This window comes from Staurois parvus, unplaced genomic scaffold (genome assembly GCF_062004578.1).
Source record: "Staurois parvus isolate SC_StPar_1 unplaced genomic scaffold, SC_StPar_1.0 ptg001978l, whole genome shotgun sequence".
Taxonomy (NCBI): domain Eukaryota; kingdom Metazoa; phylum Chordata; class Amphibia; order Anura; family Ranidae; genus Staurois; species Staurois parvus.
Window position 1 is genome coordinate 455 of NW_028319774.1, and position 144,179 is coordinate 144,633.

General features: G+C 47.0%; 8 protein-coding genes across 8 annotated transcripts; 5 read left to right on the forward strand and 3 right to left on the reverse strand.

Annotated features, from left to right (window-relative positions):
- Window positions 1-4,593: 4,593 nt before the first annotated feature.
- On the forward strand, window positions 4,594-6,927 carry LOC149433098 (uncharacterized). The gene has a single exon (XM_089664643.1). It carries the CDS (start codon window positions 4,738-4,740, stop codon window positions 5,887-5,889), a length of 1,152 nt encoding a protein of 383 aa, XP_089520769.1. The 5' UTR covers window positions 4,594-4,737; the 3' UTR covers window positions 5,890-6,927.
- An 11,038-nt stretch (window positions 6,928-17,965) lies between these two features.
- LOC149433099 (uncharacterized) lies at window positions 17,966-20,400 on the reverse strand. The gene is made up of 2 exons (XM_089664647.1): window positions 18,237-20,400; window positions 17,966-18,186 (listed from the first exon to the last, which is right to left on the reverse strand). The coding sequence occupies exon 1, from the start codon at window positions 20,398-20,400 to the stop codon at window positions 19,339-19,341; it is 1,062 nt and encodes a 353-aa protein (XP_089520773.1). The 3' UTR covers window positions 17,966-18,186; window positions 18,237-19,338.
- On the reverse strand, window positions 20,397-82,284 carry LOC149433100 (uncharacterized). The gene is made up of 7 exons (XM_089664648.1): window positions 82,055-82,284; window positions 81,647-81,781; window positions 81,363-81,560; window positions 63,499-63,690; window positions 63,289-63,412; window positions 23,112-23,209; window positions 20,397-20,414 (listed from the first exon to the last, which is right to left on the reverse strand). The coding sequence occupies exons 1-7, from the start codon at window positions 82,148-82,150 to the stop codon at window positions 20,397-20,399; spliced, it is 861 nt and encodes a 286-aa protein (XP_089520774.1). The 5' UTR covers window positions 82,151-82,284.
- On the forward strand, window positions 36,668-38,672 carry LOC149433101 (gastrula zinc finger protein XlCGF66.1-like). The gene is made up of 3 exons (XM_089664642.1): window positions 36,668-36,780; window positions 38,173-38,307; window positions 38,394-38,672. Exons 1-3 carry the CDS (start codon window positions 36,685-36,687, stop codon window positions 38,670-38,672), a joined length of 510 nt encoding a protein of 169 aa, XP_089520768.1. The 5' UTR covers window positions 36,668-36,684.
- LOC149433102 (uncharacterized) lies at window positions 42,337-43,151 on the forward strand. The gene is made up of 2 exons (XM_089664656.1): window positions 42,337-42,515; window positions 42,602-43,151. Exons 1-2 carry the CDS (start codon window positions 42,339-42,341, stop codon window positions 42,791-42,793), a joined length of 369 nt encoding a protein of 122 aa, XP_089520782.1. The 5' UTR covers window positions 42,337-42,338; the 3' UTR covers window positions 42,794-43,151.
- LOC149433103 (uncharacterized) lies at window positions 57,394-63,204 on the reverse strand. Its single transcript, XM_089664646.1, has 3 exons — window positions 63,171-63,204; window positions 61,085-62,030; window positions 57,394-57,595 (listed from the first exon to the last, which is right to left on the reverse strand). The coding sequence occupies exons 1-3, from the start codon at window positions 63,202-63,204 to the stop codon at window positions 57,394-57,396; spliced, it is 1,182 nt and encodes a 393-aa protein (XP_089520772.1).
- Window positions 82,285-105,996: 23,712 nt separating the features above from the next.
- On the forward strand, window positions 105,997-106,443 carry LOC149433104 (oocyte zinc finger protein XlCOF7.2-like). Its single transcript, XM_089664649.1, has 2 exons — window positions 105,997-106,102; window positions 106,189-106,443. Exons 1-2 carry the CDS (start codon window positions 105,998-106,000, stop codon window positions 106,441-106,443), a joined length of 360 nt encoding a protein of 119 aa, XP_089520775.1. The 5' UTR covers window position 105,997.
- A 16,742-nt stretch (window positions 106,444-123,185) lies between these two features.
- LOC149433105 (uncharacterized) lies at window positions 123,186-124,102 on the forward strand. The gene is made up of 2 exons (XM_089664645.1): window positions 123,186-123,656; window positions 123,743-124,102. The coding sequence occupies exons 1-2, from the start codon at window positions 123,480-123,482 to the stop codon at window positions 123,932-123,934; spliced, it is 369 nt and encodes a 122-aa protein (XP_089520771.1). The 5' UTR covers window positions 123,186-123,479; the 3' UTR covers window positions 123,935-124,102.
- Window positions 124,103-144,179: the final 20,077 nt, after the last annotated feature.

A 144,179-nucleotide genomic window follows, 5' to 3' on the forward strand; every position in this document is an offset into this window, starting at 1 on the left:
ACATGGAGATCATATCCCCCCTTATGTATTATACATGGTGATCATATCCCCCTTATGTATTATACATGGAGATCATATCCCCCCTTATGTATTATACATGGAGATCATATCCCCCCCTTATGTATTATACATGGAGATCATATCCCCCCCTTATGTATTATACATGGAGATCATATCCCCCCTTATGTATTATACATGGAGATTATATCCCCCCTTATGTATTATACATGGAGATCATATCCCCCCTTATGTATTGTACATGGAGATCATATCCCCCCTTATGTATTATACATGGAGATCATATCCCCCCTTATGTATTGTACATGGAGATCATATCCCCCCTTATGTATTATACATGGAGATCATATCCCCCCTTATGTATTGTACATGGAGATCATATCCCCCTTATGTATTATACATGGAGCTCATATCCCCCCTTATGTATTATACATGGAGATCATATCCCCCTTATGTATTATACATGGAGATCATATCCCCCCTTATGTATTATACATGGAGATCATATCCCCCTTATGTATTATACATGGAGATCATATCCCCCTTATGTATTATACATGGAGATCATATCCCCCCCTTATGTATTATACATGGAGATCATATCCCCCCCTTATGTATTATACATGGAGATCATATCCCTCTTATGTATTATACATGGAGATCATATCCCCCCTTATGTATTATACATGGAGATCATATCCCCCCTTATGTATTATACATGGAGATCATATCCCCCCTTATGTATTATACATGGAGATCATATCCCCCCTTATGTATTATACATGGAGATCATATCCCCCCTTATGTATTATACATGGAGATCATATCCCCCCTTATGTATTATACATGGAGATCATATCCCCCCTTATGTATTATACATGAAGATCATATCCCCCCTTATGTATTATACATGGAGATCATATCCCCCCTTATGTATTATACATGGAGATCATATCCCCCCCTTATGTATTATACATGGAGATCATATCCCCCCTTATGTATTATACATGGTGATCATATCCCCCCTTATGTATTATACATGGTGATCATATCCCCCCTTATGTATTATACATGGAGATCATATCCCCCCTTATGTATTATACATGGAGATCATATCCCCCTTAATCTCCTCTTCTCAGTAGAGAATACATTCAGTTCCTCTAATCTTTTCTCATAGCTGATCTCCTCCATTCCTCGTATCAGTTTAGTTGCCCTTCTCTGTACTTCCTCCAGTTCCCCAATGTTCTTTTTGTTAATTGGAGCCCAAAACTGAACTGCATATTCCAGATGAGGTCTTACTAATGATTTGTACCCGGGGGGGGGGGGGGGAGGGGGGGGGTGATATCTCTCTCTCTGGAGTCTATACCTCTCCTAATACAAGAGAGGATTTTGCTCGCTTTAGAACCCACAGTTTTGCATTGCATGCCATTTTTAACTTGTGATTTACTAGAACTTCCAGATCCTTCTCCACCATTAACCCCCCAGATCCTTTTTCACTATTGCCCCCCCCAGATCCTTCTCCACCACTGACCCCCTACCCCTCCAGATCCTTCTCAACCACTGACCCCTACCCCTCCAGATCCTAATCCACCACTGACCCCTTCCCCTCCAGATTCTTCTCCACCATTGACCCCCTAGATCCTTCTCCACCATTGACCCCCTAGATCCTTCTCCACCATTGACCCCCTAGATCCTTCTTCACCATTGAACCTCCACCAGTTGTTCCCCCTAGTATGTATGATGCATATTCTTAGCCCCCCCAAGTGCAGGACCTTACATTTATCACCATTAACCCTCATTGGCCCCATAGTCCCCCAATTACACAGAGCATTGAGGTCGGCTTGTAAGTTGGAGACATCCTGTAAGGACGTTATTCCCCGGCACAGCTTGGTGTCATCTGCAAAGACTGGAATGGGATTTATAATCTCACACCCCATATTGTTTATATATATATTAATAAGTAAGGGTCCCGACACTGAACCCTGGGGTACCCCACTAATAACACTGACCCTTGGGGTACCCCACTAATAACACTGACCCTTGGGGTACCCCACTAATAACACTGATCCCTGGGGTACCCCACTAATAACACTGAACCTTGGGGTACCCCACTAATAACACTGAACCCTGGGGTACCCCACTAATAACACTGAACCCTGGTGTACCCCACTAATAACACTGAACCTTGGGGTACCCCACTAATAACACAACCTTGGGGTACCCCACTATTAACACTGAACCCTGGGGTACCCCACTATTAAAACTAAACCTTGGGGTACCCCACTAATAACACTGAATCATGGGGTACCCCACTAATAACACTGAACCCTGGGGTACCCCACTAATAACACTGAACCTTGGGGTACCCCACTAATAACACTGAACCCTGGGGTGCCCCACTAATCACATTGAACCTTGGGGTACCCACTAATAGCACTGAACCTTGGAGTACACCATTAATAACACTGAACACTGGGGTACCCCACTAATAATACTGAACCTTGGCGTCCCCCACAAATAACACTGAACCGTGGGGTACCCCACTAATAACACTGAACCCTGGGGTGCCTCACTAATCACATTGAACCTTGGGGTACCCCATTATTAACACTGAACACTGGGGTACACCACTAATTACACTGAACCTTGGGGTACCCCACTGAAGACACTGAACTTTGGGGTACCCCACTAATCACACTGAACCTTGGTGTACACCACTAATAACACTGAATCTTGGGGTACACCACTAATCACACTGAATCATGGGGTACCCCACAAAAATTCCTGAACCTTAGGTTACCCACTTGTCACACTGAACCTTGGGGTTTCCCAGTAATAACACTGAACCTTGGGGAACCCCACTAATAAAACTTTTGCGTACCACACTAAGAACACAGCCACCCTTCTGTCCAAGTATACCACATCCACCGACACCCCTCTGTCCAAGTATACCACGTCCACAGCCAACCCCCTGTCCGAGTATACAACATCCATCGCCACCCCTCTGTCCAAGTATACCACGTCCATCGCCACCCCTCTGTCCAAGTATACCACGTCCACCTCCACCCCTCTGTCCAAGTATACCACGTCCACCGCCACCCCTCTGTCCAAGTATACCACGTCCACCGTCACCCCTCTGTCCAAGTATACCACGTCCACCGCCACCGCTCTGTCCAAGTATACCACGTCCTCCACCACCCCTCTGTCCAAGTATACCAGATCCAAGGCCATCCCTTTGACCATGTATACCACATCCACCGCCACCGCTCTGTCCAAGTATACCGCGTCCACAGCCACCCATCTGTCCAAGGATTTGCTCACCTCCAATCTAACCTGTTTCATGATGGTTGAATCCCATCTCACCTCTACATGTTGTCTACAGTAAACATTTAGGCTTCCACTGATTACAGAACACTAATACTGTGAGTCCTGACCCTGATACTATATAACTTGTACATTACATACTCCTGACCCCTGCACTATATACTCTATGTTGTACATTACATACTCCTGACCCCTGCACTAAATACTATATGTTGTACATTACATACACCTGACCCCTGCACTATATACTATATGTTGTACATTCCATACTCCTGACCCCTGCACTATATTCTTTATGTTGTACATTACATACTCCTGACCCCTGCACTATATACTCTGTGTTGTACATTACATACTCCTGACCCCTGCACTATATACTCTATGTTGTACATTACATACTCCTGACCCCTGCACTATATACTCTATGTTGTACATTACATACTCCTGACCCCTGCACTATATACTCTATGTTGTACATTACATACTCCTGACCCCTGCACTATATACTGTATGTTGTACATTACATACTCCTGACCCCTGCACTATATACTCTATGATGTACATTACATCCTCCTGACCCCTGTACTAAATATGCTATATTGTACATTACTTCCTCCTGACCCCTGCACTATATACTCTATATTGTACATTACATACTCCTGACCCCTGCACTATATACTCTATGTTGTACATTACATACTCCTGACCCCTGCACTATATACGCTGTTGTACATTACATACTCCTGACCCCTGCACTATGTACTCTATGTTGTACATTACATACTCCTGACCCCTGCACTATAGACTCTATGTTGAACATTCCATAGTCCTGACTTCTGCTCTCCCCCTCCCCCCACTGCTATATTTACACATAATATGGATTCTCTTTTGTTCCTCCCATTTCCTACCAGCTGGACATTTTATATCGGATGATGGGATTGGAGCACAGACTTTTACATGGTGATAATAATGTGATAACATCCTCCAACTTTGGACCCTTAAACAGAAAGTGATAATGAGGGAGGAGTCAATACCCCAATGATGGTGGTCTTCAGGATCAGTCCAGTCTTCATCTTGGTTGTTCTCCCCCCATCCTCACTCTCTGACCTCTGGTGGGGCTCAGCCCCGCTGTTCTTCATGACTAAATCATGGACTAAATAAGGAAGTGCAGTACTTCTTGTGTTGGGAAGATGGTGATGAGTGATAGAGGGGGTGGGGACCCTCGTCCTATAATCCCCTCATCACTGTCCCTCCTATAAAGGACAGTTCTGGTTGTTTCCTCACTCTCTGACTAAGGTCCATGAATAAAGAAATGACCTGGTAGGAGATCAGAGGAGCCATTTCCTAGTTCCCTTGAGGGTGGAATTGTAAGCTCCTCAGAGACCAAGCTGCCTGATGTGGGCGGAGTCCTGGTTTGGGGGAACCAATCAGCTCCTGTCTAGTAATCCTCTTTGTCTTTGTATTTTAGTCCATGGCCGGGAGATGAGTAAAACCTCCGAGGATTGTCTCACTTTGTCTCCAGACTGGAAAGTAGAAGATGAGGACATCACACAGTATAGTCCAGGAGAAAACCCGGCTCCCTCCAATGTCCATCCGGCACCACCCAGTGTAGATGGACCATCGGATTCCTCGTATCCTGAGGAACCTCAGACTGTGTGGGACCGAGCCGGCCTTCCAACAGGGAAGAGCTTCTCCTGTACTGAGTGCGGGAAGTGTTTTTCAGATAAGTCTAATCTTTACAGACATAAGAAATTGCACATTGGGGACAAGCCACATTCTTGTCCTGAGTGTGGGAAATGTTTTTCACAGAAGTCCCATCTTTACAAACATCAGAGATCTCACACGGGGGAGAAGCCATATTCCTGTTCTGAGTGTGGAAAATGTTTTCCATGGAAGTCCGATCTTTCCAGACATCAGAGATCGCACACGGGCAAGAAGCCATATCCCTGTCCAGAGTGTGGGAAATGTTTTTCAGACAAGTCCAGTGTTCACACACATCAGAGATCTCACACGGGGGAGAAGCTGTATTCCTGTCCTGAGTGTGAGAAATGTTTTCCACGGAAGTCCGATCTTTACATACATCAGAGATCGCACACGGGCGAGAAGCCATATCCCTGTCCAGAGTGTGGGAAATGTTTTTCACACAAGTCCAGTCTTCAGACACATCAGAGGTCTCACACAGGGGAGAAGCCGTATTGCTGTTCTGAGTGTGGGAAATGTTTTTCACGTAAGCGTAATCTTTACACACATCAGAGATCTCACACGGGGGAGAAGCCTTATTCCTGTTTTGAGTGCGGGAAATGTTTTTCAGACAAGTCCCATCTATACACACATCAGAGATCTCACATGGGGGAGAAGTTGTATTCCTGTCCTGAGTGTGGGATATTTTTTTCAGTGAAGTCCTGTCTTTCTAGACATCAGAAATCTCATATGGGAGAGAAGCCATATTCCTGTCCTGAGTGCGGGAAATGTTTTTCACAGAAGTCACATCTTTCCACACATCAGAGATCTCACACGGGGAAGAAGGCACTTTCCTGTCCTGAGTGAGGGAAATGTTCCTCACTGAAGTCCTGTCTTCCTGTACATGAGGGGTCCCACACAACCCTGGAGGTGTATTACTGCCTTGAGTGTGGGAAATGTCTTCTAGATGAATGTTGCTGGACATCCCAGCTCTCATGTGGGGAAGAAGCACACCCTGATATACACCTCAGATATACTCCATGGCTGATCTTCATCATGGAAGAAACAGTTGATAAGGAGATGAGAGGCCCCCAAAGACATGGATGAAGTGCAGTAAATGTCGGGGTGCAGAGTGGTCAGTAGATCCTGGAAATGAAGGACACAACTTCAGTCCTTCTTGGGTGTCGGAGTTGCGTTTCCTGATAATGATATAGCGGGTTACAGAGCTAGAAGCCGGGAGAGCCCAGATCTCGTTATCGGGGAACTTTACACAGACAACAAGAACTTCTGAAGTTGATGTCCTTCATTTCAAGGCTCTACAGAACAGTGGTGACCCCGAAGCGTCTCTCTGTCTTCAGTCCATCCTTCTCCCATCCCCCAACAGGAGGGAAGGAGAACTCCACCCCAAACTAGGGGGGAACTTTCCTCTCATTATTTCCCTTGGCTTCTGTGTGGGTTTGGGTGGTTGGAGGAGTGCGGCACGAGAGGGAACACAGCTTGTTGTTCTATGTCTACATATGGGGTCTGGGTAGAGGGGATCCACCAGAAAATATTTCTACTCTTTGATTTTGTGCAAATCGTTTCTGTTTTCACTTTGAAGGGCGATATTATGTGTGGTTTGTAAAAGGGATTGGCCCAATAGATACCACCCCACTTAGAGAATAGATGGACTAATATGACCAGCATTCATTCAGCCATGTCACATGTTGGGATCTTTTCTACAATACTTTGTTATAATAATGGAACACGTTGTGTATTGTATTGTACACCAATAATAATGACTCCGCCCCCTCATTCCAGACAAGGGATCTTCCTGACCAATCGGATTTCTGCCTTTACTTTTTCCTGAATTTTTTTGCAATCTTGTTAAAAGTGAAATTATAATAAAAATTGTATTGAATGAAAACAAAATGGTGTGTGTGCAATGATGACAAAGCTGTGTATCCAGAAACGGCTGTTCGGTGACACTTCCATATACAGCCCAATGAAGTGACAAGGAAGCCCTAGAACCCTTTGGAGGAACCCTGGCTGAGAAAGGCTGGACTAGGCAGTCACATATCTCTGCCCCCTTGCAGGGTTCCCAACCCTCCGTGACTTTTATTACTGACACAACATGAACATTTACTGACGGAGGACATGTTTTTCCTGACATCCTGAAAAATGACAGAACTCCTGTTAGGATGTCAGACGATGGATATTGAATCCATATAACAGGACATGTGATCACTGACAATCCCCAGAACAAGCCATCTGCCTGGTTTACACCTAATAATTCAATCCATGGTGACCACAAATCAGCCCAACGCAGACACATGAAAACCAAGTTCTGCTCGGCATGCCATGGAGAGTAATGGGCACGGTCAGATGGGAGGGGCTTAGAAGAGGATGATGTCACAGACCTGACCCCTGATCACCTACCTCTAAATGAAGAAAGGAGCTGATTGGGTGAGTACACATTGCTGTGACCTCCATGCTTAGCTTCACAGTGCGGCAATTTGACCTTCACATGCCGAGTCTCACAGGTGGCACCGCCTGTAATACCTGTCTATTGAAGTCAATGGGACTGAGCCACAACCAATCACCTGACTTGTCATTGTGACGCAGAACTTCCATGTAAAATCTCCATTCAGCTGGAAAACTCCAGACACCCCAGAGCCACCATGGATCCCTTTATAGATGGAGGAAGAGACTGCAGGACAGGCCTTCATAGTGATGGATCCACTTTATCCACAAAGGACTTGTTCTGACTCCCATGTACTCCAGTGATGGCCAACTGATGAGACACTGGGGGCCTCAACTGCCCCCCAACACACCAAAGGGTTGTGCTTTATATTTACTGCTAGACATACTACAGGAGATGGTCAGAGACTGCAGACATACTACAGGAGATGGTCAGAGACTGCAGACATACTACAGGAGACGATCAGAGACTGCAGACATACTACAGGAGACGGTCAGAGACTGCAGACATACTACAGGAGACGGTCAGGGACTGCAGACATACTACAGGAGACGGTCAGGGACTGCAGACATACTACAGGAGATGGTCAGAGACTGCAGACATACTACAGGAGATGGTCAGAGACTGCAGACATACTACAGGAGACGGTCAGAGACTGCAGACATAGTACAGGAGACTGCAGACATACTACAGGAGATGGTCAGAGACTGCAGACATAGTACAGGAGACGGTCAGAGACTGCAGACATACTACAGGAGACGGTCAGAGACTGCAGACATAGTACAGAAGACGGTCAGAGACTGCAGACATAGTACAGGAGATGGTCAGAGACTGCAGACATACTACAGGAGATGGTCAGAGACTGCAGACATAGTACAGGAGATGGTCAGAGACTGCAGACATACTACAGGAGACGGTCAGAGACTGCAGACATAGTACAGCAGATGGTCAGAGACTGCAGACATACTACAGGAGATGGTCAGAGACTGCAGACATACTACAGAAGACGGTCAGAGACTGCAGACATACTACAGGAGATGGTCAGAGACTGCAGACATACTACAGGAGACGGTCAGAGACTGCAGACATACTACAGGAGACGGTCAGAGACTGCAGACATACTACAGGAGACGGTCAGAGACTGTAGATATAGTACAGGAGATGGTCAGAGATTGCAGACATAGTACAGCAGATGGTCAGAGATTGCAGACATACTACAGGAGACGGTCAGAGACTGCAGACATAGTACAGGAGATGGTCAGAGACTGCAGACATACTACAGGAGACGGTCAGAGACTGCAGACATAGTACAGGAGACGGTAAGAGACTGCAGACATACTACAGGAGATGGTCAGAGACTGCAGACATACTACAGGAGATGGTCAGAGACTGCAGACATAGTACAGGAGATGGTCAGAGACTGCAGACATACTACAGGAGACGGTCAGAGACTGCAGACATAGTACAGGAGACTGCAGACATACTACAGGAGATGGTCAGAGACTGCAGACATAGTACAGGAGACGGTCAGAGACTGCAGACATACTACAGGAGACGGTCAGAGACTGCAGACATAGTACAGGAGACGGTAAGAGACTGCAGACATACTACAGGAGATGGTCAGAGACTGCAGACATACTACAGGAGACGGTCAGAGACTGCAGACATAGTACAGCAGATGGTCAGAGACTGCAGACATACTACAGGAGATGGTCAGAGACTGCAGACATACTACAGAAGACGGTCAGAGACTGCAGACATACTACAGGAGACGGTCAGAGACTGCAGACATACTACAGGAGACGGTCAGAGACTGTAGACATAGTACAGGAGATGGTCAGAGATTGCAGACATAGTACAGCAGATGGTCAGAGATTGCAGACATACTACAGGAGACGGTCAGAGATTGCAGACATACTACAGGAGACGGTCAGAGACTGCAGACATACTACAGGAGATGGTCAGAGACTGCAGGCATACTACAGGAGACGGTCAGAGACTGCAGACATACTACAGGAGATGGTCAGAGACTGCAGACATACTACAGGAGATGGTCAGAGACTGCAGACAGTACAGGAGACGGTCAGAGACTGCAGACATACTACAGGAGACGGTCAGAGACTGCAGACATACTACAGGAGATGGTCAGAGACTGCAGACATACTACAGGAGATGGTCAGAGACTGCAGACATAGTACAGGAGATGGTCAGCCACTACAGACATACTACATGAACATAGCTACAAACATTTCAGAAAAATTTCTGCTGTGCATCCGGCAAGCCATTGAAGGTAAAGAATGTACTTTAATTACATTTGGGGCATTTATTTCAGCTGGGAATTGTTCTGCAAGACATATCAAGCTAAGTGGGAATAAGGGAAAGGAGCCTAGAGAGAATGGGGAGAGGAAGGGGCCTAGAGAGAATGGGGAGAGGAAGGGGCCTAGAGAGGGTGGGGAGGGGAAGGAGCCTAGAGAGGATGGGGAGGGAAAGGAGCCTAGAGAGGATGGAGAGGGGAAGGAGCCTAGAGAGGATGGGAAGGGGAAGAGGCCTAGAGAGGGTGGGGAGGGAAAGGAGCCTAGAGAGGATGGAGAGGGGAAGGAGCCTAGAGAGGACGGGGAGGGGAAGAGGCCTAGAGAGGGTGGGGAGGGGAAGGAGCCTAGAGAGGATTGAGAGGGGAGGGAGCCTAGAGAGGATGGGGGAGGGGAAGGGGCCTAGAGAGGATGGGGAGGGGAAGGGGCCTAGAGAGGACGGGGAGGGGAAGAGGCCTAGAGAGGGTGGGGAGGGAAAGGAGCCTAGAGAGGATTGAGAGGGGAGGGAGCCTAGAGAGGATGGGGAGGGGAAGGGGCCTAGAGAGGACGGCGAGGGGAAGGGGCCTAGAGTGGACGGGGAGGGGAAGAGGCCTAGAGAGGACAGTGAGGGGAAGGGGCCTAGAGAGGACGGGACGGGGAGGGGAAGAGGCCTAGAGAGGATGGGAGGGGAAGGAGCCTAGAGAGGACGGGGAGGGGAAGGAGCCTAGAGAGGACGGGGAGGGGAAGGGGCCTAGAGAGGATGGGGAGGGGAAGGGGCCTAGAGAGGACGGGGAGGGGAAGGGGCCTAGAGAGGATGGGAGGGGAAGGGACCTAGAGAGGACGGGGAGGGGAAGGAGCCTAGAGAGGATGGGGAGGGGAAGAGGCCTAGAGAGGATGGGGAGGGGAAGGAGCCTAGAGAGGATGGGGAGGGAAAGGAGCCTAGAGAGGATGGGGAGGGGAAGGAGCCTAGAGAGGACGGGGAGGGGAAGGAGCCTAGAGAGGACGGGGAGGGGAAGGAGCCTAGAGAGGATGGGAAGGGGAAGGGGCCTAGAGAGGACGGGGAGGGGAAGAGGCCTAGAGAGGGTGGGGAGGGGAAGGAGCCTAGAGAGGATTGAGAGGGGAGGGAGCCTAGAGAGGATGGGGAGGGGAAGGGGCCTAGAGAGGATGGGGAGGGGAAGGGGCCTAGAGAGGACGGGGAGGGGAAGAGGCCTAGAGAGGGTGGGGAGGGAAAGGAGCCTAGAGAGGATTGAGAGGGGAGGGAGCCTAGAGAGGATGGGGAGGGGAAGGGGCCTAGAGAGGACGGCGAGGGGAAGGGGCCTAGAGAGGACGGGGAGGGGAAGAGGCCTAGAGAGGACAGTGAGGGGAAGGGGCCTAGAGAGGACGGGAGGGGAAGGAGCCTAGAGAGGACGGGGAGGGGAAGGGGCCTAGAGAGGATGGGGAGGGGAAGGGGCCTAGAGAGGACGGGGAGGGGAAGGGGCCTAGAGAGGATGGGAGGGGAAGGGACCTAGAGTGGACGGGGAGGGGAAGGGGCCTAGAGAGGATGGGGAGGGGAAGGAGCCTAGAGAGGATGGGGAGGGGAAGAGGCCTAGAGAGGATGGGGAGGGGAAGGAGCCTAGAGACAAAAAAGGGAATAGCCACCTAACATGACACGTAAATATGTGTCCTATAAATATCTTCGTCTCACTAATAATTAGTGTGGATTTATAAACCCGATATACTTAACATAAAACCTAGCAGTATGACGAGTACAATACTGCTCACACTGAGTGGTTATTAGAAAATCCAAGCGAAGTAATATGATTAGTAATTACAAAAGCGTTTTATTCGATCACATGGATCATACGGAGGTTAGACAGAGACATGGTAAACAAGTCATTATAAAATCACTAGATTAAAAACATTCGGCGTCTCCAGATCTAATAGTTATTCGGCAATCAGGAATCCACATAAGGCAATGAAGTTCCTAACTACTTGATCAAAGAATTTTCATATTTTCCATACGATATCTGCATAGGGAGAACATGCTTCAAAAAATTGTTTTGGTAACCACCACAGTGAATAGAATGACCTCCTGAAATGGAAAACCAGAAAAGAAGGGATGATAGTAGAGGGAACAAGAATGGGATATATGCACTACCATATGCAATAACAGAACAACCCCATGACAGGTATATATGTTATTCCATTACCTTCTCATAGACTTGACCATCATGAAAGGATGGATATATGGCCTTCCTGGGTAACCACCCCAAATGGAAATGTATCCACAGTAGTAAATGATTCTAAAAGTGTATATATATGAGACATAAATATCAAGCTACCAGCAAACCTGAATGAGACTAAAATAAGGGTACAAATCTTAGAATATTACCATACAAGAGATCAAGGGGACTCCTCCTCACTTGAAGTAAGATCAGGTCTGGATGAAAGAGTGAATATGGGGGTGGGAAGCCAGGTGGTTAATGTATAGAGTCCAGACTGGTTGATACAGTCTATGTATATTTAGATATATAGACCCAAATCTGGGTTTCCAAAAATTGCTCAATAATGAGAAAGTAGTGCGATTCCTTAAAAATATATATGAGACTGTTTTTTGCGTGCCCCAACACATATAATGCGTAGTGTATACGTATTCCTCCAATAGGAGTTCAAAAAATTCACCAAAAAATTAGGTAAATAGGCACAAGATTTCCAAAATATGAGGGTATGTAACCCGTATATATAGATAGCACTAAAGCCTAATTTAGCCAAACGGCTACAAACTTGCCACCGGTGGAAGTAGGCTGTGACTCAGGGTTGCCAGAATAACTATTAGATCTGGAGACGCCAAATGTTTTTAATCTAGTGATTTTATAATGACTTGTTTACCATGTCTCTGTCTAACCTCCGTATGATCCATGTGATCGAATAGAACTGTTTTGTAATTACTAATCATATCACTTGGCTTGGATTTTCTAATAACCACTCTGTGTGAGCAGTATTGTACTCGTCATACTGCTAGGTTTTATGTTAAGGAGCCTAGAGAGGACGGGGAGGAGAAGGAGCCTAGAGAGGACGGGGAGGGGAAGGAGCCTAGAGAGGATTGGGAAAGGAAAGAAGCCTAGAGAGGATGAGGAGGGGAAGGAGCCTAGAGAGAATGGGGAGGAGAAGGAGCCTAGAGAGGATGGGGAGGGGAAGGAGCCTAGAGAGGATGGGGAGGGGATGGAGCCTAGAGAGGATGGGGAGGGGAAGGAGCCTAGAGAAGATGGGGAGGGGATGGAGCCTAGAGAGGATGGGGAGGGGAAGGAGCCTAGAGAAGATAGGGAGGGGATGGAGCCTAGAGAGGATGGGGAGGGGAAGGAGCCTAGAGAGAATGGGGAGGAGAAGGAGCCTAGAGAGGATGGGGAGGGGAAGGAGCCTAGAGAGGATGGGGAGGGGAAGGAGCCTAGGGAGGACGGGGAGGGGAAGGAGCCTAGAGAGGATGGGGAGGGGAAGGAGCCTAGAGAGGACGGGGAGGGGAAGGAGCCTAGAGAGGACGGGGAGGGGAAGGAGCCTAGAGAGGATGGGGAGGAGAAGGAGCCTAGAGAGGACGGGGAGGGGAAGGAGCCTAGAGAGGACGGGGAGGGGAAGGAGCCTAGAGAGGACGGGGAGGGGAAGGAGCCTAGAGAGGATGGGAGGGGAGGAACCTAGAGAGGATAGAGAGGGTGGAGAGGAAGGAGCCTAGAGAGGATGGGGAGGGGAAAGAGCCTAGAGAGGACGGGGAGGAGAAGGAGCCTAGAGAGGACGGGGAGGGGAAGGAGCCTAGAGAGGACGGGGAGGGGAAGGAGCCTAGAGAGGATGGGAGGGGAAAGAGCCTAGAGAGGATGGGGAGGGGAAGGACCATAGAGAGGATGGGGAGGGGAAGGAGCCTAGAGAGGATTGGGAGGGGAAGGAGCCTAGAGAGGATGGGAGGGGAAGGAGAATAGAGAGGATGGGGAGGGGAAGGAGCCTAGAGAGGATAGGGAGAGGAAGGAGAATAGAGAGGATGGGGAGGAGAAGGAGCCTAGAGATGACAGGGAGGAGAAGGAGCCTAGAGAGTACGGGGGGGGGGAAGGAGCCTTGAGAGGATGGGGAGGAGAAGGAGCCTAGAGAGTATGAGGAGGGGAAGGAGCCTAGAGAGGACGGGGAGGGGAAGGAGCCTAGAGAGGACGGGGAGGGGAAGGAGCCTAGAGAGGACGGGGAGGGGAAGGAGCCTAGAGAGGATGGGGAGGGGAAGGAGCCTAGAGAGGACGGGGAGGAGAAGGAGCCTAGAGAGGACGGGGAGGGGAAGGAGCCTAGAGAGGATGAGGAGGGGAAGGAGCATAGAGAGGATGGGGAGGGGAAGGAGCCTAGAGAGGGGAGGGAATGGAGCCTAGAGAGGATGGGGAGGGGAAGGAGAATAGAGAGGATGGGGAGGGGAAGGAGAATAGAGAGGATGAGGAGGAGAAGGAGCATAGAGAGGATGGGGAGGGGAAGGAGAATAGAGAGGATGGGGAGGGGAAGGAGCCTAGAGAGGATGGGAGGGGAAGGAGCCTAGAGAGGATGGGGAGGGGAAGGAGCCTAGAGAGGATGGGGAGAGGAAGGAGCCTAGAGAGGATGAGGAGGAGAAGGAGCCTAGAGAGGATGGAGAGGTGAAGGAGCCTAGAGAGGATGGAGAGGGGAAAGAGCCTAGAGAGGATGGGAGGGGAAGGAGCCTAGAGAGGATGGGAGGGGAAGGAGAATAGAGAGGACGGGTAGGGAAAGGAGCCTAGATAGGATGGAGAGGTGAAGGAGCCTAGAGAGGACGGGGAGGGGAAGGGGCCTAGAGAGGATGGTAGGGGAAGGTGCCTAGAGAGGATGGGGAGGAGAAGGAGAATAGAGAGGATGGGAAGGGGCCTAGAGAGGTTGGGGAAGGGAAGGAGCCTAGAGAGGATGGGGAGGGGAAGGGAACCTAGAGAGGATGGGGAGGGGAAGGAGCCTAGAGAGGATGGGGAGGGGAAGGAGCCTAGATAGGACAAAGAGGGAAGGAGCCTAGAGAGGATGGGGAGGGGAAGGAGCCTAGAGAAGACGGGGAGGGGAAGGAGCCTAGAGAGTTTGGGGGGTAAGGAGCATAGAAAGGATGGGGTGGGGAAGGACCATGGAGAGGATGGGAGGGGAATACATTTGAGTAGGTTTCTGGTACTACAGACTCCATGCAGTCACCTCTGCCATTCAGCACTTGCCATTATCCTCACTGTGTTCATTTTCTACAAACACCAACCCATAGGTGCCTCCCTCCCAGGAATACAGAACACATTTTCTCAGATGATCCCAGTATTGGACCCATTTAGTATGCTGGACATGAAAGTATTCTGCATCCAACCTGGAAAAGACAAACATATTTCCTCCCCCCATCCCTTCACTGGGTTGTTTTACAGAAGAACTAAAGGCATTGATTTTCTGGAGAGTGGAGAGGGATGAGACCTCCTGTTGGTTTCTATTGCTGCCTCGGCCTCCTTTAGGGAGATTCAGCCTCTCTATTTGTCCTGTTTACAATTATTACCGAAAGTGATATAAAATCCTGAGATTTGGGGTGTCACCAGAACAGGATCAGGAAGAGGACTCCCTATGACACCATTGTATGTAGGGGGCGCTCTGCCACTAGATTTTACACCATCGTATATAGGGGCAGCTTTCCAAATATATTATTACACACTGTACAGTATTCTCTCTCCGCCCTCTACATTGTAACCCCCCCGGGACACCCCCCATGTGTACATCTGGAGGGCATCTTTCCAGAATCATTCCAATGATAAAACACCACCAGATTAATACAACACGTGTACTGGTGGTCCAATCAGAACCCTCCAGGCCCCAGCAGTGCACACCCCCAGATTAATATGACACGTCTACTGGTGGTCCAATCAGAACCCTCCAGGCCCCAGCAGTGCACACCCCCAGATTAATATGACACATGTACTGGTGGTCCAATCAGAACCCTCCAGGCCCCAGCAGTGCCCTCCAGGCCCCAGCAGTGCACACCCCCAGATTAATATGACACATGTACTGGTGGTCCAATCAGAACCCTCCAGGCCCCAGCAGTGCACACCCCCAGATTAATATGACACGTATACTGGTGGTCCAATCAGAACCCTCCAGGCCCCAGCAGTGCCCCCAGCCCTGAATTCTCTCCAATGGAACTCTCCAGTGAAATCTCCTCTCATCAATTACTAGCCGGATTCTCTCTATTACCTCCTGTATGTACAAAACTCCCCCAAATCTCTCCCCTCCTCACCATCCACTAGAAATTGGAGGAATTGTTTCTTCTTCCTGAAATCCAGATCTAGAGAGGAATAGAAAAGAACCAACAAACCCCACAAAGTCTTTTTATAGAGATTTATTCCATCAAATCCAAACTATTCTACACATATTTATTCCATGGAATATGAAGAGATTTTTCTATCAATAATCCCATCAAATCTGCGTGTTTATTGGACTTTTTTCCCAGCAATAATCAATCAGGAATCCATGCCAGCAATCATCAGATCAATAGGAATGTTTCCAATATCCAGTGATCACGGTTTGATCCTCCAACATAACCAGTACACAGAATGATAAATCTATCCCATGAAATGGATCTTATTGATTGGTTGATGTCATTTATTGATCTATTGATTCCCTTCTATGATAGAATAGATTGATTTCTCCATGTATTGATCATCCTCTCCATATATGTCTTCACCTTGTCTAACATCATACAAATCCTGAATGCTATAAATCTCAGTCCTGTCCATGAATTGTATGTGACTCGGGTCTTTATAATACCATATACTGGACTGTTACTTCATTCCCTATTTTATATCGTCTTCTTACACCTGTCCTGATGAAGTGACACTTTGAAGCCATGAAACGCGTTGATGGTGTATTTTACATTCACTTGTCCAGTAAACTCCGACCTTCTGAAGAAAACATTTCAGAGTTTCCTCCTTTACTATGGGCTCCTCTGCTGACCTCACCCTCATTTTTTCTTGGGGTGAAAGTTCTCCACCGGGATCGAAATCCTGCTTAGTATATGATGATCCGTAATTCCCCCAAAATTACCAAAACTTTATTCTCCAGGGCCTCTGCTAATAGATGTTTGGGGGTTTATCTCATCTTCAGGACTAAAATCTGCATTTTCCCATGTGTGCAAAATCATGCAGAAACAGCTCTGGCAGTGAGAGGGTCAATGTGGGCTAGATGGGATCACTCTGCTGGGGTCACACTGTACACATTAGAGCGCCCCCTAGCTGCAGCCTGGTAATAACATTGCTGGGAGGTCTATTCACTGCAACATACTTCCCACCTTTATAGAAACATATAAATGGTTAGCACTTCCTCCTAGAAGAACTAGGGTTGTTGGTTTGAATCCCAAACACTGCCATACCTGGTGGGAAGTTTGCATGTTCTCCCTGTGCCTGCGTGATCTTTCCCCAGACTGGACCGGCTGAGTGACATCAGCTGACAGCGGGCTTCACCTGAAAACGGGTCACAGGAGTTCAGAATGAACTGCACTCCTCTGATCCACAGGAGAAGTACAGACAAAAGAGCTTTGCCTGAACTTCTCCTTCAAAGAATATGTTCCTCCAACATGTCCTATTCCTGATCTGTGCCGGCTGTCCCATGTCCTGGTATGAAGACATCTCCTCTTCTCTCTGTATTGCTTCCTTTGTGTGAGATCCCCGGTGATCCTGCCAGTCCCTCTGATTTCCTATTAAAATTGACCACACTAGGCATGAGAGCTCAGTGTGGTCAGTGCTCTAGCTGTTCTGGGAGCTCAGCCTGCTCTCCTCCAATCATCATACTTGTCCTGCCATCCCCCCTCCCTGCGCAGCCATTCACTGGGAAGACCAATGAACAGAAGACAAGTGATCACATGAGCAGTAGTAAGGAGAATGTCACTTCCTGATATCGTTGCTTACTACTAGTGAAATCTGTGAATGATCACCGAGGTCACATGGTACAGGGCTATTCCCAACAGACTTGTACCATGTGACAAATCCCAGCTCTCACAGTATTTCTCAATGGCTGCAGGAATCCAGCCAGAGAGAAGACATTATTGCTTTTAAAGCCTTTATTGGTATAAAAAATGTAAATAATAATATAAAAAATATTTTCAAAATTTTAATTTTTGGTTATAAACTAATTTGTTTGTTTTTTTACTAAAAAGATATCTGAATACATTTTGGCCGATTTATGAAGAAAGATTATTTATTTGCAAAATTTTATAAGAAAAACACTTTATTTTCAATATTTTTGGACATTTTCATTTATATAGCAAAAAAAAATAAAAATTCCAGCGGTGAATAAATACCACCAAAATAAAGTTTTATCTGTCTCAGAGTGCGGGAGTGTGACCTCAGGGTGCGGGAATATGACCTCAGAGTGCCGGAGTGTGACCTCAGGGTGCGGGAGTGTGACCTCAGAGTGCGGGAGGGAGTATGACCTCAGAGTGCGGGAGGGAGTATGACCTCAGAGTGCGGGGGTGTGACCTCAGAGTGCGGGGGTGTGACCTCAGAGTGCGGGGGTGTGACCTCAGAGTGCGGGAGTGTGACCTCAGGGTGCGGGAGTGTGACCTCAGGGTGCGGGAGTGTGACCTCAGGGTGCGGGAGTGTGACCTCAGGGTGCGGGAGTGTGACCTCAGGGTGCGGGAGTGTGACCTTAGGGTTCGGGAGTGTGACCTCAGAGTGCGGAGTGTGACCTCAGAGTGTGGGAGTGTGACCTAAATGCGGGAGTGTGACCTCAGAGTGCAGGAGTGTGACCTCAGAGTGCGGGAGTGTGACCTCAGAGTGCGGGAGTGTGACCTCAGGGTGCGGGAGTGTGACCTCAGGGTGTGGGAGTATGACCTCAGGGATTAGTATGGGGCGTGTCTGATGAAGGAAACCAAGGGCTCTATTTATAGAACATTCATTGGACCAATGAGACAATCATTCCTCCAGCTGTGACAACATCCGGCCCTATGTTAAGTAACACAGTGATTTCCTATGATCACCGGCTCCATCTAGAGGCCACAATGAGGTGATTTTTCTGAAATATCTCCATCAGTAAAACTAGCCCAATATGTTATTATGGCCACTAGATGGAGCCAATGATCATAAGAAATAAAATACGGCCAAAACTCCTCCCAGCTGGAGAATGGGGGTCACATCCGTTCAACATTGTTCTCCATAGACCTCCAAGTGATTGTGAAATTTCCCACCACAAAATGTACTCAGCCAATCACAGGGCAGGACTCCATTTTTATTCTTCTCCTGCCATCAATGGCCATCCCGGTCCCACACTTCATCCATGTCTTTGGGGACCTCTGATCTCCTCATGAACTGTTTCTTCCATGATGAAGGTCAGCCATGGAGTATATCTGAGGTGTATATCAGGGTGTGCTTCTTCCCCACATGAGAGCTGGGATGTCCAGCAACATTCATCTAGAAGACATTTCCCGCACTCAAGGCATTAATACACCTCCAGGGCTGTGTGGGACCCCTGATGTACAGGAGGACAGGATGTGGCTTTTCCTTATGTGAGACCATTGATGCATGAAATAGATCTGCTTGTTTTACAAGACATTTCCAGCACTCAGAACAGAGAAGTGACTTCTTCCCCTCTGTGCAATCTCTGATGTCTGTAAAGACTGGACTTTTGTGTAAAACTTTTCCCACACTCAGTACAGGAATACAACTTCTCCCCTGTGTGAAATCTCTGATGTCTGTGAAGATTGGACTTATCTGAAAAAAATTTCCCGCACTCAGGACAGGAAAATGGCTTCTCCTTCGTGTGAGATCTCTGATGTTTGTGTAGACTGGACTTCTCTGAAAAACATTTCCCGCACTCGGAACAGGAATTAGGCTTCTCCCCCGTGTGAGTTCTCTGATGTGTGTAAAGATGGGACTTCTCTGAAAAACATTTCCCGCACTCGGAACAGAAATATGGCTTTTCCCCCGTGTGAGATCTCTGATGTGTGTGAAGATTGGACTTCTCTGAAAAACATTTCCCACACTCAGGACAAGAATACGGCTTCTCCCCCGTGTGAGATCTCTGATGTTTATGAAGAGTGGACTTCTCTGAAAAACATTTCCCGCACTCAGGACAAGAATACGGCTTCTCCCCCGTGTGAGATCTCTGATGTCTATGAAGAATGGACTTCTCTGAAAAACATTTCCCGCACTCAGGACAGGAATATGGCTTCTCCCCTGTGTGAGATCTCTGATGTTTATGAAGAGTGGACTTCCTTGAAAAACATTTCCCGCACTCAGGACAGGAATATGGCTTCTCCCCCCTGTGAGATCTCTGATGTCTGTAAAGATTGCACATCCTTGAAAAACATTTCCCGCACTCAGGACAGGAATACGGCCTCTCCCCCATGTGAGATCTTTTATGCACATTAAGCTCTGATTTACGCAAGAAACCCTTCCCGCACTCAGTACAGGAGAACCTCTTCCCTGTTGGAAGGCCGGCCCGGTCCCGCACAGTCTGAGGTTCCTCAGGATATGAGGAATCCGATGGTCCATCTACACTGGGTGGTGCCGGATGGACATTGGAGGGAGCCGGGTTTTCTCCTGGACTATACTGTGTGATGTCCTCATCTTCTACTTTCCAGTCTGGAGACAAAGTGAGACAATCCTCGGAGGTTTTCCTCATCTCCCGGCCATGGACTAAAATACAAAGACAAACAGGATTACTAGACAGGAGCTGATTGGTTCCCCCAAACCAGGACTCCACCCACATCAGGCAGCTTGGTCTCTGAGGAGCTTACAATTCCACCCTCAAGGGAACTAGGAAATGGCTCCTCTGATCTCCTACCAGGTCATTTCTTTATTCATGGACCTTAGTCAGAGAGTGAGGAAACAACCAGAACTGTCTTTTATAGGAGGGACAGTGATGAGGGGATTATAGGACGAGGGTCCCCACCCCCTCTATCACTCATCACCATCTTCCCAACACAAGAAGTACTGCACTTCCTTATTTAGTCCATGATTTAGTCATGAAGAACAGCGGGGCTGAGCCCCACCAGAGGTCAGAGAGTGAGGATGGGGGGAGAACAACCAAGATGAAGACTGGATGATCCTGAAGACCACCATCATTGGGGTATTGACTCCTCCCTCATCACTTTCTGTTTAAGAGTCCAAAGTTGGAGGATGTTATCACATTATTATCACCATGTAAAAGTCTGTGCTCCAATCACATCATCCGATATAAAATGTCCAGCTGGGAGGAAATGGGGGGAACAAAAGAGAATCCATATTATGTGTATATATAGCAGTGGGGGGAGGGAGGAGAGCAGAAATCAGGACTATGTAATGTGCAACATAAAGTATATAGTGCAGGGGTCAGGAGTATGTAATGTACAACATAGAGTATATAGTGCAGGGGTCAGGAGGATGTAATGTACAACATAGAGTATATAGTGCAGGGGTCAGGAGGATGTAATGTACAACATAGAGTATATAGTGCAGGGGTCAGGAGGATGTAATGTACAACATAGAGTATATAGTGCAGGGGTCAGGAGTATGTAATGTACAACAAAGAGTATATAGTGCAGGGGTCAGGAGGATGTAATGTACAACATAGAGTATATAGTGCAGGGGTCAGGAGTATGTAATGTACAACATAGAGTATATAGTGCAGGGGTCAGGAGTATGTAATGTACAACATAGAGTATATAGTGAAGGGGTCAGGAGTATGTAATGTACAACATAGAGTATATAGTGCAGGGGTCAGGAGGATGTAATGTACAACATAGAGTATATAGTGCAGGGGTCAGGAGTATGTAATGTACAACATAGAGTATACAGTGCAGGGGTCAGGAGGATGTAATGTACAACATGGAGTATATAGTGCAGGGGTCAGGAGTATGTAATGTACAACATAGAGTATATAGTGCAGGGGTCAGGAGTATGTAATGTACAACATAGAGTATATAGTGCAGGGGTCAGGAGTATGTAATGTACAATATAAATTATACAGTGTAGGGGTCAGGACTCATAATATTGGTATTCAGTAATGAGTGGAATATTAAATGTTTCCTGTAGACAAGTTGCAGAGATCCCACACCGCTGCCTCCCATCTCCTGAGACTGCACTCAGTGACTTGGGTCTGAGACTATACAGACATATCCCTCCACCCGGCACAGCCAGCAGACCACAGAGCAAGGAACCCTGGGAGAATTGTTCTGTCAGAGATCTTACTAGACCCGGGCATGGCACAGAATACCCAAGACACACACACCCCAGGTGCCTAGGTCTAGTAAAACTTATGGTGAACATCAACATTTTGCTGCCAGCTGAACCCCAGAACCTCCATAAATCCAGTCTAGATACATAAATTGTGTCTGCAGCACAGAGAAGGAAGATTATCCGAGAGAAATCCAGGAATACAGGACGGGGAACACAGCTCAGGAAAGTGACCAGGGGATTACAGGCTGATATCACCCAGTCCCCGCCCTACTCTGGACCAATCAGTGAGCAGTATGGGTGGAGGAATGGATTTAGTGTTCATGACCCACCTGTGCTGATCTCTGTAGGAGTGTCCTCCTCTATAAATGTCCCCGTTATTCCATCCTCCTCCATAGACTGCTGATCATCCCTCACATACGCCTCTTCTTCTTCTGCTTTCACCTCAAATTCTATATCGATTGGATCTCCACTCTAAATCAAGGAAATGAGAGAGAATATCATCTGTAAAATGTAAGGTCACATATTTACACATCATCTTTACAAGTCCATGTTCTAGATGCTCCATCCCACCAACCTTGTAATAGTGAGGGATGGTGTGACCTTCCTGTGTGGAATCCCGGGAATACAGAGGACGGGGACATCTCTCTGGTGGGTTCCTGTATCTGGATGACTCCACCATGGTGTCCTGGTACAGATCTTTGTGTTCTTTTAGAAGCTCTGACTCCTCCATCCCCCCATCCTCATCCTCCTCCTCTTTTATCTCTTCTTTAACCTCAACTTTAGGATCTCTCAGGATTCCACTCTGAATATATAATAAAATGCCATCAATGGTAACAATGCAGATAATGTACAGATCCTAATGATACTATCAGTGATTGTTCCTCATCTACCTGATGATGGTGAGGGATGGTGTGACCTTCCTGTGTGGAATCCCGGGAATACAGAGGACGGGGACATCTCTCTGGTGGGTTCCTGGTATTAGGTGGCTCCACCATCTCCTTGTGTCCTTCTGAAAACTCCTCCATCACTCCATACTCCTCATCCTCCTCTTTATACTCTTCTTTAACATCAATATTATCATCCCCGAGGATTCCACTCTGAAAGATATAATAAAACATTCATTGTAACAAACATGCTGAGTATAAATCACAACTACCAATAATTGTCATCATCTACCTGATGATGGTGAGGGATGGTGTGACCTTCCTGTGTGGAATCCCGGGAATACAGAGGACGGGGACATCTCTCTGGTGGGTTCCCATGACTGGATCCATCTGTAGGAAACACACACACTGACTGAATCCATTGTTTCTATGTGTTTATCAGATGATGGGGGATCTAGGTGGATCCTCCGTACTGCTCTCTCCTTTACAATAAAGTCTCCTCTTACCCGGTGATGTGAGGGGCGGCTGATTGTCCATCATGACGTCCTTGTAGAGATCCTTGTGTCCTTCTAAATATTGATGTGTATCATCATCTGCTGAAGATAAGACGTCACACTGACTATGGAGGAAGAGGACGGACATGATGGAGGTTACTGGGTGTAAATAGAACATAACATCCTATTACCTCCTCTGCTGCTACTTCCACACACAAGGCACAGCCTGTTTCCATATGACTTCCTGTCTGTTCCTGAAATCACTTCCTGTCCGTATTCTATAGAGAAGTCCTGTCTGGGTAGTAGAAATGAGATCACCATCTTGTGGAGTTCAGAGGAACTGCAGCCCCGAGAAATGTCCCCTAATAACCATTCCTGCATTGTATCTACCTTACAGAGATATCAGAGAAGTGCCAAAATAACTAAAAAAAAGTAAGAAACAATAAACCTAACTCTTATGCAACCAACTGTTTAAAAAATTTATTTTACTACAGATAGAAAAGTCTTAAAGACACAGAACACAAGATAATAAAAACAAAGGAATACATAATAAAACAGAGACCTCCAAAATCAGACACACTACCCAGAATGTCCAATCCTCCATATCAGAGAGAGAGACAAACTACCCATAATGTCCCATCCTTCATATCAGAGAGAGACAGACTACCCAGAATGTCCCGTCCTTCATATCAGAGAGAGACAGACTACCCTGAATGTCCCATCCTTCATATCAGAGAGAGACAGACTACCCAGAATGTCCCGTCCTTCATATCAGAGAGAGACAGACTACCCAGAATGTCCCGTCCTTCATATCAGAGAGAGACAGACTACCCAGAATCTCCCATCCGTCATATCAGAGAATGAGACAGACTACCCAGAATATCCCATTGTTTCTATCAGAGAGGGACAGACTACCCAGAATGTCCCATCCTCCATATCAGACAGCCAGCCAGCTCTTGAAAGCTGGTAGGAAAGAACCCTCAGGGTACCTAAGGGTTTGACTAGAAGTGGAAAAAGTGCCAAGACACCTCCTCGGGGTAAGCAGTGAGAAGAAATATGGCGCAACCCATATGGTGCACAAAACACCAGCAGGTCATAAGGATGCACAGGGACCTATGTGCCTAAACACCCACCGCTGCCTCCAAGCAAAACTGCCGATATCTAATCATGGAGCATGGTCCAACAAAGCATCCTCAGCTGAGGAGGGGGGAAGGGGGAAGGGATCCTAGATTGTCTACCTGATTAGGAACAGGAGCAAGGGAAGGAGTCTGGAGGAACTGCACATTGGTCATCAAATGAGAACTTATCCTCCAGTGACCGGGTCCCACAAAGGTCTCCAGGCAGACTCCCTACCTGCTGGGGGAACTCTCAGCAGGACCCCAGCATGATCTTCTTGCTGACAATGTGGAGAGCACAGGAACATCCAGCAATTAAATCTTCCTGCCAGGTGGGAAATCAACAGCTTTCAGGTACTGAATCAGAAGAGAAGCAGACGGCAAATTCTTATCTCCAAGGAGGACAGCATAGTGAAACGTAACACTCTCAGTGTAGTACAGCATAGGGACTAGGCCACTAGACCTGCCACAGGGAAAACTCCCAGACCATTCCATATGGGAAGACTCTCCAACACGTGAGGGATTTCCAGTGGAGCTCAGGTCAGAGTACCAAGTCATGGAGGGGATGCTTGATGAGACAGGAACTGTTTTCAGGAAACAGATTGGAGCCCCAGACAAGGGGACACCCCTGCAAGTGAAGACTTTCATGGTGAAGGGAATAAACTGCCCCTTTCAGACAAAAAGGCAGACAGGTATTATCTGGAAGTACTTGCTCTAGAGAGACCATTTGGATGTTTTGCCCCAAGTTCAGGCTCCCAGGCATGAGGGGTTGATGACAAGGACTGAGTTACAATTGAAAAAGGGATACTAAATTATGAGTGTAATCCATTGGCACCCTACACACTGAAAGATGAGGGAGGGAGATTGATCCTGACATACAAGAGGAGGAATTAAAACCCTAAAGCACAGGTGTCAAACTGGTGACCCTCCAACTGTTACCAAACATCAATTCCCATGAGACATTGCAAGATTGACAGTTACAAGCATGACTCTCAAAGGCAGAGGCATGATGGGACTTGTAGTTTTGTAACAGCTGGAGGGCCACCAGTTTGACACCCCTGGAAATGAGCAACCTTGCCCAACAGTGACCTTTAAAATGCCCAAGGCCTGGAACAAGAGGCTGATTCTCCAGTTCTCGGGTAGTACATCTATAAGGTTTGAAACAACCCGGTATATCTGTGTCCACTTCAGGAGACCTGCACTGACCCCAACCAGAGATAGACTGTTGGAATTCTCAGAGACAGTGACAAGGTCAACATGGCCAGCATGAATAGAGGTTTTAGGCCAATCACAGACATAATCTGCAGGGGACCATTTAGAGCCTTTGAGGGCAGAGTGCACCAATATCTGAGCACAAACAGCCAGAAAGCTCAAAGTGGAGACTGAGGTCCCTGCGGACATGGGGATACCTTGGCCACACACGAGAGAGCTTTGGTAGACTGCAATAAAGATGATCCAGTGACAATAGGGGTCCAAGGTTCTGAATTACAGGTGTCAATTCCTTCTGGGAAGGAAGCACTCTATGACTATAAGCCGTGTTCATCCTTGGCAGTGTGACAGTTCTGGCTGTCTTAGTGAAGACATGTTGTGTTTGTACAGTGGTAATTCAACTAGGCCCAATGTGAGGCAATGTTTTAAGTCTCATAAACCCAGGCAGCTTGGGCTGAGGGTTTCAGGTGGCCGGGGGTGACCAAGTAAGTGTAGGCATGGAGATCCATGTGATGCTTCGAGAGCAACGGCAGAATGATACTTTCTCCAAGTTGAATAGAGAGAAAGAGAAGTCAGAGCTCCACCCAGTGAATGCCATCAGCACTCAATTCCTCGGCCTTAACTCTTACCCTGTTAAAAAGTGGTGGGAAATGTAAAATGGTGGCCATCAATGAGTTAGCTCCCAATGCTTCACCTCAACTGGCTCTGCTCACTAAGTGAGTCTTCAAAGACAGGGTCACACCTGTGACCACAGGACAGCTCTGGACCCAAATGTACTCCTCAGCTAACACAGTACACCCTGGCCTGGAGAGCACCACAATGAAAAGCCCAGTGCCCAAAGGTTACATTCCAGGCTAGTCTTGCATGTACAGTCCAGGAGGGTCCAGCTTCAAAAGCTGAGAAACACTGATCAGGATAGCTGATTGAGATCATCTGAGTTCACCAAAGAACCTTGATAGATTGATATCACCAAGAAACCTTGATAGATTGATGTCACCAAGAAACCTTGATTGATTGAAGTCACCAAGGAACCTTGATTAAGGTCAGCAAGAAAACTTAATTGAGGTCACCAAGAAACCTTGATTGATCGATGTCACCAAGGAACCTTTATTGAGGTCACCAAGAAAACCTTGATTGATGTTACCAAGGAGCCTAGAGTGAGGTCACCAAGGAACCTTGATTGGTGTCACCAAGAAAACGTGATTGATGTCACCAAGGAACCTTGATTGGTGTTACCAAGAAAACCTGATTGATTGATGTCACCAAGGAACTTTGATTAAGGTTAGCAAGAAATCTTAATTGAGGCCACCAAGGAACCTTGATTGATTGATGTCACCAAGAAACCTTGATTGATTGATGTCACCAAGGAAACTTGATTGAGGTCACCATAGAACCTTGATTGGTGTCATCAATAAAACTTAATTGATTGAGGTCACCAAGGAACCTTGATTGATGTCACCAAAGAATCTTGATTGATTGATGGCACCAAGGATCCTTGATTGGTTGAAGTCACCAAGGAACCTTGAGTGACTGATGTCATCAAGGTACCTTGATTGATGTAACCAAGAAACCTTGATTGATTGATTGATGTCACCAAGGAAACTTGATTGAGGTCACCAAGGAACCTTGATTGATGTCACCAAGAAACCTTGATTGAGCTCACCAAGGAACCTCGATTGCTGTCACCAAGAAAGAAAACTCCATTAGTGTAGCATCACTGATGTAACCAAGAAGAAAATTACTCAAAGTTAGAAAGCTAGCAAAAAAATAAGTAGACTTTTTTCTTCAGAGCTGAAGCATCCAACCACTTAAGATAATAGCAAAAAACAGAAGCTTGCTGGGAGCAGAAGGGGTTACACAAGGACTGGCTTATAGGTTTTCTGTTTGCTCGTGTCCAATACTATTGTAACTCAGTTCCCAGGCATTTTGGTGCAAGCCCTGCAGCCCATTGAAGACACTGGGACTTTTGGAGACATCAAGCCATGAACAACATCATGGACTCTTGCCTCATAGAGGTATGCCTGGGCAGCCACACTACTATAGTTATAGCTAGGGGAAAGATGTTGTTCATATTGAACTGTACACTGCAACCCATTCAGTGAAGGATCCTGGTCTGAAGGTATTCCAAGGGGTGAATAATGTTGGTTCTGGTGCATCTAAAGAACACGGGTGTGTATCGCACTGTGGGTTATAAAGTAACATTGTTATAAAAGGGTTAACTCGGCAAGACCAGGAGAAGAGTGTAGTTGCTATGGGCAACCAAGTGAAGGAACAAGGTACAAGCAACCAATTGTTAGGTGTTGTACCTGGTGAGGTGACATGTCCTCTGGTAGTGAGGGGGTCATTGTCTGGCTCCCTCTCTAGCGGTCGGCATCCAACTAAAACAAGATCCAAACCCACATTACAGAGATCTATGACCTGGTCATGAGGTACGAGAAGGAAGGAGCATGCATGAGGTCCATACTAGGTGCATGGTGGGACTCCATTCTGTTACTGGGAGTGAGGTAACAGAGGTACACTGGACTGGTGGAGTGGGCACAGGCTCAGCACGTCCCTCCTATTGCAACATACAAGATACAGCATGTAGTGTCATGAGACAAGTCACTTTTCAGAGGAACTCTGTGCTTTAATTACCGCACTCAGTGAAGGTTCATCTCCAAGTCGGGGAACTGCCTTAGTGTTTGACTTTTCACATGACTGCAATCTCCACCTGGTCTCCGGACATCGATGAGCATGCTCCACCCGAAAGCGAGCAGGGCAAAGATGATCCTGCCCATAGGTGGCAGTATAACCTGCCTCCTGTGTCCCACAATGGACAAGAAAGGAAAATACCTTAGTAGCTTAGAAGAAATCTAGAGCCCCTGTCAGACTTTTATCCCTGTCTGCTCCTTCTTGTAGGGTTCCCCTGACTACCTGATTGGTAAATTGTTGTCAGGAGGACAGGAAGTGTAGGAAAATTTCTCAAAGGAGCCTCAGATAGTAAAAACCTGACAGGAGTTCTAATCCTTCACCACTCCATCCAAAATTAATGTTTTGGGCTCAACTTGTAAATTAAATCTGCTTGGCTCAGCCTACCTCTATGGTTACACCCTGAGTAGTAACCTGGCCACATCCCTGGACACCCCACCCCACCCCCCCACACACACACCCATTCACCAGGATACAAATCATTGTCATGTATTGTGTGCTAGAAGGAACAGACACCTTTGACTGTGGACGGAGGTCTGATCTGACCCCATTTAATAAACACAACACAACTGACTCCATGTAACTCGTCTGTTCGGTCAATATCATTGATATATCTTGTCTTATATAATAAAGATTGTTTATTTTTGCTGGTGACTTTGTGCTGGGATAGCCTTGGTACTGTTGAAAAGCTAAGCGGTTTTATAATGGGGATAGCTGGATCTGTGAGGTGCATTCATAGGCTTGCTGAGCAGATGTTTATACAAGATGGCTGCCGGGCCCCTCATCCAGGAAGATGTCCCTGTGGTGGGTAAATATTTTCTTATCTTCCAGGATTGTCCTCAGACACTCACTCATTACTCTTCTGGCCCCAGATAATATTAACAACAGAAAAATGACCCAAAATTCACCATAGAGAGCTTTCGCCTTTCTTATTGTACAAAAAAAATCAACAGGTTGAGTAGTTTGAGTCCCCCTAGAAGTCCACTTCCCCCTCGTACAGGCTCATCAGAATGGGACAACTTTCCGGTCACAAGGACAATGCAGACGGTGTCACCCGCACTCAGCTGTAGAAAAATATTGAAGACCCCAAGTGAGCTGGTGGTGTTCTTGTTTTCTATGAGGGGCTCCTTCTCCAGGCCTTCTGGTTGGTAGCCCTCAGAGTCCACCCTGGCAATGCCCAAGTTGGATTTGGAGAGCACAGCTTCAATCTTTTCATCTTTGTAGCCAGTCAAGATGGCACTAAAGAAGTACCTGCCTTCTATTGGGACAGTGAAGATACCTGGGAAGAAAACGAACATGGCTAGTTTGAGATGGGAGACCTAAAACATTTGTTAGAGACAGGAGACCTGAGACCTAAAACCTTTGTGAGACAGGAGACCTAAGACCTATAACCTGTGTTGGAGACAGGTGACCTGAGACCTAAAACCTTTGTTAGAGACAGGAGACCTGAGACCTAAAACCTTTGTGAGAGACAGGAGACCTGAGACCTAAAACCTTTGTGAGAGATGGGAGACCTATAACCTATAACCTTTGTTAGAGACATGAGACCTGAGGCCTAAAACCTTTATTAGAGACAGGAGACCTGAGACCTAAAACCTTTGTTAGACAGGAGACCTGAGCACCTGCATTTAGCCCCTACACTTACCCCCCCTTCTCCTCCAGTAAGTGCAGTGTCAGTAGGTCACTATCACTTGATACATTGCACACAAAACCACAGTGTTCGCAGAATCAGGCCTGATCTCTGTTAGCACTTGCTGGTAAATTTTGATGACTCTCATATGCAGCAGAGTGCCAGTACTAGTGCCACGCTAACTTTTGGTGAACTGGCGAGCACTAGTGGCCTAGTACATCCTGGTATTTCACATACCTCTTAGATTGTAAGCTACCAGGATCAGGGCCCTCCTAACCCTCTTGTATTGAACTGTATTTTTGCTGTATTGTCTCCCGTTATATTGTAAATCTCTGAGCAAACTGTCAGCGCTATCTAAATCCTGTATAATAATAATAATAATACCAGCACTGCAGTATGACTTGGTGACATGGCGAGTCCCATAAGTCCAGTACAAGCCGGTGGCGCGCACAAGTATTGTCCCGCTGCCACCAAGAATTCGCACACAGGCCTGTAGAGCCCCTAGTATCCTGGATGTGCTTGCAAATCCTGATTGGCAGTCCACAAATTCTGCAGCACCCGTACTTCCCCCATTCACTGCCCAACCTGGAATTCAGGTGGAAACCCATTTACATTTTTTTGGGGCCTAACCCTCAACATGAGCATTACTAAAAGAAATGAATTGCGGTTGTATTGGTCCGCAGACCCGATTCATCATATGCCGTGTTCTCTGCTGCCATGGCCAGGCATAGATATGAGAGTATAATGTGTTTTATGCATTTCAATGACAATACAATCTGTCATCCTCGGGGTGACCCTGAATTTGACCGGCTCCACAAAATTCAGCCCCTCGCAAATCACCTTAACCAAAAATGTGCAGATGTCTATACTCCCCAGCAAAAAATTTGCGTTGATGAGTCCCTCATTCATTTTTCTGGCCGCCTTGCATTCAAACAATTCTCCCCAGCAAGCGTGCCAGATATGGGGTCAAGATGAAGAAGACCTGTGACAGCAGGCTATACTTATAAGTTTTGTAAATTGGGAAAGCATCTGATCACCGATCTTGGTGAGATTAGATAATGTAAGGGCAGAGGAGATATCCAGAGTCTGATAGACCCCAGATTTCTCAAAAAAGAATCTATGACAATGCCCATTGAAGTTATCGGGGATATTTGCATTCCCTGTGATAGCATTAAAAGTGATAAAAAAAATTAAAGGGACAGTGTAAAAATAATTGAAAAAATCAAAATAACAAAATAATAAATAAAAACCTTGCCCCTCCCTCGCACGTGCACACCTGTGTGTACGAATGTTGACCCTGTGCTAGTATGTAAACAGCGGTTGCACCATGCATGTGAGGTATCACCACGAACGTCAGATGAAGGGCAGTAATTCTAACACTAGACCTCCTCTGTAAATCTAAAATGGTAGCTTGTAAAGTCCATTAAAATGTTGCCTATGGATATTAAAAATGTATGCAGTTTGTTGCCATTGCACGGGGCATGTGCAGTTTTAAATCATGTCATGTTTGGTATCTATTTACTCGGCATACCATCATCTTTTATATTTTACCAAATAATTGGCCAACATATTGTGTTTTTGTGCATTAAAAGTAAAAAAAGTGTATTTTTTTTATTTACATTTGAAAAATCATTGTGCAAATATTATGTGACATAAAAAATTGCAGCACCCACCATTTTATTCACTAGGGTGTTTGCTTTAAACAAATATATAATGTTTGGGGGTTTAAATTAATTTCCTAGAAAAAAATATTGATTTTTTTTCATGTGAACAAAAAGTGTCAGAAAAGGCTTAATCTTCAGGTGGTTAGAAGAGTGAATGATGTGTGGCATAAACTTCTAATGCTGGGCATAAAATGCCCCCACCTCCCAAAATGACCTCTTTTTGGAAAGTAGACACCCCAAACTATTTGCTGAGAGGCATGTTGAATCAATAGATGAAATTATTTTTTTACCACAAGTTTTTGGAAAATTCCAAAATTTTTTTTTTTTTTTTTTTTACACAAAATTGTCACTTAAATGATTTACTGCTCACACATGTCATGGATATATGTGGAATTGCTCCCCAAACTACATTCTGCTATTTCTCCTAAGTATGGGGGTACGACATGTGAGACATTTTGGCAGTCTAGCCAAGTACAGGACCCCAAAATCCAATAAGCACCTTCAGGCTTTTAAAGGGCTTTATTTCCTCATTACACTTCCTGACTCCCTATCACAGTTTTGGAGGCCCTGAAATGCCAGGATAGCACCTAACCCCCCCAAATGACCCCTTTTTGGAAAGTAGACACCCCAAGGAATTTGATAAAAAGCATGGTAAGTATTTTGCAGATCTCATTTGTTGCCACAGGTTTTTGGAAAATGAAGAAAAAAAACAAAAACATATTTTTTTCTATTCTTTTTTATATTTCAAAACCTTGTGAGAAAAAATGAGATCTGCAAAATACTCACCATGCCTCTTTGTAAATTCCTTGGGGTGTCTACTTTCCAGAAAGTGGTCATTTTGGGGGGTTTGGTGCTACCCTGGCATGTCAGGGCCTTCAAAACTGTGATAGGTAGTAAAGAAGTGAAATGAGGAAGTTACGCACCTTCAGGCTTCCAAAGTGGTCATTGGATTTCAGGCTCCTGTATGTGGCTAGGCTCACAAAAAGTCTCACACATGTGGTATCCCCATGCTTGTTAGAAGTAGCAGAATGTATTTTGGGGTGTAATTCCACATATACTCATGGGTTGTGCGAGAAATAAATCATTTAAATGACAACTTTGTGTAAAAAAAAAAAAATGTTTTTGTCATTTTCCAGAAACTTGTGGAAAAAAATAAATCTTCCATGGACTCAATATGCCTCTCAGCAGATAGCTTAGGGTGTCTACTTTCCTAAAAAGGGGTCATTTGAGGATGTTTGTACTATCCTGGTATTTTAGCACATCAAGAAATGTGATGGGCAGTCAGAGAGTAAAAGCTGTGTAAATTCCATCATCTCTCCCATAGTTTGTAGACGCTATAACTTTCACACAAAGCAATCAATATACACTTATTGGGATTTTTTTAACCAAAAACATGTAGCAGAATACATTTTGGCCTAAATTTATGACAAAATTTTAGTTTACTGTATATTTTTTATGACAGAAATGAGAAAAAATTGTTTTTTGGCAAAAATGTTTTTTTTCTCAAAAATATTTTGTTTATAGCGACAAAAATAAAAAGCACACAGGTGATCAAATACCACCAAAAGAAAGCTCTATTTGTGTTAAAAAATGACATAAACTTAATTTATGTACCGTATTACATGACAGCGCAATTGTCAGTTAAACTAGCGCAGAGCTGTATAGCAAAAAAAATGGCGTAAATTGCAGTATCTATACCATAGTTTGTAGACGCTATAACTTTCACACAAAGCAATCAATATACACTTATTGGGATTTTTTTTTACCAAAAACATGGAGCAGAATACATTTTGGTCTAAATTTATAACTAACTTTGAGTTTACTATATATTTTTTATAGTCAAAAGTAAAAAAAATTGTTTTTCTTCAAAATTTTTTGTCTTTTTTTGTTTATAGCTTGAAAAATAAAAAGCGCACAGATGATCAAATACCACCAAAAGAAAGCTCTATTTGTGTGAAAAAAGGACGTAAATGTTGTTTAGGTGCAGAATTGCATGACTGCGCAATTATCAGTTGAATTAGTACAGTGCTGAGTAATAAAAAGAGGCCTAGTGATTAAGGGGGGTAAATCCTCTGGAGGGGGAGGGGTTAATCAGTCCATGAAAAGGATCATCTTATCTATTGTTTGTAGAATGTAATGCTTTCAGGACCCGTGTACGGGCAAATACATAGAAATCTTTAACTGCTTCAAAGCACAAACCTTTCATAACAGAGGAATCCTCAAACCCTCAGAAAGAAGAAGAATCTGAGCAGCAGAGAGGGTCACTTTGGAAAGGTTAATGATGTAAAAGTCACTTTCATGTATTGTTTGTCCATCCTGTGTGTATCTTCTTCTATCCCCTGTCTCTTGGGGCCACCCCACCCACTCTGTGCTGTGTGGTTACCCCCATTTGTGGAAAACCTCCCTCCCCCTCCCTTCCCTTCCTATTCCCCCTCCTTGACTAAGATCCCTTCCTTTACCCTCCTCCCCTCCTCAATACTCCCATTTTTTTCTAGTGATCCTAAAACACCAACTTGGTCCTTATGTGCAAAAAACAAATGATGTGACTGGAATGAAGCTCCTTTAACCATTTGCTGACAAGTGGCATATGTGTACAACACTTGACTTCAAGCGGTTGGATGGAGCCACAAGGGATTCCTTGACTCTTGGAATAGATCTTTGTGAGAACCTCCCAGATGGATTTCAGCTTGGGTTTCTGTGTGAAGGCGGCGTACACCATCCTGGATTGTCTGACACCAGCTCTGGGGTGTCAGGAGGCCGCCGGTGAGTGTGATCACTGAGCGGTGCGGAGCCTCATGTAGACATGTCTGGTCCAGAGGGCCTTGTGCATGCGCCTCCGGATAGATAGATATTTTTATGCTTTAGGATTTATTTTTGTGTTTTCTTCACCAAAAAGGTCAATTTGAGGGGTTATCTATTCTATTATGAACTAAATACCTTTGTTTGTAACTTGTATTCTGTGTCTTTAAGACTTTTCTATATGTAATAAAATATCTTTGTTAAATAGTTGGTTGCATAAGAGCTAGATTTTTTTTTCTCAGTTATTTTTTAGTTATTTTTGATCTTTCATGGAAGCCACAGGAACGGTTATTTTAATGTTTCTCAGGGATGCAGTTGCACTGAACTCCACAAGGTGGTGATCTCAATTCTACTCAGACAAGAAGTTATTATGGAACACAGACAGGAAGTGATGTCAGGTACAGACAGGAAGTGTTGTCAGGTACAGACAGGAAGTGATGTCAGGTACAGACAGGAAGTTACATACCATAGTAAGCTGTGAAGAGACATTGGTGAAAGTGGCAGCAGAGGAGGTAATAAGATGTTATTTCCTATATACACCCACTAACCCCCCATCATGTCCGTCCTCTTCCTCCATAGTCACGTCCGTCCTCTTCCTCCATAGTCACGTCCGTCCTCTTCCTCCATAGTCACGTCCGTCCTCTTCCTCCATAGTCACGTCCGTCCTCTTCCTCCATAGTCACGTCCGTCCTCTTCCTCCATAGTCACGTCCGTCCTCTTCCTCCATAGTCACGTCCGTCCTCCTCCTCCATAGTCACGTCCGTCCTCTTCCTCCATAGTCACGTCCGTCCTCTTCCTCCATAGTCACGTCTGTCCTCTCCCTCCATAGTCACGTCTGTCCTCTCCCTCCATAGTCATGTCTGTCCTCTTCCTCCATAGTTATGTCCGTCCTCTTCCTCCATAGTCACTGTGATGTCTTTTATCTCCAGCAGATGATGATACACACATATATAGTGTGGGAACCCAGATGAACCCCTTCAGGGGCAGAACATTCCCCCACTTCCGGGGCCGGAACATTCTCCTCATTGTGGAGATAAATTCTAGTAATATGGTCCTCTAAACAAACAGCACTGACAATAAATAGAGAAGACAAGGACCATCCTGACCATACATGGCCTACAAAGGGCAATGATGACACTACACAGGCAGCCAATGGGCAATCATTACACTATGCAGCCAACACAATGATGGAGTGCCGGGGTCAGGAGTATGGAGCATAGAGCCCCTTACATTGCTGCTCAGGAGGAAGGAAACATTCCCCAGCCGGCCATGAAGAATATGTTCCATCATTGGTGTCAGAGGGAGGGAAATACTGAGGGGTCTGAGGGAAGTAGAGGAGCTGAGGGGTCTCTCAGGGGGTACTGAGGATGAGAGACTTTGGGGCTCCTGAGGGGGTAGTGGAAATCAGCTTTTAGGGGGTAGAGGAAGTGGGGAGCAGGGCTCTGAAGAAAGAAAAGTTTGTCAGGCTCAGGGGGACACTTAGGTAGGGAGGGGGCTCTTGGTCTCTGATTGTCCTCTTACCTGCACTTACTTTCCAGACCTTCTTACAGAACTCCTACCAGGAAAGGAAAGAAACCTTCACCTTCTTATCATCTCACTGGTCAAATAATATATTCAAAGATACCAAGTGGAATGAAGAATGGCAATCCTTCCCCCCTTGGTGGACACTTCTTCTTGCAGGAGGTCTGTTGGTGAATTATCGACTAAAAGGTATTCAGGGATCAGTGCTATACAACTTCGGGAGACACTCCATTACCTTCCCATGACACCTTCTCTGGCAATGCCCAGTGCTGGAATTCAGAGCCCCAGGAACCCCCCACCACTCTGTACAATGTCCTGGATATCACAGTATACTTGGTAACCATACTCCTCCCCCTGCTCTCCTCCTTCTACCCACACTAGGCTCTCATTGGAGGGAAGAGAACAGACTCCTCCCCACTTCTCTCTACTCCACCAGCATTCTCCTGCTCTCTAATCCAATATCTTCTCTTACTGCAGAGAGTGACAGTGACATCACTCCTGGCAGTCAGCAAGGAGATTTCTGATATGGTGGATCAAGAGGGTCTCGGGTCCTCCTAAATGTAAGAAATATTAAACAGTCCAAACTAAATGTCTTCCCATGTGGGGAGTAGTCCTTACATGTCCAGCAACCCTCCTATTCCCCCCTCACATCCACATCCTATTATTGTGTGACCAATACCATCCAAATCATTCTTACTTTCATTTCCCAAAGTTATCCGTCTACAAGGAGACCTGTATAGATCACATGATGGCACCAATGAGGATGGAGGAGGACCGGAGTCACATGACTGAGAAGATACTAAACCTCACCCTGGAGATCATCTACCTGCTGACCGGAGAGGTGAGGAGGATTCTGGGAGGTCACATGACATCACTCTTATCTCTATGAATAAAACACAGACCTGACCGGAGAGGTGAGGAGGATTCTGGGAGGTCACATGACATCACTTTTATCTCTATTAATAAAACACAGACCTGACTGGAGAGGTGAGGAGGATTCTGGGGTATCACATGACATCACTTATGATGGGAGTGACTTTGGGTGGGGGGCCTATGAAACATAGCCCCCTTTGGAGAAGTGGGGAGACCTCTTTCTCAGCTCCCCATATTCCTATTATGTGTAAGTCACCCTGTGCCTGTTAGGGGTACAGGGTGATCTGTCCTGATATTGTGTAGACATCTATAGGTGGGGTGTGGGGGGTTGTTCATTGTTGACTGCCATGTGGTCCCATTGTTTTATTGTGTGTCCTGCTTGGGAACAAACTATTATGGGATGTATTGGTTCGTGTATTGTCTACTGCCAAGTGGTGCATCCCATTGTTCTATTGTGTGTTTTGCTTGGGAGCAAAGGATTATGGGATATATGTGATTGTACTGGCTTGGTGAGGGGTGTTTCTGGCAGCCCTTCCCCCTGACGGGATGGCCTGCTGATGTGTTTCCTGTTACTGGGTGTATTTCCCCGCCCTGTGTATATATCTTGTATATATGTAAAATAAAGCAGTACACTTCCTGTTTTAAGGCGAGTCTGGTGCTGTTTCATCTTGTATGGCCAGCGGTGGTGTCTGTGGATCTGTGTTCAGACAGGGAAGTGGGAGTCTAACGGAAATAACCTAGTGCAGTCTGGGTCCAGTTCCGTTACATCACTCTTATCTCTATTAATAAAACACAAACCTAACCAGAGAGGTGAGGAGGATTCTGGGAGGTCGCATGGCATCACTCTTATCTCTATTAATAAAACACAGACCTGACCAGAGAGGTGAGGAGGATTCTGGGAGGTCACATGACATCACTCTTATCTCTATTAATAAAACACAGACCTGACTAGAGAGGTGAGGAGGATTCTGGGAGGTCACATGACATCGCTCTTATCTCTATTAATAAAACACAGACCTGACCGGAGAGGTGAGGAGGATTCTGGGAGGTCACATGGCATCACTCTTATTTCTATTAATAAAACACAGACCCGACCAGAGAGGTGAGGAGGATTCTGGGAGTGGGAGGTCACATGACATCACTCTTATCTCTATTAATAAAACACAGACCTGACCGGAGAGGTGAGGTGGATTCTGGGAGGTCGCATGGCATCACTCTTATCTCTATTAATAAAACACAGACTTGACCAGGGAGGTGAGGAGGATTCTGGGAGGTCACATGACATCACAAAGACCTGACCGGAGAGGTGAGGAGGATTCTGTGATTCTAACATGATATTCCTATTGGTTCCTCAATACAGAGGTTTCCTCTTCTGAAGTCAGGTGATCATATGACCATCACAGTGCCTCCATGTGACTCCCTAAACCCTGAGAGACACAACATGCAGAAGATTCTAGAAGTCATCAAGAAGATGATGGAGCTGCTGACAGGAGAGGTGAGCGGTGCCGGGAATTCTGGGACATTCTCCAGTAACAGACAAGGGATGTGTCTGGATGGTGACTGTATCATTGTGTGTGTCAGGTTCCTATAAGGTGTCAGGGTGTCACTGTCTATTTCTCCATGGAGGAGTGGGAGTATTTAGAAGGACACAAGGACCTCTACAAGGACGTCATGATGGACAATCGGCAGACTTTGGGTTTTGTGAAGATTGTAAGGAAGGAATTTCCCCGGAATGAGACGATATTGAAGCTCACCCTGGAGATCCTCAGCCTGCTGACTGGAGAGGTGAGTGTAATGAAGGGGTTAAATCTGACTGGGCTGTACACTGGGGGGTATTCAGAGTCACTTGAAGTCTTCTGATGTTCTGTAATCAATAACGACATCCACACAAGTACTATGAATACATAAAGTGACTCTATGAGATTTGGTTATAGCACAAGATGGCGGCATTGGTTATAGAAGAGAACAATCTCAGCTTTAGTCCAATCAGGGAGACCCATGATTACCAGCATGCCACGCCCACTGACCACTAAATCCATGGGTGACATTTCCTGGTGGGTCAGTGAGCCTTACTAGTAAACCATTAGTGACTCTATTATATGACTTCTAGAAGGAGCTATAAATCTGACCCCATTGTCATCATATCATTGGATGGAGATGTCTGTCCTTTGCTGAGTCGGCACATTGTGGCCAATCCGTGGAGAATAAATCTAGAGCTGACCATAGAAGTGATGGATTATGTGAGAGCAGGGCACAGCCCAGGGGCACCTTGATAATCTTGCATTACATGATACCAATTTTCTGGGATAGTCAGTCAAGCTTTTTACTAAGCTGTCCCAGGATGGCTGTGTCCCGGGCAGTGTCCCAGAATCTGGGCTGCGGGTACTCCAGCAGCCTGTCACTGGGCTCCATCTACACTCAGAATAACATCTTCTCTCTCTTCCGCTTTGCAGGAGTTAAGGAGGCCTGAAACGGAGCATCTTGCTGCTGCTGCTGCTGCTGCTGCTACTTGTGTGGGCGGGACATGTACAGCTCTGATCCCAATGGCCCTCCTCTCCTGTTCATCCCATGTGATCAGAGAAGTACATATCCCGATCACAAAAGCAGCAGCAGTAGTAAGATGCTCCACCTCTTCCTTAACCTCTACAAAGTGCTGGAACTGTGGGAGGAAGGTACAGGTGGGGAAATGTTTTTCTGATTGTTAATTTAAAGCAGAACTCAAATCAAACCGTTCATTCTCTTTGGTTTCCTGTTTTTAAGATCGATGACTGCTCCACCTCCTTTACTCTCAGTCACTGTTCTTGGCACATCCCTTCTGTAGTTCTTTCTGCAGGAAGCAGGGATGTCATTCAGCCCCACTTGCAGTGGTGGGCGGACCGAGACTCTCAGACACATTCAACACATACAGGCCTAGTGTAACCACCCACATTCACCTGTAATTGATTGGAACTGTAGTTTCCTTTTACTACAGAGAGAGAGGAGCGCATATGATGTCATCCCGGCTGTTACACCTCCTCCTTGGCACAGCAGATGATGTTATCTTTTGGGTTACAGAGATGAGGTCATAAAAATTCAATTAGGCTTTTCTCCACAATGGGAAGGATTTTCAACATTTTATGAACTGTTTAGTATTTTGTGTAGGGGGGTGTACTATTGGGGGGTTTATTGCCTATTCCAGAGATCTTTAACCCAGTGACAGGCTGTCAGAACAGGCAAGATCTGTGACAGCAGCTTCCCTGTGTTGCTTTGCTTGAGACCATCTCTTCTATATTATACATTACTGCACCTTGTAATGTACCTTGTAACCCCTCTATACTGTACTCAGCCCTCCATCCCTCCTGTGCCCCATGTACTATGGTTTCCTGCCCCCCTGTACTGTGACCTCCAGCTCCCTGTACTGTGACCTCCTGCTCCCTGTACTGTGACCTCCTGCTCCCTGTACTGTGACCTCCTGCTACCTGTACTGTGACCTCCTGCTCCCTGTACTGTGACCTGCTACCTGTACTGTGACCTCCTGTCCCCCTGTACTGAACCCTCCTGCCCCCTTGTACTGTACTGTGCCCTCCTGCTCCCTGTATTGTGACCTCCTGCTACCTGTACTGTGACCTCCTGCTCCCTGTACTGTAACCTCCTGCTCCCTGTACTGTGACCTCCTGCTACCTGTACTGTGACCTCCTGCTCCCTGTACTGTGACCTCCTGCTACCTGTACTGTGACCTCCTGCTCCCTGTACTGTGACCTCCTGCTCCCTGTACTGTGACCTCCTGCTCCCTGTACTGTGATCTCCTGCTACCTGTACTGTGACCTCCTGCTCCCTGTACTGTGACCTCCTGCTACCTGTACTGTGACCTCCTGCTCCCTGTACTGTGATCTCCTGCTCCCTGTACTGAACCCTCCTGCCCCCCTTGTACTGTACTGTGCCCTCCTGCTCCCTGTACTGTGACCTCCTGCTACCTGTACTGTGACCTCCTGCTACCTGTACTGTGACCTCCTGCTACCTGTACTGTGACCTCCTGCTCCCTGTACTGTGACCTGCTACCTGTACTGTGACCTCCTTCTCCCTGTACTGTGACCTCCTGCTCCCTGTACTGTGACCTCCTTCTCCCTGTACTGTGACCTCCTGCTACCTGTACTGTGACCTCCTGCTCCCTGTACTGTGACCTCCTGCTCCCTGTACTGTGACCTCCTGCTACCTCTACTGTGACCTCCTGCTCCCTGTACTGTGACCTCCTGCTACCTGTACTGTGACCTCCTGCCCCCCTGTACTGTGACCTCCTGCTACCTGTACTGTGACCTCCTGCTCCCTGTACTGTGACCTCCTGCTCCCTGTACTGTGATCTCCTGTCCCCCTGTACTGAACCCTCCTGCTCCCCTTGTACTGTACTGTGCCCTCCTGCTCCCTGTATTGTGACCTCCTGCTACCTGTACTGTGACCTCCTACTCCCTGTACTGTGACCTCCTGCTCCCTGTACTGTGACCTCCTGCTCCCTGTATTGTGACCTCCTGTTACCTGTACTGTGACCTCCTGCTCCCTGTACTGTGACCTCCTGCTCCCTGTATTGTTACCTCCTGTTACCTGTACTGTGACCTCCTGCTCCCTGTATTGTGACCTCCTGCTACCTGTACTGTGACCTCCTGCTCCCTGTACTGTGCACTCCTGCTCCCTGTATTGTGACCTCCTGTTACCTGTACTGTGACCTCCTGTTACCTGTACTGTGACCTCCTGCTCCCTGTACTGTGCCCTCCTGCTCCCTGTATTGTGACCTCCTGCTACCTGTACTGTGACCTCCTGCTACCTGTAGGGATATACTACAGCTCCCTGTACTGTGTACTACTTAAGTAAGGGGGTGCCCTTGTACTGTACTGTGCCCTCCACCCCCCCATACGGTGCACTCCTGCTCCCTCTACTGTGCCCTCCACCCCCCATACTGTGCCCTCCTGCCCCACCTTGTACTGTGCCCTCCATCCCCCCTGTACTGTGCCCTCCATCCCCCTGTACTGTGCCCTCCATCCCCCCTGTACTGTGCCCTCCTGACCCCCTGTACTGTGCCCTCCATCCCCCCTGTACTGTGCCCTCCATCCCCCCTGTACTGTGCCCTCCATCCCCCCTGTACTGTGCCCTCCATCCCCCCTGTACTGTGCCCTCCTGCCCCTCTGTACTGTGCCCTCCACCCCCCTGTACTGTGCCCTGCTGCCCCCCCCCTGTACTGTGCCCTCCTGCTTCCCCTTCCCCTGTACTGTGCCCTCCTGCCCCCCCGCCCCCCCCCCCGTACTGTGCCCTGTGTTTATTTAGTCTTTGGTTTATGCCATGTTTTCTTCTTGTTTAATATTGATTATATTGAAAGTCCTAATAAATATACAGTATGTTTCATTCTATCAATTATTTATACTTTAATTTTTGAGAGTGTGTAAGTTTGGGCAGGTTATTAGGGGCCCCAGTGAATGACTTCCTCCAGGGGCCCATGATGTTACATTTCTGTAGGAGAGTGAGATTTCTCTTTGTATCACACAGAACTGTACAGGAGTCATGAAGAAATCTACCGACAATGACACCAGAAGGAGATCTCATCGTATGACCACAAGATCCTCGAGAATCCAGAATCCCATCACCATCCCCCCACCTCCATCCCTGATCCCTACAAGACAGAAGACACAGAAGATTCTAGAAGTCACCAGAGAGATCACTGAGCTGCTGACAGGAGAGGTGAGCGGTGCCGGGAATTCTGGGACATTCTCCAGTAACAGACAAGGGATGTGTCTGGATGGTGACTGTATCATTGTGTGTGTCAGGTTCCTATAAGGTGTCAGGGTGTCACTGTCTATTTCTCCATGGAGGAGTGGGAGTATTTAGAAGGACACAAGGATCTCTACAAGGACGTCATGATGGACAATCAGCCGCCCCTCACATCACCGGGTAAGAGGAGACTTTATTGTAAAGGAGAGAGCAGTACGGAGGATCCACCTAGATCCCCCATCATCTGATAAACACACAGAAACAATGGATTCAGTCTCAGGAGATGGGAGGCAATTGTGTGGGACTAAAAAGGGGGGATGTACGGGCGCTGGATAGGAACCTGGGAGCAGCTAGCATGAAAGGTGAAACCTCAAAAACCTCCATAATATGTATATAGATGAAAACATGCAGCACTAATAAAAACTATTGGTACAAGAAATCAAAAACATACAAAGCCAAACAACAAGCATGTGAAGATGAGGTCCCCTGCAGGAAAGGATGAACGGTAGTATGACAGTAAGATGGCGGGACCCAAAATCACACTCAATTGTGAGGTAATCAGCGCAAGCGTCCAGACTAAGGGTAATGAAGTGCACTATATTAATTCTCAAGGTGAAATGATGAATATATGGTGACTTCTGTAACTGTGTTCCTGATAACGTGATGAGTAAAGATTGCACTAATTTTCACTAACTGTGAAAGCACAATTTAAAGTGCATATGAATGGTCAATAGCCAAACTCCTGGTCGTCCGCATCCGGGAACTGGATCACAATGGGGGTCATCTGGCCAGCTAGGCAGGTGCTGTAACCTCAGGATCTCCAGGTTCCAGGAGAAGGAGCCATCTCACCATCCGGGGGAGTCAGTCTCACCACTAGTCAGGCTGTCACCAGGACCTCACAGTATGCCTTAAAGGGGGGGGGCTCAGAAGTAACGAGCCAGAACACAAAGATACTATATAGTGTACTACTTTATTTAACACAGCGGGGGTGCAAGATACAAATTAGCACTCACATGTTGCAGCCTGGAAGCTGGCAGGGGAAATCCAAGATGGCCAGCGGCCGACAGCATGGGCCATGCGGAGTGACGTCACAGGGTATAGGGCACCTCCCTAACACGTTTCGTGCCCATGCACGTTGTCAAAGGGAGTGTGCCGCCTGTTCTGACATCTCTTAAATACCGTACCGCACGCATGCGCAGTAGCGCCGCATCACGTCATTGCGGACGGTTCGCGCATGCGCAGTGCACGCGGACGGTGGCCATTTTACTGGAGAACAGTGTGATATACCACAATTCAAGGACATGCAAGCAAGCAGGTAAAGTTAAGCCCTATTAATGGCAGATGACGATATCATTCTAAACTAAATAGATAAAAGTCGAATGTTGAAAAGGAATTAGAAGCCATTGTGCAAAAAATGTATTTATCTGGGGGCAGATAATGTCCCACCTTCTAATGTTTTTGCAGAGAAAACTTTGTGGAACTACAAGGGCCAGATTGTGGGTCAACTTGCATGTGCTTGCAAATATCATAATAAAATCATGCAACATAAACATATAAATAAATAAATGACATCTAAATAAATACATGCATCGTATTATAAATAAAACATGTGATCCTGTGAGTGCAAACATGAAATACGAGTAAAATTATCTGAGTTTGGAATAAAATATATAAAAACATATAGACCATATAAAAAATATATATAAAAATACCTCACATCCAACAACCACCTGTATGGGTGAAAAGATACATAACCCAGGGATGTGGGATGTGGTAATAGAGAAGAATATATAATCTAAATAATGCATTAACATGAATTGGAAAAACAAACGTCACATGTAGACGTACCACCAGATGGGAAGTCTGGTGCCATAAAAATTGGATAAGGTAAAAAACGAATCAAATCGACCAAAAATAATGGGATATGACTCAGTTAGATATGGATATAGTCATCCCTGAATTAGACATCAGGTTAATCATGTGGCCTTGGTAAATGTTAAAGGTCTAAAATCATGGAAATACAGCGGATCAGCAGTAACGGTAGTAAACGAGTGATGTATGAATAGGCCAACAGGAATTAGTAATAGAAATAGACTTACAGTCAGTGTAAAGAACAATTAGCTGGGATCAATAAAGCAATTAATGTCTAGATCAATGTTGAGGCCCTCTGGTTTAAGCGTTCTCAATAAAAGAATCCATTTTGTCTCTAACATGGAGACTGCCCGACGTTTGAACACCCCTCTCCATTGTTAATCATGTCTATACCGACAAATTTTAGGCAATGTGGGTTTCTATTATGTTTTTTCGGAAAATGCATGGATACCGAATGTTCTTTAAACCCTTTCTTGATATTACACAGATGTTCCCTTAATCTCCTAGTTGTTCTTCCTATATATTGTTTGCCGCATGAGCATTCAAGAAGATACACTACATGCGTACTATTACAAGTAATGACCGACTGTATGTCGTAAAATCTTCCTGTCTGGTTAGAGCAAAAAGATGTCACCGTTTTTTTGTGAATGCCATTATTGACGCAAATCATGCATCTATTGCATGGAAAAACCTTTACGACTGAAGAAAAAGGATAACTGCTTGGGGGGTCCACTACATTCGGAGCTAATGAGTTCCTCAGCGGGAGTGCTTTACGATAAATGATTTCGGGAGCATCCGGTAAGGCCTCTCCTAAGATGGGGTCATTTGTAACTATAGCCCAATTGTTTTTTATCATTTTCGCAATTTGTTTAAATTGGACAGAAAAACCAGTAACAAACGGACAAACCCTGTCTTTCTTAATTAGGTTTTTGTCCTTGGTTGTCAGGAGATTACTTCCATCCAGATTACCCACTTCCTTGATTTTATCATCTAAAATCACGGGGTCATACCCTTTCTCCACGAATCTCTTTTTAAGAATATTGGTGTGGGACCTCTGCAGCTTGTCTCATGAGGACATCTAGGCCACCACTGATTGCTGATTACCAATATTATGAGTCCTGACCCTTACACTGTATAATTTATATTGTACATTACATCCTCCTGACCTCTGCACTATATACTCTATGTTGTACATTACATGCTCCTGACCCCTGCACTATATACTCTATGTTATACATTACATACTCCTGACACCTGCACTATATACTCTGTTGTACATTACATACTCCTGACCCCTGGACTATATACTCTATGTTGTACATTACATACTCCTGACCCCTGGACTATATACTCTATGTTGTACATTACATACTCCTGACCCCTGCACTATATACTCTGTTGTACATTACATACTCCTGACCCCTGCACTATATACTCTATGTTGTACATTACATACTCCTGACCCCTGCACTATATACTCTGTTGTACATTACATACTCCTGACCCCTGCACTATATACTCTATGTTGTACATTACATACTCCTGACCCCTGCACTATATACTCTATGTAGTACATTACATACTCCTGATCCCCGCACTATATACTCTATGTTATACATTACATACTCCTGACCCCTGCACTATATACTCTATGTTGTACATTACATACTCCTGACCCCTGCACTATATACTCCATGTTGTACATTACATACTCCTGACCCCTGCACTATATACTCTATGTTGTACATTACATACTCCTGACCCCTGCACTATATACTCTATGTTGTACATTACATACTCCTGACCCCTGCACTATATACTCTGTGTTGTACATTCCATAGTCCTGACTTCTGCTCTCCCCCCTCCCCCCACTGCTATATGTACACATAATATGGATTCTCTTTTGTTTCCCCCAATTCCTCCCAGCTGGACATTTTATATCGGATGATGTGATTGGAGCACAGACTTTTACATGGTGATAATAATGTGATAACATCCTCCAACCTTGGACCCTTAAACAGAAAGTTATAATGAGGGAGGAGTCAATACCCCAATGATGGTGGTCTTCAGGATCAGTCCAGTCTTCATCTTGGTTGTTCTCCCCCATCCTCACTCTCTGACCTCTGGTGGGGCTCAGCCCCGCTGTTCTTCATGACTAAATCATGGACTAAATAAGGAAGTGCAGTACTTCTTGTGTTGGGAAGATGGCGATGAGTGATAGAGGGGGTGGGGACCCTCGTCCTATAATCCCCTCATCACTGTCCCTCCTATAAAAGACAGATCTGGTTGTTTCCTCACTCTCTGACTAAGGTCCATGAAAAAAGAAATGACCTGGTAGGAGATCAGAGGAGCCATTTCCTAGTTCCCTTGAAGGTGAAATGGTAAGCTCCTCAGAGACCAAGCTGCCTGATGTGGGAGGAGTCCTGGTTTGGGGGAACCAATAAGCTCCTTTTTAGTAATCCTCTTTGTCTTTGTATTTTAGTCCATGGCCGGGAGATGAGGAAAACCTCCGAGGATTGTCTCACTTTGTCTCCAGACTGGAAAGTAGAAGATGAGGACATCACACAGTATAGTCCAGGAGAAAACCCGGCTCCCTCCAATGTCCATCTGGCACCACCCAGTGTAGATGGACCATCGGATTCCTCGTATCCTGAGGAACCTCAGACTGTGCGGGATCGGGCCGGCCTTCCAACAGAGAAGAGGTTCTCCTGTCCTGAGTGTGGGAAGGGATTCCGTTATAAATCCCGTCTTAATAGGCATAAAAGAGCTCACACGGGGGAAAAGCCATATTCCTGTCCTGAGTGCGGGAAATGTTTTTCAGAGAAGTCCAGTCTTTACACACATCAGAGATCTCACACGGGGGAGAAGCCATATTCCTGTCCTGAGTGCAAGAAATGTTTTTCAGTGAAGTCCCATCTTTACACACATCAAATATCTCACACGGGGGAGAAGCCGTATTCCTGTCCTGAGTGTGGGAAATGTTTTTCAGTGAAGTCCCATCTTTCCAGTCATCAGAGATCTCACACGGGAGAGACGCCACATTCCTGTCCTGAGTGTGGGAAATGTTTTTCAATGAAGTCCAGTCTTTACACACATCAAAGATCTCACACAGGGGAGAAGCCGTATTCCTGTACTGAGTGCGGAAAATGTTTTTCACAGAAGTCCAATCTTTACATACATCAGCTATCTCACACGGGGGAGAAGCCGTATTCTTGTCCTGAGTGCGGGAAATGTTTTTCAGTGAAGTCCAGTCTTTACACACATAAGAGATCTCACACGGGGGAGAAGCCGTATTCTTGTCTTTGAGTGTGGGAAATGTTTTTCAGTGAAGTCCAGTCTTCACAGACATGAGAGCTCACATATGAGGGAGAAGCCGTATTCCTGTCCTGAGTGTGGAAAATGTTATTCAGATAAGTCCCATCTTCACAGACATGAGAGATCACACACGAGGGAGAAGCCGCATTCCTGTTCTGAGTGTGGAAAATGTTTTTCAGATAAGTCCCATCTTCACAGACATGAGAGATCACACATGAGGGAGAAGCCGTATTCCTGTCCTGAGTGCGGGAAATGTTTTTCACAGAAGTCCAGTCTTCACAGACATGAGAGATCACACACGAGGGAGAAGCCACTTTCCTGTCCTGAGTGAGGGAAATGTTCCTCACTGAAGTCCTGTCTTCCTGTACATCAGGGGTCCCACACAACCCTGGAGGTGTATTAGTGCCTTGATTGTGGGAAATGTCTTCTAGATGAATGTTGCTGGACATCCCAGCTCTCATGTGGGGAAGAAGCACACACTGATATACACCTCAGATATACTCCATGTCTGATCTTCATCATGGAAGAAACAGTCCATAAGGAGATCAGAGGTCCCCAAAGACATGGATGAAGTGTGGGACCGGGTTGGCCATTGATGGCAGGAGAAGAATAAAAATGGAGTCCTGACCTAGAGCACTGGGCTGACTTTTGGGGTGCAGCCTATATACTAGAGGCGGTTTGCACCTAAATGGAAGGGGGTCTGCTGTGCTGGGGGAGGGGTTTATGGGAAGGCTGGAGGAGTATATAAACTAGGATGGAGGGGGGAGGGAGAATTTGATTATAACGGGGTAGACAGATCAGACAGAGGTCAGTACTTATTGGGGGGTGGAATGGGGAAAGATGGGGGGAGGGCTATGGCAGATGATAAGAAGGTTCCCATGTTACATACAACCAGTGGAATTGGTACCATTTGTATGAAAATAAAAAATACACAAAATCCATGTGAACAAGGTGTCAGTGAATGGACGAGGTGTCAGTGAATGAACAAGGTGTCAGTGAATGGACAAGGTGTCAGTAAATGAAGGAGGTGTCAGTGAATGAACAATGTATCAGTGAATGAACAAGGTGTCTGTAAATGGACAAGGCGTCGGTGAATGGACAAGGCGTCGGTGAATGGACAAGGCGTCGGTGAATGAACAAGGTGTCAGTGAATGGACAAGGCGTCGGTGAATGGACAAGGTGTCAGTGAATGGACAAAGTGTCAGTGAATGAACAAAGTGTCAGTGAATGGACAAGGTGTGGGTGAATGGACAAGGTGTGGGTGAATGGACAAGGTGGCGGTGAATGAACAAGGTGTCGGTGAATGAAGGAGGTGTCAGTGAATGGACAAGGCGTCAGTGAATGGACAAGGTGTCAGTGAATGAAGTGTTTGTTCCCCAATGCCAGAAGTGTGCCCAGCACAATAGGTGAGTTGGAAGGTTTGGTGCATGAAGAGAACTAGGATTGAATTGGTATTGCTGAATCTTGGCTTCATTCCTCACATGACTGGGCCATTCATATTCCTGGCTAGGTTCTCTTTCGGAGAGACGGGGAAATAGGAAAGGTGGTGGTGTCTGTCTCTATGTGAGAAGTGATCTCAGAGCGAGTGTGAAAGAGGACCTAGTAGATGGAGAGTGTGATGAGGCTGAAGGATTATGGGTGGAACTGCACATGGGGGGCGGTACTACAAAGGTCATCATTGGAGTTTGTTATAGGCCTCCCAGTGTTAATGAGGAGGTGGAGACTCAGCTCCTCCCACAGATGGAAAGGGCTGGGACAGTGATAATAATGGGGGATGGTAACGTCCCGGAAAGTGACTGGAGTAATGGTACTGCGGGTGTAAACACAAAACAACCCCTCCTGCCCTCTATGGCCCAGAACAAGGGTGGATAGATGGACCCGGAACTTGAAGAAATTCCCCACCAAGGCATCAAAGGTTGTGCGGCTCTAAACAAGGCTGGGGAAGCCCCACCAATACTGGAAAGTGAAACAAAAAGCGCCCCAACCTTGTGCATTACCTCAGTAAAATGTGATTTTATTGGATGTGAAAATATCCTCACAGAGAAGTATAAGAAGCGTGTAAAGTCGTTAGTGAGACTTGACCAATCAGAGACCAGCGCGAGTCTAAACACGAGGGAAGTTTCTCAGAGTCAGGCTGACGCGTTTCGAAGGGAGTCCCTTCTTCATCAGAGCTGACTTGGCAATGACAGCCCTCTTCTATATATACCCTGGGACAGAGGTTGGACCCTCCCACTTGGGTTGGGCAGTCCCGGGAAAGGAGGCGGGACAAAGGTGACATCACAACATGCTCACACAAGCAACAATACATTAAACATCAAGAGGTATAGTAAGAGACATTAGAAACATTCACCGGCATTAAAGCTGTAAGAAACGCAGGGCAGTGTAATATATACATGAGGAGGTCATATAGTCTGTGTATATATATATATCCCCATATAATAAATAATGACATATTGGGAATGCTGCATTGGGGTTCATGGGGGTAATATTGTTGGATCAGCACAATGTATAATGAGAGATGAGTTAGTAAAGGCAGCACACTGTACACACATGACACGTAATTACACACATGGATCCTCTTCATGGTCCTACATGTTAACCCCTTCCCAGCCAGTGTCATTAGTCCAGTGACAGTGTATGGGATTATCACTGATCACTCCACTAGGGGACGGCCCACAGTACATATACTGCCACAAAGCGGCCCCTGTGCGCAGGATCACGTTTATAACCGGCATCCTGTTTACTTGCTAGGGGCCGTGTGCGGCATGCAACCGTCCTACCTGCGGCACCGATCGTGGCCACGGGTGTCAATCAGCGGGTCCTGACCAGTGATTACTCGCCAGAGCCCGGCAAACACTGACAGGCAGGAAGGCTGCATTGTTTTCAATGCAGCTCTCCTCCCTGTCAATTTCCAGCACACTGTTCTGGAGAGTAGCTTTCAGTTTTCTGGATCAGCGTGTTCCTGTGAAACACACCTCTCCCCGCCCACTAGTAAAACACTCCCCTCACACAGTTAACCCTTTGATTGCCTAAAAATGTTAACCCCTTCCTCCTTAGTTCCATTAGTACAGTGTCAGTGCTTTTTTTTTTGCACTGATCACTGTATTGGTGTCACTGAGGATGTCAGTGATCCCAAGTCATTTCCCCCCCCAGTGTCAGAATGTCCACTGCAGTCCTGCCATAAGTCGCTGATCGCAGCTATTAGTATAAAAATAAAAAAAAAATCCAGTATCTATACCACCATTTGTAAATGCTATAACTTTCACGTAAACCAATTAATTTACACGTATTGGGATTTTTTTTTAGCAAAGACACAGAGCAGAATACATTTTGGCCCAAATTTGACAAAATTAGATTTTAAATTTTTTTTACTGGACATGTTTTATAGCAAATAGTCCAAAATATAGTTTTTTTTCCTCAAAATTGTCAGACTTTTTTTTTATAGTGCAAAAAATAAAAACTTTACAGGTGATCAAATACCACCAAAAGAAAGCCCAATTCATGGGGAAAAATGACGTAAATTTTATTTTGGTGCAGCGTTGCATGACCGTGCAATTGTCAGTTAAAGTAATGAAGCGCCGTAACACAAACCGCTTCTGTAACTGCCCTAGCCAGAAATACTGCTACAGGGCAGCACAAGTGCACAAAATCACATATATATATACATGATTCACGCTCCCGTGGTTTTCATGCCCCTCCAAGATGGCATCAGATTGCCCGTCAGTACACCAGTCATCACATTTAACCTCTTGATTGCCAGGAAGACGCTCATGCACAATAAACCTCCATTGCTAGTATAGTGTCTGAATGGATCAATATTTTTGATCAGATCTGCACTATACCAGCGTTCACATTAGTATAGTGTCCCCAAAAATGCAGCGTTAGCGGGATCAGCCCCGGCACCTGCATTTAGCCCCTACACTTACCCCCCTTCTCCCCCAGCAAGTGCAGTGTCAGTAGGTCACTGTCACTTGATGCATTGCACACAAAACCGCAGTGTTGGCAGAATCAGGCCTGATCTCTGCTAGCACTTGCCGGTAAATTTTGAGGACTCTCATGTGCAGCAGAGTGCCAGTACTAGTGCCGCGCTACCTTTTGGTGAACTGGCGAGCACCAGCGGCCTAGTACATCCTGGTCTTTCACATACCAGCACTGCAGTATCACTTGGTGATGGGGCGAGTCCCATAAGTACAGTACAAGCTGGTGCAGTGGCGAGCACAACCAAAGTTGCACACAGGCCTGTAGAACCCATGGTATCCTTCCAGATGTGCTTGCAAATCCCGATTAGCAGCCCACAAATTCTGCAGCACTCGTACTTCCCCCATTCACTGCCCAACTCAGAATTCAGGTGGAAACAGCAAATGTAACTACTCCTATCATGTACCTGGTGATGGAGGCCAATGGAGAGAGGGCTTATCTTGCGGATAAGTTCCGGACTCCCCTGAGAGTGGGACAGCGGGAGTCAGGCCCAAAGTGGCACAGGTCACCTGTAGGAGTGCTGGTTGGTGGTCCACTCAGAAGCACAGCTGGTGCACGGAGATAGGTCTGCAGACAGGAGGTGCCTCTGCGTGGTATGCAAGCCCTTCTGGGATTTGGATGTTTACGGAGTAGTCGGTTCAAGCCAAGGTCAGGTACGAGCTGGGAATCAGAGTGGACGTAGACAGATGGGAAAGCCAAGGTCATTCACAGAGGAGTGAGAGAGAGAGTATCCGTAAGCCAAGCCGAGGTCAGGTCAGGGGTAAATCAGAGTAGACAGGTCAAGGAGCAAACCGAGTCGGTAAGAGGAGATCACAAGTCAGAAACACAGGAACAGGGCACGGGGAGCTAGAGATCATCCAGCAACCAGAGGAAGTGATGAGCCTCCTTATAAAGGCCGTCTGGCACCAGACTGAGGCTGATGTATCCTTCTGCGGCCATGCAGAGTATTGGCTGAAATTCCAGATCTTCCAGAACTCCTGCCGTGGACAGGACCCTGACAACTCCCCTTGATTTTTTTAGCTGTTTTTCTCAGAAGATCTGTATGCATTGATTGTGGATCAAAACAATTTATATGCAGAACTATTTATCGCCACCAACCCAAATTCAAACCTTGCCAGACCATTCGCATGGAAACTCAATACGGTTTCCGGATTAAAACATTTTTTGGGCCTAACCCTCAACATGGGCATTACTAAAGAAAAATGAATTGCGGTTGTATTGGTCCACAGACCTGATTCATCATATGCCGTGTTCTCTGCTGCCATGGCCAGGCATAGATATGAGAGTATAATGTGTTTTATGCATTTCAATGACAATACACTCTGTCATCCTCGGGGTGACCCTGAATTTGACCGGCTCCACAAAATTCAGCCCCTCGCAAATCACCTTAACCAAAAATGTGCAGATGTCTATACTCCCCAGCAAAACATCTGCGTTGATGAGTCCCTCATTAATTTTTCTGGCAGCCTTGCATTCAAACAATTTCTCCCCAGCAACCGTGCCAGATATGGGGTCAAGATGTAGAAGACCAGTGAGAGGACAACAGGCTATACTTATAAGTTTCAGATGTACGAAGGAAAAGATAGTCACGTGGAGCCCCCCGGATGTCCAGACTACATGGGGAGCAGTGGCAAGATAGTTTGGGACTTGGTGTCATCCTTTTTCCATATGGGGTACCACTTATACGTGGAAAATTTTTATTCAAGCGTGCCACTATTTAGACATTTGTACAATCTTGGAATTGAGGCATGTGGCACCATGTGACCTAATGTGTGCCCACCATTAGACGTGGGTGGATGCAGGGCGGTATATTCTAATAGTGGGCATACCACACACTTTTTCTGGCAGAAATTTCTTCTCTTTTTTTCATTCAGCCCACAGGTTGCATACAAAAATAAAAGAACATATCATATATACCCAACAAGGACCAGCGATGTACTGGTATATCACTGGACTTTGGTTATACCAGGATAATGCCTACAGCTGCAGGCCTCATCCTGGTATCAATTTTTTTAGCCAGTGATTGGTTTTCATGTAAAAGCAATCCTAGTGGCTAATTAGCTGCAGGTTTTCTTTAACAAACATCAGGAGATGATGCCCCTCTCCCCTGCTGCCTTCCACGGCCTTCTTTGGCAGTCCCGTGCCATCGGGGGAACCTGAGAATGCAGCCGGTGTTTCTGCCAGCTGACCTCAAAGCTGATTGGAGACCAGAGTGGTGCCAATCATCTCTATAGTCTAAGAAATCGGAAGATACAAGCATTTCATCACTTCAGTTTTGCAGGATATAAACAGCGCCATTTGTAAATTGGGAAAGCATCTGATCACACTGATCTTGGTGAGATTAGATAATGTAAGGGCAGAGGAGATATCCAGAGTCTGATAGACCCCAGATTTCTCAAAAAAGAATATATGACAATGCCCATTGAAGTTATAGGGGATATTTACATTCCCTGTTATAGCATTAAAAGTGATAAAAAAAAAAATGAAAGGGATAGTGTAAAAATAATTAAAAAATCAAAATAAGTTACAAAAAAAGTACTCTCGCCCCCCAGCACACACGCGCACCTGCGTTTGTGAGCATTGACCCTGTGCCAGTATGGAAACAGCAATTGCACCATACATGTGAGGTATCACCACAAACGTCAGATCAAGGGCAGTAATTTTAACATTAGACCTCCTCTGTAAATCTAATTTTGTCACCATTGCACGGGGCATGCACAGTTTTAAAGCATGTCATGTTTGGTATCTACTTGGCATACCATCATATTTTATATTTTACCAAATAATTGGACAATATATTGTGTTTTTGTGCATTAAAAGTAAAAAAAGTGTATTTTTTTTTAAATTGTGTTTGAAAAATTGCTGCGTGAGTACAATGTGACAGAAAATTTCAGTACTATGTGACATAAAAAAATTGCAGCACCTACCATTTTATTCACTAGGGTGTTTGACAAACAAACCTTTTTTTTTTTTTACACAAAATTGTCGCCTAAATGATTTATTGCTCACATAAGCCATGGTTATATGTGGAATTACTCCCCAAAATACATCCTGCTACTTCTCCCGAGTATGGGGGTACCACATGTGAGAGACGTTTTGGCAGTCTAGCCAAGTACAGGACCCCAAAATCTATTAAGCACCTTCAGACTTTTAAAGGGCTTTATTTCCTCATTACACTTCCTGACTACCTATCACAGTTTCGGAGGCCCTGAAATGCCAGGATAGCACCAACCCCCCCCCCCCCCCAAAATGACCCCTTTTTGGAAAGCAGACACCCCAAGGAATTTGATAGGATGCATAGTGAGAATTTTTCAGATCTCGTTTGTTGCCACAAGTTTTTGAAAATTGAAGAAAAAAAAAACAAAAACATATTTTTTCTTTTCTTTTTTTATATTTAAAAACCTTGTGAGAAAAAAATGAGATTTGCAAAATACTCACCATGGCTCTTTTTAAATTCCTTCGGGTGTCTACTTTCCAAAAAGGGGTCATTTGGGGGGGTTGGTGCTGTCCTGGCATGTCAGAGCCTTTGAAACTGTGATAGGTAGTGAGAAAGTGAAATGAGGATGTTATGCACCTTCAGGCTTTCAAAGTGGTCTTTGGCTTTCAGGCTCCTGTATGTGGCTAGGCTCTGTAAAAGTCTCACACATGTGGTACCCCCATACTCAGTAGAAGTAGCAGAATGTATTTTGGGGTGTAATTCCACATATGCCCATGGCTTGTGTGACAAATATATCATTTAAATGACAACTTTGGGTTAAAAAAATGTTTTCGTAGTTTTCTAAAAACTTGTGGAAAAAAATAAATCTTTCATGGACTCAATATTTTCTCAGCAGATAGCTTAGGGTGTCTACTTTCTGAAAAGGGGTCATTTGGGGGTGTTTGTACTATCCTGGTATGTTAGCACCTCAGGAAATATGATGGGCAGTCATGGGCAGTGTAAATTCCATTATCTATACCATAGTTTGTAGACAGTATAACTTTCACACAAAGCAATCAATATACAATTATTGGGATTATTTTTAACCAAAAACATGGAGCAGAATACATTTTGACCTAAATTTATGACATTTTAGTTTTTTGGATATTTTTTATGAAAGAAATGAGAAAATATTGTTTTTTTTTCAAAACTTCCTTTGTGTATAGTGCCAAAAATAAAAAGAGCACAAGTGATAAAATACCACTGAAAGAAAGCTCTATTGGTGTGAAAATAGGACGTAAATTTAATTTATGTACCATATTGCATGACCGCGCAATTGTTAGTCAAACTAGCACAGAGCTGTATATCAAATAAATGGTGTAAATTCCATTATCTATCCCATAGTTTGTAGACGCTATAACTATCACACAAAGCAATCAATAACATGGAGCAGAATACATTCTGGGCTAAATTTATGACTAACTTTGAGTTTACTATATATTTTTTATAGCCAAAAGTAAACAATTTTGTTTTTCTTCAAAATTTTTGGTCTTTTTTTGATTGTAGCGCAAAAAATACAAAGCACAGGGGTGATCAAATACCACCAAAAGAAAGCTCTATTTGTGTGAAAAAAGGACGTACATTTTGTTTGGGTGCAGCATTGCATGACCGCGCAATTATCAGTTGAATTAGTGGAGCGCTGAATATCAAAAAGAGGCGTGGTCAGGAAGGGGGTAAATACTTTGGAGGGCAAGGGGTTAATCATGTCCAGTAAAAAAAAAATTAAAATTTCATCATAAATTTCGGCCAGAATGTATTCTGCTCCGTGTCTTTGCTAAAAATAAAATCCCAATCCGTGTAAATGAATAGGTTTCTGTGAAAGTTACAGCGTCTACAAATGGCGGGATAGATACTGGAATTGTATTTCTTTACTAGTGTGATAGATATTTTGGGCCTACAATAATTTTTACCATCATTGTAAACTTGTTTTTTTTTTTAAAAGAAATATTTATTGGGTTTTATGTCAATAAAAAAAAGAAAACATCAAGTCATTTGGGTGTTACAAACAGGGAGAACAGATGACATTAATGACTGGATAGACATTGCAGATGATGTACATAGAGCATTGCTGGGTTCTGTCCTCCAATGTGTGTTGGAGTGAGGAGACCGGGGATCACATCAACATCTATACATCTCCACAATACATCCTACAAATGTACAAAGGGACATAAAAGAAAGACAAATACAAAGGAATACAGAAGAGGGCTTAAGAAGGGGGAGGGGGGGAGAAGGGAGGGAGGGGTTGGAAGGAAGGGGGTAGGGAGGGAGGGGGGTGGAAAGAAGGGGGGAAGGGCAGAAAGAAAAGGGAGCTAGAAAGGTAGAAAGGGAATAAAAAGGAATCCCCTGATCTCTGATGTGTGGGATTAGAGAGGGATAAATAGACATAGAAGTATAGCCGGAACCTCTAGTGGAGCATCTAAGTATCACGTTGTTCAGCGACCCCTTGAAGGGGAGGGAGGGGTGGATCCTAAGGACATCATGGCCTCATGCTCATATGACAAGTTGGATTTAGATGGGTTGACCTCCGTGGAGCAGAGGGATCTCAGGACCACTAATGCCTTAATAAATACATTATCCATACGTTTTAGTCAGAAGTGGAGACAGTGTACTGGAGGGGGGTGTAGGTGGGGGCAGGATCTGCCATAGCATTTTCCAGAAGGCTTCTTTGTTCAGATAGAATGTTCTTGATACGTATATTTGCCATTTTCATGCGAAAGAGTCCGATTTGTTTGGACAGGATGAGAAAAGATCAAGTTTGTCTGTGTGGAGGAGGCGGATGAGATCCTTTTTGACGTCAGATATGGTTGGTGGTGTACCATCTACCGATTTTTTCAGGATGGCTCGTCTTGCCATCAGGAGGTAAGTAGACATCCAAGACTTGTTTTGTTGAAGAAGTGACTTGAGGCCCCTGTGAAGCATGAAAAGGGTAGAGTCCAAATTGCCGAATAGTAGATGTATTGGAGATTTAGGGAGTTTAACTCCTGTCACAAATTGGATGAAAGATAGCGCTTGATCCCAAAATGTGGAGATAGGATGACAAGTCCAAAATCTGTGTTTGAGGTTTGGTAGGTTACAGAGGCAGAGAGGACATTGAGACGTGTTCGATGCAGACTTGGAGGAAGAGCGAGGCATGTAGGCCCGATGCATAATTTTCAATTGCTGTTCCTGACAGAACTCGTTCGTAATATAGGCACAGGTGGTGTTGAAGCCTGCCAAAATGTGTTCCACAGTAAGCGAGTCCTGGAAGTCCTTGACCCATGAGGTCACAGATGTAGACTCTAAAGGTTTAGTAAAGCAAAGGTTAAGTGGGGAGTAAATATCTGAAGTCTTGAACCTGCCTCTGCTCAACAGAGTGTCAACCAATGTGGTTTGAAAAAGAGAAGGCTTGTCAGGAGCTGGTGATTTAACAAAGTTTATTACTTTCATTGCATATATAAAATGGTGTGAGGGCAAGTCCAGGGTCCCTAATGTCCGCAGGATTGGTGGAGGTTTACCGGAGGAAGAGTCAAAGATTGTGGAACAAGTGTAAGGTCTTGGGTGTGCCATTTAGCGTAGGCCGCGTATTGTTGTGGATGAGGGAAAGATGGATTACCATGAATAGGGAGGTAGAAGGAAACCCATGGGGACACTCCCAATTTGCGTCTGATTTCTCTCCAGGCCACCAAAGTGTCACGTAAAAGAGGATTGTTTTTTAGGGGAGTTGGAAGCTGGTTTATATTGCATGTAAAATAGCAGCTACATTGTGCGGGTTACCATGTCAGATTCTAGCTGGTGGAGTAAATAGACGACTTGGATAGCCAGTCTAGACTGATGTGTAAGAGACATGCAAGGTTACATATGTGAATGTTGGGAAGGCCCGATCTCTCCTCGCTCCTCCGGTATGTGAATGTTGGGAAGGCCCGATCCCCCCTCGCTCCTCCAGTATGTGAATGTTGGGAAGGCCCAATCCCCCCTCGCTCCTCCGGTATGTGAATGTTGGGAAGGCCCGATCCCTCCTCGCTCCTCCGGTATGTGAATGTTGGGAAGGCCCGATCCCCCCTCGCTCCTCCGGTATGTGAATGTTGGGAAGGCCCGATCCCCCCTCGCTCCTCCGGTATGTGAATGTTGGGAAGGCCTGATCCCCCCTCGCTCCTCCGGTATGTGAATGTTGGGAATGCCCGATCCCTCCTCGCTCCTCCGGAGATAGAGGTTTTGCAAAGCTATGCGTGGACGGCGACCCCTCCAGAGAAATTGTGAGAGAGCTGTGTTTAGTTTGGTTACGTCTCCATGCCGGAGTAGTAGAGGAATGGATTGAAGTGGATAAAGTAGTTTAGGGAAAGTCGCCATTTTAAAAATATGAGATCTCCCCAGGAGCATGAGGAGCAGACCTGCACACATGTCTAGCAGAAACCTTTACCCTCCCCCACTTCCCATCTACTTCTCACACGTGGAAACAGCTAGCAGACGCCTCTACCCTCCCCCACTTCCCATCTATTTCTCACACGTGGACACCGCTAGCAGACAACTTTACCCTCCCCCACTTCCCATCTACTTATCACATGTGGACACCACTAGCAGACACCTCTACCCTCCCCCACTTCTGCTCTACTTCTCACACGTGGACACCGCTAGCAGACACCTTTACCCTCCTCCATTTCCGCTCTACTTCTCACACGTGGACACCGCTAGCAGACACCATTACCCTCCCCCACTTCCGCTCTACTTCTCACACGTGGACACCGCTAGCAGACACCATTACCCTCCCCCACTTCCGCTCTGCTTCTCACACGTGGACACCGCTAGCAGACACCTTTACCCTCCCCCACTTCCGCTCTACTTCTCACACGCGGACACCGCTAGCAGACACCATTACCCTCCCCCACTTCTGCTCTACTTCTCACACGTGGACACTGCTAGCAGACACCTCTACCCTCCCCCACTTCCGCTCTACTTCTCATATGTGGACACAGCTAGCAGACACCTTTACCCTCCCCCACTTCCCATCTACTTATCACACGTGGACACTGCTAGCAGACACCTTTACCCTCCCCCACTTCTTCTCTTTCTCACACGTGGACACTGCTAGCAGACAGCTCAACCCCACTTCACCCAAGGGGATCCCATTACCCCATCTTCTCTGCAGATTTGACCCAGTCATTATCATCCCCTATACTCCAACTGTTGAAGGGCCCCATCTATAGCCGGCAGAATATGAACTCTCCTTGATCTCCATATACTGTATATCCATCGGTAACTCAGAGATGCTCCCACTTTCCATTAGCCAATCCCTGCTCCTCATCCCTCCACACCCGCCCCATATACAGTCCAGGCGTGGCAGTCCCGGGAGTGCAGCTGTAGCTGTGTGAAGCCTGAATGTCCCAGTAGGAGGAGTTCTGCCCGCAGTGTGAGCTGCACTCCTGGAGGACCCTGTTCCAGTCTATGCTGCACCACCCCCAGCTTCATGATTGGCCTTCCTCTGCCTCATTGTCTGATATCAATTGTCCGTGTATTGCTACATGTTGGGGATTTCTGCTACAAATCTGAACTAGGAATAGAGAAAGGGAGAAAGGATGGCGCTCTACTTCCTGCTCTCTGTGCTTTCCATCCCCCATCAACCAATCACAATGTGTCCACAATCACCATGGAAATGATCAGATGAATGAAACATTTGTCATAGACAGACCATCATGTGCCGATCATATACACAGACATTTGTATCACGGGAAACATACAAGAAGAAACATGTATGGAGAAAGACACGGGAAAGTCCCAATATGTGCATTCACCAATCACTCCTTCATTCCCGGTATACACACAATTCCATTGCTTCCATGTGTACACCATCAGTCACTCTTCTAGAATTGGGACATTTTATTACCACCCACCTCTTCAGTGATCCCCCACCATGCAAGTATTGTCCTCACCTCCAACTGTGGGCCTAATGAGTGCTTGGAACATTTGTCCACAAAGTATTATAATAGACCTCCAAGTGCTTGTGAAATCTCCCACCACAAAATGTACTCAGCCAATCCCAGGGCAGGACTCTATTTTTATTCTTCTCCTGCTATCAATGGCCAACGCGGTCCCACACTTCATCCATGTCTTTGGGGACCTCAGATCTCCTTATCAACTGTTTCTTCCATGATGAAGATCAGCCATGGAGTATATCTGAGGTGTATATCAGGGTGCTTCTTCCCCACATGAGAGCTGGGATGTCCAGCAACATTCATCTAGAAGACATTTCCCGCACTCAAGGCACTAATACACCTCCAGGGTTGTGTGGGATCCAAGATGTACAGGAAGACAGGACTTCAGTGAGGAACATTTCCCTCACTCAGGACAGGAATATGGCTTCTCCCATGTGTGAGATGTCTGATGTCTGGAAAGATGCGACTTCACTGAAAAACATTTCCCGCACTTAGGACAGGAATACGGCTTCTCCCCCGTGTGAGATCTCTGATGTGTGTAAAGATGGGACTTCTGTGAAAAACATTTCCTGCACTCAGGACAGGAATACGGCTTCTCCCCCGTGTGAGATCTCTGATGTGTGTAAAGATGGGACTTCTGTGAAAAACATTTCCCACACTCAGGACAGGAATGCAACTTCTCCCCCGTGTGAAATCTCTGATGGCTGTAAAGATTGGACTTCTGTGAAAAATATTTCCCGCACTCAGGACAGGAATATGGCTTCTCCCCTGTATGAGACATCTGATGTTTGTAAAGATTGGACTTCACGGAAAAACATTTACTGCACTCAAGACAGGAATATGGCTTCTCCCCCATGTGAGATCTCTGATGTCTGTAAAGACTGGACTTCTCTGAGAAACATTTCTCACACTCAGAACAGGAATACAGCTTTTCCCCCGTGTGATATCTCTGATGCTTGTGAAAATGGGATTTCAATGAAAAAAATTTCCCACACTCAGAACAGGAATATGGTTTCTCCCCTGTGTGAGATCTCTGATGTGTGTAAAGATTGGTCTTCTGTGAAAAACATTTCCCGCACTCAGGACAGGAATACGGCTTCTCTCCTGTATGAGATCTCTGATGTGTGTAAAGAATAGACCTATCTGAAAAATATTTCCCACACTCATGACAGGAATACGGCTTCTCCCCTGTGTGAGATCTTTGATGTGTGTAAAGAGTGGACTTCTGTGAAAAAAATTTCCCGCACTCAGAACAGGAATACGGTTTCTCCCCTGTGTGAGATCTCTGATGTGTGTAAAGACTGGACTTCTGTGAAAAACATTTCCCGCACTCAGGACAGGAATACGGCTTCTCTCCCGTGTGAGTTCTTTTATGCACATTAAGATGGCATTTAAAATTAAATCCCTTCCCGCACTCAGTACAGGAGAAGCTCTTCCCTGTTGGAAGGCCGGCCCGGTCCCGCACTGTCTGAGGTTCCTCAGGATACGAGGAATCCGATGGTCCATCTACACTGGGTGGTGCCGGATGGACATTGGAGGGAGCCGGGTTTTCTCCTGGACTATACTGTGTGATGTCCTCATCTTCTACTTTCCAGTCTGGAGACAAAGTGAGACAATCCTCGGAGGTTTTCCTCATCTCCCGGCCATGGACTAAAATGCAAAGACAAAGAGGATTACTAGACAGGAGCTGATTGGTTCCCCCAAACCAGGACTCCGCCCACATCAGGCAGCTTGGTCTCTGAGGAGCTTACAAGTCCACCCTCAAGGGAACTAGGAAATGGCTCCTCTGATCTCCTACCAGGTCATTTCTTTATTCATGGACCTTAGTCAGAGAGTGAGGAAACAACCAGAACTGTCTTTTATAGGAGGGACAGTGATGAGGGGATTATAGGACGAGGGTCCCCACCCCCTCTATCACTCATCGCCATCTTCCCAACACAAGAAGTACTGCACTTCCTTATTTAGTCGATGATTTAGTCATGAAGAACAGCGGGGCTGAGCCCCACCAGAGGTCAGAGAGTGAGGATGGGGGGAGAACAACCAAGATGAAGACTGGACTGATCCTGAAGACCACCATCATTGGGGTATTGACTCCTCCCTCATTATCACTTTCTCTTTAAGGGTCCAAAGTTGGAGGATGTTATCACATTATTATCACCATGTAAACGTCTGTGCTCCAATCACATCATCCGATATAAAATGTCCAGCTGGGAGGAAATGGGTGTAACAAAAGAGAATCCATATTATGTGTATATATAGCAGTGGGGGGAGGGGGGGAGAGCAGAAGTCAGAACCATGGAATCTACAACAGAGTATATAGTGCAGGGGTCAGGAGGATGTAATGTACAACATGGAGTATATAGTGCAGGGGTCAGGAGGATGTAATGTACAACATAGAGTATATAGTGCAGGGGTCAGGAGGATGTAATGTACAACATGGAGTATATAGTGCAGGGGTCAGGAGGATGTAATGTACAATATAAATTATATAGTGTAAGGGTCAGGACTCATAATATTGGTATTCAGCACTCAGTGGTGGCCTAGATGTTCACATGAGACAAGCTGCAGAGGTCTCACACTGCTGCCTCCTGTCTCCTGAGACTGAATCCATTGTTTCTATGTGTTTATCAGATGATGGGGGATCTAGGTGGATCCTCCGTACTGCTCTCTCCTTTACAATAAAGTCTCCTCTTACCCGGTGATGTGAGGGGCAGCTGATTGTCCATCATGACGTCCTTGTAGAGATCCTTGTGTCCTTCTAAATACTCCCACTCCTCCATGGAGAAATAGACAGTGACACCCTGACACCTTATAGGAACCTGACACACACAATGATACAGTCACCATCCAGACACATCCCTTGTCTGTTACTGGAGAATGTCCCAGAATTCCCGGCACTGCTCACCTCTCCTGTCAGCAGCTCCATCATCTTCTTGGTGACTTCTAGAATCTTCTGTGTCTTCTGTCTTGTAGGGATCAGGGATGGAGGTAGGGGGATGGTGATGGGATTCTGGATTCTCGAGGATCTTGTGGTCATACGATGAGATCTCCTTCTTGTGTCATTGTCGGTAGATTTCTTCATGACTTCTGTACAGTTCTGTGTGATACAAAGAGGTCTTACCTGTCCATAAAGGACAACAAGAGGAAGTACTTGGTATAGCAGAGTCCAATGTTTGGTGAAAGGATTGGTGCAAAGCTGAAGGTTTTGGTTCTGTTAGTCATGATGCCATCAGGTGGTCTGACATTGAGCTGTACAATAGAGATGGTCTGCATCCCTCACACAAGGGCGCTCAGCTCCTTACTTTGAAATTTAGGAGGTTTTTGGACATGCATTTAAACTGAGAAATGGGGGCAGAGATGTCATTGTTGAGGATCATTTCTGTCCCCAGCAGGCTGAAACAAGTGTGAGGTTGGTGTTGTTCAGCACAGAGTTGCTCGAAGTTTAGGCAACAAGATTTGTGAGCTGACAGCTCTTATGTCTAGGGACCACTTGTACCTTCTTGTAATTACAGAGACATGGTTCAAGGATTCAGATGACTGGGAAGTATCTATACCAGGCTATACACTATACAGGAAAGACAGAGTAGGGGGGAGGGGAGGTGGAGTTGTCATATATGTCAGAAATAGCATAAGGAGAACATTAATTCAAACAACAAATGAAATACTGGAAACCTTCTGGGTCTAACTTCAAACCAGAGAGGGATCTTCCCTTAGAATTGGTGTCATATACAGACCCCCAGGACAGACTGAAGATTAGGATGACTTCTTGATTGATGAGATAACTCAAATGGCAATGAAGGGGGAGGTTTTTATTATGGGTGACGTCACCACGCCTGACTATAACTGGAAATCTCAAACTACTATTACAAGCATTACAGGGATGTAATGGAAGCACTGAATGGGGCTTCTCTAAAACAGTAAAAAGTCCAACCCAAGGCGATCATATTCTAGACCTAGTACTGACAAATGGGGATCGACTGTCTAATGTTGAGGTGGGAGAAAATTTGGGTTTTAATGATCACCAATGTCTTTGGTTTGATATTAAAATAAGAACTGAAAAATCATATACAAAAACAAAAGATTTAGATTCCAAAAAGACACATTTTGGTGAATTGGGTGAATTTCTAAAAAATGAGTTGAAAGGTTGCAGTAAAAGGACCGGAGTAAGTAATCCGTGGGCACTGTTAGAGTCTACCATCCTGGAGGCAACTAGATTATATGTCAGGCAAGTTAGTAAGAATAAACAGAAGAGACAACCAATATGGTTCACTAAAGAGAGAAGTAGGATAGTAAAGGAAAAGAAATCATCATATAGGAGATTCAAGGAAACAGGAGGTGGAGGTGACAGAGAAGAGTATAAAAATGTACAAAAGGAGGCCAAACACATTATCAGCGCTGCCAAAGCACAGAAAGAGGAGGAAATTGCTAAATCTATGAAGAAAGGAGATAAAACATTTTATAGCTACATTAGTGATAGAAAAAATACGATGAGATCACTAAAATTAAAACTGGGCACAACACCTACTGTATGTTGAGGGAGACCTGAATGTAGCAAACCACTTAAACAATGACTTTTGTTTAGTCTTCTCAGAAATAAATTATACTAATAATAATAAGATGGGAAATCATATTGGTTCTAGTAATGATGGATCATTTTTAGGTTTTCTGGAGACAGAGGTAGCAGAGGAAGTTGCTCGATTAAAGCTTAACCCCTTGGCGCCGGCGTCTCCCTGCCCTTTAAGGGTTTCAGAAGCCGGGAGGAGGACGGGGTTTTTGTCAGGGAGCGAGGAGCCAGACACACGAGGTGCAATTAAAGGTAGGTTTATTGTACAAAAACAAGACATAGTCTATCGAAGTCCAACAGCAACAGCAGATGACTGGGTAGGACAGTAGCCAGGAAGAATGGTCGCCAGAGCTGGGGTCAGAAGCCAGGAAGGATGATCGCCAGAGCCGGGGTTCAGAAGCCAGGAAGGATGATCACCAGAGCTGGGGTCAGCAGCCAGGAAGGATGATCGCCAGAGCCAGGGTCAGAAGCCAGGAAGGAGTCTTGCCAAAACCGAGTCGGTATCCAGGAGAGCAATGAGAAACTAACAGGAGCTTGTTGCAATGCAACAAACAGAACATGAATGCAATGAGCAGCTGCAGACAGCAGGCTTAAATGTGATAAGCCACCACCTCCTGGAGGAGGAGCCAGAGAGGCCTGAAAGCATTAAGGATCCCACAATGCTTTGCAGACACCTAAGATAGATGCCAGCACATGGAGCAGCACAAGCCCTGAGGAAAGGTAGGACCTTGATAGTACCTCCTCCTCAAGGACCCCTCCCCCTCCGTGGCTCAACATAAGGCTTCTGGGGAAAGCGGGCGTGAAAAGCGTAGAGGAGGGCAGGAGCATGAACATCCGTGGAAGTAACCCAGGAACACACCTCGGGACCATAACCACGCCAATGGACCAGGAACTGCACCCAACCGTGGACCAACCGAGAATCCAGGATGCGGCTCACCTCATACTCCTCATGACCGTCAACCTGGATAGGATGAGGCCGAGGCGGAGAGGCAGTAAAGCGATTACAGACCAGAGGCTTCAACAGGGATACGTGGAAGACATTGGAGATACGCATCCCAGGAGGAAGAGCAAGGGCATAGGCAACCGGGTACACCCTGCGGAGGATGCAGAAAGGACCAACATAACGGGGAGCCAGTTTCGGTGCAGGCACCTGAAGATTGAGGTTACGAGTGGACAACCACACCCAATCTCCGACCTGGTATGAAGGAGCGGGCAACGGTCTACGATCAGCCTGGAGCTTCTGGCGCTGTGCTGAGTCCTTCAAGGACATCTGGATCTGCCCCCATGAGGAACGCAGGGCAGCAAGATGGTTATCCACAAGAATGTGCTGTGGCGAGGACAACTCATGCAATACAGCGGGTTGGAACTCATAGTTGGCCATGTAGGGAGACATCCCAGAGGAGGAGGTGACAGCCGAGTTCCTCGCAAACTCTGCCCATGGCAGGAGATCGACCCAATTGTCTTGATGGTCTGATATATAGCAGCGAAGGAATTGTTCCAGGGCCTGGTTGGAACGCTCCACAGCCCCATTGGACTACGGGTGGTAGGCCGAAGAGAAGGAGAGCTCGATACCCAACTGGGAGCAGAAGGCGCGCCAGAACCTTGACACAAACTGACTCCCATGGTCCGAGACAATCACCTTGGGCAACCCATGCAAGCGAAAGATCTCCCTGGCGAAAACCGTAGCCAGTTCTTGCGCAGTTGGCAATTTTTTGATCGGAACACAATGGCACATCTTGGAAAAACAATCAATGACCATAAGAATGACCGTATGGCCTTGGGACGCAGGGAGGTCCACAATAAAATCCATGCCCAGGTGTGACCAGGGACGCTCCCCATTGGGAATGGGTTGCAGAAGGCCCAAAGGAATATGCCGAGGAGATTTATTCTGGGCACAGACCGAACATGCTGCTACATATGAGGCAATGTCAGAATGGAGAGATGGCCACCAGAATAACCGAGAAATGACCCAGGACAACTGGTTCCTACCTGGATGACCGGCAGTCTTGGAATTATGGTAGGTACGCAGCAAGCGGGTATGCAATCCCTCAGGTATGAAACATCTGCCAGTCGGTCTCTCAGGAGGAGCATCAGTTTTAGCCGCCAAAATCTGCTCCCCAAGGGGAGAAGTCAGGTTGGTAAGAATGGCAGCCAGCATCTGGTCCGGAGGTATGACCAAGGTAGGCTCAGAGTCCTCCCTGGATAGCTCAGAGTATTGCCACGACAAGGCATCAGCCCTGACATTCTTGGAGCAAGGCAAATAGGAGACCACATAGTTAAAGCGCGACAAGAACAGAGCCCATCTGGCCTGGCGGGGCATCAACCTCTTAGCCTCTGAGAGAAACGTCAGGTTCTTGTGGTCAGTGAGAATGAGAACCGGAAACCCAGAACCCTTGAGCAGGTGCCTCCATTCCTTGAGAGCCTGAATAATGGCCAACAACTCCCTGTCTCCAATCTGGTAGTTGCATTCTGCGGAGGAAAGCTTCCTGGAGTAGAACCCACAGGGAAGTAGGGGTCCATTGGGTGACCGATGCTGAGACAAGAGGGCGCCTACTCCCGTCCCAGATGCATCAACCTCGAGGACAAAAGGCAACCCAGGATTGGGGTGAGACAGTATAGGAGCCAAAGCGAAGGCGGATTTCAGAGCTTCGAAAGCAAAAATGGCCTCGGGTGACCACTTGTGAGGATTACTGCCCTTGTTGGTCATATCTGAGAGAGGCTTGGCCAGCGTGGAGAAGTTCCTGATAAACTTCTGATAATAGTTGGCGAATCCCAAAAAGCGCTGAATGGACCAAAGACCACTGGGACGAGGCCACTGCAGAACCGACGAAACCTTCTGAGGGTCCATGGAAAAACCCACAGCGGAAATGATTTAGCCCAAAAAGGCAACCTGCGATCTGTGAAATTCACACTTCTTGAGCTTACAGAAAAGCTCATTCTCACTTAACAGTTGCAGCACCCGCTTAACATCCTGGATGTGAGACTCCATAGACGCAGAGTAAACCAGGATGTCATTCAAGTAAACCACCATGCACTGCTGCAACAAGTCACAAAAGACATCATTAATGAACTCCTGAAAGACTGCGGGCGCGTTACACAACCCGAAGGGCATAACCAGGGATTCATAGTGACCGGTTCTGGTGTTGAACGCGGTCTTCCACTCGTCACCCTCCTTGATCTGTACGAGGTTGTACACAGCCCTAAGTTCGAGTTTAGTAAAGACCGTTGCTCCCTTGAGGTGTTCAAACAACTCGGTAATCAACGGAATTGGGTAAGCATTCTTAATCGTGATTCGATTGAGGCCCCTAAAATGCAAGGCCTCAACTCACCGCCCTTCTTTTTCATGAAGAAAAAGCCAGCTCCTGCTGGAGAAGTAGACTTGCGAATGTGCCCCCGGGAAAGCGCATCCACAATGTACTCCTCCATGGCCTGATTCTCCGCAACTGAAAGAGGATACACCCTGCCATGCGGAGGAGTGGCACCGGGTTGTAAGGTTATGGCACAATCGTATGGACGATGAAGAGGCAGAGCACCGGAGCGCACCTTGTCAAACACGTCCAGGTACTCCCCATATTCAGTGGGCAACACAGAGTCTGAGGAGGCACACAACACCTTAACAGGTCCACGGTGTCAGGGCAGGAGCCGAGGAACGGACAGGCAGGCCTAACAATGTAACGCACTGGCTGATGACAACCACCACCCACAGACCGAAGTCCCTCAGGGCGCGGAGTCTAAGTCCCAGGCTGCCCTTCACCAGGGCCCCTGATGGTGGGGATGGACTTGACACAGCCAGGAACCAGGTCGCGGCCCCCGAGACACCTCAGCTGCAGTAATGGCCGCCGCCAATGGCGTGTAGCTGGTGGAAGAGACAAAAGAGTAGTCAGACAGGCCGGGGTCAACAACAACAGGACAAAACAGTACAGGACAGCAGACGAGAATCACAGGTCACGAGCCAGGTTCAGCAACAGAGGGTCAGATCAAAGGAGAATACAAAGAATAGTCAAGTCACAAGCCGAATCAGATACCAGGAGAGTCACAAGAGTCAGAACAGAGTAATAGCAACACAAAGACACAAGACACAAGTGCAAAGAGCATGTGCGGGCCACAGGCTTATATGTCATCAGCCACGCCCCTCTGGGGGATGGACCTCAGAGACCTGAAGGCATAAAAGGATTCCCACCATGCACAGCAGAATCCAAGATGGACGCCTGCACATGGAGTAACATAACCTCAGGGAAAAGGTAGGACCTTGACACACGGATGCAAACGGCCCCACACTGGCGACCATGAGAGAATCTCGGCCGACCGCCAATCAAAGGTCAGATTGTGCTTCTGAAGCCAGGGATAGCCCAAAACTACGGAGTAGTGCGGGGAAGAAATTACCTAGAAACAGGCCAACTCCCTGTTAACAGCCCCAATAACTACTTCAACCGGCAGGGTCTCGTGGGTAACCTGCGACGGTTGCAGGGACCTGCCATCTATCGCCTCGAGGACCAATGGAGTAACTTGAGCTTGCAGAGGAATGGAGTACTGGGCAGCAAACAAACTGTCCATAAACAACCCCCCAGCCCCAGAGTCTACCAATGCCTGGGCCGTCACCGAGCCTTCCGCCCAAGAGAGGACAACGGTGATTAGCGGTTTATCCTTACGGGAAACCGGGGACAAGGAACTCCACCCAAGATCTTCCCCCGACAGGATCTCAGGTGCGAGCGTTTCCCAGACGGACTGGACAGGACTGCCGAAAATGCCCACCGAGACCACAGTACAGGCAGCGACCCTCCCGACGCCGAGAGGCCCGCTCCCTCTCGGAAAGGCGGGCAAAGCCCAGCTGCATGGGCTCACCGCCAGACAAGCCATCCCCAGGAGGCATGGGAGGAGAGGGAGGAACGGGTGAGACAGAAAACATAGGCGCCAATTGGTTAGGAGGCCTCCGCAGATGCTCCTTACATGAAGGCCTCTCTCTGAGCCTGGTGTCAATCAGGATTAGCAAGGAAGTGCCTCTAGCTCCACAGGCTGTTCTTTGGCTGCAATCTTGTCCTTCAACACATCTGAGAGACCATGAGAGAAAGCAGCCACCAGAGCCTCATTGTTCCAACCCACCTCTGCCACCAGGGTACGAAATTCTATGGTGTACTCGGCAACGGTTCATGAACCCTGATGCATGGACGTGAGCAGCTTAGCAGCAGAGGCAGAGCGAGCAGGCACATCGAATACCGTACGGAAGGAGGCAACAAAACCAGTAGTGAGATTAGGAAGCCCACCTTTGACCTCTCCGTAGGAAAAGCGTGGGGTATCAATTCAAAATATATGCCCACTTGGTTAAGAAAACCCTGACACTGACTCGGCTCACCCCCCAAGCGCTGTGGAAGGGGGGCTGAACCAGTCATGCCTTTGGGCACCGCAGGTGCGGCAGCAGATGTGGAGGTAGGAGCAACAACCAGAGCGACATCGGAAGCAACCACAGGAGTGAAAACCAGCCTAATAGCACCAGGAGCAAGGTGCGCTGTGCGTGCAAGCAGGGTTTGCAACGCCTGAGCGAACTGATCCAACAAGCGATCCTGCTGATCAAGTCTGGCAACCAACATAGGGAGCGAGAGCGTACCTGCACCGTCAGGATTCATGGCATTCGTGTAGTGTCAGGGAGCGAGGAGCCAGACATACGAGGTGCAATTAAAGGTAGGTTTATTGTACAAAAACAAGAGTCTATGCAAGTCCAACAGCAACAGCGGATGACTGGGTAGGACAGTAGCCAGGAAGAATGGTCGCCAGAGCCGGGGTCAGAAGCCAGGAAGGATGATCGCCAGAGCCAGGGTTCAGAAGCCAGAAAGGATGATAACCAGAGCCGGGGTCAGAAGCCAGGAAGAATGATCGCCAGAGCCGGGGTCAGAAGCCAGGAAGCATGATCGCCAGAGCCGGATTCAGAAGCCAGGAAGGATGATCGCCAAAACCGAGTCAGTATCCAGGAGAGCAATGAGAAACTAACAGGAGCTTGTTGCAATGCAACAGACAGGACACGAATGCAATGAGCAGCTGCAGACAGCAGGCTTAAATGTGATAAGCCGCCACCTCCTGGAGGAGGAGCCGCAGAGGCCTGAAAGCATAAAGGATACCACAATGCTTTGCAGACCTAAGATGGATGACAGCACATAGAGCAGCACAAGCCCTGAGGAAAGGTAGGACCTTGACAGTTTTAGGGTCACGTGACCACCGTGATTATCTGTCACGGTGGACACATGATCGGGAAAGATCCTGATCACAAGAGGAGATCCGGACCTTTCCGTGAGTACCAGACATGTGTGCTGGGAGCATGCAGGGCATGCACTCTCATCACATATGGTTTTCTTAATTGCACACAAATGAGCGGCCACTTGGCATCAAGGCCCAGATGCCAGGGGGCCACACATTTGCATGCAGCCGGCGCCAAGAGGTTAATAAAGCAATGGGCCCTGATGGATCATCCCAGAGTTCTCAGAGAACCTTGAGGTCTAGTTGTTGGACCAGTAACTGATCAATCTCTCCTAACAGGAGAAGTTCCCCATGACTGGCGGAGGGCGTATATTGTACTGATCCACAAGAAGGGCAGCAAGGTAGAAGCCGGCAATTACAGGCCAGTAAGTCTAACATCGGTGGTAGTCAAGTTAATGGAATCACTCCTGAAAGAAAGGATCACTGATCATCTAGAAACACACAACTTGCTGGATCCAAAGCAGCATGGCGTTGCTGAGGGCAGATCATGTCAGACTCATCTGATTGGACTTTTTGACTACTATATTACCAATGTTTTGGACCAGGGGGGTGCTGTAGACATAGAATATCTTGATTCCAGCAAGGCATGTGATACAGTCCACATAATGATCTAATACAAGAGTTGGACAAGCTAGGACTTAGCCCTTGGGTGGTTCAGTGGATGTGCAGCTGGCTAAAAGATAGATACCAGAGTGTGGATGTAAATGGGGTTCACTCGGAACAGAGACCAGTCACTAGTGGTGTACCCCAAGGCTCTGTACTGGGTCCTGTTCTATGTAATCTATATGTAAGGGATAGAACTAAAGGGTTGTTGGGTAAGGGGATGTCTCTTTGCTGATGACACAAAGATGTGTAATAGGGAGGATATCCCTGGAGGTGTCTGTAACATGGAATGGGATCTGCCATTGCTGGAAGATTGGTCAAAAAAGTGGAAATTTCAATTCAATGTTTATAAATGTAAAATAATGCACCTAGGGAAAAATAATCCCTTGAGAGAGAACAACATTGGGGTACAGTGTTGGCCAGCACTGCAGAGGAAAAGGATTTGGGGGGTACTTATTTCAGATGATTGAAAAATGAGCAGACAGTGTGGCCAGGCAGTGGGGAAAGCAAAACAATTTCTAGGATGCATCACTAGAGGGGTCCACAGAAGGAAGAAGGAGGTCCCGATTCCTCTATATAGATCTTTATATTCCTAGAGGGGTCACCAGTGGGAAGAAGGAGGTCCCAATTCCTTTATATAGATCTTTATATCACTAGAGGGGTCCACAGAAGGAGGTCCTGATTCCTCTATATAGATTATTATTATTATACAGTATTTATAAAGTGCCAATGGTTTGCTCAGTGCTGTACATTACAAAGGAGGACAGAACATGTGACAGAACAATACCAATACAATGCAAAACATGAGGGGTTTGAGGGCCCTGCTCCTTGGAGCTTACAATCTAGGAGGGAGGGGATAGTGGTACAGGAGGAGATAGCTGTGGGGGATGGAGTGGTAGGAAGAGTGGAGGAGTTTGGCAAGTTAGCAGGGGGTGGGGTAGGCTTCCCTGAAGAGATGGGTTTTCAGGGTGCGCCTAAAGGAGAGGAGAGTAGGTGATAATCTAATGGGTTGGGACAGGGAGTTCCAGAGGATGGGTGACACCCTGGAGAAGTCCTGGAGGCAGGCATGGGAGGAGGAGACCAGGGAACTAGAGAGAAGGAGGTCTTGTGAGGAGCGGATTGTGCGTGCTGGGCGGTACTTGGATATTAGGTCGGTGATGTAGTTCGGGGCAGTGTGGTGGACGGCTTTGTACGTCAGTGTTAGGATTTTGAATTTGATCCGTTGCGCAATCGGAAGCCAGTGGAGGGATTGGCAGAGGGGGGTGGCGGAGATGGAGCGGTTGGAAAGGTGAATGAGTCTGGCAGCCGTATTCAGGATTGACTGAAGCGGGGATAGCCAGCGGCGAGGCAGGCCAGTGAGGAGGGAGTTGCAGTAGTCGAGTTGTGATATGATGAGGGAGTGGATGAGCTGTTTAGTGGTTTCTGGGGTTAGGAACGTGCAGATTTTGGCGATGTTGCGGAGGTGGAGTCTGCATGAATTTGTTAAAGATTGGACTTGGGGCTGGAAGGATAGGTTGGAGTCCAGAATGACACCAAGTACTCTGGCCTGTGGGGCGGGTTTGATGGTGGCGTTGTTGGACATGATGGAGAAGTCAATGGGGGGTGGTGTGCGGGCTGGGGGGAAGACAAGAAACTCGGTTTTGGAGAGGTTCAGTTTAAGGAAGTGGAGCTACATCCAGTCTGATATGTCGCTCAGTAGGTGTGTGATTCGGGCAGAGACCAAGGGGGTGAGGTGGGGGTTAAGAGATAGATTTGTGTGTCGTCGGCATAGAGGTGGTAGTTAAAGCCGTGAGAGTGTATGAGTTGGCCAAGGGAGGAGGTGTAGATGGAGAAGAGAAGGGGCCCGAGGACAGAGCCTTGAGGGACCCCAACAGAGAGGGGGAGGTGGTAGCATTATAGGTAACACTGAAAGAGCGTTGTGACAGGTAGGATGAGAGCTAGGAGAGAGCAGAAACTCTGAGGCCGAGGGAGTGTAGTTTTTTGAGGAGGAGGGGGTGGTCGACTGTGTTGAAGGCCGCAGAGAGGTCAAGGAGTAGGAGCACTGAATAGTGGCCATTAGCTTTGGCGGTTAGCAGGTCATTGGAGAGTTTGAGTAAGGCGGTTTCGGTGGAGTGTAGGGGACGGAAGCCAAACTGTAGGGGATCGAGAAGGTTGTTGTCATTGAGGTGAGAGCTTAGGCGGGTGTAGACTAGGCGCTCGAGGAGCTTAGATGTAAATGGGAGCAGGGAGATGGGTCTGAGGTTGTTTGGGTCATTGGGGTCCAGGGAGGGCTTTCTAAGTATGGGGGTGATGTGTGCATGTTTCAGAGGGGAGGGGAAAGTGCCGGAGGAGAGGGAGAGATTAAAGATGTGGGTGAGGGAGCGTAGGATGGAGGGGGAGGGAGGTCGTAGGAGTTGTGAGGGGATAGGGTCGAGGGGGCAGATGGTGAGGCGGGCATCAGAGAGGATCTTGGAGAATTCCTCGATGGTAGTAAGGTCAAAGGTGCGGATTGTTGGGGGGGCTTCAGTATGAGGAATGTAGGGTGGGGTGGAAATGGGGGTCAGAGCAGAGGTGGGGCCGTGGGAGAGGGGTGATGAGGGGGTAGCTGAGTGAGGGGGAACGGGGTTGGAGGGAGTTTGAGCAGCGATGAAGTCCCTGCAGGTTATGTCAAGGGAGAGGGGGGAAGAGGGGGTAGCTGTGTGAGAGGGGACGGGTTGAGAGGGCGTGTGAGTTGCGGCGATGTCCTTGCGAATTGTGTCAATCTTGTTTTTGAAGTGATTGGCAATCTCAAGGGCAGTGAGTGAGGTGCTGGGTGGAGGTGGGGGTGGCGAGAGTAGAGAGTTGAAGGTGGAGAAGAGTCGGCGAGGATTGGAGGAGAGGGTCTTGATGAGGGTAAGGAAGTAGGCTTGTTTGGCTGCGTGGAGGGAGGAGGTGTAGCTGTGGAAGGCAGATTTGTAGCAGGTGAAGGCTTGTTGGGATTTGGTTTTGCGCCATAGTCGCTCCAGGGCACGACTGTGTCGTTTGAGGGTTTTGGTGTGATCAGTCTGCCAGGGCGGGAGCGGTCGGGGTCTGATGTTGCATGTGGTTAAAGGCGCTATTGAGTCAAGGGCTGTTGACAGCGCGTTGTTGTAGGCAGTCATAGCCAAGTCGGGGCAGGACAGGGGGAGGATGCGGTCATGGAGTTTATCAGCTGCAGAGTGGAGGGGGGCAGGGTTAAGGTTGTGGAGGTTATGGCTGGTAGTAGTATGACATTTGGAGGGGTAGGCATTGGAGGACGAGGAGCTAGAGAAGGTAATCAGGTTGTGGTCAGAGAGAGGGAAGGGGGTGTTAGTGAGGTTGTGGGGAGCGCACTAGAGGGCTCACCGGCAGGAGGTCCAGATTCCCTTTTATAGATCTTTATATCACTAGAGGGGTCACCGGCAGGAGGAAGGACGTTCCAATTCCTCTATATAGATCTTTATATAGCTAGAGGGGTCACCGGTGGGATGAAGGACATCCCGATTCCTCTATATAGATCTTTATATCACTAAAGGTGTCACCTGCGGGAGGAAGGAGGTCCCATTTCCTCTATATAGATCTTTATATCACTAGAAGGGTCACCTGCAGGAGGAAGGAGGTCCCATTTCCTCTATATAGATCTTTATATCACTAGAGGGGTCACCGACATGAGGAAGGAGGTCCTGATTCCCCTATAAAGATCTATATATCACTAGAGGGGTCATCTGCAGGAGGAAGGAGGTCCCGTTTCCCCTATATAGATCTTTATATCATTAGAGGGGTCACCGGCAGGAGGAAGGAGGTCCCTATTCCTCTGTATAGATATTTTTATCACTAGAGGGGTCACCGGTGGGAGGAGGGAGGAAGGAGGTCCCGATTCCCCTATATAGATCTTTATATCACTAGAGGGGTCACCGGCAGGAGGAAGAAGGTCCCGATTCCCCTATATAGATCTTTATATCACTAGAGGGGTCACCAGCAGGAGGAAGGAGGTCCTGATTCCTCTATATAGATCTTTATATCATTAGAGGTGTCACCGACATGAGGAAGAAGGTCCCGATTCCCCTATAAAGATCTAAATATCACAAGGTCGGTCACCGGCATGAGGAAGGAGATTATGATTCCCCTATATAGATCTTTATATCACTAGAGGGGTCACCGGCAGGAGGAAGGAGGTCCTGATTCCTCTATATAGATCTTTATATCACTAGAGGGGTCACCAGCAGGAGGAAGGAGGTCCCGATTCCTCTATATAGATCTATCACTAGAGGGGTCACCGGCAGGAGGAAGGAGGTCCCTATTCCTCTATATAGATCTTTATATCACTAGAGGGGTCACCGGGAGGAGGAAGGAGGTCCCGATTCCTCTATATAGATCTTTATATCACTAGAGGGGTCACCGGCAGGAGGAAGGAGGTCCTGATTCCTCTATATAGATCTTTATATCACTAGAGGGGTCACCGGCAGGAGGAAGGAGGTCCTGATTCCTCTATAAAGATCTTTATATCACTAGAGGGGTCACTGACATGAGGAAGGAGGTCCCGATTCCCATATAAAGATCTATATATCACTAAAGGAGTCACTGACATGAGGAAGGAGGTCCCGATTCCCCTATGAAGATCTGGGGCTCTGAGGGCTCTGAGGAAGTCACATGACATTGTGACGCAACGCGTTGGCTTGACGTGGTGACGTATTTCCGGCGTGGCGGCCATCTTGGTACACCTGTGTATCCAGCTGTACACCCATACATACATACCCTCATCCGAAAGCATGAGGTTTTGGACTGGCTGCTACGTAAGTGGAAAAGCTTAATGTTATCTGTCCCTATGTAACAAATAAAATATACTGCACTATGGGAGGATTCATTTTGTCTCATTTGAGAGATTGATGCTGCAATACTTTCCTGGAGAAGAGCCAGAGTGGGAATATTTATTTCTGAGAGAGCAACCGTTGGAGTGATAGTTATCTTGGAGGATCCGTGAGAGGGATCCACTACTGCTCTTTGATCCGCAAGGGTCGAAGGGATGAGGTGAGAGGCTTATCCAGATGGTGGTCGGATTGTCAGATTTATATGCACTCAGAGATCTGCACGAGTGTTGTTTATGGTCACTAACAGTAGTTATTGGAAACACTGTTTTTTCTTCCGTCACCAGCAATATTTATTGGACTTTGAGAGCACTGTTGTTTGCACCATTATAATGGTCGTTTCACTTCACAAGAGGCACGTGTGATTATAATTATATATATATGTATGCGTGCTATATATACATATATATATGGAAATGTTTTTTCACATGTTTTGAGCTATTTATTATATTTTTTGTGTGGATTCTATGATTTATGGGCACTAATTAATATTAATTGATATCACTGTCACACCTATATATACGTATATATATATTTTTATGCGATTTTGTGATTTTTTCTTTTATTTTATATTTTTATTATTTAAGTGTGCATATATCTTTTGGGTGTAGCGCTACATTCTTTATTGTATTTATTCCTCTATATAGATCCTATCACTAGAGGGGTCACCGGCAGGAGGAAGGAGGTCCTGATTCCTCTATATAGATCTTTATATCACTAGAGGGGTCATCGGCAGGAGGAAGGGGGGTCCTGAATCCTCTATATAGATCTTTATATCAATAGAGGGGTCACCGGCAGGAGGAAGGAGGTCCTGATTCCTTCTATATAGATCTTTATATTACTAGAGGGGTCCTTATTCCCCTATATACAGTAGATCTTTAGTTGGACCTCATTTAGAATACTGTGTCCAGTTCTGGAGACCTTACTTATAAAAAGATATTGATAAGATAGAACAAGTCCAGAGACGGGGAACAAAAATGGTGAAAGGTCTGGGGGGGGATAAAACATTTCAGGAGAGACTTCAGGAACGTAACATGTCCAGTCTGGAGAAGAGAAGGGAAAGGGGAGACATGACTGAAACCTTTACATACAACAAGGGAGTGAATAAGGTTCAGGAGGGCAGGATTTTCAACATGAAACCAAAATGAAGAACACGGGACATGACCTCCAACTAACTGGAGGAAAGTTCACAACCAATCTCAGAAAGTAATATTTTACTGACAGAGTAGTTGATGCTTGGAGTAAACTTCCAGCAGAGGTAGTGAGCCAGTCAACAGCAAATAGTTTCAAAGATGCTTGGGACAAACATAGATCTATACTAAAAAACAACTACCTCCCCAAAACATATAGGGAATATAGGTCAAATACACTTTAATATCAACCTGAAATCCAACCAGCTCTCCTCTGCAAGTACCTTATTGGCTCCTTCTCCCATTCCCCATCAGAAATCCATGTCCCTGAGGAAGTTACGATTCATGATGTACCATGAAGGAAGGAAGTGTGGTGACAACATTTCTGGTCAGACGGTGGCTGCCATCTTGGTACACCTGTCCCTGTGTATGTTATTACCAATGCTTGTATGGGTCTGCTGGCCCAATTTTGAGTATTCTATACTCGGTTTTTATACATTTAATATGGACATATTACACTATGAGATGTCCTTTGATTTTTTTTGAACATGGACTTCTGATGAGGAATTGGAGAAGGAGCCAGTAAAGTACTTACAGAGGAGAGCTGGTTGGATTTCGGGTTGATATTAAAGGACATTTGATGTATATTCCCTATAGGTCAAAATGGGGAGGGGAGCGTGCACGCTAGCTGGCGGAGGATTCTTCCAAGTCACGTGTGGAAAATATTATTATTATACAGGATTTATATAGCAGTTTGCTCAGTTCTTTACAATATAATGAGAGACAATACAGCAACAATACAAGAGGGAAAGGAGGGCCCTGCTCCTTGGAGCTTACAATCTAGGAGGGAGGGGCTAGTGGTTCAAAAGGTAGTAACTGTGGGGGGTGGACTGGTTGGAAGAGTAGAAGATTCTATTATTAGCTGAGGGCAGGATAGGCTTCCCTGAAGAGATAGGTTTTCATAGATCGCCTAAAAGTGAGCAGAGTAGGCAATAGTCTGATAAATTGGGGTAAAGAGTTCCAGAGGATGGGGGAAGCTCTGGAGAAGTCCTGGAGACGAGCATGGGAGGAGGAGACAAGGGAGCTAGAGAGTAGGAGGTCTTGCGAGGAGTGGAGAGTATGGTTTGGGTGATATTTGGAGACAAGATTGGTGATGTAATTTGGGGCAGAGTTATAAATGGCTTTATACTGTACGTTATTGTTAATGTTTTGAATTGTATCCATTGGGCAATGGGAAGCCAGTGGAGGGATTGGCAGATACGGAATGGTTAGTAAGGTGGATGAGCAGCATTCATGATAGGCTGAAGAGGGGATATCCTGCGATGAGGTAGGTCATTGAGGAGGGAGTTACAATAGTCAAGGCGAGATATAACCAGGGAGGGAATAAGTTGCTTAGTGGTTTCCGAGGTTAGGAACGGCCGTATCTTGGAGATGTTGTGGAGGTGAAGTCTACATGATTAGGACAGTGATTGGATTTGGGGCTGAAAGGAAAGATGGGAGTTTATGATTACATCTACCTGGCATGAAGGGAGGGACTGATGGTTGTATTATTGGTCTTGATGGAGAAGTCAGGGGAGGCGGCACGGGCTGGAGGGAATACTAAGAGCTCAGTTTTGGAAAGATTGAATTTGAGGAAGTGGAGAGACATCCATGCCGATATGTCACTTAGTAGGTTAGTAATGCAAGAGGAGACTGAAGGGGTGAGGTGAGGAGGAGACTGAAGGGGTGAGGTGAGGAGGAGACTGAAGGGGTGAGGTGAGGAGTAGAAAGATAGATTTGTGTGTGATCAGCATAGAGATGGTACTTAAACCCATGGGAGTTTATCAAGTGACCAAGGGAGAAGAGAAGAGGTCCAAGGACAGAACCTTGAAGGACCACTACAGAAAGAGGGAATGAAGAGGAGAAGGTAGCGTTATAGGTAACGCTGAAGGAGCACTGCAATAGGTAGGAGGAGAACCAGGAGAGAGCAAAGTCTCTGAGACCAAGAGAGTGGAGTTTTCTGAGAGGAGGGGATGCTCAACCATATCAAAAGCCGCAGAGAAGTCAAGTAGTAAGAGTATGGAGTAGTGGACATTGGTTTTAGCAGTTAGTAAATCATTAGTGAGTTTTAGTAGGGCAGTTTCAGTGGAGTGTAGTGAGCGAAAGCCAGACTGTAAAGGGTGAAGAAGGTTGTTGTCGGTGAGGTGGGAGCTCAGGTGATTGTAGACTAAGAGGAGTTTAGAAGTAAATGGCAGCAGGGAGATGGGTCTTAAGTTGTTCAGGTTGGTGGGGTCCAGGGAGGGCTTTTTAAGTATGGGAGTGATGTGTGCATGCTTTAGAGGGGAGGGGAAGGCACCAGTAGAGAGGGAAAGATTGATGATGTGAGTGAGGGAGCATAGGACGGAGGAGGAGGGTGACCGTAGTTGTTGTGAGGAGACAGGATCCAGGGGGCAGGTAGTGAGACGAGCTTCTGAGAAAACCTTAGTGACCTCTTCGGTAGTAGCGAGGTCAGAAGAGGAAAGTGTTGAGGGAGGTTTAGTATAAGGTATGCTAAGTGGGATGGATGTCTGTGCAGTGGTGATGTCCCTACGAATTGTATCAATCTTGTTTTTTAAATGATTTACAATCTCGTGAGCAGTGAGTAAGGTACTGGGTGGAGGTGGAGGTACTGGGTGGAGGTGAAGAAAGTAGAGAGTTAAAAGTAGGGAAGAGACGACAAGGACTGGATGACAAGATATTAATAAGAATGACAAAGTCGTCTTGTTTGGCAGCATGGAGGGAGGAATTGTATGTTAAGAAAGCAGATTTATATCGGGTGAATGCTTGTTGAGATTTGGTTGTACGCCACAATCGCTCCAGCGCACGACTATGTCGTTTAAGATTTCTGGTGGTGCTGATATGAAGATTTTTCTGCATTACAGATCTTGATTTGTACTGCATTTACAGACATTTATTCACAGACTGTCACTGTGTTGAGGGCTCAGCCGGGTGTGTGTTTAATGGAATTTTATTATCTTTATATTTTTTGTGCATTGTTATATATATTATTATTTATGCCTTGATATATATTACTCAGACTATCTATTTGCACATTTGTTGAAGTTGCACTCACTGATTTGTTCACATTTGGTGTTGCCTAGCAGGACATCCATTCTCTCTGGATCTTTTAATTCCCTTGTGTTTGGTGATTCTCTAGGTATGCACTTCTATCACCTTAGTTAGGGGCTCTGTCAGGTGTTTACTTTATGGTTAGCTTTAGTGAGTAGCGCAGCACTATTTATCTCTCCATTTATTTTGTAGTGTTGTGGGAACGCAGTTTGGAGTTTGCAGACACTCTTAGTTCATCATATTAGGTTTGGCAGCACAAGAGGATTTTTTCTTTTTTTAACCCCTTCATTACACTCACCTCTCCAGTCAGCAGGCTGAGGATCTCCAGGGTGAGCTTCAATATCGTCTCATTCCGGGGAAATTCCTTCCTTACAATCTTCCTGAAAGTCTGCTGATTGTCCATCATGAGGTCCTTGTAGAGATCCTTGTGTCCTTCTAAATACTCCCACTCCTCCATGGAGAAATAGACAGTGACACCCTGACACCTTATAGGAACCTGACACACACAATGATACAGTCACCATCCAGACACATCCCTTGTCTGTTACTGGAGAATGTCCCAGAATTCCCGGCACCGCTCACCTCTCCTGTCAGCAGCTCCATCATCTTCTTGGTGACTTCTAGAATCTTCTGCATGTTGTGTCTCTCAGGGTTTAGGGAGTCACATGGAGGCACTGTGATGGTCATATGATCACCTGACTTCAGAAGAGGAAATCTCTGTATTGAGGAACCAATAGGAATATCATGTTAGACTCCCAGAATCCTCCTCACCTCTCCGGTCAGGTCTGTGTATTATTAATAGAGATAAGAGTGATGTAATGTGACCTCCCAGAATCCTCCTCACCTCTCCGGTCAGGTCTGTGTATTATTAATAGAGATAAGAGTGATGTAATGTGACCTCCCAGAATCCTCCTCACCTCTCCGGTCAGGTCTGCATTTTATTAATAGAGATAATAGTGATGTCATGTGACCTCCCAGAATCCTCCTCACCTCTCCGGTCAGCAGGTAGATGATCTCCAGGGTGAGGTTTAGTATCTTCTCAGTCATGTGACTCCGGTCCTCCTCCATCCTCATTGGTGCCATCATGTGATCTATACAGGTCTCCTTGTAGACGGATAACTTTGGGAAATGAAAGTAAGAATGATTTGGATGGTATTGGTCACACAATAATAGGATGTGGATGTGAGGGGGGAATAGGAGGGTTGCTGGACATTGAAGAACTACTACCCCCAAGGGAAGACATTAGTCAGGACTGTTTAGTATTTGCTACATCTTGGATGTCCCGGAACCCGCTTGACCTACCGTATCAGAAATCCCCTTTTCTCTGTTGGGTTTGTTTGGTCTCTGAACTGGGTTTGATGAGTTTTAGATCTTCAAACAAGAAATTATAAATAACTCCTGAGAGACCCCTCAGCTCCTCTACTTCCCTCAGACCCCTCAGTATTTCCCTCCCTCTGACACCAATGATGGAACATATTCTTCATGGTCGGCTGGGGAATGTTTCCTTCCTCCTGAGCAGCAATGTAAGGGGCTCTATGCTCCATACTCCTGACCCCGGCACTCCATCATTGTGTTGGCTGCATAGTGTAATGATTGCCCATTGGCTGCCTGTGTAGTGTCATCATTGCCCTTTGTAGGCCATGTATGGTCAGGATGGTCCTTGTCTTGTCTATTTATTGTCAGTGCTGTTTGTTTAGAGGACCATATTACTAGAATTTATCTCCACAATGAGGAGAATGTTCCGGCCCCGGAAGTGGGGGAATGTTCTGCCCCTGAAGGGGTTCATCTGGGTTCCCACACTATATATGTGTGTATCATCATCTGCTGGAGATAAAAGACGTCACAGTGACTATGGAGGAAGAGGATGGACATGACTATGGAGGAAGAGGACGGACATGACTATGGAGGAAGAGGAAGGCAATAACGGGTGGGTTACTGGGTGTAAATAGAACATAACATCTTCTGATGACCTCCCATCCTATGCCCTTCTGACCCCTGTACACTGCCCAACTATTCTTTTATGCTCTTCTGTTCACCTCCCATCCTGTGCCCTGCTGACCCCTGTACACTGCCCAACTGATTCCATTACACTCTTCTGCTGACCTCCCATCCTGTGCCCTGCTGACCCCTGTACACTGCCCAACTGATTCCTTTACACTCTTCTGCTGACCTCCCATCCTGTGCCCTGCTGACCCGTGAACACTGCCCAACTGATTCCTTTACACTCTTCTGCTGACCTCCCATGCTGTGCCCTGCTGACCCCTGTACACTGCCCAACTGATTCCTTTACACTCTTCTGCTGACCTCCCATGCTGTGCCCTGCTGACCCCTGTACACTGTCCATCTGATTCCTTTACACTCTTCTGCTGACCTCCCATCTTGTGCCCTGCTGACCCCTGTACACTGCTCAACTATTCATTTACACTCTTCTGCTGACCTCCCATCCTGTGCCCTGCTGACCCCTGTACACTGCCCAACCAATTCCTTTACACTCTTCTACTGACCTCCCATACTGTGCCCTGCTGACCCCTGTACACTATCCAACCGATTCCTTTACACTCTCCTGCCACCTTCTCATCCTGTGCCCTGCTGACCCCTGTACACTGCCCAACTGATTCCATTACAATCTTCTGCTGACCTCCCATTCTGTGCCCTGCTGACCCCTGTACACTGCCCAACTGATTCCATTACACTCTTCTGCTGACCTCCCATCCTGTGCCCTGCTTACCCCTGTACACTGCCCAACCGATTCCTTTACACTCTTCTGCTGACCTCCCATCCTGTGCCCTGCTGACCCCTGTACACTGCCCAACTGACTCCTTTACACTCTTCTGCTGACCTCCCATGCTGTGCCCTGCTTACCCCTGTACACTGCCCTACTGATTCCTTTACACTCTTCTGCTGACCTCCCATCCTGTGCCCTGCTGACCCCTGTACACTGCCCAACTGATTCCTTTACACTCTTCTGCCGACCTCCCATCCTGTGCCCTGCTGACCCCTGTACATTGCCCTACTGATTCCTTTACACTCCTCTGGTTACCTTCCATCCTGTGCCCTGCTGACCCCTGTACACTGTCCAACCGATTCCTTTACACTGTTCTGCTGACCTCCCATACTGTGCCCTGCTGACCCCTGTACACTGCCCAACTGATTCCTTTACACTCTTCTGCTGACCTCCCATGCTGTGCCCTGCTGACCCCTGTACACTGCCCAACTGATTCCTTTACACTCTTCTGCCGACCTCCCATCCTGTGCCCTGCTGACCCATGAACACTGCCCATCTGATTCCTTTACACTCTTCTGCTGACCTCCCATCCTGTGCCCTGCTGACCCCTGTACACTGCCCAACTGATTCCTTTACACTCTTCTGCTGACTTCCCATCCTGTGCCCTGCTGACCCCTGTACACTGCCCAACTATTCCTTTACACTCTTCTGCTGACCTCCCATCCTGTTCCCTGCTGACCCCTGTACACTGCCCAACTGATTCCTTTACACTCTTCTGCCGACCTCCCATCCTGTGCCCTGCTGACCCCTGTACATTGCCCTACTGATTCCTTTACACTCCTCTGGTTACCTTCCATCCTGTTCCCTGCTGACCCCTGTACACTGTCCAACCGATTCCTTTACACTGTTCTGCTGACCTCCCATACTGTGCCCTGCTGACCCCTGTACACTGACCAACTGATTCCTTTACACTCTTCTGCTGACCTCCCATCCTGTGCCCTGCTGACCCCTGTACACTGCCCAACCGATTCCTTTACACTCTTCTACTGACCTCCCATACTGTGCCCTGCTGACCCCTGTACACTATCCAACCGATTCCTTTACACTCTCCTGCCACCTTCTCATCCTGTGCCCTGCTGACCCCTGTACACTGCCCAACTGATTCCATTACAATCTTCTGCTGACCTCCCATTCTGTGCCCTGCTGACCCCTGTACACTGCCCAACTGATTCCATTACACTCTTCTGCTGACCTCCCATCCTGTGCCCTGCTTACCCCTGTACACTGCCCTACTGATTCCTTTACACTCTTCTGCTGACCTCCCATCCTGTGCCCTGCTGACCCCTGTACACTGCCCAACTGATTCCTTTACACTCTTCTGCCGACCTCCCATCCTGTGCCCTGCTGACCCCTGTACACTGCCCAACTGATTCCTTTACACTCTTCTGCCGACCTCCCATCCTGCGCCCTGCTGACCCCTGTACACTGCCCAACTGATTCCTTTACGCTCTTCTGCCGACCTCCCATCCTGTGCCCTGCTGACCCCTGTACATTGCCCTACTGATTCCTTTACACTCCTCTGGTTACCTTCCATCCTGTGCCCTGCTGACCCCTGTACACTGTCCAACCGATTCCTTTACACTGTTCTGCTGACCTCCCATACTGTGCCCTGCTGACCCCTGTACACTGCCCAACTGATTCCTTTACACTCTTCTGCTGACCTCCCATGCTGTGCCCTGCTGACCCCTGTACACTGCCCAACTGATTCCTTTACACTCTTCTGCCGACCTCCCATCCTGTGCCCTGCTGACCCATGAACACTGCCCATCTGATTCCTTTACACTCTTCTGCTGACCTCCCATCCTGTGCCCTGCTGACCCCTGTACACTGCCCAACTGATTCCTTTACACTCTTCTGCTGACTTCCCATCCTGTGCCCTGCTGACCCCTGTACACTGCCCAACTATTCCTTTACACTCTTCTGCTGACCTCCCATCCTGTTCCCTGCTGACCCCTGTACACTGCCCAACTGATTCCTTTACACTCTTCTGCCGACCTCCCATCCTGTGCCCTGCTGACCCCTGTACATTGCCCTACTGATTCCTTTACACTCCTCTGGTTACCTTCCATCCTGTGCCCTGCTGACCCCTGTACACTGTCCAACCGATTCCTTTACACTGTTCTGCTGACCTCCCATACTGTGCCCTGCTGACCCCTGTACACTGCCCAACTGATTCCTTTACACTCTTCTGCTGACCTCCCATCCTGTGCCCTGCTGACCCCTGTACACTGCCCAACTGATTCCTTTACACTCTTCTGCCGACCTCCCATCCTGTGCCCTGCTGACCCATGAACACTGCCCATCTGATTCCTTTACACTCTTCTGCTGACCTCCCATCCTGTGCCCTGCTGACCCCTGTACACTGCCCAACTGACTCCTTTACACTCTTCTGCTGACCTCCCATCCTTTGCCCTGCTGACCCCTGTACACTGCCCAACTATTCCTTTACACTCTTCTGCTGACCTCCCATCCTGTTCCCTGCTGACCCCTGTACACTGCCCAACTGATTCCTTTACACTCTTCTGCCGACCTCCCATCCTGTGCCCTGCTGACCCCTGTACATTGCCCTACTGATTCCTTTACACTCCTCTGGTTACCTTCCATCCTGTGCCCTGCTGACCCCTGTACACTGTCCAATCGATTCCTTTACACTGTTCTGCTGACCTCCCATACTGTGCCCTGCTGACCCCTGTACACTGCCCAACTGATTCCTTTACACTCTTCTGCTGACCTCCCATGCTGTGCCCTGCTGACCCCTGTACACTGCCCATCTGATTCCTTTACACTCTTCTGCTGACCTCCCATCCTGTGCCCTGCTGACCCCTGTACACTGCCCAACTGATTCCTTTACACTATTCTGCTGACCTCCCATCCTGTGCCCTGATGACCCCTGTACACTGCCCAACTGATTCCTTTACACTCTTCTGCTGACTTCCCATCCTGTGCCCTGCTGACCCCTGTACACTGCCCAACTGATTCCTTTACACTCTTCTGCTGACCTCCCATCCTGTGCCCTGCTGACCCCTGTACACTGCTTTGCAAACTGCTGACCCTATCCTCCACCCCCTGACATTTTATAACTGCACCCCCACATCAGACTGGCTTGATCAAACCCTGGTTTGTAAGGCTAAAAATACCTTGTTCCATGCGGTGGAACCCCTGTGTGTGTCTGTGTGTGATTTCTATTCTCCATTCCCAGAGCCCTGGATATTCTGCTTTCCCGAGGAAGACATTGAAACATTTTGTGAAGTTGTTCACCTTCTCAGAGAACTCTTCTAATCTATGGAGGGGACCATACAGATCTACATACAAAGATCCGAACACACAACGATCGAATAACCCCAACAATACCAAATACTCACCAACTCCTAATCCTCTTCTCTTCTACATGACAGCTGGAGGGGGTTATGGGGGCCGAATCAGCCTCTCCCCGGTATAGGGAGGTGAGATGACTACAGGTTTGTGCTAAAGGGACTGAAATCTGCTGACATTTCCCGTTATGGGAATTCCACAATAACAGCCGAGTCCTTATCACTGTCAGCAATGTGTATCTGTAATATCCCTCCCCCTGTTCTACCGGCCAATCACATACCACGAAGGACTATTTCCTCATCATTTCTGTTCTCTACAAACCCCGAGAGAGAAATCTCCAACCCAGACACCTTCCCAGCCAGAAATCTTCATCTACAAATACATTTCTACTGAACCAGAGGAGCTTACACTCTAATGTTCCCTCCCTCACAGTCACATCAGTCTCTGTACCAGAGGAGCTTACACTCTAATGTCCCCTCCCCCGCAGTCACGTCAGTCTCTGTACCAGAGGAGCTTACACACTAATGTCCCCTCCCCCGCAGTCACATCAGTCTCTGTACCAGAGGAGCTTACACACTAATGTCCCCTCCCCTGCAGTCACATCAGTCTCTGTACCAGAGGAGCTTACACACTAATGTCCCCTCCCCCGCAGTCACATCAGTCTCTTTACCAGAGGAGCTTACACTCTAATGTCCCCTCCCACACAGTCACATCAGTCTCTGTACCGGAGGAGCTTACACTCTAATGTCCCCTCCCCCACAGTCCCATCAGTCTCTGTACCAGAGGAGCTTACACTCTAATGTCCCCTCCCCCACAGTCCCATCAGTCTCTGTACCAGAGGAGCTTACACTCTAATGTCCCCTCCCCCACAGTCACATCAGTCTCTGTACCAGAGGAGCTTACACTCTAATGTCCCCTCCCCCACAGTCACATCAGTCTCTGTACCGGAGGAGCTTACACTCTAATGTCCCCTCCCACACAGTCACATCAGTCTCTGTACCGGAGGATCTTACACTCTAATGTCTCCTCCCCCACAGCCACATCAGTCTCTGTATAGAGGAGCTTACACTCTAATGTCCCCTCCCCCACAGTCACATCAGTCTCTGTACCAGAGGAGCTTACACTCTAATGTCCCCTCCCCCACAGCCACATCAGTCTCTGTATAGAGGAGCTTACACTCTAATGTTCCCTCCCCCACAGTCACATCAGTCTCTGTACCAGAGGAGCTTACACTTTAATGTCCCCTCCCCCACAGCCACATCAGTCTCTGTATAGAGGAGCTTACACTCTAATGTTCCCTCCCCCACAGTCACATCAGTCTCTTTACCAGAGGAGCTTACACTCTAATGTCCCCTCCCCCACAGTCACATTAGTATCTGTACCAGAGGAGCTTACACTCTAATGTCCCCTCCCCCAGTCACATCAGTCTCTGTACCAGAGGAGCTTACACTCTAATGTCCCCTCCCCCAGTCACATCAGTCTCTGTACCAGAGGAGCTTACACTCTAATGTCCCCTCCCCCACAGCCACATCAGTCTCTGTATAGAGGAGCTTACACTCTAATGTCCCCTCCCCCACAGTCACATCAGTCCCTGTACCAGAGGAGCTTACACTTTAATGTCCCCTCCCCCACAGCCACATCAGTCTCTGTATAGAGGAGCTTACACTCTAATGTTCCCTCCCCCACAGTCACATCAGTCTCTTTACCAGAGGAGCTTACACTCTAATGTCCCCTCCCCCACAGTCACATTAGTATCTGTACCAGAGGAGCTTACACTCTAATGTCCCCTCCCCCCACAGTCACATCAGTCTCTGTTCCAGAGGAGCTTACACTCTAATGTCCCCTGCCCCACAGTCACTTCAGTCCCTGTACCAGAGGAGCTTACACTCTAATGTCCCCTCCCCCACAGCCACATCAGTCTCTGTATAGAGGAGCTTACACTGTAATGTCCCCTCCCCCACAGTCACATCAGTTTCTGTACCAGAGGAACTTACACTCTAATGTCCCCTCCCCCACAGTCACATCAGTCTCTGTACCAGAGGAGCTTACGCTCTAATGCCCCCTCCCCCACAGTCACATCAGTCTCTTTACCAGAGGAGCTTACACCCTAATGTCCCCTCCCACACAGTCACATCAGTCTCTGTACCGGAGGAGCTTACACTCTAATGTCCCCTCCCCCACAGTCCCATCAGTCTCTGTACCAGAGGAGCTTACACTCTAATGTCCCCTCCCCCACAGTCACATCAGTCTCTGTACCAGAGGAGCTTACACTCTAATGTCCCCTCCCCCACAGTCACATCAGTCTCTGTACCGGAGGAGCTTACACTCTAATGTCCCCTCCCACACAGTCACATCAGTCTCTGTACCGGAGGAGCTTACACTCTAATGTCCCCTCCCTCACAGTCACATCAGTCTCTTTACCAGAGGAGCTTACACTCTAATGTCCCCTCCCCCACAGTCACATCAATCTCTGTACCAGAGGAGCTTACACTCTAATGTCCCCTCCCCCAGTCACATCAGTCTCTGTACCAGAGGAGCTTACACTCTAATGTCCCCTCCCCCACAGCCACATCAGTCTCTGTATAGAGGAGCTTACACTCTAATGTCCCCTCCCCCACAGTCACATCAGTCCCTGTACCAGAGGAGCTTACACTTTAATATCCCCTCCCCCACAGCCACATCAGTCTCTGTATAGAGGAGCTTACACTCTAATGTTCCCTCCCCCACAGTCACATCAGTCTCTTTACCAGAGGAGCTTACACTCTAATGTCCCCTCCCCCACAGTCACATTAGTATCTGTACCAGAGGAGCTTACACTCTAATGTCCCCTCCCCCCACAGTCACATCAGTCTCTGTTCCAGAGGAGCTTACACTCTAATGTCCCCTCCCCCACAGTCACTTCAGTCCCTGTACCAGAGGAGCTTACACTCTAATGACCCCTCCCCCACAGCCACATCAGTCTCTGTATAGAGGAGCTTACACTGTAATGTCCCCTCCCCCACAGTCACATCAGTTTCTGTACCAGAGGAACTTACACTCTAATGTCCCCTCCCCCACAGTCACATCAGTCTCTGTACCAGAGGAGCTTACGCTCTAATGCCCCCTCCCCCACAGTCACATCAGTCTCTTTACCAGAGGAGCTTACACTCTAATGTCCCCTCCCACACAGTCACATCAGTCTCTGTACCGGAGGAGCTTACACTCTAATGTCCCCTCCCCCACAGTCCCATCAGTCTCTGTACCAGAGGACCTTACACTCTAATGTCCCCTCCCCCACAGTCACATCAGTCTCTGTTCCAGAGGAGCTTACACTCTAATGTCCCCTCCCCCACAGTCACTTCAGTCCCTGTACCAGAGGAGCTTACACTCTAATGTCCCCTCCCCCACAGCCACATCAGTCTCTGTATAGAGGAGCTTACACTGTAATGTCCCCTCCCCCACAGTCACATCAGTCTCTGTACCAGAGGAGCTTACGCTCTAATGCCCCCTCCCCCACAGTCACATCAGTCTCTTTACCAGAGGAGCTTACACTCTAATGCCCCCTCCCCCACAGTCACATCAGTCTCTGTACCAGAGGAGCTTACACTCTAATGTCCCCTCCCCCACAAACACTATTATACATTTATATAGCTCTGACATACCGTAGTGCTGTACAGAGAACACTGAGCCAGTCTTGCAGGTAGGTAGGTAGGTGGTCTTTTTCCTTGGGGGTCCCCTCTGGATACCAATGGTCACACCTGGACACAGCTAGGAGATCTGGGAAAGTGAAGTCACCTCAGTTGTGATCACAAGCACTTCAGCTATGTTGGTATCACATGAGGGATGTTATAGTGTATCCTCCGGGCAGACTCCACATATCACCTTCACACCATCCAATCACATACATGTACATTATGTTCACCTTTCCTCAGCAATTATTTGTATGACGTCTGCATTACACCCACGTCTCTGCCTTATCTGTCACACCATATCTGGCCCAACGCCCTGACCACGGCTATCATCTGGCCCAATGCCCAGACCACGGCTGTCATCTGATCCTACACCCAGACCACGGCCATAATCTGATCCTACACCCTGACCACGGCTATCATCTGACCCTACGCCCTGACCACGGCTATCATCTGGCCCAATGCCCAGACCACGGCCATAATCTGATCCTACACCCAAGCTGTGGTTACAACTTTTCAGGACTGACAGTAAAGATTATCTGCTTTTTTGTAAAGTTTGCAAAAACACTCATTTCTACCTAGAGCTGGCCAAGACAGTTGTGTTAGTGTGTACAAAGATCATATATATATGTGTTACACAAGCATCTTGTATCAGTGTGTACAAAATAGATTCACTTATATTCCATTAATACTTTCAAGTCCCATCAGTCTCTGCACCAGAGGAGCTTACACTCTAATGTCCCCTCCCCCACAGTCCCATCAGTCTCTGTACCAGAGGATCTTACACTCTAATGTCCCCTCCCCCACAGTCCCATCAGTCTCTGTACCAGAGGATCTTACACTCTAATGTCCCCTGCCCCACAGTCCCATCAGTCTCTGTACCAGAGGAGCTTACACTCTAATGTCCCCTCCCCCACAGTCCCATCAGTCTCTGTACCAGAGGAGCTTACATTCTGCACCAGAGAGGTTGTGGTGCAGTTGCTCTCTATCTCCAGACCCTAGGGGGTCTGGAGATGGAGAAACATGGCCAATTCTGGGATAGACAATATGGGAAATATATGCGAGCGCACCTACAAAGAAAGTATAGCAGCTGTACACCAGGTAACCATAAAACCTCTAAAACAATGTAAATCAAAAGTGCAGCGCTGAAAAAAAGACACTATAAATATAAATCATTAAATAAACAGTTCATATGGTGATTTCAAGTGACATCAGGTGCTTTCATATAATCGTATCCTTCTGGCGGTAAGGTGCTGTGAGAAGGTGCAGAAAGAATGCACACTCACCAGAACGCACAATTTAATGAGCGTTTGTAAATATATGTTTCTCCTGAGGTCATCTGCTGGTCAGGGTGATGTCTGGAATCCAATATCCTCCCTTCAGTGGTCCTGGTTGTTTATCAAGGTGGTCCAGTATACCCCTCACGTAGTAGCCTATGGACTGCTCTGTAGTGGTAGGGAAAGCTCCTTCTCCAGTGGTCAGGTGGATGGCTGTGGATTGATACTCCCCAAGGGAGTCAAAGCAGAGACATCTCCATAGTGTAGTAAGTATATACTTTATTAGGGCAAAACGAGGATATATAGAATAAAATTCAGTAGATGTACAAGCGATTACATGGACTAACCGTCCAGTGTTAAAGATGGCCGCCGGAGCTCCACGATTCCATATAGAGATACGGAAGAATATAAAAAAGAATCCGATAAAGTAAAGAAATACCTTGAAAATATAGAAAAAGAACAAAAAATAAAGAAAAAGAAAAAGTATACTAGAGACTTTAAGGACTATCAAGATAATGTAGTTTTCAAATGGCAATCCGATGAAGATACTTCCCAAACAGTAACAAACCCTACTGATAATAATAAGGGGAAACCTAAAAAAGCACAATCTGACAATAGACACAAACCTGCATATCAACAATACCAGTCTCCTAGAAATAACAGGAAACCCAATCAGTACAATGTTCCAACTTATAATAGATTTGAACCAATTGCCGACCAGAATGTAGGTTCACAGAACTTGCAATGGCATCCTGCTTATGAACACCCATACCACACTCAACAAAATCAGTCTGGTAATTGGCAACACTACCCTAATAAGAACCAATATCCCCACCAGCAAGGAACAGGAGCATCCTCAAGGTACTATAATCAGATGCCCTCTAACCCAAAAACTAAACCATCAGCTACACAATACAATAGGGATTATTATGATAATAGGAACCATCAATATACACCGCCAAGGACATCATATAACCATGGCCCAAACAGAACACCTCAGGTGCATTTTTTAGGGGAAGGAAGGATCCGGAAAAGAAGCGGTTCCGCAGAGGGAAGAGGGGTGGCAAAAGGGTCAACAGACACAGGCAAAAGAAGGAAAACTTAGCAGGTCAAGGTATTTTCAATTTGAGCAATACAGTATTAACACAACCGGAGCTACAGCTCCTAGATAAGGGGTTGAAATTTGCTCCAAAGAAAAAGTTAAATAAATTTCAAGCTTACATTGATGTTCATAGATTTTCACGACAGCTTTCCCTAAAACGGTATTTCTACTCTAATCCTATTACTTACAATCATAATAACACTGCTAACTGTTCAACATTAAGAAATGCTTCAACCTATAACCCCCCACCCCAACCCAGGTCTCATGTTAATATCTTTAGAGAACTGGTATTAAAAGATCTGGATGAGCTCAAATTAAAACAGACTCCCAATACAGACACTACCAAAGCGATCGATCTTCTTTTAGAAAGAAAAGACTTAGTTATTAGACCAGCGGACAAAGGAGGAGGGGTGGTTATACTTCATAAATCAGATTATCTTGAGGAAGCATATAAAATCCTCAACGATACCACCACCTACATACGCTTACCTAACAATCCCCTACCAACTCTTAAAAAAGGTTTGAAAAATATCATAAAAAGGGGATTTGAAGATGGCATAATAAATAAAAAAGAGAAGGATTTTTTATGTCCTTCAGCTCCGAAACTTCCTGTGTTCTATATACTTCCGAAAGTACACAAGAATCCGGTGAAACCACCAGGACGACCTATCATCAGTGGAATAGGATCATTATTCTCAAAAGCAGGAGAATATATAGACTATTTCCTGCAGCCGCTAGTAACACAAACCCCTTCCTTTCTAAAAGACACAAAACATATTCTTAATGATATGAAAGATATTAGGATTTCACCTCAGACTTTTCTAGTAACAGCGGATGTCACTTCCCTATATAGTAACATCGCACATGCAGATGGGATGGAAGCTACCAGATATTTCCTGGACACTCATAGTACTTTGTCCCCCTCACATATCGAGTATATTCTATCACTATTACAGTTCACTATGCAGAATAACTATTTTTGGTTTGACCGCAACTACTTTCTCCAAACCAAAGGCGTAGCTATGGGGGCACAATTTGCCCCCAGTTTAGCAAATCTTTTTATGGCCTACTGGGAGGAGTTTTTAATTTATGCCAGAGACTGGCCAGAGTTAATATTTTACAAAAGATTTATAGACGATGTGTTTTTATTATGGAATGGGGAGGAGGAATCTTTATGAAATGTTTTTACCACACTCAATGACAATAAACTTAATATTGAATTTAGTTATTCTTATAGTACTAAAGAAATACATTTCCTTGACCTGACACTATCGAATGTTAATGGGATGATTGTAACTGAGTCCTTTTTTAAAAAAACTGACAGGAACAGTTTCATTCCGCTTGAAAGTTGCCACCATCCCACATGGTTGGCAAATATCCCGAATGGCCAATTTTTAAGAATTCGCAGGAACTGCACAGAACTCAACACATATCACACACAAGCTAAGATTCTTAAGAAAAAATTCCTGGAAAAAGGATACTCCCAACAAAATCTGGATAACACAATTCAGCAAGTAGCAAATACAGACAGAAGTATGCTACTAGAGAACAAAGGAACGCCAAATAAATCCTTGACTTGTCCTTTCATAACCACATATTCCATACAGCATAGAGCTATTAAACGTATAATTAATAAAAATTGGAATGTTCTGATGACGGATCCTATTCTTTTTAAAATTCTACCAGATAAGCCAGAAATTATATATAAAAAAGCTGTGGCCCTGCGACATCGATTAGCACCGAATATCATAAATCCCCGAGAAAATTTCTTTTGCATCAAATCTAAAAGGATTTTTTCCTTGTAATAAGTGTGTCGTATGCACAACCAATAACATAAGAAAACATAAACAATATTCTTTTATTTCATGTACTACGGGTAGAACATACAATATTGAAAAATGCATTACGTGTTACAGTAAGAACGTAGTTTACATCCTTGAATGTTCGTGTAAACTCCAGTACGTGGGACGTACAACTAGATGTTTACGCGACAGACTGAGAGAACACGTCATTAACATTAAAAAGGGTTATAAGGATCATTCCTTGTCCTATCATTTCAAACAGAAACATAATAAAGACCCTTCGTCCTTACAATTTGTTGGAATAGATGCGGTACAACCACATTGGAGGGGGGTCAACAAACTGCAGGTTGTTTCACAACTTGAAACACGTTGGATACATGAGCTCCGGACCCTGCACCCAAAAGGCCACAATATAGATATAGACTTGAATTGCTTCATTAATAATTGTTAATATCTCTCGGTTTTATGTTTTATTTGGGGTTCTAACAGAATAGAATAAGATAAAATATGGTCTAATACCTTTTAAAATATTTAAAATATCAGATGTGCTCTTTAGAATCATGATGTCATTACATGTGGGTTTTATATTAAGTTTTAATAAAATAAAATAATTTTTATATATATATATTTTAAGTAGATATATTTTATTACTATTTTAATACTATTTTATATATAATAAAATTAGTTATGGTTATCATTTAGGAACAACAACAATAATTTGTATTACCTTGATTGTAACTTTGTTATGAATATTTTGATTATAATCTAATTTTATCATGTCATGATGTAATGGATTTTTATTGTAAATATAGACTATTTATATGCTAGTGCTATATTTTCTATTTGAAATTAATTGGCATTTTCTTCAAATGAATACCAGGTTTACTGGTTGATTGACAAGGTGTTTCAATGTCCATTTTTTTCAATTTTGCAAACTATTTCTAATTATTATAATAAGAATGCATATTGAGCAGCCTTGATAGGTGAAATATAGTATATAGGGACAATGGATGGCAGTTGTCCACGTCTATATACAAGATAATTAACTACTGCCAGTGTAATAGATACATCGCAGCTGCAACGTTATTTTGGATTTAGAAACAACCAACAGAAAATGGCGCCTGTACGATTGCACGGACGTCCATGAATTAGGCTTCTACAATATGGCGCCTCCCTAATGCGCATGCACCTAGCATATAAATTGGTGTCACACGGCTCGGCGTTATTGGCAAATCCCCCCAGATGGCGTGCGTGCGCACAAAACGCGTAGGAGGAGCCAGCAATGCCGTGACGTCACGCCGCCGGAGCATCATGGAGCTCCGGCGGCCATCTTTAACACTGGACCATGTAATCGCTTGTACATCTACTGAATTTTATTCTATATATCCTCGTTTTGCCCTAATAAAGTATATACTTACTACACTATGGAGATGTCTCTGCTTTGACTCCCTTGGGGAGTATCAATCCACAGCCATCCACCTGACCACTGGAGAAGGAGCTTTCCCTACCACTACAGAACAGTCCATAGGATACTACCTGAGGGGTATACTGGACCACCTTGATAAACATCCAGGACCACTGAAGGGAGGATATTGGATTCCAGACATCACCCTGACCAGCAGATGACCTCAGGAGAAACATATATTTACAAACGCTCATTAAATTGTGCGTTCTGGTGAGTGTGCATTCTTTCTGCACCTTCTCACAGCACCTTACCACCAGAAGGATACGATTTATATGAAAGCACCTGATGTCACTTGAAATCACCATATGAACTGTTTATTTAATGATTTATATTTATAGTGTCTTTTTTTCAGCGCTGCACTTTTGTTTTACATTGTTTTAGAGGTTTTCTGGTTACCTGGTGTACAGCTGCTATACTTTCTTTGTAGGTGCGCTCGCATATATTTCCCATATTGTCTATCCCAGAATTGGCCATGTTTCTCCATCTCCAGACCCCCTAGGGTCTGGAGATAGAGAGCAACTGCACCACAACCTCTCTGGTGCAGAGTGTAAGCTCCTCTGGTACAGAGACTGATGGGACTGTGGGGGAGGGGACATTAGAGTGTAAGATCCTCTGGTACAGAGACTGATGGGACTGTGGGGGAGGGGACATTAGAGTGTAAGCTCCTGTGGTACAGAGACAGATGGGACTTGAAAGTATTAATGGAATATAACTGAATCTATTTTGTACACACTGATACAAGATGCTTGTGTAACACACATATATATGATCTTTGTACACACTAACACAACTGTCTTGGCCAGCTCTAGGTAGAAATGAGTGTTTTGCAAACTTTACAAAAAAGCAGATAATCTTTACTGTCAGTCCTGAAAAGTTGTAACCACAGCTTGGGTGTAGGTCCATATTATGGCCGTGGTCTGGGTGTAGGATCAGATGATAGCCGTGGTCAGGACATAGGGTCAGATGATAGCCGTGGTCTGGGCATTGGGCCAGATGATAGCCGTGGTCAGGGCGTTGGGCCAGATATGGTGTGACAGATAAGGCAGAGACGTGGGTGTAATGCAGACTTCGTACAAATAATTGCTGAGTAAAGGTGAACATAATGTACTGTATGTGATTGGATGGTGTGAAGGTGATATGTGGAGTCTGCCCGGAGGATACACTATAACATCCCCCATGTGATACCAACATAGCTGAGGTGTTTGTGATCACAACTGAGGTGACTTCACTTTCCCAGATCTCCTAGCTGTGTCCAGGTGTGACCATTGGTATCCAGAGGGGACCCCCAAGGAAAAAGACCACCTACCTACCTACCTACCTGCAAGACTGGCTCAGTGTTCTCTGTACAGCACTACGGTATGTCAGAGCTATATAAATGTATAGTAGTGTTTGTGGGGGAGGGGACATTAGAGTGTAAGCTCCTCCGGTACAGAGACTGATGTGACTGTGGGGGGGGGACATTAGAGTGTAAGCTCCTCTGGTACAGAGACTGATGGGACTGTGGGGGAGGGGACATTAGAGTGTAAGTTCCTCTGGTACAGAAACTGATGTGACTGTGGGGGAGGGGACATTACAGTGTAAGCTCCTCTATACAGAGACTGATGTGGCTGTGGGGGAGGGGACATTAGAGTGTAAGCTCCTCTGGTACAGGGACTGATGTGACTGTGGGGGAGGGGACATTAGAGTGTAAGCTCCTCTGGAACAGAGACTGATGAGACTGTGGGGGGAGGGGACATTAGAGTGTAACCTCCTCTGGTACAGATACTAATGTGACTGTGGGGGAGGGGACATTAGAGTGTAAGCTCCTCTGGTAAAGAGACTGATGTGACTGTGTGGAAAGGACATTAGAGTGTAAGCTCCTCTGGTAAAGAGACTGATGTGACTGTGGGGGAGGGGACATTAGAGTGTAAGCTCCTCCGGTACAGAGACTGATGTGACTGTGGGGGGAGGGGACATTAGAGTGTAAGCTCCTCTGGTACAGAGACTGATGTGACTGGGGGAGGGGACATTAGAGTGTAAGCTCCTCTGGTAAAGAGACTGATGTGACTGTGGGGAAGGGGACATTAGAGCGTAAGCTCCTCTGGTACAGAGACTGATGGGACTGTGGGGGGGGGACATAAGAGTGTAAGCTCCTCTGCTACAGAGACTGATGGGACTGTGGGGGAGGGGACATTAGAGTGTAAGTTCCTCTGGTACAGAAACTGATGTGACTGTGGGGGAGGGGACATTACAGTGTAAGCTCCTCTATACAGAGACAGATGTGGCTGTGGGGGAGGGGACATTAGAGTGTAAGCTCCTCTGGTACAGGGACTGATGTGACTGTGGGGGAGGGGACATTAGAGTGTAAGCTCCTCTGGAACAGAGACTGATGTGACTGTGGGGGGAGGGGACATTAGAGTGTAACCTCCTCTGGTACAGATACTAATGTGACTGTGGGGGAGGGGACATTAGAGTGTAAGCTCCTCTGGTAAAGAGACTGATGTGACTGTGGGGAAAGGACATTAGAGTGTAAGCTCCTCTGGTACAGAGACTGATGTGACTGGGGGAGGGGACATTAGAGTGTAAGCTCCTCTGGTAAAGAGACTGATGTGACTGTGGGGGAGGGAACATTAGAGTGTAAGCTCCTCTGGCACAGAGACTGATGTGACTGTGGGGGAGGGGACATTAGAGTGTAAGCTCCTCTGGTACAGAGACTGATGTGACTGTGGGGGAGGGGACATTAGAGTGTAAGTTCCTCTGGTACAGAAACTGATGTGACTGTGGGGGAGGGGACATTAGAGTGTAAGCTCCTCTATACAGAGACTGATGTGGCTGTGGGGGAGGGGACATTAAAGTGTAAGCTCCTCTGGTACAGGGACTGATGTGACTGTGGGGGAGGGGACATTAGAGTGTAAGCTCCTCTGGTACAGAGACTGATGTGACTGTGGGGGAGGGGACATTAGAGTGTGAGCTCCTCTATACAGAGACTGATGTGGCTGTGGGGGAGGGGACATTAGAGTGTAAGCTCCTCTGGTACAGAGACTGATGTGACTGGGGGAGGGGACATTAGAGTGTAAGCTCCTCTGGTACAGAGATTGATGTGACTGTGGGGGAGGGGACATTAGAGTTTAAGCTCCTCTGGTACATAGACTGATGTGACTGTGGGGGAGGGGGAATTAGAGTGTAAGCTCCTCTGGTACAGAGACTGATGTGACTGTGGGGGAGGGGACATTAGAGTGTAAGCTCCTCTGTACAGAGACTGATGTGACTGTGGGGGAGGGGACATTAGAGTGTAAGCTCCTCTGGTACAGAGACTGATGTGACTGGGGGAGGGGACATTAGAGTGTAAGCTCCTCTGGTACAGAGATTGATGTGACTGTGGGGGAGGGGACATTAGAGTGTAAGCTCCTCTGTACAGACACTGATGTGACTGTGGGGGAGGGGACATTAGAGTGTAAGCTCCTCTGGTACAGAGACTGATGTGACTGTGGGGGAGGGGACATTAGAGTGTAAGCTCCTCTGGTACAGAGACTGATGTGACTGGGGGAGGGGACATTAGAGTGTAAGCTCCTCTGGTACAGAGATTGATGTGACTGTGGGGGAGGGGACATTAGAGTTTAAGCTCCTCTGGTACAGAGACTGATGTGACTGTGGGGGAGGGGACATTAGAGTGTAAGCTCCTCTGGTACATAGACTGATGTGACTGTGGGGGAGGGAACATTAGAGAGTAAGCTCCTCTGGTACAGAGACTGATGTGACTGGGGGAGGGGACATTAGAGTGTAAGCTCCTCTGGTACAGAGATTGATGTGACTGTGGGGGAAGGGACATTAGAGTGTAAGCTCCTCTGGTATAGAGACTGATGTGACTGTGGGGGAGGGGACATTAGAGTGTAAGCTCCTCTGGTACATAGACTGATGTGACTGTGGGGGAGGGGACATTAGAGTGTAAGCTCCTCTGGTACAGAGACTGATGTGACTGTGGGAGGGGACATTAGAGTGTAAGCTCCTCTGGTACAGAGATTGATGTGACTGTGGGGGAGGGGACATTAGAGTGTAAGCTCCTCTGGTACAGAGACTGATGTGACTGGGGGAGGGGACATTAGAGTGTAAGCTCCTCTGGTACAGAGACTGATGTGACTGTGGGGGAGGGGACATTAGAGTTTAAGCTCCTCTGTTACAGAGACTGATGTGACTGTGGGGGAGGGGACATTAGAGTTTAAGCTCCTCTGTTACAGAGACTGATGTGACTGCGGGGGAGGGGACATTAGAGTGTAAGCTCCTCTGGTACAGAGACTGATGTGACTGTGGGGGAGGGAACATTAGAGTGTAAGCTCCTCTGGTACAGAGACTGATGTGACTGCGGGGGAGGGGACATTAGTGTGTAAGCTCCTCTGGTACAGAGACTGATGTGACTGCGGGGGAGGGGGCATTAGAGTGTAAGCTCCTCTGGTACATAGACTGATGTGACTGTGGGGGAGGGGACATTAGAGTGTAAGCTCCTCTGGTACAGAGACTGATGTGACTGTGGGGGAGGGGACATTAGTGTGTAAGCTCCTCTGGTACAGAGACTGATGTGACTGTGGGGGAGGGGACATTAGAGTGTAAGCTCCTCTGGTTCAGTAGAAATGTATTTGTAGATGAAGATTTCTGGTTGGGAAGGTGTCTGGGTTGTAGATTTCTCTCTCGGGGTTTGTAGAGAACAGAAATGATGAGGAAATAGTCCTTCGTGGTATGTGATTGGCCGGTAGAACAGGGGGAGGGATATTACAGATACACATTGCTGACAGTGATAAGGACTCGGCTGTTATTGTGGAATTCCCATAACGGGAAATGTCAGCAGATTTCAGTCCCTTTAGCACAAACCTGTAGTCATCTCACCTCCCTATACCGGGGAGAGGCTGATTCGGCCCCCATAACCCCCTCCAGCTGTCATGTAGAAGAGAAGAGGATTAGGAGTTGGTGAGTATTTGGTATTGTTGGGGGTATTCGATCGTTGTGTGTTCGGATCTTTGTATGTAGATCTGTATGGTCCCCTCCATAGATTAGAAGAGTTCGCTGAGAAGGTGGACAACTTCACAAAATGTTTCAATGTCTTCCTCTGGAAAGCAGAATATCCAGGGCTCTGGGAATAGAGAATAGAAATCACACACAGACACACACAGGGGTTCCACCGCATGGAACAAGGGATTTTTAGCCTTACAAACCAGGGCCGGGTCTAGCCATTCTGATGTGGGGGTGCAGTTATAAAATGTCAGGGGGTGGAGGATAGGGTCAGCAGTTTGCAAAGCAGTGTACAGGGGTCAGCAGAGCTCAGGATGGGAGGTCAGCAGAAGAGTGTAAAGGAATCAGTTGGGCAGTGTACAGGGGTCAGCAGGGCAAAGGATGGGAGGTCGGCAGAAGAGTGTAAAGGAGTCAGTTGGGCAGTGTACAGGGGTCAGCAGGGCACAGGATGGGAGGTCAGCAGAAGTGTAAAGGTATCAGTTGGGCAGTGTACAGGGGTCAGCAGGGCAAAGGATGGGAGGTCAGCAGAAGAGTGTAAAGGAGTCGGTTGGGCAGTGTTCATGGGTCAGCAGGGCACAGGATGGGAGGTCAGCAGAAGAGTGTAAAAGAATCAGATGGACAGTGTACAGGGGTCAGCAGGGCACAGGATGGGAGGTCAGCAGAATAGTGTAAAGGAATCAGTTGGACAGTGTACAGGGGTCAGCAGGGCACAGGATGGGAGGTCAGCAGAAGAGTGTAAAGGAATCAGTTGGGCAGTGTACAGGGGTCAGCAAGGCACAGGATGGGAGGTCAGCAGAATAGTGTAAAGGAATCAGTTGGGCAGTGTACAGGGGTCAGCAGGGCACAGGATGGGAGGTCAGCAGAAGAGTGTAAAGGAATCAGATGGGCAGTGTTCATGGGTCAGCAGGGCACAGGATGGGAGGTCGGCAGAAGAGTGTAAAGGAATCAGTTGGGCAGTGTACAGGGGTCAGCAGGGCACAGCATGGGAGGTCAGCAGAAGAGTGTAAAGGAATCAGTTGGGCAGTGTACAGGGGTCAGCAGGGCACAGTATGGGAGGTCAGCAGAACAGTGTAAAGGAATCGGTTGGACAGTGTACAGGGGTCAGCAGGGCACAGGATGGGAGGTCAGCAGAAGAGTGTAAAGGAATCAGATGGGCAGTGTTCATGGGTCAGCAGGGCACAGGATGGGAGGTCGGCAGAAGAGTGTAAAGGAATCAGTTGGGCAGTGTACAGGGGTCAGCAGGGCACAGCATGGGAGGTCAGCAGAAGAGTGTAAAGGAATCAGTTGGGCAGTGTACAGGGGTCAGCAGGGCACAGTATGGGAGGTCAGCAGAACAGTGTAAAGGAATCGGTTGGACAGTGTACAGGGGTCAGCAGGGCACAGGATGGGAGGTCAGCAGAAGAGTGTAAAGGAATCAGATGGGCAGTGTTCATGGGTCAGCAGGGCACAGGATGGGAGGTCGGCAGAAGAGTGTAAAGGAATCAGTTGGGCAGTGTACAGGGGTCAGCAGGGCACAGCATGGGAGGTCAGCAGAAGAGTGTAAAGGAATCAGTTGGGCAGTGTACAGGGGTCAGCAGGGCACAGTATGGGAGGTCAGCAGAACAGTGTAAAGGAATCGGTTGGACAGTGTACAGGGGTCAGCAGGGCATAGGGTGGAAGGTAACCAGAGGAGTGTAAAGGAATCAGTAGGGCAATGTACAGGGGTCAGCAGGGCACAGGATGGGAGGTCGGCAGAAGAGTGTAAAGGAATCAGTTGGGCAGTGTACAGGGGTCAGCAGGGCACAGGATGGGAGGTCATCAGAAGAGTGTAATGGAATCAGTTGGGCAGTGTACAGGGGTCAGCAGGGCACAGGATGGGAGGTCATCAGAAGAGTGTAATGGAATCAGTTGGGCAGTGTACAGGGGTCAGCAGGGCACAGGATGGGAGGTCAGCAGAAGATTGTAATGGAATCAGTTGGGCAGTGTACAGGGGTCAGCAGGGCACAGGATGAGAAGGTGGCAGGAGAGTGTAAAGGAATCGGTTGGATAGTGTACAGGGGTCAGCAGGGCACAGTATGGGAGGTCAGTAGAAGAGTGTAAAGGAATTGGTTGGGCAGTGTACAGGGGTCAGCAGGGCACAGGATGGGAGGTCAGCAGAAGAGTGTAAATGAATAGTTGAGCAGTGTACAGGGGTCAGCAGGGCACAAGATGGGAGGTCAGCAGAAGAGTGTAAAGGAATCAGATGGGCAGTGTACAGGGGTCAGCAGGGCACAGCATGGGAGGTCAGCAGAAGAGTGTAAAGGAATCAGTTGGGCAGTGTTCACGGGTCAGCAGGGCACAGGATGGGAGGTCAGCAGAAGAGTGTAAAGGAATCAGTTGGGCAGTGTACAGGGGTCAGCAGGGCACAGGATGGGAGGTCAGCAGAAGAGTGTAAAGGAATCAGTTGAGCAGTGTACAGGGGTCAGCAGGGCACAGGATGGAAGGTCAGCAGAAGAGTGTAATGGAATCAGTTGGGCAGTGTACAGGGGTCAGCAGGGCACAGGATGGGAGGTCAGCAGAAGAGTGTAAAGGAATCAGTTGAGCAGTGTACAGGGGTCAGCAGGGCACAGGATGGAAGGTCAGCAGAAGAGTGTAATGGAATCAGTTGGGCAGTGTACAGGGGTCAGCAGGGCACAGGATGGGAGGTCAGCAGAACAGTGTAAAGGAATCGGTTGGGCAGTGTACAGGGGTCAGCAGGGCACAGGATGGAAGGTAACCAGAGGAGTGTAAAGGAATCAGTTGGGCAGTGTTCATGGGTCAGCAAGGCACAGGATGGGAGGTCAGCAGAAGAGTGTAAAGGAATCAGTTGAGCAGTGTACAGGGGTCAGTAGGGCACAGGATGGGAGGTCAGCAGAAGAGTGTAAAGGAATCAGTTGGGCAGTGTACAGGGGTCAGCAGGGCACAGGATGGAAGGTCAGCAGAAGAGTGTAATGGAATCAGTTGGGCAGTGTACAGGGGTCAGCAGGGCACAGGATGGGAGATCAGCAGAAGAGTGTAATGGAATCAGTTGGGCAGTGTACAGGGGTCAGCAGGGCACAGGATGGGAGGTCAGCAGAACAGTGTAAAGGAATCGGTTGGGCAGTGTACAGGGGTCAGCAGGGCACAGGATGGAAGGTAACCAGAGGAGTGTAAAGGAATCAGTTGGGCAGTGTTCATGGGTCAGCAAGGCACAGGATGGGAGGTCAGCAGAAGAGTGTAATGGAATCAGTTGGGCAGTGTACAGGGGCCAGCAGGGCACAGGATGGGAGGTGAACAGAAGAGCGTAAAAGAATAGTTGGGCAGTGTACAGGGGTCAGAAGGGCATAGGATGGGAGGTCATCAGAAGATGTTATGTTCTATTTACACCCAGTAACCCACCCGTTATGGCCTTCCTCTTCCTCCATAGTCATGTCCGTCCTCTTCCTCCATAGTCATGTCCATCCTCTTCCTCCATAGTCACTGTGACGTCTTTTATCTCCTGCAGATGATGATACACACATATATAGTGTGGGAACCCAGATGAACCCCTTCAGGGGCAGAACATTCCCCCACTTCCGGGGCCGGAACATTCTCCTCATTGTGGAGATAAATTCTAGTAATATGGTCCTCTAAACAAACAGCACTGACAATAAATAGACAAGACAAGGACCATCCTGACCATACATGGCCTACAAAGGGCAATGATGACACTACACAGGCAGCCAATGGGCAATCATTACACTATGCAGCCAACACAATGATGGAGTGCCGGGGTCAGGAGTATGGAGCATAGAGCCCCTTACATTGCTGCTCAGGAGGAAGGAAACATTCCCCAGCCGGCCATGAAGAATATGTTCCATCATTGGTGTCAGAGGGAGGGAAATACTGAGGGGTCTGAGGGAAGTAGAGGAGCTGAGGGGTCTCTCAGGAGTTATTTATAATTTCTTGTTTGAAGATCTAAAACTCATCAAACCCAGTTCAGAGACCAAACAAACCCAACAGAGAAAAGGGGATTTCTGATACGGTAGGTCAAGCGGGTTCCGGGACATCCAAGATGTAGCAAATACTAAACAGTCCTGACTAATGTCTTCCCTTGGGGGTAGTAGTTCTTAAATGTCCAGCAACCCTCCTATTCCCCCCTCACATCCACATCCTATTATTGTGTGACCAATACCATCCAAATCATTCTTACTTTCATTTCCCAAAGTTATCCGTCTACAAGGAGACCTGTATAGATCACATGATGGCACCAATGAGGATGGAGGAGGACCGGAGTCACATGACTGAGAAGATACTAAACCTCACCCTGGAGATCATCTACCTGCTGACCGGAGAGGTGAGGAGGATTCTGGGAGGTCACATGACATCACTATTATCTCTATTAATAAAATGCAGACCTGACCGGAGAGGTGAGGAGGATTCTGGGAGGTCACATGACATCACTCTTATCTCTATTAATAATACACAGACCTGACCGGAGAGGTGAGGAGGATTCTGGGAATCTAACATGATATTCCTATTGGTTCCTCAATACAGAGATTTCCTCTTCTGAAGTCAGGTGATCATATGACCATCACAGTGCCTCCATGTGACTCCCTAAACCCTGAGAGACACAACATGCAGAAGATTCTAGAAGTCACCAAGAAGATGATGGAGCTGCTGACAGGAGAGGTGAGCGGTGCTGGGAATTCTGGGACATTCTCCAGTAACAGACAAGGGATGTGTCTGGATGGTGACTGTATCATTGTGTGTGTCAGGTTCCTATAAGGTGTCAGGGTGTCACTGTCTATTTCTCCATGGAGGAGTGGGAGTATTTAGAAGGACACAAGGATCTCTACAAGGACGTCATGATGGACAATCAGCAGACTTTCAGGAAGATTGTAAGGAAGGAATTTCCCCGGAATGAGACGATATTGAAGCTCACCCTGGAGATCCTCAGCCTGCTGACTGGAGAGGTGAGTGTAATGAAGGGGTTAAAAAAAGAAAAACTCCTCTTGTGCTGCCAAACCTAATATGATGAACTTAGAGTGTCTGCAAACTCCAAACTGCGTTCCCACAACACTACAAAATAAATGGAGAGATAAATAGTGCTGCGCTACTCACTAAAGCTAACCATAAAGTAAACACCTGACAGAGCCCCTAACTAAGGTGATAGAAGTGCATACCTAGAGAATCACCAAACACAAGGGAATTAAAAGATCCAGAGAGAATGGATGTCCTGCTAGGCAACACCAAATGTGAACAAATCAGTGAGTGCAACTTCAACAAATGTGCAAATAGATAGTCTGAGTAATATATATCAAGGCATAAATAATAATATATATAACAATGCACAAAAAATATAAAGATAATAAAATTCCATTAAACACACACCCGGCTGAGCCCTCAACACAGTGACAGTCTGTGAATAAATGTCTGTAAATGCAGTACAAATCAAGATCTGTAATGCAGAAAAATCTTCATATCAGCACCACCAGAAATCTTAAACGACATAGTCGTGCGCTGGAGCGATTGTGGCGTACAACCAAATCTCAACAAGCATTCACCCGATATAAATCTGCTTTCTTAACATACAATTCCTCCCTCCATGCTGCCAAACAAGACGACTTTGTCATTCTTATTAATATCTTGTCATCCAGTCCTTGTCGTCTCTTCCCTACTTTTAACTCTCTACTTTCTTCACCTCCACCCAGTACCTCCACCTCCACCCAGTACCTTACTCACTGCTCACGAGATTGTAAATCATTTAAAAAACAAGATTGATACAATTCGTAGGGACATCACCACTGCACAGACATCCATCCCACTTAGCATACCTTATACTAAACCTCCCTCAACACTTTCCTCTTCTGACCTCGCTACTACCGAAGAGGTCACTAAGGTTTTCTCAGAAGCTCGTCTCACTACCTGCCCCCTGGATCCTGTCTCCTCACAACAACTACGGTCACCCTCCTCCTCCATCCTATGCTCCCTCACTCACATCATCAATCTTTCCCTCTCTACTGGTGCCTTCCCCTCCCCTCTAAAGCATGCGCACATCACTCCCATACTTAACAAGCCCTCCCTGGACCCCACCAACCTGAACAACTTAAGACCCATCTCCCTGCTGCCATTTACTTCTAAACTCCTCTTAGTCTACAATCGCCTGAGCTCCCACCTCACCGACAACAACCTTCTTGACCCTTTACAGTCTGGCTTTCGCTCACTACACTCCACTGAAACTGCCCTACTAAACCTCACTAATGATTTACTAACTGCTAAAACCAATGGCCACTACTCCGTACTCATCCCAACCAACGGCCACTACTCCATACTCTTACTACTTGACTTCTCTGCGGCTTTTGATATGGTTGACCATCCCCTCCTCTTCAGAAAACTCCACTCTCTTGGTCTCAGAGACTCTGCTCTCTCCTGGTTCTCCTCCTACCTATCGCAGCGCTCCTTCAGCGTTACCTATAACGCTACCTTCTCCTCTTCATTCCCTCTTTCTGTAGTGGTCCTTCAAGGTTCTGTCCTTGGACCTCTTCTCTTCTCCCTTGGTCACTTGATAAACTCCCATGGGTTTAAGTACCATCTCTATGCTGATCACACACAAATCTATCTTTCTACTCCTCACCTCACCCCTTCAGTCTCCTCCTCACCTCACCCCTTCAGTCTCCTCTCGCATTACTAACCTACTAAGTGACATATCGGCATGGATGTCTCTCCACTTCCTCAAATTCAATCTTTCCAAAACTGAGCTCTTAGTATTCCCTCCAGCCCGTGCCCCCTCCCCTGACTTTTCCATCAAGACCAATAATACAACCATCAGTCCCTCCCTTCATGCCAGGTAGATGTAACCATAAACTCCCATCTTTCCTTTCAGCCCCAAATCCAATCACTGTCCTAATCATGTAGACTTCACCTCCACAACATCTCAACAGTGCAACAAGATACGGCCGTTCCTAACCTCGGAAACCACTAAGCAACTTATTCCCTCCCTGGTTATATCTCGCCTTGACTATTGTAACTCCCTCCTCAATGACCTACCTCATCGCAGGATATCCCCTCTTCAGCCTATCATGAATGCTGCTCATCCACCTTACTAACCGTTCCGTATCTGCCAATCCCTCCACTGGCTTCCCATTGCCCAATGGATACAATTCAAAACATTAACAATAACGTACAGTATAAAGCCATTTATAACTCTGCCCCAAATTACATCACCAATCTTGTCTCCAAATATCACCCAAACCATACTCTCCACTCCTCGCAAGACCTCCTACTCTCTAGCTCCCTTGTCTCCTCCTCCCATGCTCGTCTCCAGGACTTCTCCAGAGCTTCCCCCATCCTCTGGAACTCTTTACCCCAATTTATCAGACTATCGCCTACTCTGCTCACTTTTAGGCGATCTATGAAAACCTATCTCTTCAGGGAAGCCTATCCTGCCCTCAGCTAATAATAGAATCTTCTACTCTTCCAACCAGTCCACCCCCCACAGTTACTACCTTTTGAACCACTAGCCCCTCCCTCCTAGATTGTAAGCTCCAAGGAGCAGGGCCCTCCTTTCCCTCTTGTATTGTTGCTGTATTGTCTCTCATTATATTGTAAAGCACTGAGCAAACTGCTATATAAATCCTGTATAATAATAATAATATTTTCCACACGTGACTTGGAAGAATCCTCCGCCAGCTAGCGTGCACGCTCCCCTCCCCATTTTGACCTATAGGGAATATACATCAAATGTCCTTTAATATCAACCCGAAATCCAACCAGCTCTCCTCTGTAAGTACTTTACTGGCTCCTTCTCCAATTCCTCATCAGAAATCCATGTTCAAAAAAAATCAAAGGACATCTCATAGTGTAATATGTCCATATTAAATGTATAAAAACCGAGTATAGAATACTCAAAATTGGGCCAGCAGACCCATACAAGCATTGGTAATAACATACACAGGGACAGGTGTACCAAGATGGCAGCCACCGTCTGACCAGAAATGTTGTCACCACACTTCCTTCCTTCATGGTACATCATGAATCGTAACTTCCTCAGGGACATGGATTTCTGATGGGGAATGGGAGAAGGAGCCAATAAGGTACTTGCAGAGGAGAGCTGGTTGGATTTCAGGTTGATATTAAAGTGTATTTGACCTATATTCCCTATATGTTTTGGGGAGGTAGTTGTTTTTTAGTATAGATCTATGTTTGTCCCAAGCATCTTTGAAACTATTTGCTGTTGACTGGCTCACTACCTCTGCTGGAAGTTTACTCCAAGCATCAACTACTCTGTCAGTAAAATATTACTTTCTGAGATTGGTTGTGAACTTTCCTCCAGTTAGTTGGAGGTCATGTCCCGTGTTCTTCATTTTGGTTTCATATTGAAAATCCTGCCCTCCTGAACCTTATTCACTCCCTTGTTGTATGTAAAGGTTTCAGTCATGTCTCCCCTTTCCCTTCTCTCCTCCAGACTGGACATGTTAAGTTCCTGAAGTCTCTCCTGAAATGTTTTATCCCCCCCCAGACCTTTCACCATTTTTGTTCCCCGTCTCTGGACTTGTTCTATCTTATCAATATCATTTTATAAGTAAGGTCTCCAGAACTGGACACAGTATTCTAAATGAGGTCCAACTAAAGATCTACTGTATATAGGGGAATAAGGACCCCTCTAGTAATATAAAGATCTATATAGAAGGAATCAGGACCTCCTTCCTCCTGCCGGTGACCCCTCTATTGATATAAAGATCTATATAGAGGATTCAGGACCCCCCTTCCTCCTGCCGATGACCCCTCTAGTGATATAAAGATCTATATAGGGGAATCAGGACCTCCTTCCTCCTGCCGGTGACCCCTCTAGTTATAGATCTATATAGAAGGAATCAGGACCTCCTTCCTCCTGCCGGTGACCCCTCTATTGATATAAAGATCTATATAGAGGATTCAGGACCCCCCTTCCTCCTGCCGATGACCCCTCTAGTGATATAAAGATCTATATAGGGGAATCAGGACCTCCTTCCTCCTGCCGGTGACCCCTCTAGTGATAGGATCTATATAGAGGAATAAATACAATGCAGAATGTAGCGCTACACCCAAAAGATATATGCACACTTAAATAATAAAAATATAAAATAAAAGAAAAAATCACAAAATCGCATAAAAATATATATATATACGTATATATAGGTGTGACAGTGATATCAATTAATATTAATTAGTGCCCATAAATCATAGAATCCACACAAAAAATATAATAAATAGCTCAAAACATGTGAAAAAACATTTCCATATATATATGTATATATAGCACGCATACATATATATATAATTATAATCACACGTGCCTCTTGTGAAGTGAAACGACCATTATAATGGTGCAAACAACAGTGCTCTCAAAGTCCAATAAATATTGCTGGTGACCAAAGAAAAAACAGTGTTTCCAATAACTACTGTTAGTGACCATAAACAACACTCGTGCAGATCTCTGAGTGCATATAAATCTGACAATCCGACCACCATCTGGATAAGCCTCTCACCTCATCCCTTCGACCCTTGCGGATCAAAGAGCAGTAGTGGATCCCTCTCACGGATCCTCCAAGATAACTATCACTCCAACGGTTGCTCTCTCAGAAATAAATATTCCCACTCTGGCTCTTCTCCAGGAAAGTATTGCAGCATCAATCTCTCAAATGAGACAAAATGAATCCTCCCATAGTGCAGTATATTTTATTTGTTACATAGGGACAGATAACATTAAGCTTTTCCACTTACGTAGCAGCCAGTCCAAAACCTCATGCTTTCGGATGAGGGTATGTATGTATGGGTGTACAGCTGGATACACCCATGGATATAGAGGAATCGGGACCTCCTTCCTCCTGCTGGTGACCCCTCTAGTGATATAAAGATCTATATAGGGGAATTGAGACCTCCTTCCTCCCGCCGGTGACCCCTCTAGTGATAAAAATATCTATACAGAGGAATAGGGACCTCCTTCCTCCTGCCGGTGACCCCTCTAGTGATATAAAGATCTATATAGAGGAATCAGGACCTCCTTCCTCCTGCCGGTGACCCCTCTAGTGATATAAAGATCTATATAGGGGAATCATAATCTCCTTCCTCATGCCGGTGACCGACCTTGTGATATTTAGATCTTTATAGGGGAATCGGGACCTTCTTCCTCATGTCGGTGACACCTCTAATGATATAAAGATCTATATAGAGGAATCGGGACCTCCTTCCTCCTGCTGGTGACCCCTCTAGTGATATAAAGATCTATATAGGGGAATCGGGACCTTCTTCCTCCTGCCGGTGACCCCTCTAGTGATATAAAGATCTATATAGGGGAATCGGGACCTCCTTCCTCCCTCCTCCCACCGGTGACCCCTCTAGTGATAAAAATATCTATACAGAGGAATAGGGACCTCCTTCCTCCTGCCGGTGACCCCTCTAATGATATAAAGATCTATATAGGGGAAACGGGACCTCCTTCCTCCTGCAGATGACCCGACTAGTGATATATAGATCTATATAGAGGAATCAGGACCTCCTTCCTCATGTCGGTGACCCCTCTAGTGATATAAAGATCTATATAGACGAAATGGGACCTCCTTCCTCCTGCAGGTGACCCTTCTAGTGATATAAAGATCTATATAGAGGAAATGGGACCTCCTTCCTCCCGCAGGTGACACCTTTAGTGATATAAAGATCTATATAGAGGAATCGGGATGTCCTTCATCCCACCGGTGACCCCTCTAGCTATATAAAGATCTATATAGAGGAATTGGAACGTCCTTCCTCCTGCCGGTGACCCCTCTAGTGATATAAAGATCTATAAAAGGGAATCTGGACCTCCTGCCGGTGAGCCCTCTAGTGCGCTCCCCACAACCTCACTAACACCCCCTTCCCTCTCTCTGACCACAACCTGATTACCTTCTCTAGCTCCTCGTCCTCCAATGCCTACCCCTCCAAATGTCATACTACTACCAGCCATAACCTCCGCAACCTCAACCCTGCCCCCCTCCACTCTGCAGCTGATCAACTCCACGACCGCATCCTCCCCCTGTCCTGCCCCGACTTGGCTATGACTGCCTACAACAACGCGCTGTCAACAGCCCTTGACTCAATAGCGCCTTTAACCACATGCAACATCAGACCCCGACCGCTCCCGCCCTGGCAGACTGATCACACCAAAACCCTCAAACGATGCAGTTGTGCCCTGGAGCGACTATGGCGCAAAACCAAATCCCAACAAGCCTTCACCCGCTACAAATCTGCCTTCCACACCTACACCTCCTCCCTCCACGCAGCCAAACAAGCCTACTTCCTTACCCTCATCAAGACCCTCTCCTCCAATCCTCGCCGACTCTTCTCCACCTTCAACTCTCTACTCTCGCCACCCCCACCTCCACCCAGCACCTCACTCACTGCCCTTGAGATTGCCAATCACTTCAAAAACAAGATTGACACAATTCGCAAGGACATCGCCGCAACTCACACGTCCTCTCAACCCGTCCCCTCTCACACAGCTACCCCCTCTTCCCCCCTCTCCCTCGACATAACCTGCAGGGACTTCATCGCTGCTCAAACTCCCTCCAACCCCGTTCCCCCTCACTCAGCTACCCCCTCATCACCCCTCTCCCACGGCCCCACCTCTGCTCTGACCCCCATTTCCACCCCACCCTACATTCCTCATACTGAAGCCCCCCCAACAATCCGCACCTTTGACCTTACTACCATCGAGGAATTCTCCAAGATCCTCTCTGATGCCCGCCTCACCATCTGCCCCCTCGACCCTATCCCCTCACAACTCCTATGACCTCCCTTCCCTCCATCCTACGCTCCCACACCCACATCTTTAATCTCTCCCTCTCCTCCGGCACTTTCCCCTCCCCTCTGAAACATGCACACATCACCCCCATACTTAGAAAGCCCTCCCTGGACAACAATGACCCAAACAACCTCAGACCCATCTCCCTGCTCCCATTTACATCCAAACTCCTAGAGCGCCTAGTCTACACCCGCCTAAGCTCTCACCTCAATGACAACAACCTTCTCAATCCCCTACAGTTTGGCTTCCGTCCCCTACACTCCACCGAAACCGCCTTACTCAAACTCTCCAATGACCTGCTAACCGCCAAACCTAATGGCCACTATTCAGTGCTCCTACTCCTTGACCTCTCTGCGGCCTTCAACACAGTCGACCACCCCCTCCTCCTCAAAAAACTACACTCCCTCGGCCTCAGAGTTTCTGCTCTCTCCTGGCTCTCATCCTACCTGTCACAACGCTCTTTCAGTGTTACCTATAATGCTACCACCTCCCCCTCACTCCCCCTCTCTGTTGGGGTCCCTCAAGGCTCTGTCCTCGGGCCCCTTCTCTTCTCCATCTACACCTCCTCCCTTGGCCAACTCATACACTCTCACGGCTTTAACTACCACCTCTATGCTGACGACACACAAATCTATCTCTTAACCCCCACCTCACCCCCTTGGTCTCTGCCCGAATCACACACCTTCTGAGCGACATATCAGACTGGATGTAGCTCCACTTCCTTAAACTGAACCTCTCCAAAACCGAGTTTCTTGTCTTCCCCCCAGCCCGCACACCACCCCCCATTGACTTCTCCATCATGTCCAACAACGCCACCATCAAACCCGCCCCACAGGCCAGAGTACTTGGTGTCATTCTGGACTCCAACCTATCCTTCCAGCCCCAAGTCCAATCTTTAACAAATTCATGCAGACTCCACCTCCGCAACATCGCCAAAATCTGCACGTTCCTAACCCCAGAAACCACTAAACAGCTCATCCACTCCCTCATCATATCACAACTCGACTACTGCAACTCCCTCCTCACTGGCCTGCCTCGCCGCTGGCTATCCCCGCTTCAGTCGATCCTGAATACGGCTGCCAGACTCATTCACCTTTCCAACCGCTCCATCTCCGCCACCCCCCTCTGCCAATCCCTCCACTGGCTTCCGATTGCGCAACGGATCAAATTCAAAATCCTAACACTGGCGTACAAAGCCGTCCACCATACTGCCCCGTACTACATCACCGACCTGATATCCAAGTACCGCCCAACACGCACACTCCGCTCCTCACAAGACCTCCTTCTCTCTAGTTCCCTGGTCTCCTCCTCCCATGCCTTCCTCCAGGACTTCTCCAGGGTGTCACCCATCCTCTGGAACTCCCTGCCCCAACCCATCAGATTATCACCTACTCTCCTCTCCTTTAGGCGCACCCTGAAAACCCATCTCTTCAGGGAAGCCTACCCCACCCCCTGCTAACTTGCCAAACTCCTCCACTCTTCCTACCACTCCATCCCCCACAGCTATCTCCTCCTGTACCACTATCCCCTCCCTCCTAGATTGTAAACTCGAAAGAGCAGGGCCCTCGATCCCCTCATGTTTTGCATTGTATTGGTATTGTTCTGTTACATGTTCTGTCCTCCTTTGTAATGTACAGCGCTGAGCGAACCATTGGCACTTTATAAATACTGTATAATAATAATAATCTATATAGAGGAATCAGGACCTCCTTCTGTGGACCCCTCTAGTGATATAAAGATCTATATAAAGGAATTGGGACCTCCTTCTTCCCACTGGTGACCCCTCTAGGAATATAAAGATCTATATAGAGGAATCGGGACCTCCTTCTTCCTTCTGTGGACCCCTCTAGTGATGCATAGAAATTGTTTTGCTTTCCCCACTGCCTGGCCACACTGTCTGCTCATTTTTCAATCATCTGAAATAAGTACCCCCCAAATCCTTTTCCTCTGCAGTGCTGGCCAACACTGTACCCCAATGTTGTTCTCTCTCAAGGGATTATTTTTCCCTAGGTGCATTATTTTACATTTATAAACATTGAATTGAAATTTCCACTTTTTTGACCAATCTTCCAGCAATGGCAGATCCCATTCCATGTTACAGACACCTCCAGGGATATCCTCCCTATTACACATTTTTGTGTCATCAGCAAAGAGACATCCCCTTACCCAACAACCCTTTAGTTCTATCCCTTACATATAGATTACATAGAACAGCTCCCAGTACAGAGCCTTGGGGTACACCACTAGTGACTGGTCTCTGTTCCGAGTGAACCCCATTTACATCCACACTCTGGTATCTATCTTTTAGCCAACTGCACATCCACTGAACCCCCCAAGGGCTAAGTCCTAGCTTGTCCAACTCTTGTATTAGATCATTATGTGGAACTGTATCACATGCCTTGCTGGAATCAAGATATTCTATGTCTACAGCACCCCCCTGGTCCAAAACATTGGTAATATAGTAGTCAAAAAGTCCAATCAGATGAGTCTGACATGATCTGCCCTCAGCAAAGCCATGCTGCTTTGGATCCAGCAAGTTGTGTGTTTCTAGATGATCAGTGATCCTTTCTTTCAGGAGTGATTCCATTAACTTGACTACCACCGATGTTAGACTTACTGGCCTGTAATTGCCGGCTTCTACCTTGCTGCCCTTCTTGTGGATCAGTACAATATACGCCCTCCGCCAGTCATGGGGAACTTCTCCTGTTAGGAGAGATTGATCAGTTACTGGTCCAACAACTAGACCTCGAGGTTCTCTGAGAACTCTGGGATGATCCATCAGGGCCCATTGCTTTATTAACCTCTTGGCGCCGGCTGCATGCAAATGTGTGGCCCCCTGGCATCTGGGCCTTGATGCCAAGTGGCCGCTCATTTGCGTGCAATTAAGAAAACCATATGTGATGAGAGTGCATGCCCTGCATGCTCCCAGCACACATGTCCGGTACTCACGGAAAGGTCCGGATCTCCTCTTGTGCTCAGGACCTTTCCCGATCATGTGTCCACCGTGACAGATAATCACGGTGGTCACGTGACCCTAAAACTGTCAAGGTCCTACCTTTCCTCAGGGTTTGTGCTGCTCTATGTGCTGTCATCCATCTTAGGTATCTGCAAAGCATTGTGGTATCCTTTATGCTTTCAGGCCTCTGCGGCTCCTCCTCCAGGAGGTGGTGGCTTATCACATTTAAGCCTGCTGTCTGCAGCTGCTCATTGCATTCGTTTCCTGTCTGTTGCATTGCAACAAGCTCCTGTTAGTTTCTCATTGCTCTCCTGGATACCGACTAGGTTTTGGCGATCATCCTTCCTGGCTTCTGAACCCGGCTCTGGCGATCATGCTTCCTGGCTTCTGACCCCGGCTCTGGCGATCATTCTTCCTGGCTTCTGACCCCAGCTCTGGTTATCATCCTTTCTGGCTTCTGAACCCCGGCTCTGGCGATCATGCTTCCTGGCTTCTGACCCTGGCTCTGGCGATCATTCTTCCTGGCTTCTGACCCCGGCTCTGGTGATCATCCTTCCTGGCTTCTGAACCCCGGCTCTGGCGATCATCCTTCCTGGCTTCTGACCCCGGCTCTGGCGATCATCCTTCCTGGCTTCTGACCCCGGCTCTGGCGATCATCCTTCCTGGCTTCTGACCCCGGCTCTGGCGACCATTCTTCCTGGCTACTGTCCTACCCAGTCATCCGCTGTTGCTGTTCGACTTGCATAGGCTCTTGTTTTTGTACAATAAACCTACCTTTATATGCACCTTGTGTGTCTGGCTCCTCGCTCCCTGACACTACACGAATGCCATGAATCCTGACGGTGCAGATACGCTCTCGCTCCCTATGTTGGTTGCCAGACTTGATCAGCAGGATCGCTTGTTGGATCAGTTCGCTCAGGCGTTGCAAACCCTGCTTGCATGCACAGCGCACCTTGCTCCTGGTGCTATTAGGCTGGTTTTCACTCCTGTGGTTGCTTCCGATGTCGCTCTGGTTGCCTACCTCCACATCTGCTGCCGCACCTGCGGTGCCCAGAGGCATGACTGGTTCAGCCCCCCTTCCACAGCACTTGGGGGGTGAGCCGAGTCAGTGTCGGGGTTTTCTTAACCAAGTGGGCATATATTTTGAATTGATACCCCACGCTTTTCCTACGGAGAGGTCAAAGGTGGGCTTCCTAATCTCACTACTGGTTTTGTTGCCTCCTTCCGTACGGTATTCGATATGCCTGCTCGCTCCGCCTCTGCTGCTAAGCTGCTCATGTCCATGCATCAGGGTTCATGAACCGTTGCCGAGTACACCATAGACTTTTGTACCCTGGTGGCAGAGGTGGGTTGGAACAATGAGGCTCTGGTGGCTGCTTTCTCTCATGGTCTCTCAGATGTGTTGAAGGACAAGATTGCAGCCAAAGAACTGCCTGTGGAGCTAGAGGCACTTCCTTGCTAATCCTGATTGACACCAGGCTCAGAGAGAGGCCTTCATGTAAGGAGCATCTGCGGAGGCCTCCTAACCAATTGGCGCCTACGTTTTCTGTCTCACCCGTTCCTCCCTCTCCTCCCATGCCTCCTGGGGATGGCTTGTCTGGCGGTGAGCCCATGCAGCTGGGGTTTGCCCACCTTTCCGAGAGGGAGCGGGCCTCTCGGCGTCGGGAAGGTCGCTGCCTGTACTGTGGTCTCGGTGGGCATTTTCGGCAGTCTTGTCCAGTCCGTCTGGGAAACGCTTGCACCTGAGATCCTGTCGGGGGAAGATCTTGGGTGGAGTTTCCTTGTCCCCGGTTTCCCGTAAGGATAAACCGCTAATCACTGTTGTCCTCTCTTGGGCGGAAGGCTCGGTGACGGCCCAGGCATTGGTAGACTCTGGGGCTGGCGGGTTGTTTATGGACAGTTTGTTTGCTGCCCAGTACTCCATTCCTCTGCAAGCTCGAGTTACTCCATTGGTCCTCGAGGCGATAGATGGCAGGTCCCTGCAACCGTCGCAGGTTACCCACGAGACCCTGCCGGTTGAAGTAGTTATTGGGGCTGTTAACAGGGAGTTGGCCTGTTTCCAGGTAATTTCTTCCCCGCACTACTCCGTAGTTTTGGGCTATCCCTGGCTTCAGAAGCACAATCTGACCTTTGATTGGCGGTCGGCCGAGATTCTCTCATGGTCGCCAGTGTGGGGCCGGTTGCATCCGTGGACCTGTTAAGGTGTTGTGTGCCTCCTCAGACTCTGTGTTGCCCACTGAATATGGGGAGTACCTGGACGTGTTTGACAAGGTGCGCTCCGGTGCTCTGCCTCTTCATCGTCCATACGATTGTGCCATAACCTTACAACCCGGTGCCACTCCTCTGCATGGCAGGGTGTATCCTCTTTCGGTTGCGGAGAATCAGGCTATGGAGGAGTACGTTGTGGATGCGCTTTCCCGGGGGCACATTCGCAAGTCTACTTCTCCAGCAGGAGCTGGCTTTTTCTTCATGAAAAAGAAGGGCGGTGAGTTGAAGCATTGCATTGATTTTAGGGGCCTCAATCAAATCATGATTAAGAATGCTTACCCAATTCCGTTGATTACCGAGTTGTTTGAACACCTCAAGGGAGCAACGGTCTTTACTAAACTCGAACTTAGGGCTGTGTACAACCTCGTACGGATCAAGGAGGGTGACGAGTGGAAGACCGCGTTCAACACCAGAACCGGTCACTATGAATCCCTGGTTATGCCCTTCGGGTTGTGTAACACGCCCGCAGTCTTTCAGGAGTTCATTAATGATGTCTTTTGTGACTTGTTGCAGCAGTGCGTGGTGGTTTACTTGGATGACATCCTGGTTTACTCTGCGTCTATGGAGTCTCACATCCAGGATGTTAAGCGGGTGCTGCAACGGTTAAGTGAGAACGAGCTTTTCTGTAAGCTCAAGAAGTGTGAATTTCACAGATCGCAGGTTGCCTTTTTGGGCTAAATCATTTCCGCTGTGGGTTTTTCCATGGACCCTCAGAAGGTTTCGTCGGTTCTGCAGTGGCCTCGTCCCAGTGGTCTTTGGTCCATTCAGCGCTTTTTGGGATTCGCCAACTATTATCAGAAGTTTATCAGGAACTTCTCCACGCTGGCCAAGCCTCTCTCAGATATGACCAACAAGGGCAGTAATCCTCACAAGTGGTCACCCGAGGCCATTTTAGCTTTCGAAGCTCTGAAATCCGCCTTCACTTTGGCTCCTATACTGTCTCACCCCAATCCTGGGTTGCCTTTTGTCCTCGAGGTTGATGCATCTGGGAGGGGAGTAGGCGCCCTCTTGTCTCAGCATCGGTCACCCAATGGACCCCTACTTCCCTGTGGGTTCTACTCCAGGAAGCTTTCCTCCGCAGAATGCAACTACCAGATTGGAGACAGGGAGTTGTTGGCCATTATTCAGGCTCTCAAGGAATGGAGGCACCTGCTCGAGGGTTCTGGGTTTCCAGTTCTCATTCTCACTGACCACAAGAACCTGACGTTTCTCTCAGAGGCTAAGAGGTTGATGCCCCGTCAGGCCAGATGGGCTCTGTTCTTGTCACGCTTTAACTATGTGGTCTCCTATTTGCCTTGCTCCAAGAATGTCAGGGATGATGCCTTGTCGTGGCAATACTCTGAGCTATCCAGGGAGGACTCTGAGCCTACCTTGGTCATACCTCCGGACCAGATCCTGGCTGCCATTCTTACCAACCTGACTTCTCCCCTTGGGGAGCAGATTTTGGCGGCTAAAACTGATGCTCCTCCTGAGAGACCGACTGGCAGATGTTTCATACCTGAGGGATTGCATACCCGCTTGCTGCGTACCTACCATAATTCCAAGACTGCCGGTCATCCAGGTAGGAACCAGTTGTCCTGGGTCATTTCTCGGTTATTCTGGTGGCCATCTCTCCATTCTGACATTGCCTCATATGTAGCAGCATGTTCGGTCTGTGCCCAGAATAAATCTCCTTGGCATCTTCCATTGGGCCTTCTGCAACCCATTCCCAATGGGGAGCGTCCCTGGTCACACCTGGGCATGGATTTTATTGTGGACCTCCCTGCGTCTCAAGGCCATACGGTCATTCTTATGGTCATTGATTGTTTTTCCAAGATGTGCCATTGTGTTCCGATCAAAAAATTGCCAACGGCGCAAGAACTGGCTACGGTTGTCGCCAGGGAGATCTTTCGCTTGCATGGGTTGCCCAAGGTGTCTCGGACCATGGGAGTCAGTTTGTGTCTAGGTTCTGGCGCGCCTTCTGCTCCAAGTTGGGTATCGAGCTCTCCTTCTCTTCGGCCTACCACCCGCAGTCCAATGGGGCTGTGGAGCGTTCCAACCAGGCCCTGGAACAATTCCTTCGCTGCTATATATCAGACCATCAAGACAATTGGGTCTATCTCCTGCCATGGGCAGAGTTTGCGAGGAACTCGGCTGTCACCTCCTCCTCTGGGATGTCTCCCTTCATGGCCAACTATGAGTTACAACCCGCTGTATTGCCTGAGTTGTTCTCGCCACAGCACATTCTTGTGGATAACCATCTTGCTGCCCTGCGTTCCTCATGGGGGCAGATCCAGATGTCCTTGAAGGACTCAGCACAGCGCCAGAAGCTCCAGGCTGATCGTAGACGGTTGCCCGCTCCTTCATACCAGGTCGGAGATCGGGTGTGGTTGTCCACTCGTAACCTCAATCTTCAGGTGCCTGCACCGAAACTGCCTCCCCGTTATGTTGGTCCTTTCTGCATCCTCCGCAGGGTGTACCCGGTTGCCTATGCCCTTGCTCTTCCTCCTGGGATGCGTATCTCCAATGTCTTCCACGTATCCCTGTTGAAGCCTCTGGTCTGTAATTGCTTTACTGCCTCTCCGCCTCTGCCTCATCCTATCCAGGTTGACGGTAATGAGGAGTATGAGGTGAGCCCCATCCTGGATTCTCGGTTGGTCCGCGGTTGGGTGCAGTTCCTGGTCCATTGGCGTGGTTATGGTCCCGAGGTGTGTTCCTGGGTTCCTTCCGCGGATGTTCATGCTCCTGCCCTCCTCCACGCTTTTCACGCCCGCTTTCCCCAGAAGCCTTATGTTGAGCCACGGAGGGGGAGGGATCCTTGAGGAGGAGGTACTATCAAGGTCCTACCTTTCCTCAGGGCTTGTGCTGCTCCATGTGCTGGCATCCATCTTAGGTGTCTGCAAAGCATTGTGGGATCCTTAATGCTTTCAGGCCTCTCTGGCTCCTCCTCCAGGAGGTGGCGGCTTATCACATTTAAGCCTGCTGTCTGCAGCTGCTCATTGCATTCATGTCCTGTTTGTTGCATTGCAACAAGCTCCTGTTAGTTTCTCATTGCTCTCCTGGATACCGACTCGGTTTTGGCAAGACTCCTTCCTGGCTTCTGACCCCGGCTCTGGCGATCATCCTTCCTGGCTGCTGACCCCAGCTCTGGTGATCATCCTTCCTGGCTTCTGAACCCCGGCTCTGGTGATCATCCTTCCTGGCTTCTGACCCCAGCTCTGGCGACCATTCTTCCTGGCTACTGTCCTACCCAGTCATCTGCTGTTGCTGTTGGACTTCGATAGACTATGTCTTGTTTTTGTACAATAAACCTACCTTTAATTGCACCTCGTGTGTCTGGCTCCTCGCTCCCTGACAAAAACCCCGTCCTCCTCCCGGCTTCTGAAACCCTTAAAGGGCAGGGAGACGCCGGCGCCAAGGGGTTAAGCTTTAATCGAGCAACTTCCTCTGCTACCTCTGTCTCCAGAAAACCTAAAAATGATCCATCATTACTGGAACCAATATGATTTCCCATCTTATTATTATTAGTATAATTTATTTCTGAGAAGACTAAACAAAAGTCATTGTTTAAGTGGTTTGCTACATCCAGGTCTCCCTCAACATACAGTAGGTGTTGTGCCCAGTTTTAATTTTAGTGATCCCATCGTATTTTTTCTATCACTAATGTAGCTATAAAATGTTTTATCTCCTTTCTTCATAGATTTAGCAATTTCCTCGTCTTTCTGTGCTTTGGCAGCGCTGATAATGTGTTTGGCCTCCTTTTGTACATTTTTATACTCTTCTCTGTCACCTCCACCTCCTGTTTCCTTGAATCTCCTGTATGATGATTTCTTTTCCTTTACTATCCTACTTCTCTCTTTAGTGAACCATATTGGTTGTCTCTTCTGTTTATTCTTACTAACTTGCCTGACATATAATCTAGTTGCCTCCAGGATGGTAGACTCTAACAGTGCCCACTGATTACTTACTCCGGTCCTTTTACTCCAACCTTTCAACTCATTTTTTAGAAATTCACCCAATTCACCAAAATTTGTCTTTTTGGAATCTAAATCTTTTGTTTTTGTATATGATTTTTCAGTTCTTATTTTAATATCAAACCAAAGACATTGGTGATCATTAGAACCCAAATTTTCTCCCATCTCAACATTAGACAGTCGATCCCCATTTGTCAGTACTAGGTCTAGAATATGATCGCCTTGGGTTGGACTTTTTACTGTTTTAGAGAAGCACCATTCAGTGCTTCCATTACATCCCTGTAATGCTTGTAATAGCAGTTTGAGATTTCCAGTTAATGTCAGGCGTGGTGACGTCACCCATAATAAAAACCTCCCCCTTCATTGCCATTTGAGTTATCTCATCAATCAAGAAGTCCTCCTAATCTTCAGTCTGTCCTGGGGGTCTGTATATGACACCAATTCTAAGGGAAGATCCCTCTCTGGTTGGAAGGCAGACCCAGAAGGTTTCCAGTATTTCATTTGTTGTTTGAATTAATGTTCTCCATATGCTATTTCTGACATATATGACAACTCCACCTCCCCTCCCCCCTACTCTGTCTTTCCTGTATAGTGTATAGCCTGGTATAGTTCCCAGTCATCTGAATCCTTGAACCACGTCTCTGTAATTACAAGAAGGTACAAGTGGTCCCCAGACATAAGAGCTGTCAGCTCACAAAGCTTGTTGCCTAAACTTCGAGCAACTCTGTCCTGAACAACACCAACCTCACATTTGTTTCAGCCTGCTGGAGACAGAAATGATCCTCAACAATGACATCTCTGCCCCCATTTCTCAGTTTAAATGCATGTCCAAAAACCTCCTAAATTCCATAGTAAGGAGCTGAGCGCCCTTGTGTGAGGGATGCAGACCATCTCTATTGTACAGCTCAATGTCAGACCACCTGATGGCATCATGACTAACAGAACCAAAACCTTCAGCTTTGCACCAATCCTTTCACCAAACATTGGACTCTGCTATACCAAGTACTTCCTCTTGTTGTCCATTATGGACAGGTAAGACCTCTTTGTATCACACAGAACTGTACAGGAGTCATGAAGAAATCTACCGACAATGACACAAGAAGAAGATCTCATCGTATGACCACAAGATCCTCGAGAATCCAGAATCCCATCACCATCCCCCCAATTCCATCCCTGATCCCTACAAGACAGAAGACACAGAAGATTCTAGAAGTCACCAAGAAGATGATGGAGCTGCTGACAGGAGAGGTGAGCGGTGCCGGGAATTCTGGGACATTCTCCAGTAACAGACAAGGGATGTGTCTGGATGGTGACTGTATCATTGTGTGTGTCAGGTTCCTATAAGGTGTCAGGGTGTCACTGTCTATTTCTCCATGGAGGAGTGGGAGTATTTAGAAGGACACAAGGATCTCTACAAGGACGTCATGATGGACAATCAGCCGCCCCTCACATCACCGGGTAAGAGGAGACTTTATTGTAAAGGAGAGAGCAGTACGGAGGATCCACCTAGATCCCCCATCATCTGATAAACACATAGAAACAATGGATTCAGTCTCAGGAGACAGGAGGCAGCAGTGTGAGACCTCTGCAGCTTGTCTCATGTGAACATCTAGGCCACCACTGATTGCTGAATACCAATATTATGAGTCCTGACCCTTACACTATATAATTTATATTGTACATTACATCCTCCTGACCCCTGCACTATATACTCTATGTTGTACATTACATCCTCCTGACCCCTGCACTATATACTCTATGTTGTACATTCCATACTCCTGACCCCTGCACTATATACTCTATGTTGTACATTACATACTCCTGACCCCTGCACTATATACTCTATATTGTACATTACATACTCCTGACCCCTGCACTATATACTCTATGTTGTACATTACATACTCCTGACCCCTGCACTATATACTCTGTTGTACATTCCATACTCCTGACCCCTGCACTATATACTCTGTTGTACATTCCATGGTTCTGACTTCTGCTCTCCCCCCCTCCCCCCACTGCTATATATACACATAATATGGATTCTCTTTTGTTACACCCATTTCCTCCCAGCTGGACATTTTATATCGGATGATGTGATTGGAGCACAGACTTTTACATGGTGATAATAATGTGATAACATCCTCCAACTTTGGACCCTTAAACAGAAAGTGATAATGAGGGAGGAGTCAATACCCCAATGATGGTGGTCTTCAGGATCAGTCCAGTCTTCATCTTGGTTGTTCTCCCCCCATCCTCACTCTCTGACCTCTGGTGGGGCTCAGCCCCGCTGTTCTTCATGACTAAATCATGGAGTAAATAAGGAAGTGCAGTACTTCTTGTGTTGGGAAGATGGTGATGAGTGATAGAGGGGGTGGGGACCCTCGTCCTATAATCCCCTCATCACTGTCCCTCCTATAAAAGACAGTTCTGGTTGTTTCCTCACTCTCTGACTAAGGTCCATGAATAAAGAAATGACCTGGTAGGAGATCAGAGGAGCCATTTCCTAGTTCCCTTGAGGGTGGAATTGTAAGCTCCTCAGAGACCAAGCTGCCTGATGTGGGCGGAGTCCTGGTTTGGGGGAACCAATCAGCTCCTGTCTAGTAATCCTCTTTGTCTTTGTATTTTAGTCCATGGCCGGGAGATGAGGAAAACCTCCGAGGATTGTCTCACTTTGTCTCCAGACTGGAAAGTAGAAGATGAGGACATCACACAGTATAGTCCAGGAGAAAACCCGGCTCCCTCCAATGTCCATCCGGCACCACCCAGTGTAGATGGACCATCGGATTCCTCGTATCCTGAGGAACCTCAGACAGTGCGGGACCGGGCCGGCCTTCCAACAGGGAAGAGCTTCTCCTGTACTGAGTGCGGGAAGGGATTTCATTTTAAATGCCATCTTAATGTGCATAAAAGAACTCACACGGGAGAGAAGCCATATTCCTGTCCTGAGTGCGGGAAATGTTTTTCACAGAAGTCCAGTCTTTACACACATCAGAGATCTCACACAGGGGAGAAGCCGTATTCCTGTCATGAGTGTGGGAAATATTTTTCAGATAGGTCTATTCTTTACACACATCAGAGATCTCATACAGGAGAGAAGCCGTATTCCTGTCCTGAGTGCGGGAAATGTTTTTCACAGAAGACCAATCTTTACACACATCAGAGATCTCACACAGGGGAGAAACCATATTCCTGTTCTGAGTGTGGGAAATTTTTTTCATTGAAATCCCATTTTCACAAGCATCAGAGATATCACACGGGGGAAAAGCTGTATTCCTGTTCTGAGTGTGAGAAATGTTTCTCAGAGAAGTCCAGTCTTTACAGACATCAGAGATCTCACACGGGGGAGAAGCCATATTCCTGTCTTGAGTGCAGTAAATGTTTTTCTGTGAAGTCCAATCTTTACAAACATCAGATGTCTCATACAGGGGAGAAGCCATATTCCTGTCCTGAGTGCGGGAAATGTTTTTCACAGAAGTCCAATCTTTACAGCCATCAGAGATTTCACACGGGGGAGAAGTTGCATTCCTGTCCTGAGTGTGGGAAATGTTTTTCACAGAAGTCCCATCTTTACACACATCAGAGATCTCACACGGGGGAGAAGCCGTATTCCTGTCCTGAGTGCGGGAAATGTTTTTCACAGAAGTCCCATCTTTACACACATCAGAGATCTCACACGGGGGAGAAGCCGTATTCCTGTCCTAAGTGCGGGAAATGTTTTTCAGTGAAGTCGCATCTTTCCAGACATCAGACATCTCACACATGGGAGAAGCCATATTCCTGTCCTGAGTGAGGGAAATGTTCCTCACTGAAGTCCTGTCTTCCTGTACATCAGGGGTCCCACACAACCCTGGAGGTGTATTCGTGCCTTGAGTGCGGGAAATGTCTTCTAGATGAATGTTGCTGGACATCCCAGCTCTCATGTGGGGAAGAAGCACACCCTGATATACACCTCAGATATACTCCATGGCTGATCTTCATCATGGAAGAAACAGTTGATAAGGAGATCTGATGTCCCCAAAGACATGGATGAAGTGTGGGACCGGGTTGGCCATTGATAGCAGGAGAAGAATAAAAATAGAGTCCTGCCCTGGGATTGGCTGAGTACATTTTGTGGCGGGAGATTTCACAAGCACTTGGAGGTCTATTATAATACTTTGTGGACAAATGTTCCAAGCACTCATTAGGCCCACAGTTGTTGGTGAGGACAATACTTGCATGGTGGGGGATCACTGAAGAGGTGGGTGGTAATAAAATGTCCCAATTCTAGAAGAGTGACTGATGGTGTACACATGGAAGCAATGGAATTGTGTGTATACCGGGAATGAAGGAGTGATTGGTGAATGCACATATTGGGACTTTCCCGTGTCTTTCTCCATACATGTTTCTTGTATGTTTCCCGTGATACAAATGTCTGTGTATATGATCGGCACATGATGGTCTGTCTATGACAAACGTTTTATTGATCTGATCATTTCCATGATGATTGTGGACACATTGTGATTGGTTGATGGGGGATGGAAAGCACAGAGAGCAGGAAGTAGAGCGCCATCCTTTCTCCCTTTCTCTATTCCTAGTTCAGATTTGTAGCAGAAATCCCCAACATGTAGCAATACACGGACAATTGATATCAGACAATGAGGCAGAGGAAGGCCAATCATGAAGCTGGGGGTGGTGCAGCATAGACTGGAACAGGGTCCTCCAGGAGTGCAGCTCACACTGCGGGCAGAACTCCTCCTACTGGGACATTCAGGCTTCACACAGCTACAGCTGCACTCCCGGGACTGCCACGCCTGGACTGTATATAGGGCGGGTGTGGAGGGATGAGGAGCAGAGATTGGCTAATGGAAAGTGGGAGCATCTCTGAGTTACTGATGGATATACAGTATATGGAGACCAAGGAGAGTTCATCTTCTGCTGGCTATAGATGGGGCCCTTCAACAGTTGGAGTATAGGGGATGATAATGACTGGGTCAAATCTGCAGAGAAGATGGAGTAATGGGATCTCCTTGGATGAAGTGGGGTTGAGGTGTCTGCTAGCAGTGTCCACGTGTGAGAAAGAGAGGAAGTGGGGGAGGGTAAAGGTGTCTGCTAGCAGTGTCCACGTGTGAGAAGTAGAGCAGAAGTGGGGGAGGGTAGAGGTGTCTGCTAGCAGTGTCCACGTGTGAGAAGTAGATGAGAAGTGGGGGAGGGTAAAGGTGTCTCTAGCGGTGTCCACGTGTGAGAAGTAGAGCGGAAGTAGGGGAGGGTAGAGGTGTCTGCTAGCAGTGTCCATGTGTGAGAAGTAGATGAGAAGTGGGGGAGGGTAGAGGTGTCTGCTAGCGGTGTCCACGTGTGAGAAGTAGAGCAGAAGTGGGGGAGGGTAGAGGTGTCTGCTAGCAGTGTCCACGTGTGAGAAGTAGATGAGAAGTGGGGGAGGGTAAAGGTGTCTCTAGCAGTGTCCACGTGTGATAAGTAGATGGGAAGTGGGGGAGGGTAGAGGTGTCTGCTAGCAGTGTCCACATGTGAGAAGTAGAGCAGAAGTGGGGGAGGGTAGAGGTGTCTGCTAGCGGTGTCCACATGTGATAAGTAGATGGGAAGTGGGGGAGGGTAAAGTTGTCTGCTAGCGGTGTCCACGTGTGAGAAATAGATGGGGAGTGGGGGAGGGTAGAGGCGTCTGCTAGCTGTTTCCACGTGTGAGAAGTACTTTATCCACTTCAATCCATTCCTCTACTACTCCGGCATGGAGACGTAACCAAACTAAACACAGCTCTCTCACAATTTCTCTGGAGGGGTCGCCATCCACGCATAGCTTTGCAAAACCTCTATCTCCGGAGGAGCGAGGAGGGATCGGGCATTCCCAACATTCACATACCGGAGGAGCGAGGGGGGATCGGGCCTTCCCAACATTCACATACCGGAGGAGCGAGGGGGGATCGGGCCTTCCCAACATTCACATACCGGAGGAGCGAGGGGGGATCGGGCCTTCCCAACATTCACATACCGGAGGAGCGAGGGGGGATCGGGCCTTCCCAACATTCACATACCGGAGGAGCGAGGGGGGATCGGGCCTTCCCAACATTCACATACCGGAGGAGCGAGGGGGGATCGGGCCTTCCCAACATTCACATACCGGAGGAGCGAGGGGGGATCGGGCCTTCCCAACATTCACATACCGGAGGAGCGAGGGGGGATCGGGCCTTCCCATCATTCACATATATAACCTTGCATGTCTCTTACACATCAGTCTACACTGGCTATCCAAGTCGTCTATTTACTCCACCAGCTAGAATCTGACATGGTAACCCGCACAATGTAGCTGCTATTTTACATGCAATATAAACCAGCTTCCAACTTCCCTAAAAAACAATCCTCTTTTACGTGACACATTGGTGGCCTGGAGAGAAATCAGACGCAAATTGGGAGTGTCCCCATGGGTTTCCCTCTACCTCCCTATTCATGGTAATCCATCTTTCCCTCATCCACAACAATACGCGGCCTACGCTAAATGGCACACCCAAGACCTTACACTTGTTCCACAATCTTTGACTCTTCCTCCGGTAAACCTCCACCAATCCTGCGGACATTAGGGACCCTGGACTTGCCTTCACACCATTTTATATATGCAATGCAAGTAATAAACTTTGTGAAATCACCAGCTCCTGACAAGCCTTCTCTTTTTCAAACCACATTGGTTGACACTCTGTTGAGCAGAGGCAGGTTCAAGACTTCAGATATTTACTCCCCACTTAACCCTTGCTTTACTAAACCTTTAGAGTCTACATCTGTGACCTCATGGGTCAAGGACTTCCAGGACTTACTGTGGAACACATGTTGGCAGGCTTCAACACCACCTGTGCATATGTTACGAACGAGTTCTGTCAGGAACAGCAACTGAAAATTATGCATCGGGCCTACATGCCTCGCTCTTCCTCCAAGTCCGCATCAAACACGTCTCAATGTCCTCTCTGCCTCTGTAACCTACCAAACCTTAAACACAGATTTTGGACTTGCCATCCTATCTCCACATTTTGGGATCAAGCGCTATCTTTCATCCAATTTGTGACAGGAGTTAAACTCCCTAAATCTCCAATACATCTACTATTCGGCAATTTGGACTCTACCCTTTTCATGCTTCACAGGGGCCTCAAGTCACTTCTTCAACAAAACAAGTCTTGGATGTCTTCTTGCCTCCTGATGGCAAGATGAGCCATCCTGAAAAAATGAGTAGATGGTACACCACCAACCATATCTGACATCAAAAAGGATCTCACCCGCCTCCTCCATACAGACAAACTTGATCTTTTCTCATCCTGTCCAAACAAATCGGACTCTTTCGCATGAAAATGGCAAATATACGTATCAAAAACATTCTATCTGAACAAAGAAGCCTTCTGGAAAATGCTATGGCAGATCCTGCCCCCACCTACACCCCCTCCAGAACACTGTCTCCACTTCTGACTAAAATGTATGGATAATGTATTTATTAAGGCATTAGTGGTCCTGAGATCCCTCTGCTCCATGGAGGTCAACCCATCTAAATCTAACATATGAGCATGAGGCCATGATGTCCTTAGGATCCACCCCTCCCTCCCCTTCAAGGGGTCGCTGAACAACGTGCTACTTACATGCTCCACTAGAGGTTCCGGCATTACTTGTATGTCTATTTATCCCTCTCTAATCCCACACATCAGAGATCAGGGGATTCCTTTTTATTCCCTTTCTAGCTCCCTTTTCTTTCTGCCCTCTCCCCCTCTTTCCACCCCCCCTCCCCCTTCCTCCTCCCTCCCTTCTCCCCCCCTCCCCCTTCTTAAGCCCTCTGCTGTATTCCTTTTTCTTTGTCTTTCTTTTATGTCCCTTTTGTACATTTGTAGGATGTATTGTGGAGATGTATAGATGTTGATGTGATCCCCGGTCTCCTCACTGCAACACACATTGGAGAGCAGAACCCAGCAATGCTCTATGTACATCATCTGCAATGTCTATCCAGTCATTAATGTCATCTGTTCTCTCTGTTTGTAACACCCAAATGACTTGATGTTTTCTTTTTTTTATTGACATAAAACCCAATAAATATTTCTTTAAAAAAAAAAAAACAAGTTCACAATGATGGTAAAAATTACTGTAGGCCCAAAATATCTATCACACTAGTAAAAAAAATACAAATCCAGTATCTATCCCGCCATTTGTAGACGCTGCAACTTTCACAGAAACCGATTCATTTACACGGATTGGGGTTTTATTTTTAGCAAAGACAAGGAGGAGAATACATTCTGGACGAAATTTATGACGAAATTTTAATTTTAATTTTTTTTTGCTGGACAAGATTAACCTCTTGCCCTCCAAAGTATTTTCCCCCCTTCCTGACTACGCCTCTTTTTGATATTCAGCGCTGCACTAATTCCACTGATAATTGCGCGGTCATGCAATGCTGCACCCAAACAATATTTACATCCTTTTTTCACACAAATAGAGCTTTCTTTTGGTGGTATTTGATCACCCGTGTGCTTTTTATTTTTCGCGCTACAATCAAAAAAAGACCGAAAATTTTGAAGAAAAACAAAATTGTTTACTTTCGGCTATAAAAAATATATAGTAAACTCAAAGTTAGTCATAAATTTAGCCCAAAATGTATTCTGCTCCATGTTTTTGGTGAAAAATCCCACTAAGTGTATATTGATTGCTTTGTGTGATAGTTATAGCGTCTACAAACTATGGGATAGATAATGGAATTTACACCATTTCTTTGCTATACAGCGCTGCGCTAGTTTAACTAACAATTGCGCGGTCAAGCAATACGGTACATAAATGAAATTTACATCCTTTTGAGCTTTCTTTCCGTGGTATTTGATCACCTGTGCAATATTTATTTTTGGTGCTATAAACAAAAAAAATTTTGAAAAAAAAGTTTTGAAAAAAAAAAAACATTTTCTCATTTCTGTCATAAAAATATTAAAAAATACTAAAATATTCTGCTACATATCTTTGGTTAAAAATATTCCCAATAATTGTATATTGATTGCTTTGTGTGAAAGTTATATTGTCTACAAATTATGGGATAGATCATGGAATTTACACAGCTTTTACTTTCTGACTGCCATCACATTTCTTGAGGTGCTACAATACCAGGACAGTACAAACACCCCCAAATGACCCCTTTTCAGAAAGTAGACACCCTAAGCTATCTGCGGAGAGGCATGTTGAGTCCATGGAAGATTTTTTTTATTTCCACAAGTTTCTGGAAAATTACAAAAACGTTTTTTACACAAAGTTGTCATTTAAATGATATATTTGTCACACAAGCCATGGGTATATGTGGAATTACACCCAAAAATACATTCTGCTACTTCTACCAAGTATGGGGGTACCACATGTGTGAGACTTTTTGGGAGCCTAGCCACATACAGGAACCTGAAATCCAATGACCACTTTGAAAGCCTGAAGGTGCGTAACTTCCTCATTACACTTCCTCACTACCTATCACAGTTTTGGTGGCCCTGACATGCCAGGATAGCACCAAACCCCCCCCCAAATGACCCCTTTATGGAAAGTAGACACCCCAAGGAATTTAAAAATAGGCATGATGAGTATTTTGCAGATCTCATTTTTTCTCAAAAGGTTTTTAAATATAAAACAAAATAGAAACATTTCTTTTGTTTTTTTTCTTCAATCTTCAAAAACTTATGGCAGCAAATGAGATCTACACTACCAGATGCTTCTCAGGGCTGCAGTTCCTCTGAGCTCCACAAGGTGATAATCTCACTTCTACCGAGTCAGGAAGTCTCTATAGAAGACAGACAGGAAGTGATGTCAGGTACAGACAGGAAGTGATGTCAGGTACAGACAGGAAGTGATGTCAGGTACAGACAGGAAGGGATGTCAGGTACAGACAGGAAGTGACCTGAAATAAAGACAAAGTTCCATGTGGCACAAAGAAAAAGAGACATCGGTGGAAGTAGCAGCAGAGGAGGTAATAAGATGGTATTTCCTATTTACACCCAGTAACCCCCCATCATGTCCATCCTCTTCCTCCATAGTCATGTCCGTCCTCTTCCTCCATAGTCACGTCCGTCCTCTTCCTCCATAGTCACGTCCGTCCTCTTCCTCCATAGTCACGTCCGTCCTCTTCCTCCATAGTCACGTCCGTCCTCTTCCTCCATAGTCATGTCCGTCCTCTTCCTCCACAGTCACTGTGATGTCTTTTATCTCCAGCAGATGATGATACACACATATATAGTGTGGGAACCCAGATGAACCCCTTCAGGGGGAGGAGTTGATGATAATATATTTGCTCCCAAAGCTGGCCTACATGGTTCAGTTTTATTGTTCAGCCAGCGGGATGAGAGAAAAAAATATTATTATTATTATACAGGATTTATGGCGCCATCAGTTTGCTCAGCACTTCACAATATAACGGGAGACAATACAGCAACAATACAGATCAATACAAGAGGGTTAGGAGGGCCCTGATCCTGGGAGCTTACAATCTAGAAGGGAGGGGCTAGTGGTACAAAAGGTAGTAACTGTGGGGGATGGACTGGTAGGAGGAGTAGAAGATTCCATTATTAGCTGAGGGCAGGATAGGCTTCCCTGAAGCGATAGATTTTTAGAGATCACCTAAAAGTGAGCAGAGTAGGCGATAGTCTGATAAATTAGGGTAGAGAGTTCCAGAGGATGGGAGAAGTCCTGGAGATGAGCATGGGAGGAGGAGACAAGGGAGCTAGAGAGCAGAAGGTCTTGCGAGGAGAGGACGGTTTGGGTGATATTTGGAGACAAGATCGGTGATGTAATTTGGGGCAGAGTTATAAATGACTTTATATGTTATTGTTAATGTTTTGAATTTTATCCGTTGGGCAATGGGAAGCCAGTGGAGGGATTGGCAGAGAGGGGTGGAGGACACTGAGTGGGGGCCAGTGGAGGGATTTGCAGAGAGGGGTGGAGGCCAGTGCAGGGATTGGCAGAGAGGGGTGGAGGACACTGAGCGGAGGCCAGTGGAGGGATTGGCAGAGAGGGATTGAGAACACTGAGTGGAGGTCAGAGAAGGGATTGGCAGAGAGGGATGGAGAACACTGAATGGAGGTCACTGGAGGGATTGGCAGAGAGGGGTGGAGGACACTGAGTGGAGGCCAGTGGAGGGATTGGCAGAGGGGGTGGGGAACACTGAGTGGAGGGATTGGCAAAGAGGGGTGGAGGACACTGAAAGGAGGCCAGTGGAAGGATTTGCAGAGAGGGATGGAGGACACTGAGTGGAGGTCAGTGGAGGGATTTGCAGAGAGGGGTGGAGGACACTGAGTGGAGGGCAGGGATTGGCAGAGAGGGGTGGAGGACACTGAGCGGAGGCCAGTGGAGGGATTGGCAGAGAGGGATTGAGAACACTGAGTGGAGGCCAGAGGAGGGATTGGCAGAGAGGGATGGAGAACACTGAATGGAGGTCACTGGAGGGATTGGCAGAGAGGGGTGGAGGACACTGAGTGGAGGCCAGTGGAGGGATTGGCAGAGGGGGTGGAGAACACTGAGTGGAGGCCAGTGGAGGGATTGGCAAAGAGGGGTGGAGGACACTGAATGGAGGCCACTGGAGGGATTGGCAGAGAGGGTTGGAGAACATTGAGTGGAGGCCAGTGGAGGGATTGGCAAAGAGTGGTGGAGGACACTGAATGGAGGCCACTGGAGGGATTGGCAGAGAGGGCTGGAGAACATTGAGTGGAGGGATTGGCAGAGAGGGGTGGAGGACACTGAATGGAGGCCACTGGAGTGATTGGCAGAGAGGGCTGGAGAACATTGAGTGGAGGCCAGTGGAGGGATTGGCAGAGAGAGGTGGAGGACACTGAATGGAGGCCAGTGGAGGGATTGGCAGAGAGGGGTAGAGGACACTGAATGGAGGACAGTGGAGGGATTGGCAGAGAGGGGTGGCAGATACAGAACGGTTAGTAAGGTGGATGAGGCAGCATTCATGATAGACTGAAGAGGGGATAGCCTGCGATGAGGTCGGCCAATGAGGAGGGAGTTACAATAGTCAAGGTGAGATATAACAAGGGAGTGAATAAGTTGCTTAGTGGTTTCCGAGGTTAAGAACGGCATATCTTGGAGATGTTGCGGAGGTGAAGTCTACAAGATTTGGACAGTGATTGGATCTGGGACTGAAAGGACAGATGGGAGTCTAGGATTACACCTAGTACCCTGGCATGAGGGGAAGGACTGATGATTGTGTTATTGATCTTGATGGAGAAGTCGGGGGAGGGGGCACGGGCTGGAGGGAATACTAAGAGCTCAGTTTTGGAAAGATTGAGTTTGAGGAAGTGGAGTGACATCCATGCCGATATGTCACTTAGTAGGTTAGTAATGCGAGAGGAGACTGAAGGGGTGAGGTGAGGAGGAGACTGAAGGGGTGAGGTGAGGAGGAGACTGAAGGGGTGAGGTGTGGAGGAGACTGAAGGGGTGAGGTGAGGAGGAGACTGAAGGGGTGAGGTGAGGGGTAGAGAGATAGATTTGTGTGTCATCAGCACAGAGATGGTACTTAAAGCCATGGGAGTTTATCAAGTGACCAAGGGAGGAGGTGTAGATGGAGAAGAGAAGGGGTCTAAGGACAGAGCCTTGAGGGACCTCTACAGAAATAGGAAGTGAGGGGGAGGTGGCAGCATTATAGGTAATGCTGAAGAAGCGCTGTGATAGGTAGGAGGAGAACCAGGAGAGAGCAGAGTCTCGGAGGCCAAGAGAGTGGAGTTTTTTGAGGAGGAGGGGATGGTAAACAGTATCAAAATCCGCAGGGAGGTTAAGTAGTAAGAGTACGGAGTAGTGGTCATTCGTTGGGATTAGTACAGGGTAGTGGCCATTGGTTGGGATGAGTACGGAGTAGTGACCATTGGTTGGGATGAGTACGGAGTAGTGGCCATTGGTTGGGATGAGTACGGAGTAGTGGCCATTGGTTGGGAGGAGTACGGAGTAGTGGCCATTGGTTATAGCAGTTAGTAGATCATTAGTGAGGTTTAGTAGGGCGGTGTCAGTGGAGTGTAGTGAGTGAAAGCCAGACTGTAAAGGGTGAAGAAGGTTGTTGTCGGTGAGGGAGGAGCTCAGGCGATTGTAGACTAAACGTTCTAGGAGGTTAGAGGTAAATGGCAGCAGGGAGATGGGTCTTAAGTTGTTCAGGTTGGTGGGGTCCAGGGAGGGCTTGTTAAGTATGGGAGTGATGTGCGCATGCTTTAGAGGGGAGGGGAAGGCACCAGTAGAGAGGGAAAGATTGAAGATGTGAGTGAGGGAGCATAGGAAGAAGAGGCTGACCGTAGTAGTTGTGAGGGGACAGGATCCAGGGGGCAGGTGGTGAGATGGGCTTCTGAGAAAACCTTAGTGACCTCTTCGGTAGTAGCGAGGTCAGAAGAGGAAAGTGTTGAGGGAGGTTTAGTATAAGGTCTGGTAAGTGGGATGGATGTCTGTGCAGTGGTGATGTCCCTATGAATTGCATCAATCTTGTTTTTGAAATGATTTGCAATCTCATGAGCAGTGAGTGAGGTGCTGGGTGGAGGTGGAGAAAGTAGAGAGTTAAAAGTAGAGAAGAGACGACGAGGACTGGATGACAAGGTATTGATGAGAGGGACAAAGTCGTCTTGTTTGGCAGCATGGAGGGAGGAATTGTATGTGAAGAAAGCAGATTTATATCTGGTGAATGCTTGCTGAGATTTGGTTTTATGCCACAATCGCTCCAGCGCACGACTATGTCACTTAAGATTTCTGGTGTGGTCAGTCTGCCACGGATGTAATGGTCGGGGCCTGATGCTTCGTGTTGTTAGAGGAGGAAGTGAGTCTAATGTGGATGAAAGTGAACTGTTGTAGACAGCAGTGGCCAGGTCAGGGCAGGACAGGGGAGAGATTCTGTCATAGAGGAGGTCAGTTGCAGAGTGGAAAGGAGCCGGGTTCAAGTTGTGAAGGTTTCTGTGGGTAATTGTTGGCTGCTTGGAGGGATAGGTGTTTGAAGACGAGGAGACTGTGAAGGTGATGAGATTGTGATCAGAGAGAGGAAAGGGGGTGTTTGTGAGGTTGTAGGGAGTGCAAAGATGGGAGAAAACAAGGTCTAATGTATTCCCATCAGAGTGAGTGGAGGACTGTATACATTGTGCTAATGCAAAAGATGAGGTTATGTTGAAGAGTTGGGATGTAGCCGGGTTGTTGACATTAATGGGGATGGTAAAATCTCTGAGAATGATAGCGGGTAGTTCAGAGGAGAGAAAGTAGGGTAGCCAGGCGGAGAAATCATCAAGAAAGCGGGACACGGGTCCAGGAGGCCGATACAGTTGTGTCCAAAATTATTCAACCCCCACTGAAATTGAGTGTTTTGGCCAGTTTGACATTGCTTTTGATCATTCAGTCATCTTGCTTACATTTACATTAAAGAGGCACTTGTAGGTCAGACAAATATAACATAACAGTTATAATGAAATAACCACAAATGTCTTTTCTGTGCTCACAGCATTATCAGTTTTATTCAACCCCCAAGTGACATTCAATCTTAGTACTTAGTACAGCATCCTTTTACAGTTATAACAGCTTTTAAACGTGAAGCATAGCTTGACACAAGTGTCTTGCAGCGATCTACGGGTATCTTCGCCCATTCTTCATGGGCAAAGGCCTCCAGTTCAGTCACATTCTTAGGCTTGCGCACTGCAACTGCTTTCTTTAAGTCCCACCAGAGGTTCTCAATCGGATTTAAGTCTGGTGACTGCGATGGCCACTCCAAAATGTTCCAGCCTTTCCTCTGCAACCATGCTCTAGTGGACTTGGAGGTATGCTTGGGATCATTGTCCTGTTGAAAGGTCCAACGTCTCCCAAGCCTCAGGTGTGTGACGGACTGCATCACGTTTCCATCCAATATCTCCTGGTACTGAAGAGAATTCATGGTACCTTGCACACGCTGAAGCTTCCCTGTACCTGCAGAAGCAAAACAGCCCCAAAGCATGATTGACCCTCCACCATGCTTCACAGTAGGCAAGGTGTTCTTTTCATCATAGGCCTTGTTCTTCCTCCTCCAAACATAGCGTTGATCCATGGGCCCAAACAGTTCTAATTTTGTTTCATCAGTCCACAGAACACTATCCCACAACTTTTGTGGTTTGTCCACATGGCTTTTGGCATACTGCAGTCGACTCTTCTTATTCTTTGGAGACAGCAAGGGGGTACGCCTGGGAGTTCTGGCACGGAGGCCTTCATTACGCAGTGTGCGTCTTATTGTCTGGGCTGAAACTTCTGTACCCACATCTGACAAATCTTTTCTCAGTTCCTCAGCAGTCACACGGGGACTTCTCTCCACTCTACGCTTCAGGTAGCGCACAGCAGTCGAAGTCAGCATCTTCTTTCTGCCACGACCAGGTAGCGTTTCAACAGTGCCCTTTGCCTTGAATTTGCGAATGATGCTTCCTAAGGTGTCTCTTGGTATGTTTAACATCTTTGCAATCTTCTTATAGCCATTGCCCTTCCTGTGAAGAGAAATCACCTCTTCTCTTGTCTTCCTGGACCATTCTCTTGCCTTCACCATGTTTGTAACCACACCAGTAAATGTCTAGAAGGAGCTGAGTATCACAGTCATTTTAAAGCTGCCTAATTGGTGCTTATTATGCTTGATTGCTGCTCGGTGACATCCACAGGTGTTTTCAATACCTGATGGAAAGCACCTGTATGAACCTCTGTTCTTCAGAGTGGTAGTCTTTAAGGGGTTGAATAATTGTGGCAATGAAGAAACCACATAAGAACCATTTACTACTGTATTACATAAACAATTGATGTCATTTTAGTTGCATTTGGGTAGTTACAACGTCCTTGTAGGATTTGATTCTGAATACAATTCCAAATGTACACTATAGTCCCTAAACCCCTTTACAGCATTGGGGGTTGAATAATTTTGGACACAACTGTATTATATGGGGATATATATATATACACAGACTATATGACCTCCTCATGTATATATTACACTGCCCTGCGTTTCTTACAGCTTTAATGCCGGTGAATGTTTCTAATGTCTCTTACTATACCTCTTGATGTGTAATGTATTGTTGTTGTGTGAGCATGTTGTGATGTCACCTTTGTCCCGCCTCCTTTCCTAGGACTGCCCAACCCAAGTGGGAGGGTCCAACCTCTGTCCCAGGGTATATATAGAAGAGGATTGTCATTGCCAAGTCAGGTCTGATGAAGAAGGGACTCCCTTCGAAACGCGCCAGCCTGACTCGGAGAACCTTCCCTCATGTTTAGACTCGGCTGGTCTCTGATTGGTCAGGTCTCACTAAGGACTTTACACGCTTGTTATACTTCTCTGTTTGTGAGGATATTTTCACATCCAATAAAATCACATTTTACTGAGGTAATGCACAAGGTTGGTGCACTTTTTGTTTCACTTTCCAGTATTGGTGGGGCTTCCCCAGCCTTGTTTAGAGCCGCACAACCTTTGATGCCTTGGTGGGGAAGTTCTTCAAGTTCCGGGTCCATCTATCCACCCTTGTTCTGGACCATAGAGGGCAGGAGGGGTTGTTTTGTGTTTACACCCCCAGTACCATTACTCCAGTCACTTTCCGGGTTGTTACCATCCCCCATTATTATCACTGTCCCAGCCCTTGCAGCCCTTTCCATCTGTGGGAGGAGCTGAGTCTCCACCCCCTCATTAACACTGGGAGGCCTATAACAAACTCCAATGATGACCTTTGTAGTACCGCCCCCCATGTGCAGTTCCACCCATAATACTTCAGCCTCATCACACTCTCCATCAACTAGGTCCTCTTTCACACTCGCTCTGAGATCACTTCTCACATAGAGACAGACACCACCACCTTTCCTATTTCCCCCGTCTCTCTGAAAGAGAACCTAGCCAGGAATATGAATGGCCCAGTCATGTGAGGAATGAAGCCAAGATTCAGCAATACCAATTCAATCCTAGTTCTCTTCATGCACCAAACCTTCCAACTCACCTATTGTGCTGGGCACACTTCTGGTATTGGGGAACAAACACTTTCATTCACTGACACCTCCTTCATTCACCGACACCTTGTCCATTCACTGACACCATGTCCATTCACTGACACCTTGTTCATTCACCGCCACCTTGTTCATTCACCGACACCTTGTCCATTCACCGACACCTTGTCCATTCACCGACACCTTGTTCATTCACTGACACCTTGATCACATGGATTTTGTGTATTTTTTATTTTCAAACAAATGGTACCAATTCCACTGGTTGTTTGTAACATGGGAACATTCTTATCATCTGCCATAGCCCTCCCCCCATCTTTCCCCATTCCACCCCCCAATAAGTACTGACCCCTGTCTGATCTGTCTACCCCGTTATAATCAAATTTTCCCTCCCCCTCCATCCTAGTTTATATACTCCTCCAGCCTTCCCGTAAACCTTTCCCCCAGCACAGCAGACCCCCTTCCATTTAGGTGCAAACCATCTCTAGCATATAGGCAGCACCCCAATGAGAAGTCAGCCCAGTGCTCTAGGTCAGGACTCCATTTTTATTCTTCTCCTGCCATCAATGGCCGACCAGGTCCCACACTTCATTCATGTCTTTGGGGGCCTCTCATCACCTTATCAACTGTTTCTTCCATGATGAAGATCAGCCATGGAGTATATCTGAGGTGTATATCAGGGTGTGCTTCTTCCCCACATGAGAGCTGGGATGTCCAGCAACATTCATCTAGAAGACATTTCCCGCACTCAAGGCACTAATACACCTCCAGGGTTGTGTGGGACCCCTGATGTACAGGAAAACAGGACTTCAGTGAGGAACATTTCCCTCACTCAGGACAGAAAAGTGGCTTCTCCCCTGCATGAGATCTCTGATGTTTGGAAAGATGGGGCTTCTGTGAAAAACATTTCCCGCACTCAGGACAAACATAAGGCTTCTCCCCCGTGTGAGATCTCTGATGTGTGTGAAGATTGGACTTGTCTGAAAAACATTTCCCACACTCAGGACAGGAATACGGCTTCTCACCTGTGTGAGATCGCTGATGTGTGTGAAGACTGGAAATGTATGAAAAACATTTCCCACACTCTGGACAGCAATATGGCTTCTCACCTGTGTGAGATCTTTGATGTGTGTAAAGAATTGACTTATTTGAAAAACATTTTCTGCACTCAGGACAGGAATACGGCTTCTCTCCTGCGTGAGATCTCTGATGTCTGTAAAGACTGAACTTATCTAAATAACATTTCCCGCACTCAGGGCAAGAATATGGCTTCTCTCCCGTATGACATCTCTTATGACTATGAAGTTTGGACTTCACCAAAAAACATTTCCCGCACTCAGGACAGGAATATGGCTTTTCCCCCGTGTGAGACCTCTGATGTCTGTGAAGATTGTACTTCTGTGAAAAATATTTCCCGCACTCAGGACAAGAATACGACTTCTCCCCCGTGTGAGATCTCTGATGTCTGCAAAGATCGTAGTTCTGAGAAAAATATTTCCCGCAGTCAAGACAGGAATATGGTTTCTCCCCCGTGTGAGATCTCTGATGCATGTAAAGATTGGACTTCTGTGGAAAATATTTCCCGCACTCAGGACAAGAATATGGCTTTTCCCCCGTGTGAGATCTCTGATGTTTGTAAAGACTGGACTTCTGTGAAAAACATTTCCCACACTCAGTACAAGAATATGGCTTTTCCCCCGTGTGAGATCTCTGATGTACGTAAAGATTGGACTTCAGTGCAAAACATTTCCCACACTCAGGACAGGAATACGGCTTCTCCCCTCTGTGAGATCTTTTATGCGTATATAGATTGGATATACAATGGAAACATTTCCCGCACTCAGGACAGGAATACGGCTTCTCCCCCGTGTGATATCTTTTATGCTCATTAAGTTTGGATTTATAATGGAAACCCTTCCCGCACTCAGTACAGGAGAACCTCTTCCCTGTTTTAAGGGCGGCCCGGTCCTGCACAGTCTGAGGTTCCTCAGGATACGAGGAATCCGATGGTCCATCTACACTGGGTGGTGCCGGATGGACATTGGAGGGAGCCGGGTTTTCTCCTGGACTATACTGTGTGATGTCCTCATCTTCTACTTTCCAGTCTGGAGACAAAGTGAGACAATCCTCGGAGGTTTTCCTCATCTCCCGGCCATGGACTAAAATACAAAGACAAAGAGGATTACTAGACAGGAGCTGATTGGTTCCCCCAAACCAGGACTGGCTGAGCCCCAACAGAGGTCAGAGAGTGAGGATGGGGGGAGAACAACCAAGATGAAGACTGGACTGATCCTGAAGACCACCATCATAGGGGTATTGACTCCTCCCTCATTATCACTTTCTGTTTAAGGGTCCAAAGTTGGAGGATGTTATCACATTATTATCACCATGTAAAAGTCTGTGCTCCAATCACATCATCCGATATAAAATGTCCAGCTGGTAGGAAATGTGTGTAACAAAAGAGAATCCATATTATGTGTATATATAACAGTGGGGGGAGAGCAGGGGTCAGGAGTATGTAATGTACAACATAGAGTATATAGTGCAGGGGTCAGGAGTATGTAATGTACAACATAGAGTATATAGTGCAGGGGTCAGGAGTATGTAATGTACAACATAGAGTATATAGTGCAGGGGTCAGGAGGATGTAATGTACAACATAGAGTATATAGTGCAGGGGTCAGGAGTATGTAATGTACAACATAGAGTATATAGTGCAGGGCTCAGGAGTATGTAATGTACAGCAAAGAGTATATAGTGCAGGGGTCAGGAGGATGTAATGTACAGCATAGAGTATATAGTGCAGGGGTCAGGAGTATGTAATGTACAACATGGAGTATATAGTGCAGGGGTCAGGAGGATGTAATGTACAGCAAAGAGTATATAGTGCAGGGGTCAGGAGGATGTAATGTACAGCATAGAGTATATAGTGCAGGGGTCAGGACTATGGAATGTACAACAGAGTATATAGTGCCTGGGTCAGAAGTATGTAATGTACAATGTGGAGTATATAGTGCAGGGGTCATGAGTATGTAATGTACAACGTGGAGTATATAGTGCAGGGGTCAGGAGTATGTAATGTACAACATAGAGTATATAGTGCAGGGGTCAGGAGTATGTAATGTACAGCAAAGAGTATATAGTGCAGGGGTCAGGAGGATGTAATGTACAGCAAAGAGTATATAGTGCAGGGGTCAGGAGGATGTAATGTACAGCATAGAGTATATAGTGCAGGGGTCAGGAGTATGTAATGTACAACATAGAGTATATAGTGCAGGGGTCAGGACTATGGAATGTACAACAGAGTATATAGTGCCTGGGTCAGAAGTATGTAATGTACAATGTGGAGTATATAGTGCAGGGGTCATGAGTATGTAATGTACAACGTGGAGTATATAGTGCAGGGGTCAGGAGTATGTAATGTACAACATAGACTATATAGTGCAGGGGTCAGGAGTATGTAATGTACAACATAGAGTATATAGTGCAGGGGTCAGGAGTATGTAATGCACAACAGAATATAAAGTGTAGGGGTAAAGAGAATGTAATGCACAACATAAAATATATAGTGCCAGGGTCAGGAGTATGTAAAGTACAACATAGAGAATATAGTGCAGGTGTCAGAAGTATGGAATGTTGAACACAGTATATAGTGCATGTGCCAGGAGGATATAATGTACAACAAAGTATATAGTGCAGGGGTCAGGAGTATGTAATGTACAACAAAGTATATAGTGCAGGGGTCAGGAGTATGTAATGTACAACATAGAGTATATAGTGCAGGGGTCAGGGGTATGTAATGTACAACATAGAGTATATAGTGCAGGGGTCAGGAGTATGTAATGTACAACATAGAGTATATAGTGCAGGGGTCAGGAGTATGTATTGTACAACATAGAGTATATAGTGCAGGGGTCAGGAGGAAGTAATGTACAACATAGAGTATATAGTGCAGGGGTCAGGAGTATGTAATGTACAACAAAGTATATAGTGCAGGGGTCAGGAGTATGTAATGTACAACATAGAGTATATAGTGCAGGGGTCAGGGGTATGTAATGTACAACATAGAATATATAGTGCAGGGGTCAGGAGTATGTAATGTACAACATAGAGTATATAGTGCAGGGGTCAGGAGTATGTAATGTACAACACAGAGTATATAGTGCAGGGGTCAGGAGTATGTAATGTACAACATAGAGTATATAGTGCAGGGGTCAGGAGTATGTATTGTACAACATAGAGTATATAGTGCAGGGGTCAGGAGGAAGTAATGTACAACATAGAGTATATAGTGCAGGGGTCAGGAGTATGTAATGTACAAGTTATATAGTATAAGGGTCAGGACTCTCAGTATTAGTATTATGTAATCAGTGGAAGCTTAACTGTAGACAACATGTAGAGGTGAGCTGGGATTAAACCATCATGAAACAGGTTAGATTGGAAGTGAGCAAATACTTGGACAGAGGGGTGGCGGTGGATGTGGTACACTGGGACAGAGGGGTGACGGTGGACGTGGTATACTGGGACAGAGGGGTGACGGTGGACGCGGTATACTTGGACAGAGGGGTGGCGGTGGACGTGGTATACTTGGACAGAAGTTTAGTGTGATTAGTGGGGTACCCCGAGGTTCAGGGTTATTAGTGGGGGACCCCAAGGGTCAGTGTTATTAGTGGGGGACTCCAGGGTTCAGTGTTATTAGTGGGGTACCCCAAGGTTCAGTGTTATTAGTGGGGTACCCCAGGGTTCAGTGTTGGGACCCTTACTTATTAATATATATATAAACAATATGGGGTGTGAGATTATAAATCCCATTCCAGTCTTTGCAGATGACACCAAGCTGTGCCG

What these genes read in the sequence shown, in the direction of transcription:
- LOC149433098 (XM_089664643.1), top strand. Translation starts at nt 4,738, where the DNA reads ATGTGGGCGGAGTCCTGGTTTGGGGGAACCAATCAGCTCCTGTCTAGT.
- LOC149433099 (XM_089664647.1), bottom strand. Translation starts at nt 20,400, where the DNA reads ATGAGGAAAACCTCCGAGGATTGTCTCACTTTGTCTCCAGACTGGAAA.
- LOC149433101 (XM_089664642.1), top strand. Translation starts at nt 36,685, where the DNA reads ATGATGGCACCAATGAGGATGGAGGAGGACCGGAGTCACATGACTGAG. An exon ending in TCTACCTGCTGACCGGAGAG is followed by an intron (nt 36,781 to 38,172) that starts GTGAGGAGGATT and finishes TCCTCAATACAG; the next exon opens with AGGTTTCCTCTTCTGAAGTC. An exon ending in TGGAGCTGCTGACAGGAGAG is followed by an intron (nt 38,308 to 38,393) that starts GTGAGCGGTGCC and finishes TGTGTGTGTCAG; the next exon opens with GTTCCTATAAGGTGTCAGGG.
- LOC149433102 (XM_089664656.1), top strand. Translation starts at nt 42,339, where the DNA reads ATGAAGAAATCTACCGACAATGACACCAGAAGGAGATCTCATCGTATG. An exon ending in CTGAGCTGCTGACAGGAGAG is followed by an intron (nt 42,516 to 42,601) that starts GTGAGCGGTGCC and finishes TGTGTGTGTCAG; the next exon opens with GTTCCTATAAGGTGTCAGGG.
- LOC149433103 (XM_089664646.1), bottom strand. Translation starts at nt 63,204, where the DNA reads ATGGATTCAGTCTCAGGAGACAGGAGGCAGCAGT. An exon ending in AGGAGACAGGAGGCAGCAGT is followed by an intron (nt 62,031 to 63,170) that starts GTGAGACCTCTG and finishes GCCTTCCAACAG; the next exon opens with GGAAGAGCTTCTCCTGTACT. An exon ending in AAGCCGTATTCCTGTCCTAA is followed by an intron (nt 57,596 to 61,084) that starts GTGCGGGAAATG and finishes CATGCTTCACAG; the next exon opens with GGGCCTCAAGTCACTTCTTC.
- LOC149433100 (XM_089664648.1), bottom strand. Translation starts at nt 82,150, where the DNA reads ATGATGGCACCAATGAGGATGGAGGAGGACCGGAGTCACATGACTGAG. An exon ending in TCTACCTGCTGACCGGAGAG is followed by an intron (nt 81,782 to 82,054) that starts GTGAGGAGGATT and finishes TCCTCAATACAG; the next exon opens with AGATTTCCTCTTCTGAAGTC. An exon ending in TCAGCCTGCTGACTGGAGAG is followed by an intron (nt 63,691 to 81,362) that starts GTGAGTGTAATG and finishes TGTATCACACAG; the next exon opens with AACTGTACAGAAGTCATGAA.
- LOC149433104 (XM_089664649.1), top strand. Translation starts at nt 105,998, where the DNA reads ATGACCATCACAGTGCCTCCATGTGACTCCCTAAACCCTGAGAGACAC. An exon ending in TGGAGCTGCTGACAGGAGAG is followed by an intron (nt 106,103 to 106,188) that starts GTGAGCGGTGCT and finishes TGTGTGTGTCAG; the next exon opens with GTTCCTATAAGGTGTCAGGG.
- LOC149433105 (XM_089664645.1), top strand. Translation starts at nt 123,480, where the DNA reads ATGAAGAAATCTACCGACAATGACACAAGAAGAAGATCTCATCGTATG. An exon ending in TGGAGCTGCTGACAGGAGAG is followed by an intron (nt 123,657 to 123,742) that starts GTGAGCGGTGCC and finishes TGTGTGTGTCAG; the next exon opens with GTTCCTATAAGGTGTCAGGG.